At 56.6% G+C, this 121896-nt stretch overlaps 10 protein-coding genes across 16 annotated transcripts in view; 4 read left to right on the top strand and 6 right to left on the bottom strand.

The window, feature by feature from the left end:
* Positions 1 to 264: 264 nt before the first annotated feature.
* On the top strand, positions 265 to 15177 carry RAD21L1 (RAD21 cohesin complex component like 1). The gene is made up of 13 exons (XM_069872108.1): positions 265 to 554; positions 2402 to 2531; positions 3848 to 3947; positions 5736 to 5842; positions 6244 to 6429; positions 7282 to 7383; positions 8268 to 8378; positions 9441 to 9670; positions 10977 to 11079; positions 11845 to 11993; positions 12653 to 12742; positions 13452 to 13529; positions 14206 to 15177. Exons 1-13 carry the CDS (start codon positions 402 to 404, stop codon positions 14392 to 14394), a joined length of 1728 nt encoding a protein of 575 aa, XP_069728209.1. The 5' UTR covers positions 265 to 401; the 3' UTR covers positions 14395 to 15177.
* Positions 15178 to 25716: 10539 nt separating this feature from the next.
* On the top strand, positions 25717 to 30674 carry SNPH (syntaphilin). 3 transcript variants are annotated; one of them, XM_069871538.1, is made up of 5 exons: positions 25717 to 25794; positions 26246 to 26323; positions 27030 to 27230; positions 28655 to 28804; positions 29483 to 30674. In XM_069871538.1, the coding sequence occupies exons 1-5, from the start codon at positions 25751 to 25753 to the stop codon at positions 30606 to 30608; spliced, it is 1599 nt and encodes a 532-aa protein (XP_069727639.1). In that variant the 5' UTR covers positions 25717 to 25750; the 3' UTR covers positions 30609 to 30674. The 3 variants fall into 3 exon arrangements, with proteins under 3 accessions (XP_069727639.1, XP_069727640.1, XP_069727641.1); XM_069871539.1 differs by lacking the exon at positions 25717 to 25794 and having other exon boundaries at positions 26218 to 26323; positions 27129 to 27230; XM_069871540.1 differs by lacking the exons at positions 25717 to 25794; positions 27030 to 27230 and having other exon boundaries at positions 26218 to 26323.
* A 1182-nt stretch (positions 30675 to 31856) lies between these two features.
* Positions 31857 to 34899, bottom strand: SDCBP2 (syndecan binding protein 2). Its single transcript, XM_069871574.1, has 8 exons — positions 34715 to 34899; positions 34522 to 34606; positions 33821 to 33924; positions 33517 to 33678; positions 32767 to 32942; positions 32530 to 32701; positions 32331 to 32422; positions 31857 to 32225 (listed from the first exon to the last, which is right to left on the bottom strand). Exons 1-8 carry the CDS (start codon positions 34766 to 34768, stop codon positions 32171 to 32173), a joined length of 900 nt encoding a protein of 299 aa, XP_069727675.1. The 5' UTR covers positions 34769 to 34899; the 3' UTR covers positions 31857 to 32170.
* A 2539-nt stretch (positions 34900 to 37438) lies between these two features.
* Positions 37439 to 46341, bottom strand: FKBP1A (FKBP prolyl isomerase 1A). Its single transcript, XM_069871627.1, has 5 exons — positions 46193 to 46341; positions 46020 to 46067; positions 39577 to 39689; positions 38707 to 38858; positions 37439 to 38454 (listed from the first exon to the last, which is right to left on the bottom strand). Exons 1-4 carry the CDS (start codon positions 46227 to 46229, stop codon positions 38730 to 38732), a joined length of 327 nt encoding a protein of 108 aa, XP_069727728.1. The 5' UTR covers positions 46230 to 46341; the 3' UTR covers positions 37439 to 38454; positions 38707 to 38729.
* A 1421-nt stretch (positions 46342 to 47762) lies between these two features.
* LOC138728294 (sodium-dependent lysophosphatidylcholine symporter 1-like) lies at positions 47763 to 58537 on the bottom strand. 3 transcript variants are annotated; one of them, XM_069871541.1, is made up of 15 exons: positions 58263 to 58535; positions 55247 to 55366; positions 54800 to 54924; positions 54024 to 54156; positions 53533 to 53611; positions 52957 to 53114; positions 52753 to 52843; positions 52159 to 52280; positions 51965 to 52048; positions 51699 to 51782; positions 51181 to 51293; positions 50575 to 50718; positions 50133 to 50309; positions 49853 to 49899; positions 47763 to 48121 (listed from the first exon to the last, which is right to left on the bottom strand). In XM_069871541.1, exons 1-14 carry the CDS (start codon positions 58347 to 58349, stop codon positions 49857 to 49859), a joined length of 1560 nt encoding a protein of 519 aa, XP_069727642.1. In that variant the 5' UTR covers positions 58350 to 58535; the 3' UTR covers positions 47763 to 48121; positions 49853 to 49856. The 3 variants fall into 3 exon arrangements, with proteins under 3 accessions (XP_069727642.1, XP_069727645.1, XP_069727644.1); XM_069871543.1 differs by lacking the exon at positions 47763 to 48121 and adding an exon at positions 48136 to 48360; XM_069871544.1 differs by lacking the exon at positions 50575 to 50718 and having other exon boundaries at positions 58263 to 58537.
* Positions 58538 to 65818: 7281 nt separating this feature from the next.
* NSFL1C (NSFL1 cofactor) lies at positions 65819 to 72967 on the bottom strand. The gene is made up of 9 exons (XM_069871563.1): positions 72809 to 72967; positions 71735 to 71832; positions 70846 to 70920; positions 69551 to 69716; positions 69104 to 69196; positions 68414 to 68523; positions 67825 to 67962; positions 67177 to 67341; positions 65819 to 66190 (listed from the first exon to the last, which is right to left on the bottom strand). The coding sequence occupies exons 1-9, from the start codon at positions 72908 to 72910 to the stop codon at positions 66028 to 66030; spliced, it is 1110 nt and encodes a 369-aa protein (XP_069727664.1). The 5' UTR covers positions 72911 to 72967; the 3' UTR covers positions 65819 to 66027.
* Positions 72968 to 73487: 520 nt separating this feature from the next.
* On the bottom strand, positions 73488 to 75578 carry LOC138728301 (signal-regulatory protein beta-1-like). The gene is made up of 5 exons (XM_069871558.1): positions 75416 to 75578; positions 74749 to 75105; positions 74289 to 74603; positions 73853 to 74173; positions 73488 to 73782 (listed from the first exon to the last, which is right to left on the bottom strand). Exons 1-5 carry the CDS (start codon positions 75489 to 75491, stop codon positions 73658 to 73660), a joined length of 1194 nt encoding a protein of 397 aa, XP_069727659.1. The 5' UTR covers positions 75492 to 75578; the 3' UTR covers positions 73488 to 73657.
* Positions 75579 to 75761: 183 nt separating this feature from the next.
* LOC138728295 (tyrosine-protein phosphatase non-receptor type substrate 1-like) lies at positions 75762 to 107162 on the top strand. Of its 2 annotated transcripts, XM_069871545.1 has the most exons (9): positions 75762 to 75799; positions 76604 to 76693; positions 77548 to 77907; positions 101981 to 102295; positions 102411 to 102761; positions 103004 to 103105; positions 103797 to 103818; positions 104593 to 104632; positions 105679 to 107162. In XM_069871545.1, the coding sequence occupies exons 1-9, from the start codon at positions 75778 to 75780 to the stop codon at positions 105931 to 105933; spliced, it is 1557 nt and encodes a 518-aa protein (XP_069727646.1). In that variant the 5' UTR covers positions 75762 to 75777; the 3' UTR covers positions 105934 to 107162. The 2 variants fall into 2 exon arrangements, with proteins under 2 accessions (XP_069727646.1, XP_069727647.1); XM_069871546.1 differs by lacking the exons at positions 75762 to 75799; positions 76604 to 76693; positions 77548 to 77907 and adding exons at positions 94905 to 94971; positions 101479 to 101835.
* Positions 107163 to 108230: 1068 nt separating this feature from the next.
* PDYN (prodynorphin) lies at positions 108231 to 112694 on the bottom strand. Of its 2 annotated transcripts, none has more exons than XM_069871803.1 (3): positions 112589 to 112694; positions 109446 to 109593; positions 108231 to 109198 (listed from the first exon to the last, which is right to left on the bottom strand). In XM_069871803.1, exons 2-3 carry the CDS (start codon positions 109572 to 109574, stop codon positions 108629 to 108631), a joined length of 699 nt encoding a protein of 232 aa, XP_069727904.1. In that variant the 5' UTR covers positions 109575 to 109593; positions 112589 to 112694; the 3' UTR covers positions 108231 to 108628. The 2 variants fall into 2 exon arrangements, with proteins under 2 accessions (XP_069727904.1, XP_069727903.1); XM_069871802.1 differs by lacking the exon at positions 112589 to 112694 and adding an exon at positions 110254 to 110830.
* A 4542-nt stretch (positions 112695 to 117236) lies between these two features.
* Positions 117237 to 121896, top strand: part of STK35 (serine/threonine kinase 35) — an 11360-nt gene continuing 6700 nt past the window's right edge. The window contains exon 1 of the mRNA XM_069871894.1: positions 117237 to 117645. Within this exon, the coding sequence (XP_069727995.1) occupies positions 117252 to 117645 (394 nt within the window). The 5' untranslated portion in view covers positions 117237 to 117251. The remainder of the gene's footprint in view (positions 117646 to 121896) is intronic.

Here is a 121896-nt window from a genome sequence, read left to right as displayed (position 1 = left end):
ATCCCCTCAGATCCCGCTGAATCCCCTCATCCCCTGGCTACATCCCACCTACTCTCCCAGTGCTTGGCAGGAAACCCCCTGCCCCTCCATTCCCCACAGGTCCCACTAAATCCTCTCATTGCCTCAGTGCCCAGCAGGATTCCCTCATCCCCTTGAATCCTACTAGATCCCCTCGTCATCCCCTCCTTCCCCTCAGAGTCCAACTAAATCCATCCACTGAGATCACACGAAATCCCTCATCCCCTCAGTGCCTGGCTGTGGGTGCCCTCATCCTCTCAGATCCCACTAAATCCCCCTCTCCCCTCAGCGCCTGGCTGGGTCTCCCCCATCCCCTCAGGTCCCGCTGAAACCCTTTTCCCCCTTGGTGCACCAGGACCGCTCCCCTGGGAAGAGCCAGGGAGATGGGCACCATGTTCTACATGCATTTTCTTGTCAACAAGCGAGGGCCGTTGGCCAAGATATGGCTCGCTGCCCACTGGGAGAAGAAGCTCACCAAGGCTCACATATTTGAGTGCAATTTAGAGACTACAGTTGAGAAGATTATCTCTCCAAAGGTATGCTGTTAAATGGTGAGGTGTTCTCCGGCGAGCTCTGGGGAAGAGGTGGGTGTCTCCTGTAGGGAAGGGGACTCTTCTGTTGTGGAGACTGAATTTGCAGCTCTTTCAAAACCAATGTGAGGTAAACTCCTACTCTGACTCTATTCAGTTCTCACTCGGGTAAAATCTCCATCCCGTGAAATGACAGTTATATAAATATTTTACTTGCTGTTTTACTCCCAGAGGTCTGTGGCATACATTTATGTACAGTGTGAGAACATGTTACCACAACACAGTCAAATGTATTTTTCCACATGCTGATAGAGCTCCAGGGAGCACTCTGTGGGCACTGCTGGCAGAGGGATCATGATACGTAGGCCTGAGCTGTTCATCAGGCAACAGGAGCCCAGCAGTGCAGGGTGGTGACACTGGTCATTCTTCAGGGACTTTGAGTACCAGCTGCAGATATTATAATCATGGAATGCTTTGGGTTCAAAGGAACCTCAAAACCTATCCAGTTCCTGCAGGGCAGGGACACCTCTCACTGGGTCCGGTTGCTCAAAGCCTCATCCAGCCTAGCCTTGAACACTTCCAGGGATGGGGCAGGCATGAATTCTGTGGGCAGCCTGGGCCAGAGTCTCTCCATCCTCACAGGAAAATATTTCTTCCTAAGATCTCATCTAAATTTCCCCTCTTTCAGCTTAAAATTGTTCCCCCCTTGTCCCATCCTTGCCCTCACTGATAAAGAGCCTGTCCGCAAGCTTTCCTCTAGGTCCCCTTTAAGATATTGTTCAACAGGATTTAGAAAATGCTTTTATTTGAGGCAATTGTCTCAAAAAGATAGAAAACTCAGCTGTATAACCAAAGCCAAGGGAGTCAGAAACTGCCATGAAATTGTACACAGAGCGTTTGAGGAGAACACTTTCGCTGATCTTATAATAAATAACTTTTAACATATTGTAACCATCCTCCCACTTCCAGTGGAATTCTTCCAGGTCCCTCTTTATAACCAGCTTAAGATATAATTAAGCATATGTAGTGCTTGTGAGAGGCTCAGTGCGTGCAGTCCTAGAGGCTGCAGTCTTCCGTGTGTCACGGATAAGGTATGGCTCAAGCAAGCGCAGATGCAGGCAGTCGAGTACCCATGACTCAGTCCTTGGCCTCGCCATTGCGATTGCATCCAAGGGAACGGTGAGGAATGCTTTGCACTGTCAATAATTGATGGCTCAGGAGATCCAAGTCTTCCAGCTGGCACAAGCTGAGTTTTTTTTCCTCCATTGAAATACCTGCTTCATATCTACTAGCATGGATCTTGTTGTCTGTCTTGCATGGATTATGATTAATAATGTTTAAATGATTTTGATATTTTTTGGAAGTGTTTTCCCAGAGGTGGTAGTTAAGTACAATCTGCTTTCCTTTGCATGCTGTCCCATCTGACATCAGCACAACTGCTTTGAGTGTGCTTGGTGTGGGAAGACTTTCCATAAATCAGGACATAGTTACAGCCTTTAGTTGCATGAACAAGGAAATAACATGAACAATAAATAACCAGTGCATCGTACATGAGGACATGTGCAGTGGCTTTCTGAGTTACACTGTTGGAAGTCAGCTGAGGTGTTTTAGGTAAAGTAGTAAGAGGAGTTCAAGATTCATGCTTTGTCATGGCCATGTTTAGGAACAGAAGCAAATAGAAATCCCTGGCTCTGAAAATTCATTTCTACCATTATCAGTACAAAGCCCTCTCGATTTTGTAGAGCTCTTCACTCATGTGTGTTACTGGAACTCTGTTATTGCTGTGAAATATTCTCATTGTAGTGTTTTGCCAAAAATACTGACTCTCGAGCAACTGTTTTAAATCCTCAAAGTTTACGATAGCTCTGCGCACCTCTGGACATCTGCTCCTTGGAGTGGTGCGGATTTACCACAGGAAAGCAAAGTACCTCCTGGCAGATTGCAGTGAAGCTTTGGCAAAAATGAAGACAGCCTTTCGCCCAGGTATGTACAGAACACTGTGTTTTTCCCTCTGTGTCCTTTACAGCTCTCTTTTAAGAGTTAATTTGGGATATTTCTGTTAAATACATGTTATTGATCCCAAAGGAAATGGAACTTAGTGATGCCTGTCACTGCTGTGGCTTAATTTAATGCCATTTCAGGTCTTTAACTCCTTTAACTGAAACAGTATCTTGAGTGGCCTTATGACAAGAGGCTTGGATTCGGCCTCTGTTGTTAGATAATTAGCTTTAATTTCTGATGGCACCAACAACCTGTCTAACAGTGTGTTAGTGCCAGGTCTGACAGGGTGATTTGAGCTCCAGCCATGTAGCCAGCAAGAAGGGAGTGGAGATAGCTGGATCCTTTTCCAACTGGCTGAGCATTTGTACTTAGGCAACAAACAGGGAGGCACTGTTGTCTAAAAAAAAAGGCTAAGACCATGACAGCAGCTTCTATTGCCTGCTTTCCCGTCCTTTGTGACCCAGTCTGCTCACAGAAGAACGAATGCCAACTCTACGTTATTCTCAAGGATATGGTTGTGGTTAGTTAGTGAGTATTTGCAAACATTTGGCAATCACTAGAAGAAACCCTTAAGATAAGACACCGTGGTGTCTGTTTTAAGAGATACTGTAGTAGCTCATAGAGGACTGCACTGCACAACAATAATCACGACTGTAGTGAGGGAACTCCAGCTAGAGGTGAGGGAGTGGTGTGTGTGTAAATTTACAGTGGAAGTGATCAAGTGCTGAAACAGGCTATCCAGAGGGGCTGTGGCATCTCTGTCAGCGGAAACAGGTGAGAAGGATCTTAGGCATTAAACCTGTTGTGAGCAAAAGGTTGGATTAGATGACCTTCAGCAACCCCTTCTCACCTGAGTTGCTCCAGGATTCCGTGATTACCAAGTCTTTGCAGTCTCATTTCATAATTATTTGATGCTGGAGAATGGTCTTGTACAGGCACTGGAGAGAGTAAGAGAATGCAATAACTTATTTAAAGTGGTAGGAAAAACTCTAAATGTCAGCTGTGAGAATTCTTCAGGGACTGAAAGCAGATGCTTATAAACCCAGTGTATTTAGAGTATGTCAGGCCCTGTACAGTGCACTTCTCTCTGTCTTTAAACACATGGCTTCAAAAGCATCTGTAAATGAAGAATTTTAATTCCTCTTTGGAGTTCTGTTGACAAAATGCCTAAGTTTTCCCTTTCTGTTGTTTAGAATGGCAGCAGACCTCCCTGGCAGGTTTAGAGACCTATTCTGAGAACTTGGGAGGACATCACTTTATTGCACTGTTACTTAGCTTATGTGCTTTGTCTCTTTTAGGACTTGTTGACCTTCCAGCAGAGAACTTTGAGGCTGCTTACCAGACCATTACATTGCCTGAAGAATTTCATGACTTTGCAACACCACTACCTGAGTTAAAGTAAATGCTTCCCTGGTATTTATTCATTTTTCTTGGTATTTTCAGATATAACACTATGCTTGGTGTTATCTGTTTAAGATTCAGATGAAATTGTGTTGATGTGATAACTGAATTCTCCTAAATTCCAATTCAACTCTCCCAGGCTACAATCACAGGAACCGTGCTTTTGTAGGGCTCCTCAAAATCCATTTAACCAACAGAGCTTTACATTGAAATAATGTATTGAACGTAGGCTTCAGGATTATAAATTGTTAAGAGTGAAGCCTGCAAACAACTTACTGAGCACAAGAAGAGATGTAAAATTTGGTATCAATCTTACAAAGCTGAGGAAGCTCTGGCTGGTAACCTCACAGTGTTGCACTGTTGCATTGTGTAACTGTATCTCATTTGTGCTCCATTGCTCTCTGGGGTCATGGTGTTTTATCAGCAGGAGTCAGCTTGGCTCCTGATGAAAAGCCACCATATTTATTTGGCTTTTCTGACACAAATCAGCATTTATGTAGGAAAAAAACTGGTAAAAAGCAGGAGGCCAAGGCATGTTTCTGATGGCTCCAATGCCCCCAAAGATCCAGGATAAGAGATTTTCACAGAGGCTTTCTGGTTACCTCGTCATAAGTACAGTTGGATGGGATCTGTAAGTGCTTGGTGTTTATAAATACAGCAGCAACACAATGTTATTTATCCAAGTACTCTCCATGTTTTCTCTGTAAAATGTGTCTTCTGCCCATCCAGAGAGTCCACGTGGTTTGGTTTACACTAATGGTGTTACACTAATTAGATGCTTTCTGCGTGCCAAGTGCCTGTGAGACAGCTGGGCCTGAAGGTGAACAGGCTCAACTGATCCCAAATATGATGGCAGAAGAGAGTGGGGAACTATGAAATACAGAGAGGAGGATGGGCACTTCCCTCATCCTCGCAAATACACTTTCTGTTTCTTGAAGGGGTAGCTTGCTGGCTATATGTCTGCATCATTGTTCCTGGGTTTGGGGGAGTATTTCAAAGCTGAGTTAGCTAAACGCTTTCCCCTGGCCCTCTCCCCAGCTATTGGGCTGTTACAGAAGCTGCAGGTTCAGTCTTTCCTATACAATGTGCACTGGAAAATGTATAGACTCTGGCCAGCAAAGGAGGCAGATGCCTACTTGCTTATAGGTATCAGTTTTACTAAACTCATAGCACCTTTTTTCCATATGCTTATTTTTAGCTTTTAGAGGAAATCCAAAGCCATGAATTTTATCAATAAAACTTTAAATGGCTTGGATGTGAATAGCTTTGGGAAACAGTTATTCTCTCTCTGCAAAGGTGAGGCTCAGCTGGGGTGCTTTGAAAGCTGTAAAAACCAGAAGTTGTCTTTTGGGGTTTTATGATAACATAAATGGGCCCTAAAAGAAAGCTGGGGAGGGACTTTTTACAAGGGCATAGAGTGAAAGGATGAGGGGGGAATGGCTTTTAATTGGAAGGGGGAGGATTTAGATGAGGCATTAGGAAGAATTTCTTCACAATGTGGGTAGGGAGGCCTTGGTACAGGTTACCTAGAGCAGCCGTGGCTGCCCCATCCCTGAAGGTGTTCCAAGGCCAGCTTGGATGGGGCTTGGAGCACCCTGCTCCAGTGGGAGGTGTCCCTGCCCGTGGCGGGGGAATTGGAAATAGATGGTCTTTAAGGTCCCTTCCAACCCAATCCATTCCATGATTCTGTGTCAGAATTGAAGACTGCTTAGAAACAAGTTTTCCAGTGAAATTGTCAATGGGTATCAGTTCACCCTATATTTTGTATAATGTTTTTTTCATCAGTGCCATTGACGTTGCTGAACATTTTACCTTGAATCAGAGCAGAGCTGAAGACATCACACTTACAGAGGATTACGAAAGCAATATACTTCTCTGTGATAGAAACTTTGGTGAGAGAAGTTGAGAAATTAGAAATATTCCATATGGAAAAGTGTGGGTTTTGCAACACCGTGTACAGTCTGAGTCCTTTCCACATGTGAAAAAGCTGTTATTTAAGGTGATTCTGCTTCATGCTTGTGCTGATTGGCCTCTCGTACTGTCTCATGCTTTCATGCTTGTGTCAGTACTCTACCTAATTAGTATAAACAATATTGGAGGCTGGGAATTAAACCCAACATTTTCTGTTTTGTTTGTTTGTTTTTCCTGAATTAGCTAAAATCACTTATTGTTTATTCCATTTGAGGTACGAGATGTCTTACAATCTTAAAAACTATTTAAAACATTAGGAAATGGATACATATGTGTTTGAAATTCATGCAGATGAAGCATTGGGAATTCTGTATTTATTCAGCTGAAGAACCAGACACCCTAAGAAAAGAGAGCTTCTTTGACGGCAGCATCTTCACAAGCAGTAACAGCCTTGTGGCTGATCACAACTCCGCCAGCCTGAGTGGACACAAGGCTGCACCGCATGGCTATGCTTCCTGTCTGGAGTACGACTGCTTCGGGGATGAAGAGGATACTGCAGACATGATTGGTAGGGTTTGCCATAAATAAACAGAGCTGGTTTCTTTCCAAATATTTGTAGTCTTAGAGGAAAACAAGCAGAGTGGAAGTGATTGTTTTCAAACATAAAGGCTGTATTTTTTTGCTTGTTTTCATACTTCCTTTTTTTCCTACTTGGCACTAAATCTAATCTGATGGCCTTCTATGACAAGGTGACCTGCTTACTGGATGAGGAAAAGGCTGTCGATGTATCTTCTTGGACTTCAGTAAAGCCTTTGACACAGTTTCTTACAGCATTCTGCTTTGGAAACTGTCAGCCTCTGGCCTGGATGGGCAAATGCTCTCCGGGCAGGGAAACTGGTTGGCTGGAGGGCCCAGAGAGTGGTGGGAAATGGAGTTAATTCCAGCTGGAGGCCAGTTCCAAGTGGTGTCCCCAGGGCTCAGTACTGTGTCCAGCCCTGTTCAATGTCTTTATCAATGACCTGGATGAAGGCATCGAGTGCACCCTTACCCAGTTTGCAGATGACACTAAGCTGGGAAGTAGTGTCGATCTGCCAGAGGGTCGGGAGGCTCCAAAGGGGTCTGAACAGGCTGGACCTGCTGCGCTGAGACCAATGGCATGAGGTTTAACAAGGCCAAATGCCGGGTCCTGCACTTGGGGCACAGCAACCCTGTGCAGCTACAGACTAGGGGAAGAGTGGCTAGAAGGCTGCCTGGAGAAGAACCTGGGTGTGCTGATTGATAGCCAACTGAACATGAGCCAGCAGTGGCCCAGGTGGCCAAGAAGGGCAAATAGCATCTTGGCTTGGATCAGAAAAGGCGTGACCAGCTATTTCATTCCTACTAAAGCTTAGAATGATTCAAACTGCATTTTGTATTTAAGAAATGCTGTTGAGGGATGAGCAGAATGGCCTGGATAAAGACATTCTTGATATGGAGGAAGAACGTCCATTGTCACGAGATCTGCCAGAGAACAGCACAGCCAGTGAGTTTGCAGCATTTGCTCCATCTAACCCACTCAAACCATCTCTTCCTGTATTAATACCTGATGTTATGTTCAGATTTGTTAATTTGTTTTGCTTTTTTTTTATTCTTGTATGCTTCATCCACCATTTAGGTGTCATTTAATTTGACCTAGGAATTCCAGGTTTGTAACGTGATGTCACTTAGAAACACTCTTAGGTGGCCTCCTTTTGGAATCACTGTTGATCCATCCTGTGAATCATTCTGTAGAGAAGGGTAACTGAATAAGAGTGTATGGTAGCTTTGAATTGTACCTGCAGGTATTTCTGATCTCGTATGGCAGCAACAGATGACACCTCAGTAGTTCGTAAAGCTGTTGTTTGTCTTCTTTTGATTTGATATGGATGAAAGAAATTAATTTTGAAAAGTGATTGTGGAAATTTTTTTACATCTTTAGCCCTCATCCTGCTGTGACTTCAAACCGAGTAGTCTGAAACAGCTCTGAAGGGAAGCTTCATGAGTCCCAGAACTACCTGTTCCTTTCATGTTGACAGAAATGTCCATGCTGCCACACAGTTGCTTGAAACAGGAAAGAGATACGTACTGAAACAAAACACATCTCCCCCTGAACACTTCTCGTCAGACTGGTTTTCACCAGATCAGCTCCTGAGCCTGTTCCACCACCTGGCCAGACAGGGCCTGGGGTTGGCAAAGGGAAGCGAGCAGTGTGGAATGTGGGCAGCAGCAGTGCCAGTTATTATTACTATTTACAGGGACTGTGAGGTTACAGACAAAATCATAGCTTCTTGATTGTTTCTGTCTGGTACCATTCTCTGTTTGAGAGTTAGATGCTATTCCCTGCTGTAAGCTTTTTTCATTTGGGTTATTTGCTGGGTTTTCCTATAGTTGAGTCCAACAGTGCAGATGCCACCCTCGAAGTCAGTCACCTAACGAATGAAATGACCCTTCTCTTGAAAGAAGAAGAAGGGTTTGTGCTTGAGCCGGTGGATGATACAGGTCAGAACTTGGTCAGTTTCTTGTGGAATGTTTGCCTTACTGGATTTGTTTTAATCCTTGTTAGTGAAAATATTTGCAAAACAGATTATTCTCGCTTTAGATTTCATCTGCTCCTGCTGCTGGAGTCCTCTTTATGGTAGCTATTATACAAAATCAGTATCAGGTTATTCACCAGCTCTGTCCAACTCCCTGCTTATTGTTCCTTTCACACCAAACCAAGTCCTGCTGCTCTGCAGTTGTGCTGGCAGCGCAGGCCTGGCCTCTTCAGGCATGTTACTGATGTTTCAGCTGAAGAACTTTCATTGCTAGGGACACATCAGTCATTTTAATGTGTAAAACAACAAACTTAAAACTTTCAGGCCTTTGTAAAATTCTGTTTTGTGAACTCCTAATGAGATCCAAACCCAGAAATGTTTAATTTCTTCTATGGGTGAATACAAATGTCGACTGTCACACTGGTGGCTGTTAGCAATTAAACCAGTTCCTGTTCACAGTAATAGTCAGAATACTGGAGTTTTCCAGCCTGCCAAGATAATATTCGGGAAGTTAAGGCTATATAACAGGAAGTAGTGGCTATAGGACCAATCCATGCCATTTCTGCCTTTACTGTGTACATCTTAATTAACTTGCTAGAGGATTAAACTGCCAAATTACAGATATTAATTAATAAAATAACAAGGTAATAAAACCTGTTGAGTACCTCAGCAGTTCTTGGAACAATTAACTTCCTGATGGATTAAAGATAGCTTATTCAGTCTTGTTGGTATTTCATGAGCTCTCATTAAGTTCTGATGTTCCCAGTTCTTTAGTACAACACTCATATGTCTTCTGTAATTAAATATATGTGATTTTCCTGTACAGGAACACAGAGAGCAAACATTATGAAAACTTTTAGAGAAATGGCCCAAGAACTCGTACTTCAATTTTCAAGGCTGGGTGGTGTTTTGGGAAGGCAGCCCCCAGTCCATTTGATTTGCCAAGTGCTCTTTTGTGCTCAGGTGTTCTGGGAATAGATCTTACTGCACTTCTTTTTTTTTTTTTCCTAATACTTTCTCTATTTAGCTATCACCCAGAGGAAAAAGAATAAAAGAAAGAGGAAGCTGCTTGTGGATGTGCAGAAGGAGCTCAGCTGCAGCACTATATACAACCAGCTGAACAACTGCACAGACCTCCTTGACGTGTTAGACCTGGCACCCCCAACAAAAAAAACAATGATGTGGAAAAAATGGGGAGGTGTGGACAACCTCCTGTCCCATGCTGCCCAGCCGGTGGTCCACCCTGACCTGCAAAAGGTAAAGAACAGTTCCCTGTAGGTTATGCTGCTGTACAGCATGTGAGACCAGTGCACATCTAGGAGCTCATGGGGAGAGATTATGCAGGCTTGGTTTGATGTGAACTCCCAGCAAGCTGCAGGTGCGCCGCATCACAGAAGGTATTGTTCTGCAGGATGGTTCAGTTGGGTTTCTCATGATCATTTGCATATTCACCACTAACTGCTTCATCAGAAAGACCTTGTGTAGAGCTCATGGCTTTAATCTCCAGGACTCTAACAACAAGTGCCAAATGACAAAGAAATCTGAGAGCCAATGTCTTATTCCATGCACTGGCAACTGCCTGGTGGGATGCTAATACACAGCCTTTTAGATTTCTGTCCATTTTTCCTACTTTATTTTCTGTTTTGTTTCTGCTCTGTAATCAATACTAGACCATATAGTTCTTCTACATTTATTTCAAAGGTACATAAGGTTTGGAGGTCTGTATTATGTTTTCACCAGCTTTGGAAAGATAGTTTGCCGATTTACTTTGTACTTTCCCAATGGGAGATGAAGCTTCCCACTGTAAAGCAGTCAGGACTTGCCTTTCAGAGGACAGGGTGTTCGTGGTCATTCCATCACTTGAGCCAGGCCACGCTTTCCCGGGGCTGTGGACATTACTGCTGGTTTCGCCCAAGAAAGATGTACTTGTTTCATGGAAATAGGATTCCTGTGTCCTTGCATATTGTCTGGCAGAGCATTTAAGCAGCTGTGAGTTTGGAGCTGATGATAAGACAAATGAGAGATTAAACATGTATACGAGGTGATATGGAAAGATAGGGCACAAACTCTGTGAGGCAGCCTTATTTCATTGTGGTGCATTTCTTCTGCTGTGCAGCCTGGGGAGAGGCTGGGTCTCCAGGCAGACAGTTCCATAGGTTCACTGCAGCAGCACAGCTTCACCACTTAGAGTCCAAGTGCAGAATTACACCTTGCTCTTGATGAGGATGAAAAACACTCATGCATCAGTACATGGGGAGAGAAATCCACACTAATAACTGCAGATGGCTTCCTTCTTTCATCCCTCCTTACTGTCTGTCTTCAAGGGAAAATGATCCAAGCTGTTCCCAAGTCATTTCTTCATGCAGCTCGATGCCAAAGTTGAAGCTGCAGAAGGAAATGTATTTTTACAAAATTGCAGGTTTTCAGGTTGACCTAATTGAAATCTCTGGATTCTAGGTTGCAGTAATTAACATACAACTTGTGTTCATACATTTGCGTTGGTGCTTGCAAAGATTCTATCATTGTATTCTGAAAGAAAACAAACCAAAATAATGGTTTTCAGTTGTTTGAAAAATGCTTCAAGAGTCACAGATTCAAGATGAGAAGAGATGGAATTCAGAGAGAGTCTGAAATTGAGGAAACAAGGAAGGATCAGGAAACCACAGGTAATATTTTAATTCTATTGTTGCAGGATTAGCTGCTAGAAAATGCTTGCTGGTTTACATAATGTTTGAGAGAGACGTTCACAGTGTTTGTGTGCAGTACTCTACAAATGAAGGCCAAAGAATTTCAATGTGAAGGAAACTTGCGGTTAATAATTTAAAAAAAGAGGAAGTTTTATACTTTTTAGAAGTATTTTGCTGTTCTTTTGTTCCTTGGAACAGAAATGAGATGCAAGTTTTTCTTTTTTTGTGGCAGAAGGAGGTGGGTTTTGTTTCACGTTTGGTTTCTCTCATCTACCAAACCGCAGATTTGGTTGAGGTTCTTTTAAAAAGAAGTTTCCCATTTATTCTGAGTTTAATCAAACTGCTCTTCACATTTCCAAGTTCAGATAAATAACTTCTGTTTGTATCTTGATGACTCTGTTCTGGATAATATCAGGCAAGAAGAAACATTCCAATTTAGACCTCCTGTAGTGATGTGGCTGTTTCTCTATTAGAAATACAATCTGCATGGTTGCCTCAGGCATTAATCAACAAAACTACCTCCTACAAGCCCATAAAGGTCAACTTTTAGAAAAGGGAAAACTCTCTTGGAAGGTTCTCCTTCCTCCATGCTCTTGTAGGGAATGATGTTTATGCTGTTTTTACTCTGGCTCTTACTCTCAAAGATCACTACCTCAGGTGTGATTTTTGGTTTTCAATGTTTTTTTTTCAGGACAGAGATTCACAGTAATTTCCTCTTTAAACCTTATCTTTTCATTAATACAGAGATGCCAACAGTAGAAGAGCCAAGTTCAGTTCATTCGGAGACTGAGAGAAAAGCTGGAAATGATTCGTTTATGTTGACATCATGGGATAACAGAAACAGAACTGAGGATATCTGTGGTGAAACTGTAATGAGCAGCTTCCAAACATTTTAGAGACTTAAATTTATTTACTGGTTTCATTTTATGCTGAGATTCCGTTTAAAACACATTAAGAAATTCCTGATGTATGTTTGAAAAAGATTCTAGAGCCCTCTGATATGGTGTGAAGTGGCTTGTGGCACAAAAGCTTCTCACCATGAATTGAACTATTAATTAAAATGTCTGTTAATCAATATAGGTTACAGACTAATCACTAAGTATAAACAGAACTTTAATATGAAATGCAGCCTGTATACTGAAGAGATAATCAGTTTTTACCCTTCATAAAAAGGATTCTTTTGTATCTCAAACTGAGGAAATACTGAAGCAATATGAAATTCTGTTTCTGCTGTCTTTACTTCAGCTAATGTGAAAGGGCAACTGTTAGAGGATCTGAGGCTCACTGAAGTTGAAAAAGAATGACAAAATCAGACCTAATGGCAGCAGAAAATGTAGGCTGTGCCCAAACTGAGTCTGTCGTGGTAGACCCAACTGTAGGATAAAGCAAGATCCTTTCCTGTGTGAGAAAAGCCGTAGTAGAAACAGCAACTATGAAATCAGTTTTGGAAAACGTTTGTTATAATAAATTCCCCCCGCAGAATGAAGTATTTAACAATTATATTGTTTGCAGAAATTGTGATGTCTATTGATCATCCTTTCTGTTCTAACAGCAGAACGGAAGGGCATTCTCTGAGAGCTCATCACTGGTGAACAATTCCCTGGACCATGAAGCCAGAATGCAGCAAGCAGAGTTAACAAATGTACGTGTCCTTGGAACTGGCAGCTTGGGCTGGTTCCAGAGCTGTGCTCTTCTCTGAAATATTAAAAATGAGTGATGGCATCATGATCTTAAAGGGACTTTTGGTGTATGAACGTCATCTTTAGTACTTACTTGTCCAGTCAAAAACTCTAATAGCTCGATAATCAGGGGTAGGTGCATTCCAACATGCAAAGTTAGAGTCTGAGGGAAGCAGCTCCTTACTTAGAAGTTGTGCTTCCATCAAGAAGGAAACAGTTTATGACCTTAACAGCTGTGTGAATATTCTGAAACAAGGGCAATCCTCTGCTGTTGACTACAGAAGTTCAGCTCAAAACCTAAAGCTGAATTTCTGAGCAACCTTTCTGGCCCATGACCAGTACCCATGCTGCCAGAACCCCAGTCGCACAGAACAGTATCATGTGAGGCTGCCTCCCCAAGGCTCAATAGGACCATTCCATAGCGCTTAACATGTTGTTGTGCCCAATCTGCCTCTCTGAAGCAGAAAGAACATAGTTAACATTCTCTGCTCTGCTTCACAAAGCCTCACATGATCACAGAGATGCCAGAGGTCCCAGATTTCCCAAGTACAACCATCAAAATGCCCGGCTCCAGTTGGATTTTCAATTGCATGAGAGCTCTGGTCTCTTTCTCATCATGGTGTATGACTTTTTACGCATGCTGTCTAACCTTCTGCTCTATTTTCTCTCAAGGACCTAAGAAGGAATGGGAAAGATGGTGAAGAAATGAGGTGGAGCAAAAGAACTCTTCAGTTACTAAAAACTTTACAGGTACCAATGCTGGATTTTGGAGGAAGGCCATGGAGAAATGCAAATGTGGGCAAGAGGGCACAGGGCTCTTCCCTGGGGCTGGGGTTTGACTTTGGGGTCTTCTTGGTTTGTTTTGATTTTTTTTTTGTTTTGGGTTTTTTTTTGCTTAATGTGAATGCATTTCAAAGGTTCTGTGCAACACAGAGGGTTGACACTGGGTGGGCTTTATGGTCCCTTCCAGACCAAACCACTGCATGATTCTATGAATGCCCATAAATAAAAATTTACATGTATGTGTAGCCATTAAACAATGGCAATAATAACACTTAGCTGGCTGTGACTGAAATGTCTCTGGCATAGCTGTATCCAAAGAACAGGGTGCGCAATTGTTCTTATTGGTTTGAGTGATGGAAGCCACTCCAGCCACACCCCTATCATTGGCCTGACTTGAGTTGAATTCAGTGGAACTGTGGGCATAGTGAGATTTCAGTAATGTGTGCAGGGGCTACCAATGCTAAGGTGATAAAATGCTAGAAGCCACTAGCATAAATTCAGAGGCCACGATAGGGACTGACTCAAAGCATTCAAGCAGCAAAAACTCATGCCAAGCAGCACTCTATTTGGTTCAGACTTGGCAGGATGCAGTTTTAATGGCAGGCAAGCTGGCCTGACCCATTTCCTTTGTTCCTTTGCGCAGCACCTGAAGGAATCAGGGATGCGGTCTTTCAGTCTTCGGGAGCTCTGTCAGCAAAACAACCGGAAAGAAGCTGCAGCCAAGTTCTACATCTTCCTTGTTCTGAAGAAGCAGTTGGTTATCGAGCTTGCTCAGCGTGCTCCCTTTGCTGATATCACAGCCACCATCGGCCCCCGGTTCAACATTCCCTGAAATCGCATGTTGTTCGGATCAGCCACAGAACACTGATCTTATCCTACATTTTTCAGCCAGTGTTGTTCCTGGACTATGGCTGGAAATCCCATCAAGTCATGGTGATGGAGCAGAGCGTGCTTTTGTTTGGTTTTCTCAGAGCTGCTGACTCTTGCAGGTGAGCTGTATCCATGTTGGTTCCTGGGGCGCTCCCTGGCACGTTCCTTTCTGATGCTGATGTTTCTATAATGAATGATTACCAATTCTGTTACTAAAATACTGCTAAAATGCATATTCTACAGCAGGGATTATAGTGGGAGGGATTTTATGGAAGACCAGCTGCAGAGGTTGAATTGTTTTTAATGGGGCTTGTGTGTGTTAATTACCCAATGCCAGCAGCAAGAGAAGTCTGTTAAGCTCTCGCCATCACTTTAAAAAATCCATCTATTTGAAATTATTCCTTTCAGAGAATGGTCAGGTTTTGATATTTAAGGTCTGGAGAGCTCCTGGCTCCAGCGTTGGTTTTGTGTGTTCAGGCAGAGAGAAGTTACGCTGTTCCAGGAAAAGACGCATACAGTGCAGGAAGAAATCCCGTTCCTTAAAAATTCCGCAGTTTTAAGCCTTCTGGAGCATGTTTAAGTAAAGATTGATGCTAGTATTTGTGTGGGTCTATTTAAAACTGGGTGTTAAACCAAAACATTACTGGTTCTTTGCATTTTCATTTGGTTTAGGGTAAGTTTTTGTGTTCTTCCTTGTCATTTTGGGAGGGTGGTGGTTTTGGTTCTGTCAGCCCTGTGCCATGGGGAGTGGGTGCATGTGTTCCATGCTCCAGACTATGATAATAGTGGTGCAGGAATGTCTGCCTTTTAATACGAAAGCAATAAAAATCAAAAGACAGTGTTTCCTCTGTTCCTTAGCTCTGAAGGATCAAAACCAGCAGCCATCTCACCTTTGGGTTTCCCCCCTGAGCCAGGGCTGGCAGTGATTACCTTAAACTGGCAAGGGGTCTATGATGTTGTCATCCTGGCTTTCCAGGTGTTCACTCACCTGCGTCTGGCCCTGCCTGCACCTGCTCTTCCTTAGGTGTGGGCAGAGGTCAGGGAACGTGAGGAATCAGGTACTTGAGGGAGGCTCCTTCCTCTCTTCTCTTTGGGGCCAGGCTTGGCAGTTTCGTTCCAGAGCCTGGGGTGAGGAACAGGTTTGGTCTCGGCCTTGGGAGTGAGCCTGGGGCAGAAGGAGGAGCCGGAGGCCTCTCCCTCATTCCCTGCAGCAGTGTCCCGTCTGCTGGTGCCCTGCAGGGCACATCCCAGGAATCAGAGTGCTGCAGCCTGGGCAAGAAGCCGTTTTTCTCCCCAAGAAGCTCTCTGAAATGACTCTGCATCTCGCACTGGAGCTGCTGCCGTGCCACGGGATGAGAGCAGCTCGGTGGCAGCAGCTGCGATAACTCATTAGTTTTCCTTCTGAGGAGAGAGGCTGCGCCTTGGATTCACCAGGAAAGAGGGAAACAAAAGGAGGCTGGAGGCAGGCAGGAACAAATGAGGGGCAGAATATATAGACATCAAACCCAAGCTGTGTTTTGGAATAAACGAGGTACAAACCTGGCAGGAAATAGTCCTGGAAGGAAGGCTTGTGTGTATTTACCAAACAGGTTTGTCAGAACTGGGAGAGGAGCACAGGGGGAGTTCCAGGAGGAGCCTGTGAGGGCAGGAGAGGCACACCACCTCCCTGCACATGGGGTGAAGCGAGGCCTTGGGCTTTCACCCTCGCTGGCCAAGCTCATCTGCGAGACCCAGGTCTGGATCCGAGCTAGGAGTCAGTTCTGCTCCAGCGCTGCTGACTCTTGAGCACTTTCCCTCTGTAATTCCATGTATGGGCAGGCACGTCGGATGTTACGCGTGTACCTGTGACACAGGTACGTGTACAGCTCGCCTTTCTCCCTGTTGCTGGAAGGGAGCCTGCAGCCACCCTCAGCTGTGGGGCCAGCGCAGCACCAGAGCAGGAGCCCCGTGGGCCACGGTAACTCACTCGGTGGCTACCAAGCAGCCTCGCATTGGATATTTGCTTGTCAAATAATTGGAAAAGATTAGGCTCGACAGCTACAGGAGGATGTGTATGGAATACCATGAGGAACCAGCCTGCGCTTGAGCAATGACGGGTGCTATGCCACTGCTGGAGTGCATATGGAGGAGGGAACAGAGCTGGGGAAGCGTCTGGAGTCCAGGGGTTCTGGGAGCAGCTGAGGGACCTGGGGGTGTTTAGCCTGGAGAAGAGGAGGCTGAGGGGAGACCTCATTGCTCTCCGCAGCTCCTGGAAAGGAGGTTGTGGTGAGGTGGGTGCTGGGCTCTTCTCCCAAGAGACAAGTGATGGGATGAGAGGAAACGGCTTCAAGCTGCACCAGGGGAGGGTTAGATTGGATATCAGGAAATATTCCCTCACAGATTGGGTTCTTGGGCACTGGCAGATGCTGCCCAGTGCAGCAGTAGAGTCCCCACCCCTGGAGGGTTTAAAAGCTGTGTGGATGTGGTGCTTGCAAACAGGGCTTGGTGGTGGCATTGGCAGTGCTGGGTTTATGATTTGGCTTGATGACCTTAAAGCTCTTTTCCATCCTGGCACATCCTGGGATTCAGTGATTCCCCACAAAGTGTGCAGGAGGACACTGGGAGTCCCCACTCCAGGTGCCAGCCCTGAGCTCAGTGGTGCTGATGCTCCCAGCCCTTCGCTCCTGGCCCCTGCACTGGGTGTGCCGCTCCCACCTGACCAACCTGCAGGTGTGGACACGGGGGCAACCACCTTTATTTGCCTGTTTATTTTACCTTAGGGAAACACGTCATTAATGAAGCACACAGATGTCTCAGAATTAGACCAAGTGTGATGAGAATGACAAGAAGGGGGGCTCCAAAGGCTGAATGGCCCTTTCCTCCTCCTCCTTCTCCTACCAGGTTACAGGGGGAGAGGAGCTGGCGCCAAGCGCAGAGCAGGGGCCACACAAACCGGATTGACTCTGATGTGGAGCTGAGCCCCGCAAAGCTTGAATCCTGTGTTCAGTTCTGGGCCCCTCACCACAAGAAGGATGTTGAGGCTCTGGAGCGAGTCCAGAGAAGAGCAACAAAGCTGGTGAGGGGCTGGAGAACAGGCCTTATGAGGAACGGCTGAGAGAGCTGGGGGTGTTTAGCCTGGAGAAGAGGAGGCTGAGGGGAGACCTCATTGCTCTCTCCAACTACCTGAAAGGAGGTTGTGGAGAGGAGGGCTGGGCTCTTCTCCCAAGTGACAGGGGACAGGACGAGAGGGAATGGCCTCAAGCTCCGCCAGGGGAGGTTCAGGGTGGATGTTAGGGAAAAAATTTTCCCGGAAAGGGTCATTGGGCACTGGCAGAGGCTGCCCAGGGAGGGGGTTGAGTCACCTTCCCTGGAGGGGTTTAAGGCACGGGTGGACGAGGTGCTGAGGGACATGGTTTACTGTTTGATAGGAATGGTTGGACTCGATGATCCGGTGGGTCTTTTCCAACCTGGTGATTCTATGGTTCTATGAAAGCGGAGTTTCCATAGAAACGGGGGGAAAACCCGGCGGGGAGGGAGAGGGGAGAAGAAGGAGGAGGGGGGGCACCCGCGCCGCCGTCGCTTTAAGAGCGCAGAGGAGGGAGGCAAATCACGCAGCTGCGAGGCTCATCCCTCCCTCCCTCCCTCCCACCCTGCTCCATCCCCATCCCTGCATCCCTGCATCCCGCCCCGCCGCACCCATGGAGGCCGGCGCAGGTGATGGAGGCGAGGGGGGGCGCGGGGTTTGGGGGTCGGGAGGCTCCCGGGGGGGCGCAGCCGCCGCTCACCGCCCCCTCTCTGCCTTCCCCGCAGGTCGCTGAGCCCCCAGCCCGGAGCCGGGCACCGCGCAGGTAAGAGGGGCTGGGGGGGCAGGGGATGCTCGGGGAGGGTCCCCCGCACAGCACGCGCAGCGGCTCCACATCTCACGCCCCACATCACGGGCACCAGCCCCACATCACACGCGTGGGTCCCTCGCAGCCGTGTCACGCTCCCCAGCCCCACACTGGAGGTACCCAAACCCACACTGCGTGCGCCGGGGCTCGAAGGACATGCGTGAGACCTGCATCACATGCACCAGAGTCGTATTCCATGTGCTGGATCAACGCAGCCTGCATTTCAGGCTGGACTTTAGGGAAAAATTTTTCATGGAAAGGGTTATTGGGTACTGGCAGAGGCTGCCCAGGGAGGAGGTTGAGTCACCTTCCCTGGAGGTGTTTAAGGGATGGGTGGACCAGGTGCTGAGGGACATGGTGTTTGATAGGAATGGTTGGACTCAATGATCTGATGGGTCTTTTCCAACCTGGTGATTCTGTGATCAGACACACATTGCGCTCACCAGACCTGCAATGCACTTGCCAGACCCTCCCTGCATGCACCAGAGCCACAACACATGCACCAGAACCACATCACGTGCACCAGACCCACATCTGCCTGTACAGCATCCCCACGTGTCTCCCGGTGCCGTGGGGCATTGCAGGAGCCGGAGCTGCTCTGCAATTGAGGTTTTATTATTTAATGCTCCCTCTTGGAAGGGACACAGGATGCCTACGAGCTGATTGATGAGCTGGGTGCTCCCTTTTTTCTCCTCTCCGCAAGGTCAGTGCTGCCCGGTTGTCGCACAGAAATTGCTGCTGTGCATTTGTCGTGTTATAAAACATCAGTGTCCCCCCTGCTTCCCTGGCATGGGGTGTGTTTGGCCGTGACCTTGGGCAAGAATTTGATAGGAATGGTTGGACTCGATGGTCCGGTGGGTCTTTTCCATCCTGGTGATTCTATGATTCTAAGAAGGTGCAAATCCTGATTTCCAGGCTGCAGAGGGCCCTGGCGAGGGGTCGGGAGGCGACAGTGCCTGCGCTGGCCGTGTTGCAGCAGGCTGGGGTGAATGCGCTTTCAAAGCAGGCCATCCCAGCGGTGTGGAGACCCAGGGATAATTGGCTGTGACCACCGTCTTTCCCAGCCCGGGTTCAAGGTGGATGATGGTTACGGGAGCCCTGCTTCCGCTGCGCCGTGACCGCGCGGGCGTGTGGAGGGGAGGAGCAGCTGTTGCACTGAAAGCTGGATTTCCCTTCCATGTTTTTGCCTCTGTATGCTGAAGGAGGAGGCTCTTCCTCCTGCGTTCGGCTCAGCTCCCAGCAGAGCACACGTGCAGGATTGGACGCATCCTCACACGCATCCCCAGCCCCGGGTGAGACCGCAGGGTCTGTGTCCCAGCTATCCTGCTCTTACTCCCCTTGCTGCTGCTACAGCATTCGTCACGGAGCTCTTCTCCTTTTTCCTTTGCTCCAGAGGCCGCAGCAAGAGACCAGCCTGTTCCCTCTGGTCTGCCACCTTATTTTTAGCTACCGAGGGTCAGGAATTGCTGCCTCCCTGCTTGGCACCGCAGCCAGGTCAGCTGGAAAAGCGATGAGCTGCATAACCCGAGCTTTTCGAATGGGCTCTGTTTTCCTGTAATCTCTGGGTGTCAGCTCAGCGGTTTTGAACAAACAAGAGAATAAAAGGAGATGCTCTGGTGTTTCATTACAGGATCCAGCCCCTCTGAGCAGAATTGATTTTGCTGGTGGTGTTGCATAAGCACCCTGTGCGTTTTGTCCCTGCTCTTGCCCAGGGTTCTGTGCTCTGATGTGAGCTGGAGCAGCGCTGGTGAGGCTGAAGCTTGAATCCTGGGTTTGGTTTCGGGCTCCTCACTCCAGGAGGATGTGGAGGGGCTGGAGCGTGTCCGGAGAATGAAACGGAGCTGGGGAAGAGTCTGGAGAACAAGGGTTATGAGAGGTGGCTGATGGATCTCAGGCTGCTTAGTCTGGAGGAGGCTGAGGGGAGACCTCATCACTCTCTGCAGCTCCTGGAAAAAAGGTTGTGCTGAGGGGCCTGTTAGTTTCTTCTCCCAAGTGGACGAGAGGAAATGGCCTCAAGTTGTGCCAGGGCAGGTTCAGACTGGACCTGAGGAAAAATTCTTCACCACAATGGTTCTCAGAGGCTGCCCAGGGAGGTGGTGGAGCCCCCATCCCTGGAGGAGTTTAAAACCCAGGCAGATAAGATGCTCGGGAATGGTTTTAGTAGTGGACAGGGATGGTTGGACTTGACTATCTCAAAAGTGATTCTGATGAAAAAGCGTTCCGGCTCCTGGAGTTATCTCTGCTCCTTTGGAAACTCCTGAGCAGGAGCAAAGCAGCCCCTGGGCCTGAGAGGCTGACCTTAGTTCTTACCAGTTACTCTGCAAATTTCCTCGGGAGCCAGGCCCCCAAAAGATCCCCCGTGGCAGCAGTCGGAGTACAGGCACGGCCACCGCTGTGTGCCAGGCAGCCGGTGTTTGCCCTGTGGTGTTGAGCCAACGCTTCTACCAGCCTCGGCAGCAGCCCTGGCTACCAAATCCTGCCTCTTCCCACCACCACCCAACTGCACCGCAGTCCTTTTCCAACACAAAGCTCTCCTGGTTACAGGCACGCAGCGCTCTGTCCCACATCGGGCTCCGGTTGATTGCCGTGCTCAGCACTTTGCTTATTTTTAGCGTGAAGGAAAAGCAGAGCCACACCGCAAAAGCAGGGAACTCTCCCTCAGAGCTCTTTTTATTCCCTGGAAAAGCAAAGCTGTGATCTCCCTCCCCTTGTTGCTGCCTGCTTTTAACCTCGTTAGCGCTGGAAGTATGGAGAAGGGCCAGCAGAGAAGGCGCCCACCAGCGTGTACTGGGCATAGTTCTTCTCCCGAGGTTTCTCAGCAGCAGGAAAGCTGCTCTTAGACGCTTGGGCTTGCTGCCACCATCACAAAACTCTCCTAACGCAGGATGCGTCAGGGAAAACAGGGGAATCTGGCAGCAGGCAGGGTGCTGGGAACCCTGATGAAGGAAGCAGCGAGCGAGAAATGTGGGGAAATGCAGCAGCGGCTTCGTGCCGAGGGCAGAGCTGGGGCTGCCGAACGGGCCCGCCTGCTCTGGCACCATCTCTGCGTGTTCCCCGCCGGGACGGGACGAGCTGGTGGGGCTGCTCGGGCCAGCACGGCAGCCGGCGCCTCCTGAACCCTGCAGAAGTCAAGCACAGGGAGACACCTCAGAGATTGCAAAACCCCTGGGCTGGGGAGTCTGAGTTCACCAGGCCGATGGCCAGGGTCTCTCCAGGGGTCCCATGGCTCCACTTCCCATGCAGGAAGCTTCTAGGAGGAGCAAGACTTGCTGTCCATCCATTGCTGGTGTGATGGGGGATGCAGTGTGGAGCGGGGAAGCAATCCCAGAACTATGGGTGAGCCTCAGTTCTTGGGGTGATCCTCCCTGGGGTGCCGGGCTGAGCCTCGGGGTGCTCTGCTGGTGCTGTCCCTGCTCTGCCACCCATCAGGGGAGGTTCAGGCTGAACATTAGGAAAAAAATTTTCACAGAAAAGGTCATTGGGCACTGGAACAGGCTGCCCAGGGAGGGGATTGAGTCACCTTCCCTGGAGGTGTTTAAGGGATGGGTGGACGAGGTGCTGAGGGGCATGGTTTAGTGATTGATAGGAATGGTTGGACTCGATGATCCAATGGGTCTTTTCCAACCTGGTGATTCTGTGATTCTGTGATCTCGCTTTGCATCACCATCCTGGTGAGATCTGTGGGTCAGCGGTGCCCCAGATCCCTTCTGTGCCGCCAGGAGATGGGGACCCGCTGGGGGTGCGTGCAGCTCAGGAGCAGCCAGAGCCTGGTGGTGTCACCCACCCCTGGGCAGCATGGAGGTCTCTTGGCCCTGGGAACTTGCTGAGGGGATCACAGGGAGTGGCTGCTGGAGGGGATGTGGCGCGTGCCGTGTCTGGTTGTGCTGGTGCTGGACGTGGGGAGCAGCAGCTGCCTGAGCCCTGGCTGGAGCTGAGCCCTGCTGACCACAGCAGCACAGAAAGTGCTCAGAGCAGTCACAGCGCAGCATGCTGTGAGGTGGGCTCCAATTCCAGGGCCCAGAGGCCCCTGTGCCTTGTTGTGCTCCATTCCACCCCCTGTGGGGTACCAGCCTTTCGTGCTTTAACGTGGCTGTTTCCTTATCGAGGACCATTGCTTTTATTCAGTGTGAATTCCCCAGGTCTGTTCTGTTGCACAGAATAAGTACTATTGTGCTGCTATTCCTAAAAGAGCTGCCTTTCTGTTCCGTTTTGGGCTGGGGGATCTGCAGGGAGCTTGGCTGTCACTGGCTCCAGGTGAGGGTGTTGTACCTTGCAATGGGCACTGTTCATCCTGCTGCTCCCCTGAGCTGCATTTTGGGGTGGTTGGCAAGATGTTTAGCCTAGAGAAGAGAAGGCTGAGGGGCAACTGTATTGCTCTCTATAACTGCCTAAAAGCTCTCTTCTCCCAAGTGACAGGCTGTAGGGTGAGAGGAAATGGCCTCAATTTGTACCAGGGGAGGATTAAATTGGATATTTGGAAAAATTTCTTCACTGAAGGGTGGTGAAGCACTGGCAGAGGCTGCCCAGGGCAGTGGTGGAGTCCCCGTCCCTGGAGGGGTTCAAAAAACGTGTGGTTGTCGCACTTTGGGACATGGTTTATTAGGTTGGCAGTATCGTTGGAACTGATGATCTTACAGATCTTTTCCAACCGTAACAGTTCTATGATTTGATGCTGAAGCAAATGTAGGTGTTTTGCAGCGTGATGTCTGGCTGCGGGTAAGTTGGACCATCAGACCCTGGCCCTACCTGCGTTCCTGAGGAGCAGGAGTGGCCGCAGAGGTGCTGGGCTGAGCAGGGTTCCGCTGGGGGATCCAGACGTGGGGACAAGCCAGCACTTCTCAAATCGTCCTACCATCACTCCCGGTGTCTATGTACTCACCTGGGTTGTGCTACAGAGCCAGGACTGTGCATCCTGGTGGGTTAATGGGCGGGAATGAACGTTTTGGCTGCCGGCTGGGCTTGGCACCTGTTTCTGATGCCAGGTTCGGGCTGCTCAGGGTCTCTACGAAGCCTGTGTAGCTGACACATCTCTCCTGGGGCACAAGCTGGTTTCGTCAGCTCCATGAGGATCAACTCCCAAGCAAGGGATTCTCCCACATTCTTTCTCTGTCCTGCAAGACGTTCCCCATGTTCCTCATTCTGAAAATAAGGTGGAGGGAATCCCTTCCCCACAGCGGCTCCCAGCTTGCATGTGTTACCTGGCTTCATCTCATCCCCTCTTTGCATGGCTTGGGGTTTGCAGACCAGAGGTCTCTTGGGGAGACTGAAATGGCCCGTTTTGGGAAGAAAGACAGTGATGATTTATTACCAGTGATGGAATTCAAGCCTTCCCTGGGAAGCCCAGCGAGGCAGAGCTGGTACCTGCATGGGAAGGGATGCACAGCCCGGTATGTTTGTGAGACAGGGAGATGATGCTCCTCTGCCACGGATTTTCGGTGCCCGCTGTCAGACCTCGGCCGGGCTTCCTGTGCCGGCAGCACGGGGCTGCTCGCGGTTTCTCACCCTCTAAACCTGCTGGCACCGCACTGAGCCTCAGCGTGGGCGCCAGGCGAGTCTGCAGCAGTGGGAGGAGGAGGAACTGAGCTTGTGAGGCCAAAGCCAGGCTTCCCCGCCGAGTTGTTCCCGACTGTGGGTGCTGGGCTGCAGCGAGGGGTGCTGGCAGGAGCCCCTGGAGCAGCAACTGCCCATGTGCCAGGCTGGTGCTGCATTAAACCCTCAGCAAGGGGCTGCGAGAGAGCCAGGAGTTAATCCCTGTGCCCACAATTCTGCCTAAAGCCCTGCTTGAGAGCTGCTCCAGGAGCACCCTGCGGCATGAAAAGCGAGCGATGGGCTGTCCTCGCATCCCAGCTCTGCGGGTCCCATTTCTGGAGCCCAGGCTGTGCCGCAGCCCCGCATGGCACTGCCGGAGGATGCTCGTGCTGGGGCTGGGGCTGCGCTCTGCTCTCGCACTGGATGCTGATTCACGCTGCTGCATTAGCAAAGCCTGCAGCCTGGCCGTGCGCGCTGTTCATCCGGAAGCAGTTATCCGCAGGGCAGAGCGCTGCTTCCCCCTGCCCTGGTCCTCTCCCTGTGAGTAGCAGGACCCCCCACATCCTAGTTTTGGTGTCCTGGGGTACTGGCACCCCCCAGTTACGGGACACCGTGCCCACTGGGGCACAGTGACTGCACATTGCCAGCTCCTCTGCCCTGGCTCACTAGGTTCTTTGGTGCCCTGTTTTGGGAATCAGAGTGGTAAATCCTAGGGAGAGGAGAGGCCTGGGCTGGATGTGCTGGGCTTTGAGCACTGGGCAGGAGGTAACCTGGAAAAAAACAACCCAGGAGTAGTAAATGTGAAAGGCTGCGCTGAGGGGAGCTGGCTGTGCTCCCCTACGCTGCCCCTGCCGCCCATCCCGTCCCGCTCCTCGCACTCCCCTGGACCGTGGCTGAGCAGTGCTTAGCGTTTCCGATCGCCCGTTGATTTTGAGCTGGCTGCTCCCATTGCTTGCGCTGCCCTGGGCTGGAGCTGCCAAAATCTGGGACAAAAAGGGCATGGTGAGGAGTCTCAGGGATGGGGGGTCCCATGCAGAGCCCCCACCTGGCCCCCTCAGCAGCCTGTGAGTGTGGTGGGTTTCACAGGGGCACCAGGGGATGATGCTCAGGGGGTGGAGGTGCAGAACGGATGCTTTCCTTCGCTGCAGCACCTCGCATCCCTGCGTGTGCCCGAGCTGGTGCCTTCTCGAGCAGCTCCTGCTGGTTGCTACAAGCCTCTGGAGCTGGCCTATTTATTGACAGGAAAACGGGCTTTGTGTTTCCTGAGGGATTAGCTACTGCCGCATCAGTCAGGGATCTGTGCCTCCTCACCTGATTTCACTGGTGAATGGGTGATCCCGGCTTAATTAAGGAAAAGCAGGCACCGAGCCTGCCCCGGCAGAAACCCTGCGAGGTGCAGGGCTGGGTGTCAGAGCCCTGGGTCCATTTGTGTCCCAGGTGATGCCATCCCTGCAGGTCCCTGTGTCAAACCTCCCTTCCAACGGGGACCTGGGGGAAGCAGAAAGCTTGTCATGCACCTGGGGACTGGTGGGAAAGGGCCTTTAGACCAAGGGGATGGAGGAAAAGCCTTGTAGGAAACTGCCTCCTGGGAGGGAAGATGAGCAGCCCAATTATGGCAGGTGGCTTTGCCTTATAAACAGAGAAGCCTCCCTCTTCCTGCGCCTGCAGCATGCCCTGCTGGGACAGAATCCAGCATCCCGGCATTCCAGGACTACTGGCAGGGAGCAGAGCCCAGGTGTGTGGGGATTGCAGTCTGAATCTGTCCCTGGACAGGTGGCCTCAGGGTCTAAACTGATGCCCTGGTGCTTTGCACGGCTTTCCCTGCCTTCACCAGGGAAGATCTTCTCCCTCTGGACTCGGCACTGGTGAGACCACTCCTCGAATCCTGTGTTCACTTCTGGGCCCCTCACCACAAGAAGGATGTTGAGGCTCTGGAGCGAGTCCAGAGAAGAGCAACAAAGCTGGTGAGGGGGCTGGAGAACAGGCCTTATGAGGAACGGCTGAGAGAGCTGGGGGTGTTTAGCCTGGAGAAGAGGAGGCTGAGGGGAGACCTCATTGCTCTCTCCAACTACCTGAAAGGAGGTTGTGGAGAGGAGGGAGCTGGGCTCTTCTCCCAAGTGACAGGGGACAGGATGAGAGGGAATGGCCTCAAGCTCCGCCAGGGGAGGTTTAGACTGAACATTAGGGAAAAAATTTTCCCGGAAAGGGTGATTGGGCAGTGGCAGAGGCTGCCCAGGGAGGGGGTTGAGTCACATTCCCTGGAGGGGTTTAAGGCACGGGTGGATGAGGCTCTGAGGGACATGGTTTAGTGTTTGTTAGGAATAGTTGAACTCGATGATCCGGTGGGTCTTTTCCAACCTGGAGATTCTATGATTCTATGATTCATCTCCTCTCTCTGTTGCATCTTACCTGCAGTTCCCCCACACCCAGGACCTGTGGCACCACAGCAATGTCTCTGCCGGGGAGCAGACGCTCGTCCACCGGATCACGAAGGTGAATATGCCTCAGCCTCTCACGACCGGGACTGGGCACCAGTGCTCGCTCGACACCTCTCCCGGCTGGCAGCAGGGAGGGAACAATCCCCACCGACACCACGAGCTGCCACTTTGCAGCACCGACACCCCCAGCCTGGCTTTCGGGGGGTTGCATGTCGCTGCCTCCTGCACAGCACTTCCCCGTCCATGCACGCAGCCCCCCGAGTGCTGCACCCCTGTCCCTCTCTGTCCGTCTCTGCCACAGCCAGGACCGACCCAACCCCTCTGTCTGGGCAAAGGCAGGCGGTGGCAGAGGGTCCTGGCAGCGGTGCCGGGGCACTGGGGTGGTGAAGCTCACAGGTGTGTTAGCCCTTGGAAAGCTGCAGAGGTAAAGAGCAGGAGGGAAAAGAGATAAAAAAGCATTTCTTCCCCTCCAAATACCTCCATGGCCTGGGCTACCGTTGCCCATGGCAGGGCGAGGGGACGCATCTGGCCACGTGCAGGAGCTGAGGTGGCTCGAGCTTCGCCACGGCCACGCTCCCAGGGGCTCCCCAGGGGCTCCTGGTCTTCAGGGTGCAGGGATGCGGTGCCTACCCGCTGGGGGTGAGCGGCTGGGCAGCCCCCCCAGCCCTGCCTTTGTGCCTGTCACCATGTCCGTGCCATTTTGATCCCTGCTGTTTGTTTTGTCCTTTTGTCTTGTGTGTTCTCGGTGTGGTGGTTGGCAGTCGCGGGGTTTATGGACGGAGTGGCTTTGCCTCCTTCTTTAAGTCTTCACCGCCCTCAGCCACTCGGCCTGAGACACAGCCTCTTCTCCCTGCCTCCAGGCGCCCCTCGCCCCCCGGGAGGGACACCTACGGCACCTCCTCGCTGAGCAGCAGCAGCAATTCTGGCTCCTGCAAGGGCAGCGACAGCAGCCCCACCCCAAGGTAACCATCACCCGTGGCCCCAGGGCGGCTGCCGGGTGCCCCCAGGCAGGGGGAGCAGCACCCGTGCTGCCGGTGCCGATGCCCGGTGGGAACAAGAGCAGAGGGGCCGATGGAGCGAGGCTGTGGCCTTGGCTACTGGGGGAGCTGGAGCCAGCAGAGCCGCTGGTGTGTCTCTCGAGGATCCCCACCATCCTCCTCCAAACCTCTCTGCCATTGTTGTCCTGTCTTCTCCCTCCCCATCCTGCCACTTGCCAGCCTGGCACCCCGACTGCTTCCCTCCCGTCCTGCCCTGGCTGTGGTTTGCACGCTGCACGCATCCCTCCCTCCGCTTCTGCACCCTGAGGAGTGCCCGGAGGCCTTTGGGACCAAAGGTGTGGTGGACAAGAGCTTCATTTCCATCTCCTCATGCCGCCTGGTGGAGGGCTAGCAAGGGGGCAGCTTGGCTACTCAGCATCCTGGTGCGCTTGGGGCATAAACGGCTGGGACTGAGCTGCGGGACGGGCACCAGCCCCAGCCCTGTGGGCATCAGCATTTCAGGCCACCAGGCTGAGCTCCTCCTGCCACCTGCCAGCTCCCAGGGGTGGCATCAGATCTGGGAGATACGATGGGCCAAGGGTAACCTGGTGATCAGAGCCCCCGCACGCCGCAGCAGGGAGCGGGTGGCCGTGTTGCTGCCACTGGGCACTGCAAGGGCACCGTCCTGCTTGGCTGCTTCTCACGCAATGGTTATGCAATGGCCAGAAGGCGCTGGTGCTGCTGGGCTGCTGCCACCATGCATGAAGGTTTTGGGCTGCCCTGCTGCGTGCTCGAGGGTTTTAGTCCACCCTGCTGCAACGCAGGAGTGTCTCGTGCTGTACACAGCTCTCTGCGTGACTCCCAGCCCTGACATGCAGCCCTGGCCCTGGCCAGCCCCTGCTCTCCGTGCTGTCCTGGGCTTTGGGCTGAGGGCATCACCTCATCCACCCCAATGGAGGGACGAGGAAAGTCTGGATGTGCCACTGTCCCCATCCGGAGCAGATGTCAGATGCCCAAGCTTGCTGTCCGTGGGCAGGACAGCTGCCAGCTTCGGACCTGCTCCATCCAGACCTCTCCCATTACCCATCCTCTGCCTCCATCCCTATCAGCGCTGCTCCCACACCAGGGTCTCCATATCTGCCATTCCCTGAAAACCTCACTCAGGGCACACGGAGCCCTCGGTGCCTGCCTGCTCCTGGCTCTGCTCATGCACCCACTGCCCGGGTGCTGTGCCGGGGGGGTCGGGACCTGCACCCACCCTCCCACTGCCAGCACAGCACCCCGAGATACCCACCCTGCCCACAAGGCTCCTTTGGGGTGCATGAACGGGCTGCACCCCAAGAGGGGCTCCTCTGCCGAGCCCCTGCGGGTGCCAGCAGGGCAGGTGGGTGACGGCTGTGTCCCTGCAGACGCGCATCCAAGTACAACCTCTGCAGTGACAACCATGGGATAAAGCCACCGACGCCGGAGCAGTACCTGACGCCCCTGCAGCAGAAGGAGGTCTGCATCAGGCACCTGAAAGCCCGCCTGAAGGACACGCAGGAGCGGCTGCAGGACAGGTGAGCGTGGGGGCAGCAGGCACAGAGCACTCTGGCACGGGAGCCGCCAGGAAGAGTCCCAGCCACCGCTGCTGGTGGTGCCAGCTCCCATCTGGGACTGGTCCTTATGGGGTTTCCCAGTTCCCAGCACCACATATCATTCTTGGGCTCATGCCCAGGCAATGGGTTCATGGCTTTGCAGGTACACGGCCATCTGGCATTGCTGCCCGTCCCACCAGAGCTGCGGATCCACGGAGCCCGTAGGTCCCACCTGCACTGGCTGTGCCCTCCCCTGCACCCCTGGTTGTCTCTGCCACGCTTTTTCTGAATTTCAGCGTCAGAGAGTGGCTAATCCCCATCTGCTCCTCTCAGGCTTAGGCACATCCTCACCGCCGTGCCAGCTCCCACGTGCCCACTCGGAGCAACCGCCCAGCCCCATGCAGCCCTCAGGAGCCCTGGGCTCGGCATCCCCTCCAGGAAGGGGCTGAGCATCCCTCCCAAGGGTCCCCGAGCATCCCTCCTCGGAGTCTCCAAGCAGCCCTCCCGAGGGTCTCTGAGCACCCCTCTTCGGGGCTCCTGAGCCCCTGGATCCATCCCTGGGTCCCAGCTGTGGGTGTTACTGGGTGATCTGGCACACAAGGACAGGGCTGGCCCCGCAGCCCCTCAGCGCCGCGGTGGTGCCCTCCCTGTCTCTGGCAGGGATGCTGAGATCGAGGACCTGAAGACGCAGCTGTCGCGGATGCAGGAGGACTGGATCGAGGAGGAGTGCCACCGCGTGGAAGCCCAGCTGGCGCTGAAGGAGGCCCGCAAGGAGATCAAGCAGCTGAAGCAAGTCATCGACACGGTGAAGAACAACCTGCTGGAGAAGGACAAGGGACTCCAGAAGTATTTTGTGGACATCAACATCCAGAACAAGAAGCTGGAGACGCTGCTGCACAGCATGGAGGTGGCACAGAACGGGGCGCTGAAGGAGGAGGGGGCCGGCGAGTCGGCAGGGGGGTCCCCAGCCCGATCCCTCACCCGCAGCTCCACCTACACCAAGCTGAGCGACCAGGGCGCCGGCGACCGCAACGTGGGGGGCTCGCAAACCATCTCGCTGGACGAGGGGGCCGACAGCGGCTTCGTTGGGGCGGAGGAGGCTCCCGGCCACACGGACCCACTGGACGGGGAGGGCGAGCCCGGTGCCCGCTTGCCTCCCAGCTCGACCTACGAGAAGCTGCTGGGGCTGCGGGGCGGCGTGGAGGCTGGGGTGCAGGCCAGCTGCATGCAGGAGCGAGCCATCCAGACGGACTTTGTGCCCTGCCAGCCCGACCTGGACACCATCCTGGAGAAGGTGATGAAGTCCCAGGCTTGCAGCTTAGGCAGCCCCACCTCAGCCTGGGTCTCCGAAATGGAAGACGTGATGCCCGGCCCCGAGCTCTCCAACCCCACCGGGACCACGGACCTGCTGGCGGCCGAGCCCGATGCCGCGACGGCAGGTGCCGAGGCGGGTGCCTCTTGCAACCCAGCGGTGCGGCAGCCGCCCAGCGCCAGCCCCTCGGTGGCCATCGCCTGTGCGGCGGAGGAGGAGGCGACGGAGAATCCGGGCTGCGAGGCCGCCACGTCCAAGAGCTACTGGAGCCGCCACTTCATCGTGGATCTGCTGGCGGTGGTGGTGCCAGCCGTGCCCACGGTGGCCTGGCTGTGCCGCTCGCAGCGCCGCCAGGGCCAGCCCATCTACAACATCAGCTCGCTGCTGCGCGGCTGCTGCACCGTCGCCCTCCACTCCATCCGCAGGATGGGCTGTCGCCCCGTCGCCAACCCCGGTGGCAGCGCCCAGCCCTGACCCCGCCGTATTTGCCCCCCCTGCCCGCCCCACGGACCCGACCGCTGATTGTAAAGCCCCGGTGCGTCCCTGCTCTGCCAGGATCCTTTGTTTTCTGGATCCTTACGCAGCCCCAGCGGGGTGGGAATGGGTCGGGGGGGTGCTGGGGGTGCATGGGACATGCTGTCCCCCCAGCTCCGCCACGCTGGAGCAGGGGCAGGGTGGGTTCTGGAGGAGAGGTGCCAAGCGGTGATGAGGGATGCGGCACCAGGCATCGCGCTGTGACCCCTCTGCCTGATGGATGCTGCTTCCCCGCTGCTGCACGGTGTCCCAGCTGCAAGGGGGCTGGGGGGGCTGCAGACCCCCAGCCCCCTTGCAGCTGGGACACCGGGCAGCAGCATCCAGCTTTGTCACTAGTGGGTGACAGCGAGGAGCCACCTAGTAGTGGGGAGAGCTGGGGGGCTGCAGCGGGCTCTACCCATCACCGAGCGATGCCTCCTGGCACCAGGATGGGACCAGGCTGCGTCTCCTGTGTCCCCCAGGTGAGGCCGAGCAGCCCCAGGGCAGCCTCAGTCGCTCCCTCCCTTTGCTTTGCACTATGTTCACTTTTTTTTTTGGGGTTCAGACTGAAGCCCTGTTGTTATTGGGGGGCTGAGTTGGTGGCTGCTGGCACCGGGGGCTGCTGCGGTTTCGGAGATGCCGCTGATCCCATCCTGTGCTGGAGCTTGGGGGTGCCTTTGCCTGCCCCGCTTTGCTGGTGGCCTCCAGCTAAAAAAAATGCCTTTTTTTCATTTTTCGAAAAGCAAAGACAGCAAGGATTGCTCGGTCGGGGCTGGGGAGATGCGAGACTGGGGGTTCCCCCGGGTGCTCCCACCCCGTGAATGTCCGTGGCTTCTTCATGACTTGAACTGACCGTGTCCCCCCACCCTGCCAGCTGGGCACTGTGGCCACCGGCGATGTCTGTGGGCTGGTGGTACCCGCAGGGGCACCGCATCCCGTGTTCCCTGTGCTCCCCGCATCCCTCAGCCCCTGGGACGCGGGGCCCAGCGCGGGGCGAGGGCTGGGGGGCACGGCGCGGGGTCGATGTGAGCGGAGCTAGGATATGCGCCTCTTGTGCAATGTGTTTGTGGATCTGTGTACGCGTCTGTTAGACCATCCAGAGCTTCGCCAAGAAATAAATGTAACGTATATATTTGAAAGACAAAAAAAAAATAATCTATATTATATATTTTTTAAATACAGAACTGAAAAAAAAAGCTGTAACACCCCCCACCCCCTTCTCTTGTGTGCCCTGTCCTGTACTCCCTGTCTGTGGTGAATGTAATAAACGTCGCTGGGTCTGGGTCTGCTTTGGCGTCTGCCCCGAGGGGCGCTGGCCCGAGCAGGGACACAGGGGGACACGGGAGCCCCGGAACAGGGGGAGAAACGTGCCTTGTCCCTGTTGATGAGAGGGAGGAGAGGACATCGGGGGTCTCCTGCAATCCCCAGCAGCCACCAGTGCACGGAGAGGTGAGGGGGTTTGTGCTAAAGCGGCTTCGCTGGGGGCACTGGGGGGATGCAGCCCCTCTGAGCGTCCAGCGGTGTCACAGGTCGGGGATGGAGTGGTCCATGGCCGACTTCACCTGTCCTGCCGAGAGCCTGGGCACAGGGACCAGCGCTCAGTGCCGGGAGCCCAAGGGCCCCTTGCGAGGCCCCAGGGGTCCCAACAGGGGTGGGGAGGGCACGGTGGCCGCAGGGTCTCACCGTTTGACCATGTGCTCGTAGATGACAGTGGGGATGATGGTCAGCGTGACCACGTTCCCAGCTCCTGCCAGCACCTCCGTGAGCTTCTTATCCTAGGAGAGAGGAGGGGTGGGTCCCGTGGGTGCCCGGCTCTGCCCGCTGCCCGGCTCCCTGAGCTCCCTGGATGTGTCCAGCACGGCCCGTTGTGCGCAGCCCCTACCTTCATGCCGATGACGTTCTGGCCGTTCACCTCGCAGATGCAGTGGTGGGTGAGGAGGCCGTTGCGGGCGGCAGAGCTGTCCTTAGCCAGCGATACGATTTTCCCCTTCTTGACCACGATGCCGATGTTGCCGTTGCTGTCCTTGTGCACGGTGACGGTTCGCTGGAAAGGCCTAGGGGGGAGAGTAGGGTCAGCGCCGGCACCGCCATCAGCATCACCCTCCCGCTCGATGCTCACCTGTCCCTCACCACCATGACAATCTTCTCCGGGTTCGCCTTCTTCAGCGCCCGCTGTGCCTTGTCGCTGCTCCAGCCCGCGCAGTTCTTGCCGTCGATCTGTAGGACCTGGTCCCCGAAGCGGAGCCCCACGAGCGCCGCCGGCGAGTTGGCCTTCACCAGCTGCACGAAGATGCCCTGGGAACACGGGAGGAGTGATGGCACGGGGATGGCACGTGATGCACCGTGCCATGAGGACAGCCGGGGGGATCTGGGGATGCCCAGCCTGGAGAAGAGAAGGCTGCACGGAGACCTTAGAGCAGCTTCTGGTGCTGAAAGAGGCTCCAGGAAAATTGGGGAGGGATTTTGATCAGGGAGCGCAAGGAAAGGATGAGAGATGAACATTTTTCAGCTGAAAGAGGGGAAATTGAGATGGGATCTTGGGGAGGAATGTTCTCCTTTGAGGGTGGGGAAGCCCTGGCCCAGGTTGCCCAGAGCAGTGGTGGCTGCCCCATCCCTGGAGGGGTTCCAGGCCCGGTTGGATGGGGCTTGGAGCCCCTGATCCAGTGGGAGGTGTCCCTGCCCGTGGCAGTGGTGGGACTGGATGGGCTTTGAGGTCCCTTCCAACCCAAACCATTCCACGAGTCTGTGATTCCATGGCTCTATGTCACCCTGTGCTGTCCCATCACTGCTTGCACCATGCCACGGTTCACCACGTCACGCCACACCGTGTGATGCCACACACAGCCCTGTGCCAACCCAGCCCCCTCACCTGGTCGACGTTTTTCAGCTGCAGCCCCGTCTTGCCCCGCTCGTCCTTGCAGAGGTGGATCTCCCGCACCCCAGGTTTGATCTCTGCCCGACGCATCCCCGCATTGTTCCCACTCAGGGGGGCAACCAGCTGGCCCGGGGCAGCCCCGACGGGGGTCAGTGCCTGCAACGGAGCTGAGGGTGAGTGGGGCTGGTGGAGAACAAAGCCCTGCACCCATCAGCCCTTGGGGGATGTCGTGCCCCTCTGTGGCATGGGGAGGGAGCCCTTCACAGGGTGGGTGAGAGCTGCCAGCCTGGACACCTACGGTGCTGCCTTCTGGGAACAGGTTCTTCTGGATCTCCTCGCCGGAGAGCGCGAGCCCCATGTAGGTCCCCAGCTCGGCCAGGTTGGGGTACAGCATAGGCGGCTCTGTGGGACACAACCTCAGCTCACGGCATCCCAACCCACAGCCACCACCTCGCCCCCCAGGAGCCCCCCTAGACCGTGAGCCAACAACCAGCACAAGGGATGTGGCAGGGGATGGGCCAAGGGAAGGAGCCCCCCAAACTCCCAATGAGGGGAGACCTCATTGCTCTCTCCAACTACCTGAAAGGAGGTTGTGGAGAGGAGGGAGCTGGGCTCTTCTCCCAAGTGACAGGGGACAGGATGAGAGGGAATGGCCTCAAGCTCCGCCAGGGGAGGTTTAGGCTGGACATTAGGAAAAAAATTCTCATGGAAAGGGTCATTGGGCACTGGCAGAGGCTGCCCAGGGAGGGGGTTGAGTCACCTTCCCTGGAGGGGTTTAAGGGACAGATGGACAAGGTGCTGAGGGACATAGTTTAGCGTTTGATAGGAATGGTTGGACTCGATGATCCGGTGGGTCTTTTCCAACCTGGTGATTCTATGATTCTATGAAACCCCATCCCATCCCCACGCACTGAGTTGGGGGGGGGGTCTCAGCTGAGCTGCCCCCGCACAGCGAGCATCACTGCCCCCCATGTCCCCACAGAGACTGCTGATCACAACCTGCGTTACTGGCGCCCGAGACGAGCTTTGGCTTCTCCGTGACCACGGTCGTGGGGGGGGTCTTCGCTCCAGCTGCCGCCTGCGCCTGCCAAGAGACAGGGATGGCTCGAGGCTGCTCCCCATGCCATGGGGACCCTCCAAGGGCAGGACCCTGCCTCGGGGTCTGTTCAGCCCCCCTAATGCTGCCACTGACCTGCAAGATCTGGTGACCCTTCATGTCCTCCAGGGAAGGGTAAAGCGTTGCCATCACTGCTGCCACAGCTGTGCCTGGGGACAGGGTGGTTCAGGGATGGGGCGCCTCTCCCCGAGGATTCCTCCTGGCCCGCGTGCCTGGCTCCGTGTGCCGGAGATGGGCTGTCACCCCAGGGCTGCCAGCGTGACTCAGTGTCACCAGTGCCACCGCCTCTGCTGCTTCCCAGGACGCAGGTGGCTGGGTGCCGGGCACCCTGGGCATCGCCCGGCTGGCGGTGGGTCCTGCTACCCACATCCACCTGCCTAGCGGAGCTGTTCCCGCATTGCCGGGACGCGCCGTGGGATCAGCCCCTCCAACTGCTCCTCATCGCCTTTGAGCCACCACCAGCTCCGTGTGGCTCCCAGCGCACCCTACGTTGTGCCTGTGGCGAAGCCGTGTCCCCAACCCTGCCCTGTGCCCCAAAAGCATCGCCCAAGCACTGGAGTGTAGGGGCCAAATCCAGACCCAGCTCCGAGTCCAGTGGGAACTGGGCAAGAGCCCAGCACTCACAGCATCCCCTGCCCAGCACCAACATCCCCGGTGTGGGAGACCCCCCCAAGAAGCCCCGTCCCCCTAGACTCACCCGCCAACAGCTCCGGGCTCTCCGTCTCTCTGTACCACCCTCTGCCTGGCCTCAGGCATTTATAGACGTGCCCAGCCCGGGGAGGGGCCAGGCAGCCTCAGCTGACCGCCCAGGTAGGGCACAGGTGAGGAAGAGGATGATGAAGAGGAAGGAGAAGCCAAAGCTGCACATGGCCCTGGCGCTCAGGGATGGGGACAGAGACGGCTTTCTGTGGGTTTGGGCATCCTGGGGGAGCAGGGATGGGGCTGTGCCCCCCGCCAGCCATCGTGGTGACCCCCCCCCAACTCCATCACTCTTTCTGCTGGTCCCAGCACAAGATTTGGCCCCAGCACAGCTCGGAGGGTGATGTGGGGCGCCCCATGGCGAGCAGCCCTGCGTGGGCGGCTGCCTCCCGCTGACACCTCGCGGCCCGGGCGCGTGGGGCTGACGTGGCTGGGACCGGGATGCCGCGTCCCGCGCCCTGCCAGCTGTCACCTGCTAGGCGTGACGGCCCCGTGGGAATCCTGTGCTATGGGGCAACAACCGAGAGCGCGGCGCTCACCTCAGTCAGGGCACAGGGTGGGCACACACATCCCGCTGCCCTGGGACATCCCGGGACACCCAGGGTCCCAGCCTTCCAGCACCGGGGATGCAACGGGCCACCACGTCCCCACAAGCCCGGTCTTGTGGGCACCGGTGGCACCAGCCCAGGCCCTCGGCGGCACGGTGCCAGCCCCGCCGTGGAGCCGCAACTGGGCACGTCCCAGCCCCTGGCGCCTCCGCTCCTGTGTGCCAGGCCAGAAGGAAGCATTTTATTTACTGGGGTTATTTTTAGCCTGACGGTGCCCATCTGCCTCATCCAGCCCGGGACAAGAGCGATCCGAGCACAGACAAACACGGCCAGGAGCTGCAGCAGGGAGATGCCGCACAACATCCAGAGAAGGACTTTTCCCAGGGAGCCTGTGCCTGCCCCAAATCCCTCATCACCCCCAAAGTGGAGCTGGAAGGACCCATCTGCGCTTGGCCTGTGGCTGCTGCGAGCAGGGGAAAAGAGGTGGCAGCCGCCAGCCCCGAGGGCACCTCGCTCACCCCAGCGCTGCCTTATCTCTGCTAGGAGCCCCGGCACTGCCTGGCACCGGTTAATAATTAAAGCAAAAAGCTTCGCAGGAAGAGAAACCAAGCTCGCCTCGAGTTTCCGCATGGGAGTAATTGCAGCCGAGGGCAGAATATGATGCTGGTGCCCAGCAGCTCGCTGTTCTGCTTAGCCAAGTAGCAATTAGTGGTAGCGCTCATAACCCTGAGCCCACGCACCCCTGTGCTCCCGAATGCAGCCCAGGCGGCAGAGCTGCTCCTGCCCCGTGGCCGATGCTCCCGCCACACGCTCCCCGGGCTCCCTGTAAACACAAACTTTGCTCCCACCAAGCCTGCTCGGGCACTGGGACACGTCGTGTCATTGATCGTGGTTGTTATCGACGGTGACCGCGTTATCAATCGTGGCTGATGGGGCAAGGGCTGCTCGCAGAGGAGCTGGGCGCTGGCACGCAGCGGTGCCCAAGCAGCCGTGACCCCGCGAGGGTCACCCCAAGAGGCTTTTCAGGCCCCTGGGGATGCGGTCAGCAAATACGCAGCCTGGCTGTGCCGTCACCCGCTGCAGCCCAGCCCCTCAGGAGACCCAGGTACACAGAGAGCCCAAGGTGCTTCTCCAGAGCTGGAGGGACCCCAGGAGCAGAGCCCGACTGTCCTTTGTGCTCCCAGTCCAGGCTGAGTCACAGCCGCAACGGTGAGAGGCTGCGAGGGCAACGCTTCATAGGTTATGGTAAAGTAATTAATTATGTGAATTCCATCAGGCTCCAGTGCCTTCCCACAGCACCCAGTGGGCCCCCGGCATCTCCCTGTGCTGCAGGACCCCAACAAGCCCAGTACAGCACCCTGCGAGCCCAGCACAGCACCCACAGCACCCCGCAAGCCTGGTGTGGCACCTGGCAAGGTACACACAGCACCCTTTGAGCCCACACAGCACCCCACGAGCCCAGCACGGCACCCAGAGCACCCAGTGAGCCCAGCACGGCACCCCCTGTGCTGAGCGACAGACAGGTGAGGGAAAAACCTCTGAGACACAGGGCTGAGAAAAGCCAGCATAAAGCGTTTTTATTGCAGTAATAAAACCGGATACCTTTATGCGGTGGAGCAGGAAGTGAAGGCGGCGATGGCTGTTACCGAATCGCTAGGCAGGGCGGAGGGGGCAGAGGACAGCAGCAGCGGGGAAGCTACGCGCCGTAGACCAGGCAAGCGGCGATGACCAGCATCAGGTGTCGGGAGAGAACGGTCAGTTGTGCTCAGCCCGGGGACAGCAGGGTCAATGTGTCCTTCCCAGGGGAAAGAGGGACAGGGGTGTTTCCTTGCCCCCACCCCCCCAGCCCCACCACCTCCCCTGCAGGCAGCACTCTGTCTGCCGTTTTCCTTTCAAGCGAGCTCAACGCAAGACACTGAATTTTCAGGGTGAGGTGGAGCTCTGATGGAAACCCAAATCCAAAAGCAGGGAAGGAAAGAAGGCTCGTTGTGATGTGGCAGAGGGAAGCAAGGGCAGAGCAGCCCCTTTTCCCAGGAGCGAAGCCACAGTGCCCACAGCGATGCTGCACCCACCCCGGGGAGCAGGGAAAGGACACACGGCTCCCCCAGTTCCAGGCAGGGAACCCCCTCGTAATCCTAGCGCTACTTTGCTTTCCGCGTCCATTCGGCCTCGGCAGCCTCGCTCTGCTATGGCTTTTGCAGCAGCAGCAGCAAATTCTGGTTTGAAAAGACCAAAACAAATAACTAACGGGATTCCTTTTGTTCAAACGACTCCTATCTAAGGGTCAGCCCATCTGCGTGCTATTGGTAAAACAGAGTCTACACCTGGAACAGAAATAAGATTAAGAACTTGACCCAAAAAAGAGTTGAGGTTTGCGGCGTAGAGTTTAAAAAGACATAAAAACACAATATGAGGAGGAAGAGTCAGAGGCAAAGCTTAGTGACCAAAGGCATTCAATCAAGGTGGAAGGTTATACAATGAGTGTGGTGGGCGATCAGGAAAAGCTCCGTACAAAGTCGTGTGCACTCTTGTTGAAGCTGAGATTCTGGATTCCTCCATGTGCCAAACCTGTGGGGAGAGAGGAGAGGCAGCATGACAACACCGCCCGCCCGGGCACCCAGCAGAGCAGGGAGCGCCCACGGAATGGGCACCGCATCCCAAGCCCCACCGGTTGCTCAGAGCAGAATCCAAGCCCTGATTACAGAGGGGCAGCACAGACCCATCCTGCCCACAGATCCTGGAGCACAGCCCCAACCTACCCGCACTCCGGGACCCCAAGCCCTAACACCCCCCACCACGGCAGCAGCTGTCCCCCCTTACCCGAGGAGAGGGGCTGGGGCAGGTCATTCCAATTTCATGAGCTCCACATCAAAAATTAGAGTGGCGTTTGGTGGGATGATCCCTGGGTGACCAGTCGAGCCGTAGGCGTAATCTGGGGAGATGGTCATCTTTGCCCGCTGACCAACGCTCATCTGAGGGCAGGGAAAGGAACACAAGGACGTCAGGAGATGTTCACAAACATCACATGAGTGACAGCAGGACACATAAACCTGCTCCAGAGAAGGACACAGCCCTGTCCCCACTCCTCTCCCTACAGGAAAGGACTCAGGCTGGGCAACCAGAGGGGATGGAAGAGAAACAGGAAGAAAAACAGAAGGGAAATGCAGGCACTAGAAGGGAAAAGGACCAGAACAAGATTTCCTTCACACACAAGTGTTTTCTAGGAGAGGCAGGCAGCGCCTCCAGCCACTGGCTAAATCCTCGCTGCGTCGCCAGCGGCACACGGAGCCGCCGCCACCACACTGTGCCCACCAACCCTCCCTGTGCGTGGGCTCCGCAGCCCCAGAGCCGTCTCTGCTCGGAGCAGGAGGCTCAAGCGCTCCTCGCCGCGTTCATCGAGAGCTGACTCAGTAGAGAAATGTCACCGCTGAGTCACCGACGTGCCGTAGGTGTTGCTGGGACCCGGCCCTGCTCCATTCCTGCCATCTGGCAGGTGGCAATGCAGAAGGTGATATTCACACCCACATCTCCCAGCGCTGAGGGGGCGGAGGGGCGGAAAACACAGGGGAATAAAATAAAGAAAATAAAAGGGAGAACAAGCTGCACACAGAGATTTCTGCCCACGCCACAGCTCGCCAGGCTCTGCACAGCCCTGCGAGGGAGACCACGAGGCACAGAAGCACCAGGCACCTGAGCGACTCCTTCCTCCCAGCCGCGGATCACCTCCTGCTTGCCCATCACGAACTTGAAAGGCTTGTTCCTGTCGCGGGAGGAATCAAACTTCTTCCCATCCTCCAGCATACCTGGGGAGAGAGGGATGGAGACACAGTGACACAGGGACAGAGCTACGCACACTCACGCCTGCATGAAACAGGCTGTGACCTGGCAGACTGATGGGGTGACAGTCACCCCTGGGAGAGCTCACGTGGCCTTGAGTCAAAGCTGTTTCTCAGCTCAGCCTCCTTTCCCCTGGTGAAACACCTGCACTGGGCAGCCTGAAGCGAAAACCCCACAAGTACCACCCAGGACAGCATCCCTCCTGGCTGCTTTGACCCAGAGAGAAGTGCTCCTCTGGGCTGGGACTAAGGACATACAAGGGGGAGCAGATGGAGAGGGGTAGAAACACCCTTCCCCACCTCACAGAACCACTGTCAGCTGTCTGCAGGCAGCAGGATCAGTCACGGTGCTTCCATCCTCCCAGCAAACACGCCTCGTGCTCCTGAAGGTGTTCAAGGCCAGGCTGGATGGGGCTCTGAGGCCCCTGATCCAGTGGGAAGTGTCCCTGCCCATGGCAGGGGGTGGAATTGGATGGGCTTTGAGGTCCCTTCCAATCCAAACCATTCCACGACTCCTTGTCATAATCAAAACAGCCAGGGCTCTAGTGCCCTATCTCAGCTGCTGCTGGCCTCCAGCCCTCCCCATGCCCAGCTGCATCCCACTGGTCTTCAGCCAAACCACCCTCGTACCTAGGAACGACGATGGGAGAGCACCAAGCACTGGGCACACGTGCCCAGGGCAGCCCTCATTCCCCCAGCACAGGCTGCATGATGAGAGCTGAGCGAAGCCGACATCCCCAGGGCTAAATATAACTCCCCAACATGAGCAAAGGAAGAATTTCCTCCCCTCCCTTGCTCCCTGCCTGACCTTCTTGGGGAATCTCGGAGCTGGAGCTGCCTTATAGGAGAAGCAACTCACTGCTCCTATAAGGCAGCTCCAGCTCCACGTTCACAGAGCCGGCACCCCATCCAATAACGGTAATAATAAACCCTCCTGCAAATGCTCCTCGCTTCCTCACTGCCCAAAAACCTGTTTTCTTGGCTGGAAACAGCTCTATAGTCTTGGAAAAACCAAACTCATGTGGCAACGCACAGGGCAGAGCGATTTCATTTCATTGGGGCACTGCCCACGGGCAAGAAAAAAAATGCATCTGTGCAAAAGATGAGTCAGGGCACCTCAGCCCCGGCTCACACCATGACAGCAGCCAGAGCGAACAGCACGCAGACACGGGAAATCGTGGGGATGGGGGGCACTGGAGAGAAAGAAGGGAATGGGAAAGAATACATCACCTTTGTGGGAGCAACAAGCAGTGAAATCTGTGGGCTGCAGGAAAATGCAGGGGTGAGGTCCAAGGTTCCATCAGGGAGTGGAATTAAGCTTTTAATTTTGTGGAATGGAAAAATCCCCCCTCCAGGGCTCTGAGCATCAGCACCAGCTCAGCCAGTCAGGCCACAGCTCTGGACTTTGGAATAGTAAATCTGGAGCTTTCTCGTTTCCTCCTTCTAGGATAAATCTCTTGTCGCTGAACCTGTTTCCAGCCCCTGGCACCGCTCCCTGCTCCGGTCTGCTGGCTGCATGCCAGGGACGCTGGCAGCGGGGACAGGGACACGGGGCAGGCCATGCCGGCTGGCACGGGCAGCGCTGCTCGGCCACACCATGAGCTGACCCTGAGCTCAGCTCCGAGCCCTCGGGCATCACAGCGAGCCGGGGTGGCTCCAGAAGGACAGAAGGGACATTTTGTGCCTTCTGTCCTTCTCCTGGGTCACTTGCAGAGGGAAAAAGCCGGCAGCCAGGCGGCACAACCCCAGCTTGTCACGGTAAATTGCGACCTGTGCAGCACCCGCTGCCTGCAGAACCACATCCTGTTTAATGTCCTGGCCAGGGGAATAAAAAGGCAGAGTCAGTGGCACAGGAGATACTGCAAACCTCGAGCAGGAGCAGACGGCACTGTCCCAATCCAGGCCTGGGAAGCTTTTTGGAGCTGGCAGCACCCTGGCCAAAGGCAAGAGGGATTAATAAGATGAGCTGCTTGCAGCAGCACAGCAGAATCCATCACCTGGGCTTCTCTCAGCCCAGGATGGTGCAGGTCACACACCAGAGCTCATCCTTGCTCCTCAGCGTGGGCTGCCACGCTGCCCCCATCATGCCAGAGGCAAAACAGAGGCTCCAATGCTTCGGAGGCTGCGTCCGCATCTCAGGCACTTCTTCCTCTGCCCGCAAGCCTCCCAGGAGATTTCTCCAGCCCTGGACAAGTATGAGCAACCATTTCCCGATACCTGCCATCCCTGAGCAAGGAGATAATGAGATCTAAAAGCTATTATGGAGGCAAAGCATCCTCTGGCAAAAGCAGTTGCCCCACCAGAGCCCCAGGAGCAGCAGCCAGCGCCTGGCACATCCCGGCTCTCTGCCAACAGCAGCCCTAGAGGAGGGCAGCGCCCACGGAGGTGGGTACAGAGACCATAGGGAAAGACTCGACCTCCCCAGGGGTCTTCGGCTGGGAAGAGCACAGAGCTCTGCAGCCAGGGCCCTGTCAGACACGGAGCGGAGGCTCTGGAGAGCAGCTCCAGCTCCGGCCGGGCAGGCAGTGCGGTGCTGCCAGGTCTCTGCCACACTTGGCAAGCAGCAGCCGAGAGACGCCGGCAGCAACGTGTGCCTTGGCTCTGGGCCCCCCTGGGCGGGCAGAGGTGGTGGAGCGATGCCGGAGCAGGCAGGGGCAGCCCCGCAGATAAACCTGCCGCTTCGGGTTTTGCCGGTGGGGCACGGAGCCCCAGATGCCCCCTCTCTATCCTAGGGTGCCCACCCTCTGTGGAGCCGCCTTCCCCAGGAGAGGCAGGGAGAGAGCGCAACAGAGGGGCAGGTACCTCTGCTCCAGCTGGAGGAAGGGACAGGACGAGAAAAACCTTCTCAAAGGCCCTGGGATATCCAGACAGCGATCAGGGCATGCTCCAACACCTTGTGTTAGGAGAGGGATGCCTAGCTGGGGCTAAATCCTGCCTCCACCAGCAACATCTGCCAGATGCTTTATATCCCAGCTGCCCGCACCAGCGCTTCCCATCACCACGGATGCGGGAGGGGGCTCTGCCTACCATTTGCCATCGCCTGGCAGGAGAGAGGATCCCAGCGAGGCGAGAAAGGGTTGCTTCTGGGAGAAGACCCTCAGCTCCCACAAGCCAGCAACCCGCAGTCCGTGCCTCGGTAGGAAAACATCTCACTGCTGCAGAGAGATTGCTGCTGCTGGGGAGCAGAGCAGCACCCAGATGCAGCGGGGAGAGCTCCACCGCATAAGGTGCCAGGCAGAGAAGAAGGAGGGCTGACAGCCGAGGTCGTGTCCCACCTGCAAGTGATGCACGAGTGCAGGGAAGGATGATGGTCCCCTCTGTATCATCCTGCTGGAGAAAGACTGTTTTCTCAAGCATCGCTCCCACCATTTCCACTGCCCTCTGAGGTACAAGCCAGGGGCGCTTTGCTGCTCTTCAGACAAGCCAAGTCAGACCCGCTCTCATCCCAGCAGGACCACAGGCCCCCATTTCCCCTCCAGAAGCACAGACGGGTGGCTGCGTTCTCCCCACGCACTCAGACAGCGGCTCCCCTTTGCACCAGCCACCCTCACCCCCCGTCACTGCCAGGGAGCGGGATCCCCAGCTGCACCAGCACCTGCCCCACAGCCTTGTCCCCATGGCGTTAGCCCTCCTGCCCCACACACCGTGGTTCTGAACACATCAGGGAACTTTATCCTTGATTTAGTTTCTTTAACAGCCCTTTGTAGCAGATTTCACATCAAAGGCTGCTTCGGACGCCCCACCGTGCGCTCCTGCTGCTCCCTGCGGCCACGACATCCCACACAGAGTGAGGACCTGGGACTAAAGGATGAGGAACGCGTCTCCACCTCTGCAGACCCCAGCGTGAGCTCCCTAGCAGGGGCCTGGAGGATGCTTCACTCTCCTCCACCCTCACCAGCATGCTCCGTCCTCCCATCTGTCCCTCACCCCTAGGATGAAATGGCTGCTCTCAGCAGGACCAGGCCCCATGGAGCCAGAGCTTGGGCCCAGGAAAAGCAGCCGCTGGCTGACCGAGCCTGCTCCCCATACTCCCTTCACCAGGTTTTCCTTCCAAACCATTTCTCACCCAAGCTGCTGCAGGTCTGTAACCCAGCAGTGAAGGAGCTGAATCTCCACATGCCCATTGGGTGCACTGGCAGGATTCCACGCCGGAGCCAGGGGCAGCCGTGGGGCTCTGGATGGAGTCTCAGAGCTCTGCCACCATCCCAGATGCTGCTCCGGGAGCACCGCGACAGGCCTGGGGAATTAAAGGCTCCTAACGTTTCCCTGAGAAGCCAAGCCCCGCTCCGGCCTCTCGCAGGCTGCCAACCAAACCAGCATCAGGGCCTGGAGGGCTGCGATCGCTGCCGAGCTGCGGGGTGAGGAGCCGCCTGGGGAGGGAACAGGAGGGATAAAGGCCAAATGGAGACAATAATAACACCGAAAAAAACCCCAACAACAAAAAAGGAAATTGGAGAATCGCTGCTGCTCGGGAGGGTCCGTCAGGAGGAAGCCAGAGCTTTGTCCGAAGCGCTGGGCCGTGAGGCTGGTGAGCCCCGAGCGGCTCTGCCGGAGCTGGGAAGAGCGGGAGCGCCGGGAGGGCTGGCAGGCGGCAGAGCTGGCCCACCGGGAGCCACTTGACTGCCTGCCAGCCTCCCTTTGTTCTTCCACAGCGGAGGAAACCGGGCGGCCGGGGAGACCGAGCTGCTTCCTCTCCCTCCTGACGGCCATGGGGGAGACGGAGGAGACCCAGGCGATGCCCGCGCCCCGCAGCGAGGGGCACCCTCAGCCCCCACCGTGGGCGAGGGGAGGGCGGAAAGCGCCGAAGCGCCAAGGGGGAATCGGATATTACCAGGAATCGCCTGGAATGGGGTGATTCGGTTTTCCTCCGGAGCATGGTGGCCGCCCCGCCGAGCCAGAGCTGTTTAGAGGGGCAGAGAAGAACCCTGGGGTACCCCCAAAGCAATTTTGGGGGTGCCAAGGTCGGATTCTTCACCCTCGAGCTTGGGGGAGGCTGCTGGAGGGCCTGGAGCTGAGCACGGCCGCCTGCTGGGTGTCAGGGCAGCCCCTCGCGGAACACTGCGCCCCGCAGCTCGACCCGGGTGGGCTGCAGCCCGGGGACCCCCGAGGGCTCGGGGAGAGTTGCCTTTCCCTGCAACGGGGGATCCCAGTTCGGTTGTTCTGCTGCTCACAGACTTCTGCTGCGTAGGATCCCCCGCAATGGAGAAGGGGCTGGAGCAGAGGGGGTGCAGGAGCTGTGATTCCAGGGGGGAATGACTTGGGGAGCCCCTGGAGTCCAGCAGGTCCTGGTTTGGCCAGCAGGTCTCTCCTGCCCAGGACATCCCCCTGGAGTTGGGGATCCCTGGTTCGGCTGCTCCACAACCTACAGGCATCGGGAGCTCCGGGACGCTCTCTGGGGACCCCCAAGGGAGAGCAGCTGGGGCAGCAGGGGGGTGCAGTGACCCTGGGGCTTGGGGAGCACCCGGAGTGGGGGATCCTGGTTTGGCCCTTGGAGCTCTGAGACCCCCTTGGGGTCCCCCAGGAGAGAAGAGGCTGGAGCAGCAGGGGTGCAGGGACCCCAGGGAGGGGGGGACTCGGGGAGCCCCCAGAGTGGGGGTCTGGGACTCCCACCGGGGTCCCCCTCGAGCATCCCTCAGACTCTTTCGCTGTGCACCCCCAAAAGGAAGGCTGGGTCCCCTAAAGATGGGGGGTGGTTCCCAGGACCCCCTTCCCCACCCTGGGAACCCCCTCCCGCCCCCCAGCTCCCCCGTTCTCAGCCGTTCCCGGGGTCCCCGCAGGCTGGGGTCGGGGTGGGACGGGACGGACGGAGAGGGGGATGCTCAGACCCTGCCCCTGCCCCGGTGCTGCTCGGTTCCCCACCTCCCGGTTCCCGGTAACGGCGAGGCTGGGGGGAGGGATGCACAGACCCTTCTCTCCCCATGGTGCTGCACCATCCCCTCCGACCCCCATTCCCGGTAACGACGAGGCTGAGGATGCACAGACACCCCCATCCCAGGTCCCTCCCCCACTCCGGTTCCCGGTAACGGCGAGGCTGGGGATGCACAGACCCTGCTCCCCGGTTCCCCCCCCCATTCCCGGTAACGACGAGGCTAAGGATGCACAGACCCCCCCCCCCCAATTCCCAGTAACGGCGAAGCTGGGGATGCACAGATCCCCCACCCCCTTGTCTCCCCCCCTCCCGTTCCCGGTAACGGCGAGGCTGGAGATGCACAGACCTCCCCCCCTCCGGTACTCCCCCCTCCCCGCCCCCCCGGTTCCCGGTAGCGCCGAGGCTGCCCCGCCCTGCAGGGCACTCACCCGTGTAGTGCACCACGCAGGTCTGGCCGCGTTTGGGGAACGTTCGCCCTGCGGGGAGACACGCACCGTCAGCGCACCGGCACCGGCACCGGGAGCCGCACCGGGAGCCGCGCCGCGGAGGGAGCGGCGTGTCTGGGAGGGGAGAGGAGGGCAGGGGAAGGGGTCGGGCTCACCGTCGCCGGGAGCGATGGTCTCCACGTGCACGCCCATGCCGGAGCCGCTCCCGGTGCCGCCCGCGCTCCCGCAGCCCCGCAGCCCGACGGAGGAGGAGCCACGTGTGCGCAGCCTCCCGCGCCATCGAGCGCGCCCGCCCCGCCGCCCAGAGCGGCCCCGCCCCCGCCGCCATCTTGGCGCCGCGCTGCAACCCCCCTCTTCCTGCCCGGCCCCGCCGCCATCTTGGCACGGCGCGGTTGCCCGGGGAACGCGGGGAAGGGGTGGGGGGGAGCGATCAGCGGCCCTGCGGCCCCTCCTGTCCCACAGGGATGGGGGCTCCATCGCTTCGTCACTCATCGGTGAAGAAATTGTCCCTCGTGTCCAGCCTAACGCCGCCCTGGCGCAACTCCAGGCCGTTTCCTCTCATCCCATCACTTTGTCCCTTGGGAGCAGAGCCCAGCACCCACCTCACCGCAACCTCCTTTCCAGGAGCTGCAGAGAGCGATGAGATCTCCCCTCAGCCTCCTCCAGGCTAAACAGCCCCAGATCCCTCAGCCGCTCCCAGAACCCCTGGGCTCCAGACCCTTCCCCAGCTCCGTTCCCTTCTCCAGACACGCTTCAGCCCCTTGAGGTCCTTCTTGCACCAAGGGGTCCAAAACTGAACCCAGGATTTGGGGTGCGGCCTCCCCAGCACCGAGTGCAGGGGACAATCTCTTCCTGGCTCCTGCTGGCCACCCCACGGCTGATCCAAGCCAGAATGCTTGTGGCCTTCTTGCCCACCTGGGCCGCTGCTGGCTCACGTTCAGCCGCTGTCAACCAGCACCCCAGGTCCTTTTCTGCCAGTTTGCCTCAGGAGAATGCTGTGGGAGATGGTGTTAAAGGCTTTACTACAGTCTACTAGATTCAGAGAAGGTGCTGGTTTCTAGGTGGATCTAAATTGAGCCGGGTGTGCTGCTCCTCAGGGCGCTGGCAGAGGTCAGAGCCATCGCTTCTGTCCTGTAGCAGGCTCGGCAGGAGACACGCAGGTCAGAACAATCCCGCATTCAAAACCACTTTCTTCTGGGAACAGCAGCAACTACATTTTTTTTCTTCTTTTTTTTTTCTGGTCACAGGGTTTTTGCCTCAAAGCGACCTATTTCCATACTTCAAGGAGATGAACTTGAGCATGCACAAGGGAACAGAGAAGTTCCAAGGACAGCCAGCAGACTAATAAAAACCCATATTCTTTGCAAGTGCCTTAAAATGGGACACAAGAGGATGAGAATCTTAAAATAACAGATAATGGGATGAAACAAGTTTTAATTGCTTCTATTCCTCGCTTGAATTTTTTACATAGGGTGATACCAAGGGGGTTTTCTCTTGCCTGATGCCACAGCATTATTTTTTATGTTAAAGCTGCAACACAGAGGCGGTGCCTGTGGTCCCTGACTTGCCACGAACAGACCCATCAGCAAGGTGGATGTGCAAGACCCGGAGTCAAGAAAACACAAAGGCTTGAAAACAAATGAGTTCTGCCCAAAGTGCTCCCTGTCTTTTGGATCATCTGCTGGCAGAACTCACAAAATAAGAAATACCAAGAGGGAAAACCAAGACCATTCAGATTTAATAGTGTAAAAGCTCCGTGGGACATTATTTGATAGCGAGAAGTGCCAGCCGGGTGGCAGCAGGGCTACCGGGCAGCATGCATGCCACCAGCTCCCTGATGGCTCAGGTCCCATGGCCCCTCCACAGCCCGTGCTGCAGGTTGGGAGCTCCCAATCAAGCTTGCTCCTCTGTCCCTGGAGCCACTGAAGATAATTCATGCCTTTTGCAGGACAGTAATCTCTCAATGAACGGAGCGTTTCCTCCAAGGCACTTGCTTGTTCAAAATCCGCAGGCAGGGCAGTGGCAGAGGACAGTGCATCCCAACACCTAACCACAGGCTCAGTCAGGTAATGCCAAGGAACATTCTTCAAAGTCCAGAAAACAGAAAAAGAAGGGAAGAAAAGGAGGTCCTGTGTGCTTCCAAGAACTTGTTCTGCCTCTAGGCTGCTGTGAGGACCCTGCAGGTACCCTGACACAGCTCTCGAATACCGTCTCCCCCGCTGATGGCAAAGTTGTGCCACAAGAGTTAAGGCTTCAAATTAATTCAGCTCACAACTGGGGAGTAATTTGCTCAGGTCCTGCCAGTGTGCACCAGACCAGAGAGCTGCAAGGTCAACCAACGGTCAGATACCACTCTCGCCCTAAAAATAACCAGCCTCGCTCCCTGCCTCTGCACAAGGCTGAACGCAGCTCTGATGAGCCTGATACCTCCTCTCTTCCCCCCGCTACCTCCTCACTGTTGCCAGGAGAGACATGGGGCTACTGAGCAGCTCCTACAAGATGCTGCTGTCGGAGATCCAGCAACAGGCTCTGATGTAAAAGCAACTCAGCTCTTCTCGATGTTCATTTGACAAATCTGCAATAACCTCCCAACCTGTTAAAACCACGAGGCCTCCCAGGCTTCCTGACCAGAGGCAGCACAGCCCACTCCTGCAACCTCTTGCACCAAGAAGTTCCTGGTTTCCCAGCAGTGACTGCACATGGACAGAGGACAGAGCATACCCATGGAATGGACACCTCGTCCCAAACCCCACTGGTGGCTCAAAGTAGGAGCCAAGCCCTGATTACAGAGGGGCAGCACAGAAGTGACATCAGACAGACAGAGCTGGCTTCCACCACCCTGCTGCCAGGTATCAGAACAGGCCTTATGAGGAATGGCTGAGAGAGCTGGGAGTGTTTAGCCTGGAGAAGAGGAGGCTGAGGGGAGACTTCATTGATCTCTCCAACTACCTGAAAAGAGGTTGTGGAGAGGAGGGATCTGGACTCTTCTCCCAAGTAACGGGACAGGACAAGAGGGAATGGCCTCAAGCTCCACCAGGGGAGGTTCAGGCTGAACATTAGGAAAAAAAATTTCACAGAAGGGGTCATTGGGCACTGGCAGAGGCTGCCCAGGGAGGGGGTTGATTCACCTTCCCTGGAGGTGTTTAAGGGACGGGTGGACGAGGTGCTGAGGGACATGGTTTAGTGTTTGATGGGAATGGTTGGACTCGATGATCTGGTGGGTCTCTTCCAACCTGGTGATTCTATGATTCTATGATGATTGTTTCTGTACATGCTTTAAAAGCTGGCTTGAACTTCACCCTTGTTCAAAGAAATTCTAGACCTTTCCCTGTGAAAGGGCAGTCTGAGCACAGAGACACACACCACCCGAGCAGTATTTTCCCTGTGAAATGGTCAAAACAGTTTTCCTCTCAAAAACAACCCGTGTGTTCTTTGTGCACGCTTTCCCACAAGGTTAGGTGACAGCTGTGTGCCCCAGCGCCTGTGAGCACCTCTCCGGGGCTGGCGGGGGCCCTTCCTCCCCAGCACTGCAGTCTCTCCAAGAAGGAGAGCATGGATCTGCCTTGCCTGGATCTGTCAGGACCTGCCAAAAGATCAGCAAGGCCAAGCCCATGCAGCTCTGGTGAGGTAGCAGGGCTGGGGCTGCAGCAGGACCCCATCCCCATCCTGCGCCTGCCAGCCGGGAGAGGGAGGGGGTCAGGATGCAAAACAGGCCTTTGGGACAGGGAACAGGAAACAACAGGAAGCGATGACTTTCCCTGACAGCAGCACATCCTGACAGCGCAGCAAATCCCCGTCCTTCCCGATGAACTCACCCCTTCAGCCCTGGGTTAGCTCCCGGCTGCTCTGCTGTACCTGGTGCCTGTTAAAAGGAACGCAGGCGCTCGTGAAATCCGGTGTGAAGTCAGCAGCCTCCAAAATACCCCCAAAGCTCTTTAGGAAATGCATCTCAGGAGGCGATCGTAGCCCGAGCATGGAGAGCTGGACTGGACACACTCAGTCCTTCCTCCACACATTTCTGTGTCGGGCTAAGACCAATGCAGACACCCAGACTAATGCCAGGTGACCCAGCTCCTTCAGGGAGCTCAACTTTACCCCATTGCCTCCATCTCCATTCTCATCTGCTTCCTCCTCTCCTCATCAATAGGATGGAGGCAAAAGATGACTATGGCAACAAGCAGCAGGCTTATTGGGACTGGGGCCATGAGGAGCTGCAGGGCGAGGATGACGGAGGGGTTGTACGTGCACTTTCCAGCTTGGTAACCTGCAAAACTAAAGAGGAGAACAGTTTTTCTTCTCTTAGCCCCACTGGGCCACTACAGAAAGGCAAGCAGGTGCCTCCAGTGCTCTCCTCTGGACTCTGGTATTGGAGAACTCCCACTCCTTTCTGCCCCTCTTGCACCCAGGAGGTGTTGGAAAGACAAATTTGGAAGCCCCTGTGACTTATTCCAGAATCTCCTATCAACACTCTAGAGAACAGCAGTGGAAAGGGCTTGTGCTGGGCTGACAAAACAAGGAAGGCAGCGTTGGAGCTTACTGTAAACCAAGTGTCGATATCCCCACGGCAAGGCCACCTGCAAACTTGTTGAAGAAGACATAAAATGAGTAGAAGAGAGCCTCCAGGTTGAGGCAGCTGGGGTTCCTCAGCATGAAGTTGTCCACCACGTCTGGCAGCATGGACCTGGGGACAGAAAGCCCCATAGACACATCGGCGACATCCACACCGGCACCAGCTGAACTCAGCTGCAGGCGCTCGCAGGCCTCCCCAGGCAGGAGAGAGAGACAGAAACCCCTTGCAAAACCCCACTCTGGAGACCGTTTTTGCCTGTCCTCTGCCTGAGGCAGGTAGGGCAGAGCGCACCTTGCAGAGAGGGTGCGGCAGCCGCTTCAGAGAGATGAAACACGGCGCCTTGTGCAATGACTGGCATCCTGCTGCTGAATCCAAACGCACACTGAATGATGCCACTGGGGGACTGAGTATCGCATCCACACCCCTTCCCAGTCCCACCTCCTCATGTCCCTCTGCAGCCTCAAAGCTGCTGTGCTGAGCAAACAGGCAGCCTTGGAGTGTCATGGGTGGTATTTTCCCCCAAAGGTCCCCACCTCTGCACGTGACAAGCAGCTCAGCAGTGCCTGTGCTCACCATGGTAAAAGGTAGAGCACAGCCATGCTGCAGCCTGCCACGATCACCAGGAAGACGAAGGCTGGGAAGTTGTGCATCACCTGGGTGATGGCTACCAGGGCTGGGATGATCAACTGTGAGAAAAAGAGAAATAAAAGCACAATGGGCCCTTTCTGCTGCTCACAGGCAGCTTGCACCCTTCTGCCCAAGTGAAGGCCACGCTCCCTCCTTCCCTGCACATTCCATGAACAGAACTGCTCCCATCCCCTGTGCAGCCCTGGACAGGCTGACACCCGCAGCAAAACCTTCCTCATGGGTAAAGGAGGGATGGTTATGGATAGCAGTAGAGCTGAGTGATTAAAGTGCACTCCCTGATCAAGAGCCTCTCCCCAGCTTTCCTGTAGCCCCTTTCAGAGCTGGAAGGCTGCCACCCTGAGCTGACAGGCAGTTCTTCTCCCCAGGCACCATAAGCAGTGTGCGGCAAGGCTGTCTCCTTGCAGGGCTCCTCAGTCCACAGCCACAACCGCAAGCAAACTCACTGCCAGGCCCAGTGACGCTGCTGTTTTCTTTCCAAATCTCCCCAAAAACCACTGCCAAAAGGGAATAGAGAAGGAAGCAGTGACCTGAGGAGAGAACCAGAGGAGAATCTTATCAGTGCCTCCCAGTCTCTGCCTGGGTGACGTCCTTGCTGATGGGCAGAAGCAGCAGCACATGACTCCACGAGGCTGCTGCTGCCTGTGCTCAAGGGCTGGGGTGGTCCAGAGATCAAGTTCTCCACCAGCAGGTCTCTCTGGGGCTCACTTACCAACATGATAAGCACCAAATGCTGGAATTTCCCAGCCAGCCCTGCGGCATGAGTGCAGAAGAAAGCAAAGATCCCCTGCATGATCTGGAAAAGCAACACGGAGAAACTCATGGCCAGGGGTCCTAGGTTCACTGGATAACTTGCCCAGACATCTCATCCCCCGAGTTCTCCTCCTGCCACGGCACGCCTCGCACCTGAAAGGCCAGGGATGCAAAGAGGAAGCCACACAGCAGTTGGGTGTAGGGCTGGTGGCCCATGATCATCCTCAGGCAGCTGGCGAAGGGCAGCTTGACCTTCCCCAGGGGATTGAGAGGCCCTGGGAGGAGAGAGAGCAGGGCTGGTACCAAGGCTGCTGGAGCAAATGCGACAGGGTAGGAGACAGAGGGATATTGCACCCCTGTGCCTGGGCTCCTCAGTTGGGTGAGGAGCAATTGGAGTCCGACGTCTGGTTGCGGAGGCAGCAGCTCAGCTGTCAGCTACAGGCAGATTTTGCCTCTTTGCACCACTCAGGCTGGCTGCACAGCTCTGCAGGCTGCGTGCTGGTGATACTTGCTCAGTGTGAAGCAGTGAGCTGCAGAGCCTGTCCCAGGCCTGTGGCTCCTGCAGGAGCTCCTGGGCAGCCTGAGCCTTCTTTCTTCTGGACCATCTCCCCTCTCCTCTGTGGGAGCAAGATGCTGCCAGCTCAAACCAAGGAGGGTCTCAGTATCTGAGTATCTGTTGTCTTTCTGAGCCTCACACCCAGAGAGCCATTCCCCACACCATCCAAACTGCATCAAAGTGGACCTTACCAGGCTGTTCCCTGACTCCAAAGATGAGAACCAGACAAGACAGGCAATAGATTGAGCCCAGGACCAGGGATGCAAATACATAAGCCCTGCGCTGGAAGACGAGAGGCAGTGGCAATGTGGGGACCATGCAGAGAGCCGGTGGCATGGCAGCAGCGCCTGCCCTAGAGCTCACAGGAGCAGGGGGACAGACAGGCCAGCCCTTACCGTGTTCTCCAGAGAGTCCGTGAGGCTGTAGGTGCTGGTGTTGGGCAGGGTCTCGTTTGACACGTAACAGCCGTTCATAATGCGGGCATGGTAACTGCCCACGAGCTGTCCCTGAATTCCTGACCCAATGACTGTGCTGAACACTTCCATCCCCATTCCTGCGAGGACAGCCATGAGAGACGCCTCAGTCCCACTCCCTGGCTCATAGGACACATCCCTCAAGGTAAAAAATCAGCTTTGGGAATGGAATTGGAGGCACCAACTTCCAGAGCTGCCCCAGCAGAAGAGACCTGCTATTTCTACTTGCTCTGATTTTTTCCCTTGGCTCCAGCAGTCAATGCTCCTACGCCTGGAGCCAATAAATCTGGGTCCTGAGTCTCCTGGGGATGATACAGATCTAAGAAATGTTTCTGCAGGCAAATTCTTTGCAGAAGATGACTGGTTTCATCCCTGTTTTCATATCCCTGGTTTACCCCATCCACTCTGCAGCGTGATTAAAGGCAGAGGAACTCTCTCCTGTAAGGAGGGTCTCTGAGAACTCAGGCAGATGGGGGCTGTAGGGGCACAGACACTTACTGTAGGCAGTGGCTGAGTCACGGTCTCTCTGGGTTCCTCCCAGGAACATTGTCAGGGATGAGTATGGAACATGGTAGCACTGGGGAGAGAAGAGTTCAAACACAACTCGGGCTGCTGCTTCCCTGCTTTGTTGGTCACGACCCTCTTGTCCCTATGCACAGCAGATAATGCTGCCTTCTGTCCCACCCCTGCACACAGGTGGCTTTTCTTCCCTTTTCTTCGGTGGTTTGCTCTGTTCCCATACAGCCAGCAATGTTCTCATCACCACGTACAGGCAGCTCAGCCAAGTCCACAGCATTAAAAAGCACCACTCCATCTCACCATCCCTACAGGCATGGTCTGCGCCATCCTGCATCCCTTGCTGCTCCCCAGCAGCAAGAGCCTTCCCAGACTCTGCTCCAGATCCCATCCTGGAGAGGCTGGGACTGCCCCATCCCTTGCAGCACAGGATGGTGCGTACGATAGTCGGGCTCAGGAACCACGTTCCTTACGGTCATGCAAGTCTGGAAGAAGCTGTACATGGACAGGTACCACAGGAATTTCAGGGAGGAGGGGATGGCATCTGAGAGGGTGGACCACATCATGCAGTAGCAGAGCACCCCGAACGGCATGGAGCAGGCGATCCTGGGGAAGGAAGCAGAGATGATCAGATATGACCTTCAGATTATCTACATTGCACAGCTTCTTCCCCAGCTTCCAAACCACAGCCTAGCTACTGCAAGACCAAGATCTGACAGAGGAAGCAGTTTTGCTCAAGCGAGTGTCCTTCAATCAGGCTAGGGATCTAAACTCAAACATTGAGAAAAAATAATGTCCAAGTTGTCCAACGTTTCTTATTCTCTTGCTTAACTACTTCAAGTCCTTGTCCCGCTGCAGAATCCTGGAGGCAGTGGTGAGGTGATCCTTTACATGCAAGCTCTGCCCATGGTTCAAGCCTGGTGGAGAGCTGCTGGCACAGCTGACCACCAAACCCTGCACGTGCCACCACACAGAACTCTCAGAGCACAGAAGTCATGGCCTCAAAAATGTGAGGCCCCAGGGAAAGAGCAAGCATAGACGTTTGCAGTACACCCGTCCTCTTCCACCACAATGAGATACAGACCCCACTGCAAGTTATGTCCCCTTGAGTTTCCTTGGGGTCTTACAGCTTTGTAATTCTCCATAAGCCACCATCACATTAACCCCGCTTTGAGGCATCCTGGCAACCTTCTTGTGCTAGCACTGAAGGAATTTGAGCCCCTTGTGTGGCTCCAGCCCAGACACTCACCATGGAACCAGCTTGCCGTATTTGGTCCTCGGGCTCTTGCTGACCAGGAAGCCAATAGCAGGGTCAGTAACCGCATCCCAGGCTCTTCCAAGGAAAATGATCAAAGAGGCATGGAATGGCTCCAGCTGGGGGGGAAATGGGAACCACAGCTCGAATGGGAAAGATCCTGGTTAAAAGCTACAAGCAGTCAGCGTGGTGCAGCTTGCTCTAGCCAGCATTTCATCTGCATTCCCTGGAGACCACTCCAAGCATTGAAATGGCTCAGAAACATCTCCTGAATATCCACCAACAGTATTTAATTCCTACAATTTTGATCCAGTTTGAATGCCTAATTCTGATGAGCATCTCCAAGACCTTTGGCCACCCACCAAGCTCTACTCTTGCCCCAGTCTGCTGAGATTATGCCAAGCCCTGTTGCAGAGAACCCCATCTCACATGGCCACTTACCTGTACAACATCCAGCAGGAAGATTTGGAGGAAAAACCCAAGGGCATTGCCGGTCATCTGGTAAGGAATGCCCCCAATGGCATAGCAAACCTTCCTGCAGAGCGTCAGTCCTGGCTTCTCCTGCAGCCAAGACACCAGGGAACAAATCCACCTGAGAAATAATACGGACCTCTGGCTGACAGCTAACCTCCAGCTGCTGCTCATCCCGTCCCCTGGGCTCTCCAAGGGCCATTTAAACTCCGAGTCACATCATAACCCCACTCAAGACACACGTACCTGTCCTTTGGCTGGACATCTCTCCCCTTGATGCCCACAAGCAAGGTGGACGTGGCAGTTGGGGTGCTGCAGGGTGCTCCCCATCCGCTGGTGATCTCAGAGAGTCAGGGCACAGAGATTCCCACATGCGACCTGTCCTTTGGCAGTGCCTGGCTCCTGAGGTCCTGCTCAGCAGTGTTTTGTGTTCTTTGTGAGCCATCAGGGTCTCTTGCACGGCTGTTCCGAGGGGCTGGGCACACTGACAACCTCTCTCCTTGCTCCAGCCCACCAGCCAAAGCCCCAAGGCAAGAGCTGATCAGCGAGCATCTGCCTCATTTGCTTTTCTTGGGCTTGTCTTGTCACCGGGGCCACATCCCTGGTGTTTCACCTCGTTTCTCCTCGGAGGTGTGTTTGCGTGGGATCGCAGGCTGCTAATGTGAATGAAATCAATCTCTAAACCCGGGCACTGAGCTGTCTGCTGAGCTGGTCTAACGTCCTTTCCTGTTCGACTGAGCCACAATCCAGTGGTTCAAGTTCTTTAATATTCAAAAGTACAAACTGCATCAGGCTTAAAGCGACTCTAACGGAGTCCAAGGAGAGAGACTGCAAGGGCCTGAGCCCAAGGGATTGCTATGGATCAACAAGGGCAGCACAAGGAACGTTTCAGTGCACAGGAAAAGGGCTGGTGGCAAAGCCTCTGTATTTGGATGTGGTTACCTTCAGTAAATACCGTACCAAGCCTCAAGTATCTGGCAGGTTCCCAGAGGCAAACCTGCAGCACTGACTGCCTCCCAGCCCCAAAATGAGCTTGCTGTCTAGCGTGGTATCACACAAGAGCGGGAGGATATGCAGAACGCTGGGAGAGACCACATAGAAAGCAGACAGCCCGCCTGGCTTGGCTTCCCACTTGGCCGAAGCAGCGCATGGCCCTGGCCGCAGCTTGGCTCCTACGAGACCACTCATATAATCATAGAGTGGTTTAAGTTGGAAGAGACCTTAAAGATCACCTGATTCCAATCCCTCTGCAATGGGGAGGGACACCTCCCATCAAATTCAGTTGCTCCAAGCCCCATCCAGCCTGGCCTTGAACACCTCCAGGGATGGGGCAGCCACAACTTCCCTGGGCAACCTGGGCCAGGGCCTCCCCACCCTCATCGTGAAGAATTGCCTCTTAATGTCTAGTCTACATCTGCCCCTCTCCAATTTAAAGCCATTCACCCTCATCCTGTCACTACACGCCTTTGTAAAAAGCCCCTCCCCAGCTTTCTTGTACATACTCTTCAGGTACTGGAAGGTTACTATAAGGTCTCCTTGGAGCTTTCTCTCCTCCAGGCTGAACAACTCCAACTCTCTCAGTCTGTCCTCGTACGGGAGGTGCTCCAGCCCTCAAATCATCTTTGTAGCCCTCCTCAAAGAACATTGCTAGAGGCCATTCTTTTGGGACAGGGCGAGCAGCGGTGGGGCTGCAGTGCAGACACCTGGAGACTGGGGCTCAGCTCTCATCTCAGCCCAGGCTGCCTCGGATGATGCTTTGGGCTAATGCGCTTCACAACATCTCAAGTTCCTGGTCTGCTCCATGTTTCAGCTCTCCCAATCACTGAGCAGCTCCAGCACAGCTGAGAGTGCACCCCAGAAATGCACAACCCTTTCTGGAAGGATGCAGAAGGCTCCCGTGACCATCCCCCATGACCCAACCTGTCAAAGCACGGCTATAAAGGGCTGTGAGCTCCTCCAGCAAGAGCTTTGCAGAAGATCAGGGAGTGAGGAGGGGTGGACGCTTGTCACGGAGGCAGCTGTGCAAGAAGCCAGGCTGAGAGACAGGCTGCAGGGTCACAGCAACAGCTGAGTAACAGGGAAATCAAGTCAGGGATCGCTTCAGATTCCCACTCGCCCTCACCTCTTGTGGAATAAGAGGACAGGCTGCCGGTTCCCCTGCCGGTTCGGGCTGGAGGTGGCTTGCTGTGCCACTAACATCTGTCGAGCTGACGCCCACCCGAGGGACAATAGACCTGCATTGTAGCCGTGCTGGGGAGCAGCTTCCAAAAACACAGGCACAGCCCCAAAAAGCAGCATTCCAGAAGGCACCAAGCATGGTTCCCTCACACAGTGATTAGCAATGACTCCTCCACAGCCCATGCTGCAGAAAAAGCCCTGGCGCTGCTGTGCCCACCAGGCTAGGGGTCCCAGCCTCTTCCTGCACACCCAGGCAAGCAGAGCGCCTGCTTTCCCCATGCCAGGAAGCCTCCGCAGCCTGCTTATACCTCTCAGCTTCTCATCCGAATTTACTTTCTGCCTTTTAGAGCACACAGCCAGAGTCAGCTCCCTTCTATTTCAAATCACAGACCAACCTTGTCCCACGGGGCTGGCTGGCTGAAGCATTAGGCTTGCACTGCTGCAGAGGAGCACTTATTCATACAACATCTTATTTCCGCAGCAGTTCCCTTTCTAAAATTACAAAGGCATTTCTCTCAGCTCTAAGGTTTTGTGGCAGCCTTTGTTCCCCTCGTGCTCTCAGCAGGTAGGACAGCGCTCTGCACGTCTCTGCCCGTTTCTCTTGAAAGTCAGCAACAACAACAAGATGCAGAGCTTTGCTTTAACAATGTGTTGTCGAGCTTGAGTCAGAAACCCTTGAAAACACCCCCACAGCCTGCGGCTTCTCGAGCTGGGGAGGCTCCGCGTGGGTGCGTGCACTCGCGTAGCGTGCACATGGGAAATGCATTTCTGCGTGTGTGAAAGCAGCACCCTGGGACACTGCTCTTACCTTTCTGCAAATCATTGTCCTTTGTGGGAGAACTCCATCTTGGGTCAACCTGTTCAGCTCAGCAGCTTCATGCCCACCTGGAAGCATGGCTGCAGCGCGTGTCCCTCAGCCGCGCCTGGCGGGGAAGTGGAGGCCTCTTCACCCAGGGTGAGGAAGAAGTGGTCTCATACGTCACAGCGCACTGCAGGCACAAATCAGAGCTAGATGGAGAATTGACAAGAAAGATGTGGCAACTTTAGGGCCCCAGGGCAGCCAATGGTGGGGAAGTGGAAAGCCCAGAGGGGTGACCAGACCCTGCCCATGGAGGCAGAGAAGCCGGCAGGGCCACAGTGCAATGTGTACTCAGGGCAGTGGCTCCCAAGCTCTCTGCAGTCAAGTGGAGAAATCTGGCACCCTTCAAAGGTCAAGCTGCATGCAGCACTTCTTCCGCACTCCCCTGAGGTCTAGGGGTGCAGAGAAGTCCTTTGCTGGAGCTCCAGACCACTGCGGGAATGTGTTCAAGCTCCCCCAGGACTCCTGCCTCAGCACCAGCAACCACTAATTGTGAAGAACCAGCTGCAAAGAACCAGAGTGGACAACCAAAGTGGCTGGAGTGGCCAGCAGAAACAGGCAGGCGCTTAGCCCGGGTCACTCCGCAACTGAGCCGCTCTCTCTCAGGGCAGCCCGAGAGGCCATAAGTCCTTCTCTGGCTCCTTATTTGGGTCTGCGGAAAACCTTTGTCCCTTTGCTTTGGCCTCTCCTTGAATAGTGTGGGATGCTGGCACTGCCCAGGACAGCATCACATTGGGTAGGAGACGTGGGATACCTTTTCCTTTCTCTAGGAAGTGAGATCAATAATTATGAGCCTCTTTCATCCTGTGAACTCCTGAGGGATCTCCTGTGGTGATGCAGACCCCAGAAATGTGCTTTTCTTAGTCCCCTTTCATAGACCTTTCAGCCTCTAGCCCAGCAGTCTTGGCATCACAACCCCCAAATTACTCCTACAATAAGAGCGACAGGAGCACGGTTACTCAGCGCTGGCTGTGTGGGAGCAGCCGAGTTCCCAAGGCAGCGGTGCTCACAGCACCAGGCAGGCACTGCTACGAGCACTTGGCAAAGCAAACGCAGAGGGAGAAATCAGCTCCAGAGGACAGAAGGCACACAGCAAAAGGCTGGCAGGAAAGGGATCGTACCACCGCTCTGCCCGCTAATCATCTGTTTGGCACCTCCAGTCTCATCAGACAGCTCTTTAAAAACAGGCTGCTCTATCTCCATCAAGCTCAGTCTCCAAGACAAAACTCAGATGCAGGAGCTGGGGCAGAAGAATGCAGGCTAACCCCTCTCTCTGCTCTCTTCCCAGGTTACCATGAGCCACGGGGAGCATTAAATCCGTGTTAGCATCCCTGCACCACCACCACCATTCCAGGGCTCATCACAAAGCTGTTAGAAGAATGCGTCATCTTCAGCTCAGCCTCACCTCGTCCGGTGGGGGTTAATCTAAAACCCCTGAATTTTGCAGGCTGAGTCAGAACTCAGTTAAGAAGCCCCAGTACAATTGAGTCAGTGGCGTCTCTCTTCACTGCTGTCTTACTGACATCCCCGATAACAAATATCACTGACGCTGGCCCACAGCCAGCGCAGTGGGCGCCAAATCCCTATCTCCCACCAGCGTATCAAAGCGTACATCTCTAAGAAAGCAGAACAGATCTCTCCCCACCAGAGAGGAAAGGGCAGACTCAAAAGGAAATATAAAGATCTGATTGGTATTTCTTCCCCTGGGCCGTTTGTACCCACTCACCACCCACAATTGCACTTGGACAGACCCGAGGCACCTTTGAAAATTGCACTCAGCACTTAGTCCTCTGGGCCTTGGCACTCATTTACTCTCCAGGTGTAAATAGCTGCATTTTCTGCCCGCAGACCAGAAAGCCAGCAGATGACCAACAGTTACCCTCCCGTGGGAGCTGTGCAGCACTCGCTCCCTGGCTACTTCAATGCACAATTATCTCTGGCACAGGAAAGCTTGTTTTCTGCTCTGCTCACATCCTCCCAAAGCCTTTTGTCACGTTGCTCCGTGCCTTACAGGACTGGTGCCTTACAGCATCGCTCACGGGGTCGAGACAGGCTGTGGCGGTGGCCAGCGTGGCACAGCGAGCGCTCGGCCCACCTCTGCGTGAGAGCAGGGACTCGGCTTTGTGCTAGAGGCAGATTTCAGCGACAAGCACGGGTCTTGCTGTTGATCACTGCACATGCTGGGCCACTGGCTACAAGCAACGAGCTGTCGAATAACGTTGTGTGCCAAGGCTTGCGGTCTAAGCGAACCAGCGCACACTGCGCACGCCAAAGGTCTGGAGCAAAAGGACGGTGCTACACTCATATTTTGCTCTTATCTGCTTAGAAATCAGGCTTGAAAAGAATAGGTAAAGCACTCAGCAACACTGCAGCTGCGCCCATGTTTCTGTTGCACAAACACTCAGGAAAGGGCTCCAAGAAGCCAAAGCATTGTGGTTTATGAAGTGAGGCCATGTCAGAGCTCACTGCCTGCAAAGGAAAGGTCCCTTCCCCAGAACCCCACTGCAAAAGCTCGAGGTGTTATCTCTCAAGGCAGCCCAATACCAGGTCCAAACAGCTCCAATCCAGGCCATGCCAGCTTTTCTTGGGGTGCTACAAGCTACAGATGGGCTGCTCGGGCAAGGGAGCCCCACTGGAAAACTGACCCAAAGCCTAAAGCCAGCAAACAGGAATTTGTTGGCACAGAAGCAAGTTTGATACGTTCCACTAGCAAGTCCTCTTGAAGGCTTACCCCTCCCCGACTGCTCCGAGCACAGCCAGTGGCTCCCGTGGTTCCCCTCAGCACAGCTGCCTTCCCTTGGTAGAACAGGAGTTGGAACTTCAACAGCCACCGAGGTGGATGAGAAGGGAGAGGAAGGGCTGGTGCTCCTGTAGGCTCCATAAGCCAATAAAGAGTTAATTTAATGAAGAGTCATGAAACGTACCTGAGTAAATACGAACATCTGGAATCTATTCAGGAACTCCCAGTGCTGGGACAGACAGGCTCAGCGCAGACAAGACACAACAGCAAATAAGATAAGCATTTAGGAATGTAACAAATAAGTCAGAAAGGGATAAATTTGTAAATCGAGAGGTGCTTGACGCGAGAGCTGCTGCGCTGCCAGAGTTGGGGGCTGTTCCATAATTCGATTACACTAATCTCTGTAGAAGTGTCTAACCGGGAAACGTGGGACTCATTTGGGGAAGCTTCTGCTGACAGGTAGTGAGAAAGGGGGATGATAAGTTAGATGGGGGAAAGCTTTTTAGTAGGGCCTGTAGCAATAGGACAAGGAGTGATGGTTTTAAACTGAAAGAGGAGGAGGCTAGACTGGATATTGGGAAGAAATTCTTCACAATGAGGGTGGGGAGGCCCTGGCCCAGGTTGCCCTGGTCTTTGCCATACAGGCACCACTGGAAACCCACAACCTGGTAAAACAACTTTGTTGCTTAAATAAATCTGTCCTTTAACAGCACTGGTCTCCATCTATAAGCATTCTGGTCCACCAAGAGAAGAGGGTAGCACTGTCTGGCTTTCACAATCCAGCAATTCTCCATGCAGGCTTACCTGGAACAGCAAACTCTGCCCAGACACCAGCTCCTGCATGAGGATCAACACAGACATCGCAGGTCCTTCTCCCATGAGGTGGGCTTTGAAGAAAGCCATAAGCATCTTGGTTTACGTGACTGCAGTACCAATCCCCCCAGCCAGTTTTATGCTGTAAATACAGAGTCATAAGAAACATCATCACAAGGTCATTTTTCTTGCTAACAAAGGATCTATAAAGCAGTGCTGCTTTCAAAAGAAACCCCTCCAGACTGGACTTCTGAGGAGCATCCCAGGAGCAGACTGGTGTCCTTTCAGTCACTCCCGTAAATAAAGACACGAGGGAGCTGAAGACTCATGCAAGAAGCAGCCGTGGCGTGAAGGTCACTCTCTCCTTCTGGAAAGATTTGGTGTTGTCCAGCAATGAGGAGCGAAGACTAAATTAAATATCATAACTGATTAGAACCAAAGGCAACAAGAAAGGGGGAAAAAAAGCAGTCCACAATTTACAGTTATTGTCTTGTAGCTGCAGGTGTGCCCACAGAGGGTCCTCACTCCTTCCCTCTTGTTGCTGAGCTGCCTGAGTTTTGTGCCAAGCAACTGCCTCGTGCTTCTAACGTTCCACCCAAAGCAACAGCTGAGGTCACTACAAATGGATGTTCCTACACCAGGATCACTGAAAAACTACTTGACCAAAGGCACCAGGCTGGCAGAACCTCCTGAGGCGAGCAGACCACTGACCATGCAAGAAACAGGGACTAAGAACCACCCCCTGGCAAAAGCGGTGATCCAGAGGGGAGGCGAAGTTCCCAGGAGATGGTGCAAACCAGCCTTTTGTGGGGAAATGCTATCAGGAAGCACAGGAACCAAATCTTAGTGATGAGGATGTGTGAAAAGGAAGAGGAGGAAACAATGATCTGTGTATGAGGGAGAAAAATCCAAGGAAGTCCTACAATAACCAGTCTGAGGAAGGGGGAAGCACTAACACACATACGAATATGATATGGTGAAGACGTCGGCCCCAGACAGGACAGCAGTGTTGTAAAGCAGGGCTGGGTTTTATCACACAGGAACTGAAAAGCAGTGGGTTTCCACATGCGATGTGGAGCGCAGGAAGAGAGGCAAGGCTTCCCCAAGGGGGGAATAATCAGAGGACATTTTCAAAGAGAAACACTCCTCCAGGCAAAGCAGAAATAGGCACTTTTTTCTAAACATGAACATCACTTTCAGAAAAGCCCAGTCTCAGCCTATGGCTCTGTTGGAACAAAGAAAGGGAATGAGAAAGGAAGGCGATTTTACTAGAGAGGCAAATGAACTCGCTCACAACCACTGCAGACTACAGGAGGGTGAGAAACAAGCATTTACCTCCCTGCAGGGGCTCAGCAAACGCTGAAGAGCTGCACGAGTGACCAGAAAGGTTATTTTCTTTGCAAAATCAAGGTGTGCCTTCCCCATTGTGGTGTGTTATCCCTTCTCTGTTAATTACCCTGATGCCATCTTTACTTTATAGCTTATTCTATAGCAAAATGTTCTACCAGGAACGGTTTAAGACAGGACATTGTGTGCTTCCAGTTGGTTCCACAGGCTCTTCTGCCAGCTGTGAAGAAGATGCACCTGCCTTGGTTCCTGACCTCGCTGCCCTGCTCTGGGGACTCTAGAGAGCCTGGCAGCAGGGCTGAGCTGATCCTGCTCGCCAGGAGACGAGAACTGCTCATTGCTGACAAAAGAAACAGGGAGAGAATCAGAGGAAGGGGGAGTCGCCGCCCAGAGGGGCTCACAGACCCCACAGATAGCCAGGAGCTGGCAGAGCTCCTCAGCAGGAGCCTTGGAGGTGCAGAGCGGCTTCTCTGCAGCACTGCCACCCTCTGGCTCCGAGGAAAAGTCCCTTTTCGTGGCAGAGAAGCCTTTCCCAGCTCAGAGCTGCCCGGGTTGCCCAGAAGAGTGGTGGCTGCCCCATCCCTGGAGGGGTTCCAGGCCAGGTTGGATGGGGCTTGGAGCAACTGGATCCAGTGGGAGGTGTCCCTGCCCTTGGAACTGGATGGGCTTTGAGGTCCCTTCCAACCCAAACCATTCCATGACTCTATGATTTTATGAATTTATCACCTTTCCAGCCCCTGCCAAGGAGAGAACTGGGAGAAAATCTGGATGTGAAACTTCTTATCCACTCATCCAACCCAAGAACGTGGGCACCAGCCAGTCACCCGCCTCAGCCCTCCGATGCCACGGCTAACCCAGGCAGAAGCAGACAAGTGATTCATACTCCTTCCTTTCAAGAAACGTCCCTTCTGGCTCCTGGGGCACATCCTGTCCAGCACTCTGGAAGATGTCCCAAAATGTGAAGAAGATGAGCATACAAGAACTCCTCTAAAGAACAATTAAAAATGAGTGACTTCCCACAAGTTAGCTGTGTCTATATTTAGCTCCGAGGGAAATTCCCTGTCTGAATTGCCTCTGCGCTGGCTCACCCAGGTGACTAAGTGGAGACAACACACAACATCGAGAGGCGCAGGCAGGCAAACCCCGAGGTCACCCCTCAGAAAACCCCTTTAACAATGCTGCTGAGATTGTTTAATCGCGTTTAGCGAAGACAGCTCAACACCAGAGCACAACTCGAAGCAGCAAGAGTGGGCACCTGCGTGCACATCACCCCAAACTCAGGAACAGATGGCAGCCAGTATTAGAAAGGGTCAAACGCCGTTTTCCTATTTTGCGGGCTTTTAATGGCAATTTTCACAATAATTTACAGATTTGCTGTTACGCACATGATGTATCTGTTCAGTAATGAAAAACGTGAGCTAATTCAGCTCTTGGTTGAGAAAATCCTGTAAAGATGCCCTTGCTGAGGCCTGGTATCTACTCCCACGGGTCTGTGTTAGCGCAGGCAGTCAAGCGAGTTTCTCGAGACAAACCTGTCCAACCTGCCAGCCCTCCCGGGCCTGCGCGTCCCTGCAGCTCCTTCTCTGCTCCCATGGTGAGAGCCTGAGAGCTTCGGAGCTGACTTACAGGACAGGAGCCAGAGCGTAAGGCAGGAAGCGGCTGGGATGCTCCAGCCCCACGCAGGGCAGTGATCCGGCCTCTCTCGAAAGGACAGTGCTGGCTGCAGCCCATGTCTGGAGGAACCACAGTCCCACACAGCTCCCTAGTTCTGCTCCGAGGCCAGGGCTAGGGTAGCAAGACAACGCTAGATGGCAACTCGCACGCGTGACACTACACCAGCACTACCAGTCCTGCGTCTTTAGGCACAAAGAATTCCCTCACAGGATTCTGCTCAAACAGAAGAAAGATATGAAGACCTGAGCCCAAACCACAAACAGTGGAACAGGGCAAAGCTGGAGAACTCCAGTGCTCAGCTATGCTAGCCCTCAGCAGAGGAGAGGAAACAAATCAAAGGGTACTCATCACCTCTTAAAATCAAACTCACTTTCCAGTAAGATCAACTCTGTTTGCCTTTTACTTACAGTCACTTTGAGCTTATTCAGCTTTTTGCCTTCTTGTAAAGAGAAACTCAGCAGCAAGGTTTGTCAGAGAAATGCAAAAGTGCGAATAAATTAAACTTGCAGTCAGCCTGGCCTGCTAAGAAAGTGCCAGCAGAGCAGGAGGGAACTGCCACGAACGCCCCAAAGAGTCCTGCTGGGGAAGGAAAGCTAAGAGTTCCTGTCCAGAGAAGCCCAGGAAGCGTTAAGCCTCACGCCTGCACCCACTTCAGTCTTCCCCACACAGAGCAACAGCAGTTTCACACAGACTTCCTGACAATCAGATCATCTATTCCCTTAATGTGCGCAAATAGAGTGCTTTGCAGCAGTCCCTGGAGGAGAGGTAAGAGGAACGACATTGTGACTGAGCAGTCAACTGGCAGGGGCAGAAACTGCTGCCTGGGAGCTCCCTTCCCCTCTAAAGAGAGCAGTAACACAATCCACAAAGGTAACTCAACTCCTGTGGGAGAATTTGCGGCACAATAGGCTGCAGCTCCTTTCCAAACGGATTCGTTTCGTTTATTTATTTTAAAGTCCACTGATCATCACAAAAAAAAACCCCATGGGAAACGCAACTAAAGAGAAAAAAAGTCCAACCAAGACCTAAGAACCCAGAGCTACGAGTAGATGTGAGCCTGTGTTGCACGGCGCAGGTGCTCGAACAGGAGGAGACAACACATGCGCGCTGCAGGCAGGCGTGTGGCCGAGGCGGGTTCCTTTATGTCAACCGCTGCACGATGACGGCATTGAGCAGGTTGGCTTCCTTCAGGGTCTGGTTCTCATCCGTCAGCTCTTTATTGGGGAAGGTGGTCATGAGGACAAAACTAGTGGCAGCCATCGCGGGCCGGGCGTCTACGATGAAGAGCCGGATGTCACGGATCCTGCCCAAAGGGATCAAAGACACAAGGGTGATCCTGTTAACAAACATCCTGTAAAAGTACGTGGCAACAGCCTCAATTCACCCTTTCCAGGGCGTGCAGGCCCGCAGTCACTGCACTTGCTTTTCTGGGAATGGCAAAGGCCACAGCCAGAAAATTCTGATTAACCTGCTCCTCCGTAGGCTCCCATGTAGGGAAATACCACAGGCTGCTTTATAGGCTGAAGACCTACAGCTAAATGTGCTTTTACACTACCCAACAGAAATAATGTAAAGCTTTCAAACTCTTCATGATGAACAAATCGCTTGAACCTGGCTGCTGTGAATGACTGAGCTCACCACGGACAGCAGAATCCAGCTGACCTCAACTCCCAAGCGCAGCCACAACAGCGACACCAGGTCTATTTACTGCACTCGGTCATAGAAGGAGGTTTTTGTAACTTTTTGCATCATGCTCAGTTCTCTTACAGAAACTGGAGGAACGAGCACAAGCAAACAGCCACGCACTCCAAGATCAGGTAGGTGAGGATTTCAGCCTAACGAAGCAGTAGGGTATGTAAGCTGGCTCTGCTCGTCCAGTGGAGCTGAGCTGCCCAAAGAGCCCCCTTGGAGCTCCATTCCACCCAAGAAACAGCCCTGTAGAAAAGTCTGAACTGAGTCACAATAACTAAACCAAGTTCCTAATCATCTGGCAGTTCCCAAAACCCTTGAAGAGATTCAGTTGTTGACAGCAAGGGAAACTCTGCTGATAACACAGACGCTCACACGTGTGGCAGCATTGATGATAACCCGTCATGCCTTGGAAATCAAATCCTACTCTTCCAACAGTCAACAACTGCCTTAAAACCCAGTAATTTGTTCTTCTTCACTTATACAGTGGGGTCCCCAGAGCAGGCTAGCCAGGACTTTAACATCTGCTCCATCTGTGCAGTCTGCAGTATCGCTCCAGCCTTCCCAGGCACTACCCCCTGTTTCCTCCTCCCTTTGTACCTGTGATTGTGGTTAAACTTCTGGACCAGCCGCCCACCATCGGCGAGCCGGATCTGGATGTTGGTGACAGGCTCCGACTCATCGATAGCGATGGCAGAACTGGCTTTGGCTTCATTCTCTGCCTGCTGGGCTGGCGAGCTGGTGCCCATCAGCTGGGGCACGGTGCTGCGAAGAGGGAGACACGAGGAGGGCTGTTAAACACCAAACAGCTCGCCTGGGGCCAGGTAGGGAGCTTAGCACCTGCTGGGCCAAGCTACCAGCATTCCTGGTCAAGAGACGCCGATGCAAGCTGGAGGTGAGGGTTTAGGAGTCATCTAGACAGCAGGACTAGAACTTCACCCCCACCACGTCCCTTTGGAGCCCCACACCACAGGTCTCCACATGCCCACAGGAACAGGGGCAGCGTAACCGGGAAGTGCTGCATCTACATGACAGATCATGGCAGTTCCAAACAAGGGATCTGCCGTGGGCAACAGAAAGGCTGAGCCACCTCACCATACAAACCAGTAAACCTCATTTCCTAGCTGTGAGGAACATCTTGCATACTGCAGACAACAAGAGCCTTCTCTTCAGCGAGATCAATCAAAGGGCTCAGCCTAGCAACACTCTCGAGCAGCTGCCTCACACCACACACTGCTTGCTTCTCACCTGCCCAGCTTCTGTCCTTCTCCAGTAAAAGCTTTGAAGACACTTTTAGGCTTCACGTACTCCTCATCACGGTGATCCTCCATGTCCAGGTTCACTTGTCCGCCCCGTGCTAACCGGCGCAGCTCTGCTGGGACCTCCCTGCAAAGAGAGCGTCCTAAGGCACCTGCCTGAAGAAGCAAGTCAGAAAAGCACAGAGAAAAAAGTGCCAGCCACAGACCTCTGGAATTTCAGGAATCACAGTGAGCTTTTGTTTAATAAATGCAGACGCACACCTCCCCACTAACCGACACAAATCAAGGTCTCTTTTCCCCGGTCCTCACCTGGACTGAGGTGATGCCTCAGAAATTCTCAGCCCAAATACGAAAGCCTTTGTGTTCACTTCAACCTCTCAAGGTCCCACACAAACCCAGGCCACTTCCCATTTATCTGAAGTAAATGTTCAAGTCTGCTCTCCCATGGTTTCCATGTGAAGATTCTGGAGCTCGTAAGAAAGCTCAGGTGAAAAGCACTAGGAATTCAGCAACCTGGATCGCACAAAGGCTTGTGTTTCAGAAAACAGCTATTCCTTCTCTCCCCGCTCACTACATACCCTCTGCGGATGTCATCGAGGAACTGGGCATTGGACGGATCCTGGTAGCTCCTAAGTTCTCCGCTGTCCAGACTGAATCCACTCTTCCAGAGCTTGAGTACAACGTGCACCTGCAGGAGCCCCCAAACAGCCATCAGCCTCATTGAAACATCTTAGTAACAATAACTGGACGCAAAGGGTAAAGTTCCTGACTGGCAGAGGAGTTTCAAGGTGCAGAAAAAATTCCAGTCAGGTTCTTCTGGGCTCAGGGAAAAACCCAAAGTGCTGGCTATGTCACAGTCATGCAGCAGTTCCTACAAGGTGGCACCACAGACTCTTTTTTGGTAGCTGAAAAGCCAAGGGCTTCCTAGGTCACAAACCAAACACGGGAGAATCTCGCATTGGTGCTGTTACCTCCACATGTCTTCAATGGATAACAAAGAGTTAACTGCCCAGTGCTCTTTACACACTGTTTTTCACAATCCACATTTCTAGGGAACACTCAGATTCCTAATTAGAAGCTCAACAGAAAACTGCTCACCCAAGCATCTACTGATCTCTGGTCAGAAACCCCACGAGAAGCAGGATTTGCCACACTGCCGCCCTCCTGGACGTCTATCATGCTTTGGAACTCTCAGGGCTCACAAGCTGTGTAGCTATAGCAGAGAAATCCCTCGGGTGACAGCGACAAAACAGAATAGAGATACTCACATCCTGGGCAGAGCTCTGTCTCCTTTCTCCGGCCACGTAAGCAGACTCCTCCTCTGGAGTGGCCCCAAGGCGATACCCTCCCCCTGCGAAGGGCTGCAAGACAGAGCGGCAGGCAAAGAGATTAGGGAATGACACGGAGCCAGGGCAGTTTGCTTCCCTTTCCCCAGCACAGTTCCAAATGAACGGGGACTTCGTGGCATCAGCAACATCAACCACCCCACAGGCATCGCCACCAGCTCTAAGATAACAAATACAGCACAAGGAAGTGGCTTTTCTTGCCAACATGACACACAAACTGGAGCTGCACTAGAAGAGGAGTCCAGACTGAGCTGTCCTTTAAAGGTAATTCCAGGACTCGGCATTACCAAACAGCTGTCAGGATGGAAACCATGCACAAACAACAACTGAAACAGGGAAGAGAAGGACAAACAACTCATCACTCCTCACTTTCGGCTTGCTCGTCTCGCCACCGCTCTTGGCCGTCCGATCAACCGCCACCGCTCCGTGCTCCTTTGCTCCTTTGAACAGATCCTCCACCAGCTCGTTGGGACTCTTCTTCCTCGGAGGACCAACGATCTGCTGTCCGCTTCTCTCTGAGCCCCCAGCATAAAACCTAACAGAAAGCACAGTGCTGCTGGGTAAGACTGCTGATTCGCTGGGAGACACACATGACAGGATCCAGCAGTTTTACACCAGGATTCAGCTCATTTTTGTACAGCTCATATCTACAAGTATCAGCTGCTACCAGTAGGTCTCCTGCAGTAGTCTCTGATGTGTTCCTGCACTGTAGACTGCATTTTTTGTGTTGGTTACTGTAAAATTATCCACTGATCGATAGCAGTAAAGTGATAACAACTCCCCCAGAGCTGGGAAAAGAAACCACTCAGCTCAGATTCAAATGCTCACACCAGCTGTGTCACCAAGCTGAACAGACTCCAGTGTGTCTCCAGCCTGTCAGATGGAAGGAGATGGCCAACACCTAACCTAACTGGTGTTTGGAGGGGAAGCACAGGTTTGTGCCACACTGGAAGACTGCCACACACAGAACAGACCTGAACTGGAAGCAATGAATGCACAGTGATGTGCGATTAAGGGCATCTGGACGACTGCGTTTATCAGCTCCCAGCTGGCTCGCAGCACACGCAGCGCAAGCTCGCGTCTGTTTGCAGCAGACCACGCAGCCTGCTGAGACCAAACCACCCCGAGGCACATCAGTTCCATTCCATTTACCTCGCCTGGGAACCCACAGGACATTTAACTCCTTACAGCTCACATAGTAGACGACTTTCCCACTAGTGTACCATGTTCTTATTAGAAAGGCGGACGTTTTTCTCTCCACCTCTACATTTCATTACATTATCCTTAAGGAGCACTTAAAAACCCCGAAATCCTGAGTAGAAAGAAAAACAGTCCCTGTGTAATTTCCACATTTCCATTCTCTACGAACAGAAATGATGATCCGGGCTTTTCTGTTCTTCCTCTAGGGCTTCTTCATCCTGCCTTAGGCCTCCCCTCACAGCACAATTCAGTGGTGAAAGCAAGTGCCTCTACAGCCCTGCTGAGAGCCTGCTGCACACAAACCGTGCTGACTGGCCTTCCTGTGCCAAACGTGAGATGCTTCACTACAGGAATTTCATATCAACTTAAATCCACTCTGCAAAAATCCCCGCACGCGAGCAGGAAGTCAACACAAAAGGGCAGGGACAAACACACAGGTTTGAAGCCTTTAACTGAAAACTCACCGCTGCCCTTCCTCCTCTTCGTCATCATCCTCCTGAGCGTGAACGAGGTCTCTAAACGACGTTACTCTGTGGTCACTGGGAAAGTCACGGAGAGAAGCACATCAGCCTCACAATGTGATTTAACCACATTGGCAGAAGCTCCTGAACCCCAAGGGGAGGCTGACGTCCTGCTTTAAGGGTCTGACTCATGACTCCATGAAGCAACAGAGCAGCACAGGGGTGACTTGTGCAACACCACCTGCACCCATGATGTACAGATCACAGAACCCTGGAATGGCTTGGAAGGGACCTCAGAGCCCACCCAGTCCCACCCCCTGCCACGGGCAGGGACACCTCCCACTGGATCAGGGGCTCCAAGCCCCATCCAACCTGGCCTGGAACCCCTCCAGGGATGGGGCAGCCACCACTGCTCTGCGCAACCTGGGCCAGGGCCTCCCCACCCTCACAGCAAAACATTTCTTCCCCAGATCTCATCTCAAACTTCCCCTCTTTCAGCTCAAAACTACTCCCCTTGTCCTGTCCCTGCCCTCCCTGATCCAGAGCTCCTCCCCAGCTTTGGTGGAGCCCCTTTCTGTACTGGAAGCTGCTCTAAGGTCTCCCCTGAGCCTTCTCCAGGCTGAAGAACTCCAACTCTCTCAGCCTGGCCTCATATGGGAGGTGCTCCAGCCCTCAGATCATCTTTGTGGCCCTGAAGTTTTCACGGTGCTGAGGTTTTCAGTTTCTAGAGCACCATATGCAGTGACACAGATTTAAAGGCAAAGCTATTTCTCCTGGAAATTAACACACACCAGTTCTTTACCTGGACCCTGTGCTTTTACATCCCTGGTTTGCACTGCCAGGTTTCCGAGCTGCTGAAACAAACAGGTCTGAGGTGAAGCTGCCCCCTCACCTGGCTGCAGTGCCTCTGGATATGGAGCTGGGAGTCGGCTGGGGAAGAGTCAGGATGTCCTCATCACCCCCGTCCTCATAGAAGCTGGCAAGCGCAATCTGCAAAGGAACACCGTGCATTTCAGGATGAGAGCAAACACCCCAGAACATTGGTGAAACCATGAAGAAATAACACAGCTGAAGCTCCTGTTACGCCAGGCCTCTTAAGGGACATCAAGGCTGAAGATATTTCACTTAACCTCCCCCTCTGGAGATCTCGGCAAAGAGGAGGCTTTGCCAGCTTCTAATGTTTGACTCTGTTACGGCAGGACGCTCACCATGCAGGCGTGCCAGAACTTCGCAACAGGAGGCCCTTAATCTGCAGCATTTCTATAGGGATAATGCTAAAATTATTGCCCTGCAACAGCCACTTTGGGCCATCCCTAAACAGACGTGGAGAGATTTACCAGAGCCAGACTACCTGAGAGGGAGGAGGCAGTGGCTGATCACCCCCTAATCCAGGGGCAGCAGGGACCACAGAGCGCTAGAAACCTTACCACCATGCAAGGAAAATCAGGCAAACCCAGCAAAATCCGGACCTGCTGGATCGGCACGAGCAATTCAGATTAACGAGGGAGCCAGGATGGGCGCTGGTGGCGACCGGACCAGGCTGGGCCTGGTCCTCACAGCCTGGCGAGAGCCGGGAACGGGGGAGCAGCTGCCGGACGAGCTCTGAGACCGCAGAGACTGAGCGCCCGACCAGACACCCTTAACCTCCAACTGCTCGGAAACGGTTTAGTGTTTGATAGGAACGGTTGGACTCGATGATCCAGTGGGTCTTTTCCAACCTGGTGATTCTATGAAACAGCCGCTTTGGGCCGCCCCTGAGCGGACTCAGAGAGACCGAACACAGCCGGATAGTCTGCCGGGACAAGCAGGGAGGAGACGGCGGCTGATCAGCCCCGAACCCAGAGGGCCGGGCCCGCAGGACACCCGGGGGGCCGCGCGGACGCGGGGCCCCGCAGAGGCCGAGCCCGCACGGCCCCGGGCCCGCACGGAGCTTGGGCCCCCCGCGACGCGGGGAGGGCGGCGGTACCTGGAGGTCCCAGCCGGAGGACTCGAGGAAGAAGCGCGCCCGCTCCTCCTCGACGCCGGTGACGGCCACAAACTCCCGCAGCGCCTCCTCCCTGTCCGCCATCTCGCCGCGTGCAGCGCCTAAACCCCGCCGGGCGCGCGAGGCTACCGCCCCGGAACGGCCGCGCCGGTGCGCCGCGAAAGCGGCCCGGTCGGAAACACAGCAGAGCGGCGCCGCCCCCCCCACCCCGGCGTCCCGAACAGCGCCCCGAACAGCGCCCCCAGGCGGAGAGGAGGAGTGACGGGCGGCACCGGGGAGGGGGGAGAAAAGGGATGGAGAGAAAAGGGATGGAGAGAAAAGGGATGGAGAGAGAAAAGGGATGGAGAGAAAAGGGATGGAGAGAGAAAAGGGATGGAGAGAGAAAAGGCATGGGGGGAGAACAAGGATGAGGGAGAACTGGGATTGGCACAGACAGAGTGGGCAGAACCATGATTGGGAAGAGAACTGGGATGGGAAGAGCTGGGACAGGGAGAGAACCAGGAACTGGGACAGGCAGTACTGGGATGGCCAGAGTCGGGATTAGCAGAGCTGGGAACCAGGATGGGCAGAGCAAGAACTGGGATGAGCAGAGCCGGGGTCCACACTCCAGGTGTGGGTGGGTGTGCAGGCAGGGCCAGGTGTCCAGGACCAGTGGCATGGAGCAGCTCAATCCATTTATTATCCACTCATGCATCCCATTCATTTTATTTCCAGTTACATTTGATGAAGTTGGTGGCGGCCGAGCCCTGGAACCTGCTTCCAGCACAGCTGCCCAAGGCACTGGGGGCCATCAGGGAGTAGGATGGGGCAGTGGTCCCTGCATTTCCCTCCTCACGCCCTCCTAAACTTGAAGAGGAAGATGAGGAGGCCGCCGAGGAGCACCTTCTCCAGCAGGATGCCAAGCCACAAGCCGGGGCTGGACAGGAAGCAGAAACCTGCGCTGGGGACAAGAGGATCTGAACAGCCAGGGCTTGAGGACAGCATCCAGCAGCCCCCGCCACCACGGGGACCCAGGCCCGGTGTTACCTGGCAGGGGCGGGCTGGTGATCCACAGCAGAGCCGTCTCGCTGACGGGGGCCTGGCCATCGTGCACCACCTGGCAGGTGAACGCAGAGCCGTTCTTCTTCTCCGTCGCTTGGACCTCCAAAAGGCTCCTCAGCTTGAACAAACCCTGCGGCGTCTCCACTGGCTTGGAGAGTTTCTCCACCTTCACCTCCGTCCTGTTCTCCAGCCAGGTGACATCCACATCTCCCGGGTAAAACCCCTCCACGTCGCAGGTGAAGATGACGGTCTTGTTCACCTCAACAGGGCTCCGTGAGTCAGTGGCCACACGGACACTGGGGGAAACTGGGAAGAGAAGCAGGTCCTGGTGCCGGGCCTCCCCCGGCTCCGCTGCCCACAGGGTGCCTTGTCCCCACCCCGGCACCTGGACACCCCGAGCACCGTTTCCCCCCAGCCTCACCTCGCAGGACATCACGGAGCTGGAACATCCCCGTCAGTGGGTCCGTCAGCGTGGGGTGCTGCACCTTGCAGGTGAGGTTGGAGCGCATATCGTCGCGCTGCAGGATCAGCATCACCGTGCTGGACATGTTGTAGGAGGATTTTGTCTGTGCTGGGGTGATCTGGGGCTGCTGAGCCGAGATGGAGACCTTGTCCTTGAACCATTTCACCGTGATTTCTTCGGGAAAGAACCCTCCGGACACACAGGTGAAAGGCACCGATTCCCCCGGCGCCGCTCTGCGCCCGGGTCCAGACACGACTGGGCGTGTGGGTTTGGCTGCGGGGAGAAGCGCAGGGTCAGCCCCGGCTCTGCCGCCCCCGCGGAACCCTCTCCTGGCACCTGAGCCCCGAGCAGAGCCCACCAGGTGGGGTGGGATGGGGTCACTGGTTCCCCCGGGAGCTGCTCTGGGAGCCCCACTCACCACGCACAGACACCTCCGTGCCCTTTCCACGCTGAAACTCCTCTTCACCTTGCAGCCTATTACGGAACTTCACACAGTAATAGGTGCCGGCATCCTCGGGCTGCACATCCCTGATGTGGATGCTGAAGTCCGTGTCGGACCCATTCTTTGCCCTTGTCACACGGGGGGAGGAGCCCGTCTGATCATAAACAGTGACCCCACTGTCCTTGCCCTTCAGCCACCTCATGGGGCCAGCAGGACCATCTCCTGATATGGTGCAGGTCAGGGTGATCGTCTGCCCCGCTGCCACTGTCACCAGGTCCTGGGGCTGCTGCACCTTGAAGTCCTTGAAATCCTGACCCGCCTGGGCATCCGCACCTGGACACAGCGAGAGGAGGGTTTGGGGCTGGCAAGGGGCACTGCACGGGGGCATCACCAGACCCTCAGCCCCTTGCCCAGAGCAGGAGACAGAGAGATGTCCCGGTCCCTCACCGCCCGGGGCATCAGCACAAATGGGAACTGCAGGACGGGAGGGCCAGGGGCTGGAGCAGAAGAAGCTCTTTGGCTGAGGGTGAAAGCAAGCTGGAAGGGAGGCAGTGGAGAAGAGCCCCAGCTCCTCATGGGAGGATCGCCCTGCCAGCGGCACAGGGCAGCACAGAGCAGAAAGGCTTGTCGGGGCCCCACTCACCCGGGGCTCTGCCGAGCAGCAGCAGCAGGCAGGCAAGAGGCAGCACCTGCGTCACCAGAGCCCTGGTGGTTCCCATGTCCTGCTCCCCGACACCTTGGCTCGGCTCGGCTCGGCTCAGCTCAGCTTGGCTCAGCTCAGCTCAGCTTGGCTCAGCTTGGCTTTCTTCTGGGAAAGCAGAAGGAAGGGACTTGCCACCAGCCAAGTTCCTCCTCCCATCCTTCGCAAAAGCCCAGTGGGTTCCCACAGCGTTCATGCCGTCTCGTGTCATGAGTTTGGTCCTCGCCAGTGATGTTGGCCACACTCTCCCCAGAGCCACCGGCACCGGCAGCCAGAGAGCGGGGTGCCCCGATCCGACGTGATCCATGACGTGTGGCCAGCCCACAGGTTGGCATCCCAGCGGGATCATGGAAGGGGCTGGCGTCTCCAATGGACCCAGGGGGGCTGAACCGGGGCGGCAGAGCCGCTCTCCTGCCTGGGCCGAGCACAGCCTCATGGGGCTGGGGCACACCTGGAGGGGCTTGGGGGTGGGATGAGATGGTGTGATAAGATGGGATGGGATGATGGGGTGGGATGAAGGAATGATGACATGGGATGGTGGGATAGGATGATGGGGTGGGATGAAGGAATGATGACATGGGGTGGTGGGATGGGATGGGATGGGATGATGGATGATGAGTTTCGATGATAAGGTGGGATGGGATGACAGGATGATGGGATGGGATGGGATGGGATGGGATGGGATGGGATGGGATGGGATGGGATGGGATGGGATGGGATGGGGTGGGATGGGATGGGATGGGGTGGGATGATGGGGTGGGATAATGGAACGATGACATAGAATCATAGAATCATAGAATAACCAGGTTGGAAGAGACCCACCGGATCATGGGGTCCAACCGTTAACCGACATCCCAACCAACATGGGATGGGATGATGAGATGGGATGAGATGGGATGGTATGACAGATGATGGGATGGGATGGGATGGGATGGGATGGGATGGGATGGGATGGGATGGGATGGGATGGGATGGGGTGGGATGATGGGGTGGGATAATGGAACGATGACATGGGATGGTGGGATGGGACGATGGGATGATGAGCTCGGGCGGGGTAAGCCCGGCTGCCCGCCGGCCCCGGGCAGGCACCAAGAGGTTAAGGGGCCGCTCTCGGTTCCATTTCCTGCGCAGCTTCTCCTCCCCGTCCCGGCGGGGCAGAGCCCATGGCGTGGCGGGCGGCTCCGCTCCTGCTGGCGCAGCTCAGCCTGCTCCCGGCACCGGGTGAGTGCGGGGGGCGGCACCGGGACCGCACCGGGATTCCTCCTCCCGGAGCGCCCAGCCGGGATGGGCGGGGAACCGGGAACCGGGATGGGGAGGGAACCGGGAACCGGGATGGGGAGAGAACTGGGAACCGGGATGGGGAGAGAACTGGTGATGGGCAGGGAACCGGGAACCGGGAACCGGGATGAGCACAGAATACGGATGAGCAGGGAGCCGAGGTGGGGAGAGAACCGGGGTGGGGAGAGAACTAGGAACCGGGATAGGCAGGGAACCGGGAACCGGGATGGGGAGAGAACCGGGAAGCGGGATGGGCAGAGAACAGGGATGAGCAGGGAACCAGGAAGGGGAGAGAACCGGGAACAGGGATGGACAGAGCCGGAATGAGCAGAGAATAGGGATGGGCAGGGAACTGGGATGGGCAGTGCCGGTGCCCGGCTAGGGGCTTTGGGCTTTGGGTCCCTGCCCCGAGCTGCGCACCCCGGGCTCCAAACCCCGCTTCCCGCAGAGCCCCGGTGCCCCTGGCTCCTGGTGTGCAGAGCTGGGGCATTAATTAACCAGCACTCGGGAGTTTTTCCTGCCAGGAATTCCCCTTGGCTCCCTCTGTCCCTTTCCAAACTCCAAGGACTCGCATCGCCTTCTCTTAACAACACAACAGTGGGGGCATATTTGCCCCTTTATTAATCTTTAACCTGGCTCCCGCTGCTCTCTGTGCCTGCACTTTGGCTCTGCCGTATCCAGGGGTATTTCTCAGTTGAGCTGCTGCAAACTTGGCACAAGCTGGGGCCGCTCTGCCTGTTCCGAGCCCTCGCCTCGCTCCATTGCTCAGCCCCAAACCCTCCTCTCACCGTGCCCAGGTGCGGATGCCCAGGTGGGTCAGGATTTCAAGGACTTCAAGGTGCAGCAGCCCCAGGACCTGGTGACGGTAGCAGCGGGGCAGACGCTCACCCTGACCTGCACCATATCAGGAGATGGTCCTGCTGGCCCCGTGAGGTGGCTGAAGGGCAAGGACAGTGGGAATGAGACTGTGTATGATCAGACGGGCTCTTTCCCTCGCGTGACGAGGGCAGAGGATGGGTCCGACACGGACTTCACCATCCGCATCACGGATGTGCAGCCCGAGGATGCCGGCACCTATTACTGCGTGAAGTTCCGTAATAGGCTGCAAGGTGAAGAGGAGTTTCAGCGTGGAAAGGGCACGGAGGTGTCCGTGCGTGGTGAGTGCAGCCCAGTGAGATGCTGCTCTCTGTGACCCTGTCCCACACACCCCCTGCTCACAGCAGGGTCCTGCACTGCCTCGCACTCACCACCCTCTCCCTGCTCTGCCTTGTGTCTCCGCAGAGACAGCCCCCATTCCTGGCATGGTGGCTGCAGCCGTTGTGCTCTGCTTCCTCCTCCTCCTCGGCCTCCTCGTCGCCCTTTTCTTGCACAGGAGGAAGCGCAGGGGCAGGGCAGAGAGCCAGCGCCTGACCAGGCTGGCAGCCACGAGTGGCTTCTCACCTATCCCTCCATGCTGCTGTGCAGGGTCCCCCAGCACCTCCAGGTTCGTACCCACCACCTCTTCCTTCTGCACCCCAACGTGAGCAAACCGCCTCATCCACCTGCCTTACCCTGGTTTCCTCTCCCTCTGGAGCAACGATTTTCCCCAGAAAGGGTCCTTTGCTCATCACTGCCCCATGTTGGTTTTCTCTGCATTTCGTGAGGGGGTGTGTTGGGGAGCACCCAGCACCGGGGAGCACCCAGCACCAGGGAGCTCCCTGCAGCCCCTCGCCATGGTGTCTGAGCCCGGCCCAGGTGCACAGACCGTGTGTGGTCCCTCTCTGCCTTCAACGTGTGCATCGCGTGACCACGTGCTGCAGATTCTGGCTAACGCTCGGGAGGGGATTTGAGGAGCGCTGTGCTGAGCGGGGTGGGGAGGAGACCTGCCATCCTTTAGCTCTAATGACCATCCTTCTCCCCCAGCAGCAAAGCCCTGGATGCAGAGACCTCCCACCTGCCCAGCCAGGTAAGAGTGAGTTGTGAATATGGGGAAGAGCATCTGATGTCCTGGCTTGCAGGACTTCTGCGAGGCTCTGAGGCCACGGTGGGCGCTGGGTGAGCTGCAGCCGCCTGCAGAGGGTCGTGGCACGCTCCACATCGCAGCGCGGGGCCACCCGTGCAGCCACGGCACCGCTGTCCTGGCTTGAATTTGCCACAGGGGTTACTTTTGCAAGAATTTTCTAGTCCTAGTGTTTTTGTGTGCGCTTTGCAGCAAAGCCGCAAGGAGGACAGTGAAATCCACTACGCTGATCTGCAGCCCCTACCCACGGCCCCGCGGCGTGGCAGGAACCCCGACGCAGCCACCTCCGAGTACGCCAGCATCAAGGTAGCTGCTCAGTGACGTGCAGCACCGCAGCCTGTGCAGCCGAGGAGCCCGTTTCAGCTGAGGAAGCAGGGACGTTTCTGCGGGGCGCAATAAAGAAGAAGTGTCTGTTTGCATGGCACAGCCTGGTCTCAGCTCAGCACGCCATGCTCGGAGCTGGCAAAGCTGCCCTAATTTGTTCCCGTCTCCGTGGCTGCACCGGGCAGGGTGAGGCTCAGGGTTGAACCCACCATGCCAGAGCTCAGCAGCAGCTCAGCCAGGACCCTCTGACTGTCTTGAACACAGGATTAGGCCCCAGAGCTGAGCACCTCTGCCTCGTGTAAGACATAGAGTGCCGATTACACCCGGAGGACTTCACACATGCCTGTCTCTGCCAGCTTGGGCCACGTTCCTGGCTCAGCAGGTCCATAATTTGTGTTACCTTGTCGCACCAAGCCCATCCTCTTTAAAGCCAACAGCAGCACCACCCAGTCCTGCTCTGTTCAGAGCCGCAGCGCCGGTCCCACAGGGTCCTGGGTGGCGTGTGCCCTCCCCAGCCCAGTGCCAGAGCCCCCGGGGTGGCTTCTCCAGGCAGGGTGTCTGCCTGGCTCCCACCTCCGTCTTCCAACCACGCACGGGGCAGCTCTCAGGAACAGTCCTCGGTGCCACTTGCTGCAGCTCACGTTGAAGTTGAGCCCTTTCCCACCTTTCCCTGCCCCACCTAAGGGGCACACGCCGTGTGTCACCGCAGCCGAGCACCCGCCTCCGCGGGCACGAGGTTGAGGGCGGAACATGCTTTTCAGGCAGAGGAACCCGCTGTTTCTGCCGCTACGGCTGCCTCTAACCTTGAAAGCTGCTGCAGTTGCCCTTTTCCAATTTAGATCTACTTTTTACTGTGAAATCAAAAAAAGAGAAGTGAAAGAAGACAGCGTGAAGCATCAGCGTGTACGCACCCCGGGGAGCCGTGTCTGCCAGCAGAGAGCCTCTCGGGGAGAGAATTATGAGGGGAGAGAGAGAAGCCACTCCTGACATCCAGCTGCGTGGCTGAAGAAGCATCCCCTGCTCTGGGAATGTGCACTGGGTGCAGCTTGGGGTCACTTTGTTCTCAGGGACACCTTGAGGGCTCTCAGCGCCCTGTGGGTGCACTGGAGGTGTTCCCAGGGCAGGGGTCCATCACCCCCAGCCTTGTTCCCTCTTCTCCCACGGCAGCGCGGGGCTGGGGGTTGGGGACGCTGGCGTGAAGCCTCTGGCAGTGCCAGGTCCCGAGCGGAACCGCGGTCACACTGGGCAGCGGCTCATGCCCCAGCGGAGGTGGTGGCTGCTCTCAGCAGGACACGGGTTGTCCGGCTCTCTGAGCACGGAGAACACAGAAAGCTCATAGCATGATTACGAGCACAAGTATGTAAAATATGTGGGTGAGACCGAAACCGGGGATAGACCTCGCAAACAGGGGGGAAATGAAATTCGAGGGGATTTACAGGTTTTTAAGCATCGGGCTGGGTGAGGAAGAGGGAAATGCAGTTCGATACAAGCATATGCAAAGCAGCGAGCACCATGGAGCACCTAGGAAAGGGCCCAAGCCTGCGGCTTTACTGCCCAGGGGAGGGATTTGGTGGTTATTAAAGGAAAATCCTTTAAGCCACCAGCCCGGGGTGTGCCGGCAGTGAAAGCACAAACAGGCGACCGAGCGTGGACACAAGGTAGGAGCGCGCCGGGCAGCAGCTCGCTTGGGGAGCACCAGCTCGCCTGGGGGGCAGTGCTGGGAGATGCAGTGGTCAGGGATTTACTGCTCATTTGGGGTGGTTTCCTGGTGTCGCTGGGTGCCACATTCTGCTGGGTGCTCGAGCAAGAAATGCAGGAGCGTGTGCCAAATTGAGAGATGCTGTGCCCGCTGTGGGTTCCGCAGCCGGGGCTGAGCGGCGGCGGCTTCGTTGCTGAGCGGAGCAGAGCTGGTGGCTGGGTGGATGGTGGGGAGAGACTCAGGGTCCCAGCAGGGAGGGGACACTCCGGCTGAGATTTGTGCCGTGTCCCCACACCCAGGATGTCGCAGTGCCAGGGCGAGGGGGCAATCAGGTGGATGAGACCGTGGCACCGTGTCTGAGCAAAGGGGCCCGGAGCAGTCCCCGCCACAGCGAGAAGCTCCTGGCACATGGGTGGTGGTGGTGGAGGTTTAACCGGGGTTTTTTGGTGTGTGAGCCTGGTGCTGGAGTCTCACGGGATGGCAAAGCCAAGCAACAGGGTTGAGGGGCTGTGCCAGGGGGGAGGCTCTGCAGACCCCTGCCCTGCGGAGAGGTGGAAAGCAGGAGGCAGGGAAGGACCAGGGATGCTCCAGGGCTCTTCCAGCATCTGCCCAGGACCTGGGAGGTGGGAAAAGGCTCCTGGAGGTGCTGAGGTGAGAGGGCTGGCAGGGGCTGGTGGTGTGCGCCATGCAGGGAAGCCAGAGTGGGAGGCACGGGCTGTGCCGAGAGCCGGCAGGGAGCACAAGCTTCCAAAGGAAAACATGGAACAACAGAGCACAATTAGTCCAGAAAGCGTGACTGACAGACAAGGCTGGCCGGGCAGCGAGGGGAAGGCAGCAATGGTTTAATTAACGCTGAGGAAGAGCATGGTCTCAGCTAGCGCATGGGGCTGTGTGAAGCTGGGGGGATGCGGGCGTCTCCTGGTGTCCCGGGGGACAGGAGAGGGCTGGCAGCGCTCGAGAGGGAGAGGACAAAGCTGAGTTTGTGCTGGAGCCTGGGGTGAGCAAGGAAAAAAGAGGAGAGACAGGGATAAACACCTCGTGCCGTGCCCTGGGATGCTTCAGCTCCATGGTGAGAAGCAGAGAACTCCCCAAGCTGGCAGTGCCCCTCGCAGGGATGGGAGCCCAGGGGCCGTCGTGTCTCCTGGCAGCCGGCATCGCTCCAGCACGTCCCCTCCAGCGGCTGATGGGAAAGCAGCTCCAGCCAAGGCTGCTTTGTGGATGTCTCAATCCAAGATGCCCTTGTGCTTAGATACCTCCCGGGCTGCTCCTGCTCTGTCCCCGTCCTTGTCCCGTGGTGGCCACAAGCCTGTTCCTGAGGAGACACAGGCACGTTAGCACTAGCCAAACAGCTGTGTCCATGAGCATCCAAAACCACAGAGACATCACCAGGTCCCCCACAGGGACCCCACGATGCCATGGGGACCCGGTGATACCATGGGGACCAGGCAATGCCACAGATACCTCGTGATGCCATGGGGACCAGGTGATGCCATGAGGATGCCGTGCCAGAACACGGTTGGGGAGCAGCGTGAGGAGCTGGAGGAACATCTGGGGTGCTCTGAGGCGACTGGAAAAGGCATGAGGGTCTCAGAGACAATTTGAATGTCTGCAAGAAATGTGACCTGAGTCTCTCCTGTGGCCACTCCCTGCCCCAGGCTGTGCTTCTGCCAGGAGAGGGAACGGGAGGGAGAAGCTTGGATGCTCCATGGTCGAACAAGCTCACATCAGTTCCAAACCCGCCAGCTCACTCTTCACAGGTCCCTGTTTCTCAGGCTTTCCCTTGGAAGGCAAGGAGCAAGGCCAAAGTAAAAGGGTGACGTCTTTATACTGTTCCTGATTTATTTCACATCATCCTCACCGACTCTCCGTCCCCGGGGTTCAGAGTTGTTGTGGATTTCTGTGGAAGAGGACAAACAGGTCTGGGATTTGGGGTTGTCATAGGAACTGTTTTGGTGCTGCAGCCTCACTGCCAACATCATCCTCCCCCCGGCTCCCGAGGCAGCGAGGGCTCTCGCCAGCACAGCAGAGATTCTCCAGACCCCAAGCCCAGCGTCAGTGAGCCCCGCAGTACAGGATCCCCGCCATGGCATCGGGACCCCCGCGGGGTTCAGGGAGGAGGTGACTCCCGGGCACTGCCTGGCCGTGCCCGTACCACAGCCCAGCCCTGTGGCCCTAGGGAAGTGAACTGAAGGGCTTTGAGCTGAGGTGGAGGTGGTTGGAGGATGCTGCATGTCTCTGCTGTCTAATAGGAGGTTGTGCTCTTGCAGCTGTTGTTACTGGGAGCCTCTCTGCCTGACCTGGAATCATTTTCTTTAAATCCCTGGAGCTGAGGGGATATGGGGCAGTTGGGGGCTGCCCTCTGGCCATTCCCCAACTCTTCTGTCACAGGAAGAGAAAATGAAAGTGTCAAACAGGTTTCAAAGGAAATCCTTTGCACTCAACACTCCTTTGGCCCGTGTGGTCCTTCTCTGCAGGGTGTCGTGGAGGCAAAGGCTCTGGCAATGATTAAAGAAGGTTTTCAAGGACCGTGGGACCAACAGGAACACACAGTGCTTAAGAAAGGGTCACTTTGTGCTTTCAGGGTTTGATGGGACATTGGTCGGTGACAGCGGCGCTCCAGAGCTGGCACAGGGAGGGCGGATCGCGCTGCGGTGCTCGCCAGCACCTGAGAGAGGGTCCCAGGGGGACAGGAGGGGTGTCCTGCCTGCACTGGGGATGCTCAGGACTCTTCACATCAGATCAGCTGGTGGTGGCACATCAGAGCAGTCCTGGTCCCCTCAATTCCATGCATGCTTTGTGCCCAGTGCTCCTGGCAATGCTCCAGCGGGCTTTGCCCAGGGAAAAGAGCTGGGGGCTGCCGGTTGGAACGGGGAAACCCTTTGGGGAGCCTCCCCTTCCCAAAGATAGCGCGGGGTGTCCCCAGCCAGCGAGGACAGGACACTGCGGGGGGTCCCCAGGGCTCCCCGCTCCTCCCGGCACGGAGCAACCTTAATGCTCGGCTGCACTTGGCAGCAGCCCCGGCGCTGGCAGCGCCCCGAGCGCAGCACAAGTGTCCCTGTGAGGACAAGTGCAGGGAAGGGAAAAAATATTTAGAGAGGCAGGAGGAGGGAGAAAGCAGGCGCTGTGGAACGAGCCGTGGAGTGGGATGAAAGCGCACTCTCAGCGGGCTTTTTGTTCACCCCAGACGTGCCCAGCGGTGCTGCCAGCTCGGAGAGGCTGTGCCAGCGGCTCCCAGTGTGGTGTGGCCGGCTCAGCCTGGTGTTCCTGCAGCCTGCCCGGCGCCTTGGCCCAGCCATGTGCCCGTGAGCAGGATATGGCCCCGGCAGAACCTTCTGCAGCGAGTTCCTCAGCACCAGTTGGGCTCCATCACTCCAGCCAGGACCCATCGCCCCAGCCGGGCTGAGCCCCTCGCTGCCGGCCGCGGAGCGGACAGCATGGCAGGATCAACAATGCACTCGCTATAATAATTGCTTCCGACAGATCCATTTCTCCTGTGAGGTTCAAGCTTAATTTTATAATGGTATCGGTAACCATGGCAACGTGTGAAAATAACGCATCCCTGAGCCTGGCAAATTCTCTGTAAACAGCTCCGGTCCGAGAAGCCGAGGGAGGCCCCGGCCACGTGGGAAGCAGCCCCTGCCCGCGGTGCCGCCGTGCGCCCGGGTTGGTGTTAGGGTGAGGATTCACGCGATGACTAATTAGCGGCGTTAACTGCTTACGCCTTGGGATGATGATTTCGTTTGCTAATCCTTCGGGCTAGGCAGAGCTCGCAGCCGCTAATTGGGTGGATGTCATTAACGCCGGCGGTCAGGAGCTGCTGCTGAAGGGCTGCACTGAAGGCTCGAGCATCCTTCCCGCGTGTAGTGGGAAAGACGCTTTGCCGCTGGCACTCGGGGTCCCCTCCTGGCACCCAAGAGCGAGGTTTCCACACCCAGGACCCCCTCTCTCAGCAGACACCAGCCAGTGCCGACGTGTGTCTCCGCTCAGACATCTCTGGTCACCGCTGCTGGCAGATAATCCCAAGCGATGGTTTCTAAACCTGTTAGACCCTCCCCAGCCCCTTCAGGTCCCGGATCCCCCTCTGTGGCTCTGGTGTCTCCTGGCCACGCTGTGCCACCCCACTGGCCACCCTCTGGGGTAGGCAAAGTGATTCGCAGCTCTGATTTGCAGCTCTGTATCAGGGCCAGGACAGACCCTTGGGACCGACACAGTCACCGGGAGCATGATGGATGTTGCAGAGCCAGAATTAATCCTCGTGCTTTTTGTTGCCCTTCAGCTTTGAAAAAAAAAAAAAAAAGACAAAACAACACAAAGGCCTCGCAGAAGCATTTTTCCTTGTGCTCCCAGCAGTAGGACCAGCTTGGCCACAGCCCCACGGAGCTGGGAGTGCCGGGTCCCACTGGGGCCAAAGCAAAGAGCTCCACGCTCCAGCACGCGGTCTCTGCCCTGTGAAGCTGCTGTGGGGACAACGCAGGGACGGCCACCAAAAGGACATCCCGGTGTCAGAGCTGGGGATGGCACTGGTGGTGCTGGGGGCTGGTTGGGGCAGCAGAATCCCCCCACCTAGGGCTGGGTCTGGCCCTGTCTGGGGCTGCATCCCAGCTGCCGTGCAATTGCCATGTCCGCTGCGATGTGTTAGATACGGCACTGCTATAAATAACCTCGGCCTCATCGTTATCACTCGACACCCTCATTAATAATGCACAGTAATGAGTGCTGTGGATTTACACCGGGTCTCCCACACCCCATCATCCCACTCAGCCCTGCACTGGGGCATCTCCCCAGGTCTGGATGCACAAACTCCTGGCCGGCTAAGGTCCGACATCCCCAATCCCCGCAATGAGCCTGGACTTGAGAGCCCCACAGCCGTCCCAGGGCCTCCAGCAAGAGCTCTGACGAGCAGGAAACGATGGGCTGAGATAGCTTAACATGATAAATCCCCCCACGTTAGCATTTTTATTTTGATCTGCAGCTGCCGCAGGTCTTTATCAGGCAGGCCAGCCAGCAATGAGTTACAGCAGCCATGCCTGGGAGCGCGGGGAGCATTATCTGCTCTTGCAGCATTGGATGCGCTTTCATGATAACAATTTGCAATCAACAAAGAACTTTGAGAGGATACAGGAAAAAAAAGGCAGAATAGAACTGAGATATCGCTCCTCCCTCGGCCAGGCTCCTCACCCCTAGCAGTACCGCCAAGGGGAGACCAAGGTCTTCTGTAGCATCACTCCGTGCGGCTGTAGGCTCAAAGGCACTCGCTGTTCCCACCTGCATCCCCACAGCCTGCACCCATCCACCTGCCTGCTGTTTCCCTGCAGTTTTTGGTCTCCAGGCTGTCCCAAACAGCTCCCGGGCAGCTCTGGGCATGGGCACGGCACTGTCAGCCCTCGAGTTCGGAGCAGGGCGCAGCTGGAGGAGGATGCGCTGTGGTCCAATGCAGGGACCACCGGCAGCTCTGGCAGGGAGCTGGCCTGTCTGGGAGAGCCACAGCTGCAGGGGCTTGAGAAGGCAAAGGAAATCTGGCTGTGGTCAGCGTGACAAGGCCTCCCATCAGTTCCCGGTACTCAGATTTGGCAGAGGGGCTGTCTGGGCACGGCGAGGATCTGGGCACCAGCACCGCGCCACGTCCCTGTGGGCCAGGGCAGTGCGGAGCATCCCCCTGCAGAGCGGGGATGAAGGCTTCGCCTCAGACAGCTCCCGGGAGTCATCACCAATTAACAGCCAGCTCTGAAATGTCCCCTTCACGCCTGGGGCTCCTGGGCTGCCCCTGCCTGCCCTTCCCTCCCCAGCACATCCCTCCCAGGACTGAGCATCTCTGGATGCAAACAACCCCCTACTGTGTTTCCATGCCCAGCCCAAGCAGGGAAGGGTCCTGGGAGGGCACCGCTCAGCTGCTGCAGCGGTACCAGCTCTCCCTGAGGCTCCAGAGCCCACAAGAGCCCTGGCCGTGCCCTGCAGCCAGCGAGGACATCTCCCAGAGCCCCAGGCTTTGCAGCTGGCATGAGGGGTGCAGGACGGAGGCCACCCTGTGCCCCACAGCGAGTGTCCTGCATGGGAGCTGCCTCATGCCCCGCTCCCTGGACCCAGGAGGCTGCAGCACGGCACTGCCCGGGCTTTGCTCAGCTGCTGCACCCACAGCCAGCTGGCAAATCCTCCTCCAGAGCAAGGGGCACGATCCTGCCTGTGAACAAAGGTCATCGCAGCCCTCTGAGTGCTTACAGCAGCCAAGCAGGCAGCAAGCACTGGCCTCGCCGCGTCCATCCTTCCGAGTTGCTTCTGCAGCTGGGTTGTCGCAACCTGTCAGCAGTTTCACCCGAAATCCATCCCCACTCCTCTACCCGCAGCCTCCAGGTCAGCCGGGGCCGCTTCCAGGCCAGGCACAGGATATAAACCACCTTTCCTGCTCTGACACAGCCAGGAGGAATTCCCTCATTCGGAAGCGGGTTGCATTAAGGAAGCCTGGTGGAGTTACCCGGCGTGCGGCACCCACAGGGCAGGCACAGCCTGGGAGGGTTGGCTGGCCCTTGGATAGGTGAGACGTGGCAAGGATACGGCCCCCGCTGCTGCCCACACACTTCTTGTTTTGCTCAGTGGATGGTGGCGCTTGGTCTGATGCCATCCGGGCTCTGCTGATGCCGCCGAAGCCCAGGGAGATGGGGTGGGGTGAGCCGTGCGGAGGATACGGCCCTCGCTGCAGCTCGGTGCTGGATCCAGCCCTGATCAGTGTCTTTATCAATGACCTGGATGAAGGCATCGAGTGCACCCTTAGCAAGTTTGTGATGACACTAAGCTGGGTGGCAGCGTGGATCTGCTGGAGGGCAGGGAGGCTCCAAAGGGATCTGAACAGGCTGGACCGCTGGGCTGAGACCAATGGCAGGAGGTTTAACAAGGCCAAATGCCGGGTCCTGCACTTGGGGCACAACAACTCTGAGCAGCTACAGACTAGGAGAAGTCTGTCTTAGAAAGCTGCCTGGAGGAGAGGGACCTGGGGGTGTTGGTTGACAACCGACTGAATATGAGCCAGCAGGGGCCCAGGTGGCCGAGAAGGCCAATGGCATCTTGGCTTGGATCAGAAACGGCGTGACCAGCAGGGCCAGGGAGGTTATTCTCCCTCTGGACTCGGCACTGGGGAGACCGCTCCTCGAATCCTGTGTTCAGCTCTGGGCCCCTCACCACAAGAAGGATGTTGAGGCTCTGGAGCGAGTCCAGAGAAGAGCAACAAAGCTGGTGAGGGGCTGGAGAACAGGCCTTATGAGGAACGGCTGAGAGAGCTGGGGGTGTTTAGCCTGGAGAAGAGGAGGCTGAGGGGAGACCTCATTGCTCTCTACAACTACCTGAAAGGAGGTTGTGGAGAGGAGGGAGCTGGGCTCTTCTCCCCAGTGACAGGGGACAGGACGAGAGGGAATGGCCCCAAGCTCCACCAGGGGAGGTTCGGGCTGGACATTAGGAATAAAGTTTTCCACAGAAAGGGTCATCGGGCACTGGCAGAGGCTGCCCAGGGAGGTGGTTGAGTCCCCTTCCCTGGAGGGGTTTAAGGCACGGGTGGACGAGGTGCTGAGGGACATGGTTTAATGTTTGATAGGAATGGTTGGACTCGATCATCCGGTGGGTCTTTTCCAACCTGGTGATTCTATGATTCACACACTTCTCTTTTTGCTCGGTGGATGTTGGTGCTTTATCTGATGCTGGCCAGGCTCTGCTGCCACTGCTAAAACCCAGGGTGATGGTGCCCTGTGACGGGTGAGCCGTGGTGCGGATACAGCCGTCGCTGCAGCTCACACGCTTCTCTCTGCTCGGTGGTTGCTGGTGGTCAGCGTGGTGCTGTCTGGGCTCTGCCGCCACTGCCGAAGCCCAAGGTGATGGTGCGAGAAGCTGTGAGGGCACTCGGAGCATCGCTCCACCCTGCAGACCAGTGCTGCCATCCCTCCCTCATCCTCCCTGGAAGTGATTTTCTGGATTTAGAGTGACCCAGCTGATCCCAGCAAATCGCTCAGGTGCGCAACCCTAAACCACATGGAAAAAGCTCAATGGGAGCAACTACAGACAGGTCCCCTGAGCCCCCCAGGAGGGCAGAGGCAAAGCCCACGCACGGGCTGCTCGCACAGCAGCCTTCACAGCCCACCCCTGCCTTTCTTCTGGCACCCAATGCCTTGAAGAAGCACCTGCAGCTCATTACCCCCCTCAGGGCTTCTCCCACATAAAGGGGGTGGCCGAGGGTTCCTCTTCCCAGCTGCGAAGTGTTTGTGGTGGGAGCTGCAGAAGGACTGTGTGGTGAGCAGGCAGGTATACGTGCCTCTGCTTCTTAAGTGGGTGTTTGCAGGGCTTGGGTGCTCCTGCCATGAGTGTCTCCTCCCTTTGCCCCTTCCTCATGTCCTGGTTTGGCTTGGTCGTTGCCGTGCGCTACCCCTCACAAACAGGCTGCGGGTCACTCCTTTCCATCCTCCTGTTAACATATTGCTTGTTAGAAGTTAACATCAGGTAAACTAATTTAAGCTCCTTCTGTACTGGATGTCTTGGATTAAATTGGCATGGTACCTAATGAAGCTGAAGCTCCATTTGTTGTGCTGGAAGCCCTAAATATCAGCAGTGTAATTGGTGCTACCAACTTTAGAAGGCATTTTTGTGGTTTTTCTCCCAGCTAGAAGCCCTGCAAGGGTGCAGACCCCAAAGCCTGAGGAGTAGTGGGAGGGCTCTAGGCTTGCAGGCTTGGAGGGTCTTGAAATTTGGCTTTGGAGCTGCAGAACAGATGGGGTGAGCACACGAAGACCTGTGCGTGTTCTGCTCTCTGGCTGCAGGGAGGCTGTGCTGGCTTGTGCGCACCAGAGCAGACCTTGTGTGGGCGCTGGGGCTGGGTTTGGCTCTCTGATGTGGTCTCACACCTTGTCTTGTTGTGGTGAGCTATGAAAGCAGCATCTTTTGAGGGTGCTGGGACTGGGCTGGGTTGTGTTTTGGGGCTGAGTCTGGGCCAGAGTATGATTGGGTGGCTCTCCCCTTCCCTGGGGCGGCGAGTCCCTGCACCATTAAGTGCCTTGGCGTGGATGTGTGATGCGTTATTTGGGTTTATTGTGGAGGGTTCCCATGGGTGCTGACTACTCACTGGTGCTCAGGCATGGTTCTGCACCCACGGACCCAAAGCAGCACTGCTGGATGCTGGTTTTTAGGGTGTTTTCTAGGCTGATATCCAAAGTATTGGTGTTTTCTCTGTACTTAGAGATAAGCTTCCCATGCTGGTTTGGGTTTGAGGCTGTGCCGAGTCCACAAGCCCTCTGGGACAGCTGCTGTGTCCTGGTGCAACGTGGCCAGTGGGTCAAGCTGTAGGTAACCTTCCCACTGTGCCGTACCACACTGGTCTGGGAAGCAGGGATCCTGAGGAGAAAAATCCTAGGTAGGGGAAGAACCGTCGTCACCTTCATCGTAAGTGAAATGAGACTCATTAACAGGCCCAGGTTTAGCACCATGGGGCAGGAACTGGAGCTTCTTCCCATCTTCATCAGCTCTGAATCCCTTCCAGCAGAGCGAGGCACCGCTGTCCCCGTGGGCCCTCGCTGCTGGGAGGGGATCAGACAGGCTGCTAATTAGGGGATGAAAGAGCAGTCTGTGCAAAACCAGTGCTGCAAGACTTGCAGCTGGGATCACCCTGGCGAGACTGTAATTGGCCCTCTTGGATGCTCCTGGACTCAGCCAGAAGGGTCTTTTTGGGGGCTTTTCTGGACTTGGACCTCTTTCTGGCTGTGAAGGATCCTTTCTTCCTCCTTCTGAGGAAGGAGGCACTTGCTCAGCCAGTCCTGCTGCCCACACAGAGCTGCCCAGCCGAAAAGGGGAAATGCAAAGGCACCCTGGGCCCCGCTGGGAGCAGCGGCAGCTCTGGCCGGAGCCTTTGCCCTGCTTTGCCCAGCTTCCCCTCCAGCACCCAGACCTGCAGGGCTGGGTGAGCCTGGCCCAGACCGGCTGGGGCACATGCCTTCCCCAAACGGGCGCTGGCAGCATGATGCAAGTTCCTCCCTGTGCCTCAAAGCTGTGAAAATCAACCCATTCTTGAAAAACTCTCTTGAAATGCTGTCCTGGTCCCCCCACGCCAGCTGCTATGCAGCTCCCAGGCCTCCAAACTCATCCCTGCAGGAGCAGTGGTTTTGAGCTGAAGGATGAAGATGCTGCAAGAGCGATCGCTGCCCGCTGGCAGCATGGGGAGTCTGGCAGCGCTGCCCGCCCTGCCAAGCAGCGCAGCAGCCTCCTGCTCGCCGTGGGTGTTTGGTGCAGAAGGAAGCTCCTGTTGATGCTGCTGTGCCTCCTGAAACACCGCATCCCTACGCACCTCGGGCGTCTGCAGGAGACTCCTCTCCCCCAGGTTCATTGCTTGTCTGCAGGGCAGGGGCTCCTGTCCCAGGGTGGCTCCCCCAAACCCCACTGCGTTCGATGCCGAGTGGAAGGGCCGTGGGCAGGAGGGGAGGCAGCTGAGCCTGCCCATATGCTTCCTAATGGGGAGCAATAGCAGCTCTTCCCGGGAAGCTCACGCTGCACCATCTGCTCTGCCGTGGTACCTTCTCTTGCAGAGCTTTTTTAAGCTCTAACTTTCATTCCCAAGCGCTCTGCGGCGGCTGCTTGCGTACGGGCTGTCTCCGCTTTGTAATCGCCTCAAAACAGGTTGTCTGAACCTTCAACGCCGAGCGGGAGAACAGCCCAGACAGGCTGCAGCCAGCCAGGGCTCCAGGAACTGTGTTTCCATTTAAAAATAACCAGGAAAGTGCCTGTGAATGGATACAGCATGTGATAGAATCACAGAATGGTTTGAGTTGCAAGGGACCTCAAAGCCCATCCAGTCTCACCCCCTGCCATGGGCAGGGACACCTCCTGCTAGATCAGGTTGCTCTAAGCTCCATCCAGCCTGGCCTTGAGCACCTCCAGGGATGGGGCAGCCACCACTGTTCTTCATGCGTTGTTCCTCTTCTCCCTGGTGTCCTCAGCACCTTCCTTCTTGCTTGGCACCCACTCACCCTACCGATGCTGCTCCCAGACTCTGGGTGGGATACACAGCTTGTGGCAGAATGGCTGCAAGGTTCCCACACTCTCTGCTAATCCCCTTGTCCCATCCCCGTGCAAAGAAATTCTTTATTTCTGTACTATGCTGCGTGTGCTAAAGGCCAAACTCAATGGCTCCCCTGGGTCCCTGCTGCTTCCTCGCGCCCTGGTCAGCACTGCGAAGGGAAAATAAAAGCAGTGGCTGTGCTGGGCTCCCCGGGAGCAGCACTCGCCACCAAGTCCTCAATATAGGAAAGACCCAGATCTGTTAGAATCAATCCAGGAGAGGCCATGGAGATGATCTGAGAGCTGGAGCAGCTCTGCTGTGAGGTCAGGCTGGGGAAGTTGAGGTTGTTCAGCCTGGAGAAGAGAAGGCTCTGAGGAGACCTTAGAGCAGCTTCCAGCACTGAAAGGGGCTCCAGAAAAGCTGGGGAGGGGCTCTGAATCAGGGAGGGCAGGGATAGGATGGGGTGAATGGTTTTCAGCTGAAATGGGGGAGATTTGGATGAGATCTTTGGAAGAAATGTTTTGCTGTGAGGGTGAAGAGGTCCTGGAGCAGGTTGCCCAGAGCAGTGGTGGCTGCCCCATCCCTGGAGGGGTTCAAGGCCAGGTTGGATGGGGCTTGGAGCCCCTGATCCAGTGGGAGGTGTCCCTGCCCATGGCGGGGTGTGGTATGGATGGGCTTTGAATTTGCTTCCATCACAAACCATTTTGTGATTATTTTGCAGCAGGAGCAGCACTGGCTGAGGTGCCCAAGTGCAGCTCCAGCTGCCCTGGGGGGGTCCCAGAGGGAGAGGCAGCGCAGGTGCCTGGGGAGCCTGGTCCCAGCTCCCAACAGTAAAGTGAGCTCCATAAAGCCTGGATGCAGCACACGGGTGTAGCTGGGGCCGAGGGGGAGGCTGGCGGGGACGGGAACACGCGCAGGCTGGCGCCGTGTGCAGATTGATGGTGCCAAGTCACTTCAGATAGCTTCGCTGTTTGTTTGTGCGAAGCTCTAAATAAAGCCGACAGCCCCAGCGGCTGCCAGGGAGGGAGGAGGGAGCTGAGAGCTGGACCCCTGGCACATCACAGCCCTGCACCCACCGCTGCCCTTGGGACCCTGAGGTGTGGGAGAGTAGTTGGGTACGATCCGTGCTGCTGGGGATGCTGTGGGGGATGCTGGGTGCTGCCTGGGGGTGCTGGGTGCTTGGCTCCTGTCTGCAGCGGGTTGTATCCTGACCTGGGCAGGCAGAGGGGAAAGCCGGGGGGGCTCAGGACCTGACAGCATCGCGTCTGGCTGCAGGTGACTGTGCCCAGGCAGCTCACAGGGGAGCAAGCTGGTCCCTGTCCTGGTCCTACCCAAGAGCCTGTGGGTGGTGGGTGAACTCGCAGCAGGATTCAGACAGCGGAGGACGTGTCCTTGTGCCTCCCCTGGGAGGGACTTCGTGTCAGGGAGAAGCTAGACAGTGCAGGGACACATGTCCCATGGATATTCACATCCAGACGCTACTTCCTCTCTTCTCCCACTGCAGCTGCCTTGTCCTTGAGCTGCTGCCTCTCCCTGTGCAGGCTCCTGTCCTTTCCCCTAGGACAGGCTCCCACTACGCCTGTTCCCCTGGATCTCAGGAGATGCCCTCAGGGTGTAGCTCAAGGAGTCCCAGCGGGGTGCAGGTATCTCCTCTCCCTCTGCATCCCCCGCTCCAGCAGCTGCCTGGGCTGCACCAGAGCCCTCTCCTTGCTCATTCTGACCCCCATGAGCTCAGCCGGCCTGTGAGCACCTCCAAAATGCCCCTTGCACCCTGCCACGGGCTCTCCTGGCTCGGACGCTGGCCTTGAGCGGCACAAAACATCCCATGTGCTCAGGAGCATCCTTGTGCTCTGCCCCCACCTCCAGCACAGGGGCGCGGGGCTGTGGCACAGGAAGCCTGCGGCAGGCGAGGGGACCCTCGTGCAGCGCTGGGGCCACTCAACCATCCTTCCTCTGCCCCAGCTGCATCCTGCATTCTGCCTGCTGGAGGGATACTGGGCCTCGGGGGGAGGAATCATAGAATCACCAGGTTGGAAAAGACCCATCGGATCATCGAGTCCAACCATTCCCAACAAACACTAAACCATGTCCCTCAGCGCCTCATCCACCTGTCCCTTAAACCCCTCCAGGGAAGGTGACTCAACCCCCTCCCTGGGCAGCCTGGGCACTGCTCTTTTGGGGGGGCAAAAGCAGCACTGGTCCTGGGGTGGGGATGATGCTGACCCCCTGGTCCCAGGGTGGCATTGCCAGCATCCTTGAGGGTGGATGCTGGCTCCCAGGGCAGGGAGAGGGGATGTGGATGCTGGGCACTGGTCCTGGACCAGGTGAAGGGGATGATGGCACCGGAGCTGGCCGGGGAGGGAATGCTGGGCCCCAGATCCTGGTGGAAAGGGAAGGGGGGGCTGCAGAGGGGGGGTGTTGGTGGGATTTGCGGTCCCAATCCTTGTGTGAGGAGGTGGGGGTGCTGGTCCCAGGGGAACGGATGCCAGGCGGGGAGTGGGGATGGATGCTGATCCCGGGAGTTGGGATGCTGCGTCCTGGAGGTTCTAGGGTGGGATGCCAGGTCCTTGCGGGAGGATGGATTCGAGTCTCAGGGGGGTGCGATGCCGGGTCCGGGGTGGGGAGGGGGAAGGGATGCGGGTCCTGGGGGAGGAGGGATGCCGCTGCCCGTCTCCTCCAGCCCACCTTAAGTCTCGGAGCGCGCCGGGGTGACCTTCCAGCCCCGAGCTCGCTCCGGGCCGGCCGCCGCAGCCCCCAGCGCCGGGAAAGCGGCTGCTCGGGGCCGAGGGGAGGGGAAGGGGGGGGGTGTCGGTGCTCGGGGGCCGGCCCCATCCCGCCCCGGTACCACGGCAACGGCGGGAGGCGGCGCGGCGGGGGCGGCTCCGGGGCTGCGGACCCGCGGGTCCGTGTGCCGGGCTCGCTCCTTCCTCATTTTGGGGCTGAGAAGGGCGATTTCCTCCTTCTCCAGCTGCAATTCTGCAATTCTGGTTTGGTTTTATTTGTTTTTGGTTTTTTTTTCCCCTGCTTTTGGGGTTTTTTGCTTTATTTTTTTTTTTTTGCGTATTTAAAAAAAAATAAAGCGCCGAACCCCGCTCTAATCTCTGCTCCCCAGAGCCACCCGAGGATGGAGCCACTTCCCCCGTGGCCACTGACCTGCCTGCTGCTGCTCGCCCTGCCAGGTAAGCCAAGGGTGCGACCTGCACCCCTCCTGCTGCTCCTTTGGGTTATTGGGGGGGGTGGGAGTTGCTTTCCCCATGGATCCTATAGGATGTTTTGGCATTTTTTCCCTCTCCATTTCCCTCCATCCTCCGCCACACACCTCCGGTACGCGACATGATGCCGTCTCGCCGCGCACGGTTGGTGTTTGACCTTTCTCCGCGATGACCTAGAGCGCGGCAGTTCCACAGGGCCCTCCTGGCTCGGCGGCTCCTCCAGGAGCAAACTTGAAGGCAGGCAGACATTCCCCTTCCCAGCCAGACAAGGGAACTGAGCAGGGACGTGAAGAGGCATGTTGTTTCCACCCATTTGCTGGCACCCCCCGCCAGCGACGGGAGAGGCAAATCTCTGCAAGCAGCCAAAATTCCCACTCAGAGGCTGCCCGGATGGCAGAGCGGGTAAGGGGAGGCTCCAGCCTGCCTAAAACTTCTTTTTCTGGCTACCCCTCTGCTTTACCCCTGGCAGTGCGCTGGTTTTGCGGCTCTACCCAACTGTTGAGCACCCGAGCAGTGGGGTTGCACCATCCTCCCATGTGCCTTGCACCACCCAGCCCTCCTGCGAGCACCGGCCACAAGAGCCCTGGGCTCCTTTTTCCAGCTCCCCGGGTGCCCCAGCCCTCCTTGGGGCTCACGGCTCCACCAGTCCCCTCTAAAAGCTTGGGGAACGCAGCGTGAGAGGGGTCGATAAAAGCGTGCGCCGCTCCCTGGCTGTTTCCCTTCCCTCGCTCGTAGGGAGAAGTTTCTCACCCCACCAGGAACGAAGCCCTGTGGTGGCTGCTGCTTTCAAGGAGGTTTCCTTTCTAGGAGGTTTTCTTTCGGTGCTGTTTGTCTGGGGTCATCCAGCTAAGGAATCGCTCTCCTCCTTGCCCAGCGCTCAGTGTCCCTGGGGAGGGATGGGGCTTGGGGCAATGCTCAGGAGCACCTTGCTGCCTGTCCCAATTCCACCTTTTCCAGTCAGATCCCATTACAAATAGGCTCCTCCATGGGTAAAACGCCATCCCATGTTGAGGAAAACCATGCCTTTCCAGGCCTGTTGGAAGTATTTACTGTGGAAGCTTTACTTGGGCAGAGAGTTAAGCACAAACTTGAGCAGAAAGCAAATGCTTTCAGCACAAAACTCCTTGCTTTGAGTTGCCTGATCACAACTGAGAAGTGTTGGCCCCAAGCTGAAAACTCCCGGTTGCTGGAAGCCAAGAAGGCTTTGGCAGCGAGTGCAGCTTCTCAGTGAACCGCTGCAATTCCCTGCCACAAAAGAACAGCTCAAACAAAGCTCCTGAGCTTAATTAAACGTGGCCTTGGAGTAGGAACCCCATTTTCCCAAGCTAGCCATCAAGAGAGAACCATCCTGGGACAGAACGCCCTGGGTTGCAGAGTGCTTTACATCTCTAATTTCAGGCGCACGCACACAGATCTCCCAACTAAGAAGTGATGGGATGAGAGGAAACGGCCTCAAGTTCTGCTGGAGCGGGTTTAGACTGGATATTAGGAAATATTCCTTCATGGAAAGGGTTCTTGGGCACAGACCACGGCTGCCCAGGGCGGTGGTGGAGTCCCTGTCCCTGAAGAGGTTTAAAAGATGGGCAGGTGATTTGGTTCAGTGGTGGGCAGGTAAGGCTGGTGTTGATCTCAAAGCTCTTTTCCAACCAAATGATTCTGTGATCTTTACCATTTGGTGAACCGCTCCTGGGTCATGGCTCAGACTAAGCCTGAACTCCAGAAGAGCTGGCCCTGGCTTCTGCACGAGCGAAAGAGAAGGTCCTCCAGAAGATCTTCCTGGAGGGCAAAGAGATGCTGGGAAGCCAAACAGCAAAATCTGTGCCATGCAGAACCCTTCCTCCACCGCTTCTCAGTGGAGGTTTTCGGCTGCGCATCCTGGTACCTCCGCTAAAGAGGAAATCTGTTTGGTTGGGGGGCCTTGGCTTTCAAATTGGCTTTCAAGCTGGAGTTCTCCTAATGCTGTAGGAGGGAAGCTCACAAATGGTGTCTGCATGTGATCTGAGGCGTCTTCTGATGTCACGTATGTCCAGTGTGGCCTTTAATGTCCCTGAGCCCCTCTGGGATCTTCATAGCACTCCTGGGTCTCTCTTCTTGCCTTGCCCTGAACTGCAGATTCCAGGCCCTTTTTATAGGCAGCACCTGTTATTTTCCCCTGTGGGCGGTTTTGCTGCAGGTGAAATTCCAGGAGGATTATTCTGGGGCTTCTTTTGCTCATGGGTCCATTCCTTCAGCGAGTGACCGTGGGGCTGCGGATGCCGAGGACCAGCTGCACGTCGAATTCTGGAGCGCACCGCCCTCTCCTCACCATCCTGGAGCTCCTTACCCGGCTCCTTCAGAAGGAAACCGAGCTATTTTTACCAGCAAGCATCCAAGCAGCCTCTCCTGAATGAAACCCCGGCCCCTTGCAATCTGTTCGGTATCAAACGCTTCAAAAGGTGGAATACGGAAAGCAATGTGTCACCGAGATGGGAAACTTGCACCGCAGCAGGAGAGCCAGGGATTGTTTTGCTCTCAAATTAAACTGAAGAAGAGGAGGGAGGCTCTGCTAGACCAGGCACAGCACGGCTGCTGTGCTTGTGCCTCCTCTCCAGGCTGGGAGCGCTCTGGGGCTCCTACCTACGTGGGGACTGTCAGGTGATGAGTTTTAGGGCTCTAAAAGCCTTTGCTAATTCCGGAGTGTAGGATAGAGCAGATTAGAGGGTCAGAGCACCTAAACTCCCCTTGGTCTCGGTGGCGAAGGGATTCTGCTCTCTCTCTAGCTGGTTTGAAATTGGAGGCTGAGCAAATCGTGTTGTCGGCTGGTTCTGTGAATGTGCAGGTGGGAAGCAAGTTTGCATTGAACTGGTGCTTGTAGAGAGAAGTTCGGTGTCTCCCATGTGTTTGTAGCACAAAGAACCCTGATGTGTGCCAGTCCTGGTGCTCCAGCACATCATGAGCATACGGGGCTCGCAAATCCCTGCTGGGAGGGGGCTTGGCCGGGCTCCCAGCCCTGCTGCTTCTTGACACAAGCACCCAGAAAGGGGAAGGAGGAGAGACATCATCTGCTGGGTGTGAGGAGAAGCTGTGTTCAGGGGGAAGGGAGGAAAGGAGCTTCAGTGGAAACTTTACTTTTTTTTTCATATTGTGGGGTTTTCTGTCAACTTCCCCTTTGTGTTTCCCATCGCCGGGGGTGGGGGCATCGCTCTGCCTGCTGCTGTGGGACTTTGTCGGTGTTTCTGAGAACACGGTGGGTTGGTGCTGGTGAAGGGTTGCGTGCAGGCAGAGGAGCTGGGTGGTCTGTCTGGGACTCCTGCTCCTGGGCTGGGAGGTGCGAGCGGGTCTCGCTAAGGCAGCGTGGTGCTAACGTGGCACAATCGTGGCTGGAGCTCAGGTATAAATAGATCTGCAAGCCCTGCGTGCAGGGATCTGAAGAGCACTGGCCAAACAGAGCTGTGTGTGAAAGCCTCTAAAGCAGTGTGGTGGCTCACAACGGGACACGTGGAAAAATAAGCTAAAAGCTACATTTTAGCCCGATTTGAGAGACCACGCAGTGGTTTCTGCAATGATGGAGAGGCCGAGAGCTGCAGCGAAGCCTCCTGGCAGGCAGCATGGAGCCCTTTGTTCCCTGGCTGCTCTGGGAGCAAAGTCCCGTGCGACAGGGGCCTCGCTGCGGCGGCTCAGGCTGGACAAGAGCAAACACCCCTTGTCTGCACATCCCTCGGCACGGGGAGCGGGCAGGCTGCTCGCACGCCGCTGCCTGGCGAGGCGGTGACGTGGGCTTGGCGATGCGAGAGATGCACACGGATCATCTGCAGCCCGGCTGCAAACAGGGGCTCTTGGAGGGGCAGCCCTGCTGCCTGCAAAAGCAAATCCCCACGAACCTGGGAAGGCAGGAGCCTTCTGCTGAGGTAGTGGTGAGCTACAGCTCCCACTGAGCATCAGGTCCGGCTGCATCCAGGTTAACTGCCCGCTGCTTTTGTGGATGCTGCTCTGACATCCCAGGGCTGCGATGGAGCTGAACGTGCCTTGGAGCTGAACGATGCTTGTGCTGCTCCCGCTGACCACGCTGCAGCGCTGGGGTCAGCTCCAGGACCCCAAAGCAGATGCTTTCCCCATCTCTCTCCTCTCCGGTACAGCGCGTGCTTTGCGGAGAGACGGACAGATGGAGAGAGGGAGGATGAAGAGGAAGTGCTTGGCTGGTGCAGGCTGGGCGGTGCGGGGCAGCGCTGGCCCCTCTGAGCAGGGCAGCTCTTCCTGGCAAAGGGACCCTTGAGGGGATACAGGATGGCAGAGGGGAGCAGCAAGTGATGCTTCATCACTGGGCACAGAGCTCCTGTGGTGGGAAGGGGCCCTGGCTCCTGGCCCCCGACTTCCCACAGCCCTTGCTGTGTTGTGAGGCCACCCGCTAATGAGCAATGAGGCGTCTTGGGCTTTGTTTGCTGATGGGGTGGGGTGAGCAATGAGCATCACAGTCACGCTGGGTGCTCGAAGGGGCTGAGGAGTCCGTGCTGGGGGTGCCAGACCCCTTGGCTGGGTCACATCCCCACGCAGGGGCTTGGCAAGAGGCGGATGATGCTTCCGTGCTTTTAAACTTCCTCTGTGCGTTTCTCAACCACTTCTTGCAAAAGGTCTGAGGGCAGCAGATGATGGGGAAGCTCAGGAGATGCCACAGCAGCAGCACAGGCTCTGCGCTCTGTGTCACCGCTGTGCATCTGCACATGGGGTGCACAAGCCCTCACCGAGGGCAGAAGTTCTGCTCCAGGGCTGTTCCCACATTTGAGTGTTGCCCCAGCACCACCGGCTCACTGTGCAGAAGCCCAGGCTGCTGCTGCTCATGCAGAAAAATGAGGCTCAGCCTGGATGATGCCCTAGGATGTGGCACAAACTAGGTTTCTGTCCTTCCGTGCTTGTTGTCTGGGACAAACTCATGTGTTACGAGTGCTGCTGCCACGGATTTGAAGGGAAACACCCAAGCCTGAAGATTTTGGCTGTGAGCGTTGGCCTGTGCTGGGGATGAAGCACACTAGCGTCCTGGGCAAAACATCTTTAACTTGAGGCATCTGGAGAATCTCCACTCCTGGGAACTCTGGCTATGGAGATAAAGTAATTGTGCAGGCAGTGAGAACATCTGTGGGTGCATCAAATACTGCTGGAAGTCAGAAGGGATTAACAGCTGCCAAAAATCCTCTCCAGGTTCTGTGGGAGCCAATCGGGACTTGGAGGGGTCAGAGCAGCTCGTGCTACAGTAGAGCCTCCCAGGAGCATCCAGCCAAGGGGTCCTGTCCCATCCTGGGCATGGTGGGGGCTGCGTGGGTGCCAGGTCTTGTTGCTGCCCTGGGTTTTTCTGGTGTGAAAGGTGCGGGGTGCAGCTGCCACCCGCAAGGCTGGTCCATGCGCTCCCAGCGCTGCTGCAGCAGGAGTTACCAGCTCAAACACGATGGGCTCCGTGCGGTTGTGACACCGATCCTCTGTGCATCCTCTGTGCCACTTGCCAGCTCTGGGTCCGCAGCAGGTGGATTTAAGCAGTTCTCTTGGTTATTTAAGAATGTTCCTTTAAGCAACGGCCTGTACTGAAATCTCATTCAATTCAGTCACAAGAACTGTTTGGCTTGGCAAGCGTTCCCAGAATTAACCCCTCGAGGAGCTGCATGAATAGGAGGTGGCCGTCTCTCCTCTCCAGCTGCATTGAGGGAGCAGCAGCACTGCAGTTCCCGTGGGGCTCCTGCTGCCTCTCCCCTGCACGACAGCGAGCTTGGACCCCCGGTCCCTGCCAGCTCTGGCTGCAGGACCCTCCGAAGTGGATTTTATTGCTGGCAGGGCGAGCAGAGCCCTGGAGACCTCAGGAATTGCCCCCTGCCTGACCACACATGCGAGAAGGAACATTGGCAGCTGGGGGTGCCCTGGCAGGGGTCGCTGGGCACCAGAGCTTGCAGTGTGGAGAGGTGACACCCCGGAGCAAGGAGCTCTTTGCCGAGATGCTTCGAAAGGGACTGCTCTCCTCTGTCGGTGACAAGCAGGAGTGACGTCTGTCTGCTTTGGCCAAGGTCTGTGCTCCATCGGGGCTTGGATTCAAGGCGAGAAATGGGACAGATTCGGTGCGGAAAATGTGATCTCAGATCTGCAAAGGCAGCTCGTTTTTGGAGCACCTTCTATTCTGTGCCCTCGTTTCCTCCTGACTGACAAAGGCGAGCGGCTGTGGGAGGCGGCACAGCATGCCGGCAGGGATCTGCTCCGTGTTTTAGCTGTACAGTGTGACATGTGTCTGTCCAGCACAGCTCTAGCTGGCTCTGCTGCTGCGACCCGCGGGCTGAGGGCTGTGCCCGCTGCCGTGACTGCAGCTCTTCTCCCAGGCTCCTCAGTGCTGGCACAGCCCTATCGTCCCTAGTCCCCGCTACCCAAAGTGGGGTGCTCAGCCCATCCAGCAGCCAGAGAGGGCACCGAGAGCCAGGCTAGGTGTGCTGTGCAAGGTGAGATTGGGTCTGTGTTTTTCCCCAGGTGCGGATGCCCAGGTGGGTCAGGATTTCAAGGACTTCAAGGTGCAGCAGCTCCAGGATCCGGTGACGGTGGCAGCGGGGCAGACGATCACCCTGACCTGCACCATATCAGGAGACGGTCCTGCTGGCCCCGTGAGGTGGCTGAAGGGCAAGGACAGTGGGGTCACTGTTTATGATCAGACGGGCTCCTCCCCCCGTGTGACAAGGGCAGAGAATGGGTCCGACACGGACTTCAGCATCCACATCACGGATGTGCAGCCCGAGGATGCCGGCACCTATTACTGTGTGAAGTTCCGTAATAGGCTGAAGGGTGAAGAGGAGTTTCAGCGTGGAAAGGGCACGGAGGTGTCTGTGCGTGGTGAGTGGGGCTCCCAGAGCAGCTCCCGGGGGAACCAGTGACCCCATCCCACCCCACCCGGTGGGCTCTGCTCGGGGCTCAGGTGCCAGGAGAGGGTCCCGCGGGGGCGGCAGAGCCGGGGCTGACCCTGCGCTTCTCCCCGCAGCCAAACCCACACGCCCAGTCGTGTCTGGACCCGGGCGCAGAGTGGCGCCGGGGGAATCGGTGCCTTTCACCTGTGTGTCTGGAGGGTTCTTTCCCGAAGAAATCACGGTGAAATGGTTCAAGGACAAGGCCTCCATCTCGGCTCAGCAGCCCCAGATCACCCCAGCACAGACAAAATCCTCCTACAACATGTCCAGCACGGTGATGCTGACGCTGCAGCGCGACGACTTGCGCTCCAACCTCTCCTGCAAGGTGCAGCACCCCACGCTGACGGACCCACTGACGGGGATGTTCCAGCTCCGCGATGCCCTGCGAGGTGAGGCTGGGGGGAAACGGTGCTCGGGGTGTCCAGGTGCCGGGGTGGGGACAGGGCACCCTGTGGGCAGCGGAGCCGGGGGAGGCCCGGCACCAGGAGCTGCTTCTCTTCCCAGTTCCCCCCAGTGTCCGTGTGGCCACTGACTCACGGAGCCCTGTTGAGGTGAACGAGACCGTCATCTTCACCTGCGACGTGGAGGGGTTTTACCCGGGAGATGTGGATGTCACCTGGCTGGAGAACAGGACGGAGGTGAAGGTGGAGAAACTCTCCAAGCCAGTGGAGACGCCGCAGGGTTTGTTCAAGCTGAGGAGCCTTTTGGAGGTCCAAGCAACGGAGGAGAAGAACGGCTCTGCGTTCACCTGCCAGGTGGTGCACGATGGCCAGGCCCCCGTCAGCGAGACGGCTCTGCTGTGGATCAGCGCCCTGGCCAAGGGGGGACAGAGCGACCTGTTCCAGACACCTTACGGTGAGAGCTGCTGGGATGCAGTCCCTGCTGGGGAGACTTTAGGATGCATCCCCTGGGAAAGCTCAAAGTCTCACAGAGGACACAAAATCCCCATATTGCAGGCTGAGCGATGCTGGCAGGTCCTGAGCTGTGGTTCTTGGTGCTTCAGGCATCACCACGCCAACCCCAGCTGGAAGGCGGCAGGGACTTGGTCAGCACCAGCGTTTTCAGGCTTGTGGTGACCTTTTTCATTCATATTTCAGACAATTTGCTCCCCATCTATATCGTGGTGGGAGTGGTCTGCACTGTGCTGGCGCTGCTGGTGGCTGCAATTCTTTACCTCATCCGGGCAAAGCAGAGCAAGGGTAAGGAAACCCAAGTGCGCGGCAGGGAATAACCTGCTCCTGACTCCCTTCTCTCTCTTTCTCGCATCACTGCTTGGCTATGTGGCTCCAGGCCAAAGGGGAGGATGGAGTAGAGCTGACCGGGTTGTTCGCAGGCTGCAGGGAAAGCTCTGCCTGGTTGCCGCTGTGTGCCAACGCCTGCCAGGAGCAGAGTCAAACGTGCTTGTTGTTCCTTGTGCCTCAAGTGTTTGACCCCCCCACCTCCTCCTCTCTGCCAGGAACAGTTCTGCGGGAAACACCTTGAGGGAATGGCAGGAAGAGGCACCAGGGGAGGGTTAAGTTGGGCGTTAGGAGAAGGTTCTTTCCCCAGAGGGTGGTGGAGCCCTGAACAGCTCCCAGGGAAGCACTCATGGCACCAAGCCTGACGATAGTCCAGAAGCGTTTGGCCAACGCCCTCAGACCCACAGCATGAATGTTGGGGTTGTCCTGTGCAGGGACAGGAGCTGGACTTGATGAGCCTTGTGGCTCTCTTCCAGCTTGGGATGCTCTTTGAAACAGAGCGAACCTCCAGAACACGGCAGGCGCTTGCCTCGGGGAAGCTGTGTGTGGGCTCTTGCAGCAGGCTCTGCGTGCGGGCTCGCGTGCCTGGGATGCAGGGGTTTTATGTTGTTTCCTGAACTGTTTCATTCCTAAACTATTTCTCTTCTGGCAGGTAAAAGCTCGCCATCTGCTAGGTAAGTGTTGATCTCATCTGGTCAGAGTAACCCATGCACCCTCCAGCCTGCAAACAGGGTCCCTTGGAATTGGGGTGGAGCTGGATTCTCAAAAGCTTGTTGTGAAAGGGAAGACATGAGCCCAGGCTCTACTGATCCCCCAGTTGTGATTCTGCCCCTGTAGTGGTCTTGTACCAAACAAGTGGGTGGGAACCAGCTCTCCAGCCTGCAGAGGGGTAGCTGGACCAGCATGTGAGCAAATGTCTTTAAAGAAAGACATTGAGGTGCTGGAGGGTGTCCAGGGGAAGGCAACAGAGCTGGGGGGGGGGTTGTGGTGAGGTGGTTGCTGGTCTCATCTCCCAAGTGACAAGTGATGGGACGAGGGCAAATGGCCTCAAGTTGTACCAGGGAAGGATTAGGCTGGATATTAGGAAATATTCCTTCATGGGAAGGGTTCTCGGGCCCTGACAGAGGCTTCCCCAGGTAGCGGTGGAGCCCCCATCCCTGGAGGGGTTTAAAAGCTGTGTGGATGTGGTGCTTGGGGGCGCAGTTGGGTGATGGAGTGGGCAGTTGAGTTAACGGTTGAACTCACTGAGCTTAAAGGTCTTTTCCAGCCCAAACAATTCTACACATTTCTATACAAAGGCTCGCTTGGTGAGGACTTATCCTGCTTGAGGCTGCTGCAAGGACCTTGTTTTGTCTCTGAACACACATATCCCCCCGCCCCCGGCTTCTCCTTCACTGGGGAAGAGGCAATGGGACACTCGATCTGATTGGGTTTGTTCCCCCTTTCAGGTTACACGAACCGGAGAAGAGCAGCGAGGCCACTACTCAGGTGTGTTGCTCAGCCCCGGGACCTAAGGAGGGAGAGAAGTCGGGAGGCACCAGAGGTGGTGGTGGCTCCTGCATGAAACACCTCGATGTCTCCAGTGGAGGGTGGTGGTGGCTTCTGCATGAAACACCTCTGTGTCTCCAGTGGAGGGTGGTGGTGGCTCCTGCATGAAACACCTCGATGTCTCCAGTGGAGGGTGGTGGTGGCTTCTGCATGAAACACCTCTGTGTCTCCAGTGGAGGGTGGTGGTGGCTTCTGCATGAAACACCTCGATGTCTCCAGTGGAGGGTGGTGGTGGCTTCTGCATGAAACACCTCTGTGTCTCCAGTGGAGGGTGGTGGTGGCTTCTGCATGAAACACCTCGATGTCTCCAGTGGAGGGTGGTGGTGGCTTCTGCATGAAACACCTCTGTGTCTCCAGTGGAGGGTGGTGGTGGCTTCTGCATGAAACACCTCTGTGTCTCCAGTGGAGGGTGGTGGTTCCCCTGTGAAACGCCTCAGTGTCTCCACACTGTGGCTGGAGAGGGAGGAGAAGCTGTCCCAAGGATGGGGTAGCTGCTTCCCAGCATCTTTTCTGCCTTCGTCCTCTGTCTTCCTCCTCCTCCTCCCCCTAGGGAAGCCTGGGGTTGTGCTGCCTGGAGAACCAGCTGTGCCATAGCCATCCCTGGCTATTTGTGGAGTTATTTTTGCATTTCGTGACACAGTTACGAGCAAAGTCGTGATCAGCAGCAATCTGTCTGTCCCACCCAGCCTCTGCCAGCTCCTGCGTGGGCATCGCTGGGCAGCCTGGCCCCTGCCCAGTCCTACTGGGGTGGGGTGGCTGCTGTGGTGGCTCTGAAGCCTGTCGCTGGTGTGGTGGCTGGTGATTTGGAGGCAGAGCATGGGGTAAAGTATCGCTGTGGGCTTGTCCCAGCTGGCTGCTGGCATCGTTCCCTCTGTACAAGCAGCGACCAAGCTGTCCCAGGTCGAGCTGCAGCAGGATTGGCTTTGGGGTGGGCACTGGGGGCTCCCCGTTTGTCCTCCCAGAGGAATTCTTGATGTCTCCTGCAGGAGTCTGACCCAAACAACCTGACCTACGCGGACCTGAACTTCGAGAAAGAGAGGAAGACCATCCGACGGATGGTGGAGATGAGCCAGCAGTCGGAGTACGCCTGCATCCAGGCCAGCCGCCCGCCCGCCAGCGACGACAACCTCACCTACGCCGACCTGGACATGGTGCACCTCAGCAAGGCACCCAAGCGGCCAGCCCCGTGCCCTGAGGAGGCCACCTCCGAGTACGCCAGCGTCCAGATCCCGAGGAAATGAGCAGGACCACGGCGGCTGCTGGGACCCTATGGGGAGCCACCCTGCTCCTGCCTGGGAGGATTTTCTTGGAAGCTCTGAGTGCAAGGGGCTCCGCTACCCACGATTCAGGGTGGAAATGGAGCCCGCAATATTGTTGGGGTTGGCTCCCGTCTGCGAAGACTTGATATATGGAGGTGGCTTGGTCTTGGGGCTGCCGGCTCCATCCCTTCAGGGTCCCCCACAGCCCCGGGGGCTGCTCTGGCTCGGTGCATGGGGTTTGCCCACAGCAGGCTCAGCCAGTGGAGCAGCAGCTCCTCGGGAAGCTCCAGCCAGGCTGAGGAGATGGAGACAGTGCCTCCACACCAGCTCCCACGGGGATGCCACTGCCTGGCCAGGCTTGCACAGCGTCTGCAGCTGCCCCAACCCCGCAGGGACCCGTGGGTGCCCCCGCGCTGCCTTCTGGGGCTCCCCTGCTGCCGGCGCCTGGAAACCAAACTGGCTTTAAAGGAAGGACTGAAGTGTCTGCCTCTCTCTTCCCAAGTGTCCCTTCGGTGGGACCTCGGTCTCGCACCAAGGCCAATGAGGCTGGGAAGGCTGGTGACCCCAGCTGTGGGCTTTCCCCTGTCCTTGCCGCCCAGGGAGGCTCCAGGTATGGCTCCCTGGCACCGAGCATCCTCCTCCTCATCTTCCTCCACACAGCCTTGCCCCGGGCCGGGACCCACAAGCGCTGCCCCAGGCTTGTACAAAGCGTGCAGCTCCGTGCCGGCCGGGCTGGGGGTGCCCCGGGAGCTCCCCGCAGGTACCCTGCAACACACTGACTGTTTGACATCTAACTGTTAATTTTTAGAGCTGAAACCCCAATGTTTTGTGTTGTACGTGGGTGTGCTGCTGTGTACTTAACAGTAGAATAAGATGTGCACAATTAAGACCGAGGCCTCAGTAAAGACCCTGAACCCCAAAAAGACTTACGTGACCCCCCCAGCTCTGCCAGGGGGGTACGGGGGGGGACCAGGCAGGTTCCCTGCAAGCCCACCCATGGGGAACAAGTGTCTTCTATGGCTCCTCTGGCTGCTGGAAGGGGGCCAGGGGCTGCTGATGCTTTGAGAGCGCTGTGACTGCTTGTACAGCCTATTTTTTGTTGTTGTTGTTTTTTGTTTGTTTGGGGTTTTGTTTTGGGTTGGGTTTGTTTGGTTTTTTTTTGCTTGCAAGGTATTTTTATAATAAAAGTGAAAAGTCCTGTGCTGCTCCCACCCCTCAGCGTGGCCCTGTGCTCAGGGGTGGGGGGGTCACCTGGGCATCAGCACTGGGGGTGCCTGGTGGGGTGAGGTAGGACTGTGTCCTGCAGTGATGGGGAGGGAGCCTCATCCTGCACAACCCCTTCACGGTGCTAGAGAGAAAAGCGGGGGAGGAGGAGGATGGCAGGGGAAGCAGGAGGTTGAGGCTGGAGTAGGGGCTGTGGTGCCCACCCTGAGGGTCGGAGGGGCTCTCCTTCTCTTTGGGTGCTCGTACCAGGGTGCGGGCAGGCTGGGTCCTGGCTGCAGCTTGGGTGGCTATGGGTGAGCTTGAGCGTGTGCCAGTGCTCTGCAGCCACCTCCTCTCCTTTCCCACCCCGCAGCAGGCAGCTTGGCTCTGCCTCATCACCAGGAGCTGCAGCGTGAGGCTTCCCGGAGGAGGAGGCAGCAACGAAGAAGTTCAAAAGAGAATTTGCTGCCCAGGCTGGGTTTTCTCGTCTCAGAGCTGCTGCCAGCGAGGTCACGCTGTCCTGAAAGTGGGAGCAGGAAGGGGAGAGCTTGGCCACTGCCCTTGGCAGGGCAGCTGCTGGGATTCCCTGGGGCAAGCGGGGGGGCCCTGTTGCACTGAGCATCCCTGCCCTGCCATTGCTTGGCTGGGGGGACCCCGCCTCTCTGGGGGGGCAGCAGCAGTGGGGGTCGTGGGGTCCCTCGTTCCCTTGGCCCCCATGGTGTGGGGACGGTTCCACTGTGTGCTGCCCACAGGCCTCGGGTGCCCCTGGCCCCCAGCCCCCACTCCAGGCCCTGGGCGCGTGGTCCCCTCACGCCAAGGGCTTGATCTGCCCCGTGGAGCCCTGGACCATCGACAAAGCCACCGCTCAGCACCCAGCACGGCTTCGGCTTTGTTGGCATCTGCCTTTTATTGGCTGCGGGGGAGCGGGGGTGCGGGTCCAACCCTGCCTCTGGGGGTTCTTCGTGGAGGGGGGAACCAGGAGGGTGCTGGGATTGGGGGGACACAAGTCGCTTGGGGAGGGGAGTTGGGGTGGTGCTCAGCCAGCTGCCTCTCCCACGGCCGTGCCGGCTGCTCCGGCCACCTTCCAGCCTGGAGGGCCTCATCCTGCCCTGGCTCATCCTTGCCAGTGCTCAGAGGCCACTGTCCCCCCTACATCAGCTGTGATGGTTTCCAGACCCTGCTGCCCTTCTGCAGCCGTGGGAGGGTGGAGGATGCGTGTTCCCCTCCTCGCTTTGCCTGGGGGAGCCCAGAGGTTGGACCCACAGCCAGAGAGGTGGCACTGTCCCCTTGGCACGGGGTCCCTAAGGGATGGGCAGGTGAACCAGAGAGGGATGACTCGGGACAGGGACCCGTCATCCATGGAGGGGATGAGGTAGGGGTGACGCCGGCCACACCAGGGGGTGGGGATGATGGTGGTGGCACAGTCTGGGCTGGCAGCATGGGGACCGCGGTGCTGCCCATCCCATGCCCAGCTCTATAGGTCCGAGACCTCCCCTGAGTAGGCACTGGGGTCCTCGTCTGACCGCGTGATCACCTTGAACTGCCGCCGCAGGAAGCCCCCGTAGCGCTTCTGGTTGTCCCACTTGAGCTTGGGTCGGATCCGGCGCATGAAGCCACCGTAACGCTTGTGCAGCTCTGCCAGCTCCTGCCCCTCGGCCCCAGCGCCCGTGGGCTCCTCGCTCCCGTCGCCCGCTGGCCACAGCCCCAGGTAGTCCTCGGGGGCTGCCCGCTCCCCCGGCTTGCGGCCGAAGCCCCCAGACTTCTTGCTGAGGCCGCCCTTGCTGTGGGCGTTCTCGCGCAGCAGGGCGAGCAGCTTCCCCTTGGCCACCTTCTTCATGAAGCCCCCGTAGCGCTTGGCCAGTGCCGGCAGCTCACCGGGACCCCGCTCCTGCTCCAGCTCAGCCTCGTCCTCCTCTGCCTCCTGAGGTGATGGGTCTGTCCCTTCGGCCACGGCCACCAGCGGGGCCAGGAGCGCCAGCGCCTTCCTGCATGTGTCCCACTCGGGGCCAGGTGGTGAGGAGCCCTGGCATTCCCGCAGGCACATCTGCAAGACAGTGGCCACAGTGGGATGCCCGCTGATATCACCCTGCCTCTCGAGGTGATGCCCCCTGCCTTCTTCCCACCCCAAACCTGGAGATCTGCACCCGCCGTGCTGCAAAGCTCAGCGAGGAGTTGATGGTTGCACGTTCCAAGCACCCTGGGGTGCCTGTACCTGTGCCCAACACCCCGTCAGCTCCCAGCCCTGCCGACCATGCACGAGCACGCCCATTGCGCCCGCTGCTGGGACTTACCAGGGGCTGGATGCTGCTCTCGCTGTTGCGGGTCCGGGCTGTGCAGAGGGAGCACTGGGCTGCGCAGTCGGCAGATGCCGTAGCAGCCAGGGAGAGGCAGAGCGCCAACGCCAGCGCCCGTCGTGCCATCTCACCCCGCAGCCGCTGCCTGGGGAGGGCGAGAGAGCACAGAGCCGTCACCCTCCCTGCACCGGCCCCGGGGAGCCCATCGTCGCCCCACAGGCACCCTTGGCATGGGGCACCTACCACCTGTGCGGCTTCTCCTGGGGACGTGCACCAGGACCAGTGCCTGCAACTCACCTCTGGGTGCTGCCCCCGGGTGCCAGGCAGGGAGGAGACAGGAGTGACCCGCGGGGATGCTGCTGGATGTGATCCCTTACCCTGCGGTCTGGTCCTTGGAACAAGCTCTGAGCTACAGCCAGGACCCCGCGGCCACTGAGGTTCCTGGAACTGGTACCACCATCCCAACCCACCCCATCTCCTCCATTGCTCCTTCCACACTTCTGGAAAGAGAAGTCCCTTTTTGTCTTTAGCGCTGTGTTTCTCTGCAATATTCTGATTGCCGTGTTGCACGGCGTGGAGGGGATGAATCACAGGTTCTCCCTCTTGGTCTTGGGGAAGAAAAGCACCACGACTGGAGCTGCCAGCAGAAGGGAGGTGGTGGATGCTGTCACCCCATGCAGCCTCACCCCAGGTGCTGCACCCCAGGCTGGAGCAGCCCTGGCTCCCCTCCCTCCCACCACCACTTTTGCTGGGCTGGAGCAGCACGAGGAAGAAGGGAAAAGCTAGATTGGTGGTTCAAGCCTACCTGCAAGCCTTGATCACCATCCTTGAGCCCACCAGGAGCCATGCCAGAGCCTCTCACCTCCGCAGACAAGGCCAGGGAGGGCTGAACACATTGTGCAGTTGCTGGGAGAGGGGCAGAACCTCCCAGATGAGGCTGGAGGGGCCAGTGCTGGCCCTGGCTGTGATGCCGCAGGACTGCAGTGCCACCAGGACCATGATGGCCCTGGGAGTGAGAGCCAACCCTAACGGGGAGCACTGGCAGCAAGCACCTGCCTGCTTCTTGGCTGTTTTTATCTGGGGTGGAAAGGCATGACCCGGAGGGATCTGTTACACATTAATGACGCATATTAGAGACTATTGTATTCTTCAGCAGTATCTGCTAATGTACCGTAATTGGTGCTGATGAAGAAATGTTAATGCCACGGTATTAATTCATGCTAGATTAAAATTTAATTTGAATTATCTGCACCATCGTCTGCAGAACTGTCTGCATTCCTCAGCTGCACCGCACACTGGCTCCGTGCAGCACTGAGTGCATCGCCCTGCCTTGTTCCAGCAGAGCAACAGGCACCTCTGGCTCCATCCAGCACTAAGTGCATCACCCTGCCTTGTTCCAGTGGAGCAACAGGCACCTCTGGCTCCATCCAGCACTAAGTGCATCGCCCTGCCTTGTTCCAGTGGAGCAACAGGCACCTCTGGCTCCGTGCAGCGCTAAGTGCATCACCCTGCCTTGTTCCAGCGGAGCAACAGGCACCTCTGGCTCCATCCAGCACTAAGTGCATCACCCTGCCTTGTTCCAGCGGAGCAACAGGCACCTCTGGCTCCGTCCAGCGCTAAGTGCATCACCTTGCCTCTCTCCAGCAGAGCAACGGGCACCAGGGCAGGTGGATGCCCAGGATGGGCACGGAGATGGCAGAACCCCAGCCAGCCCTCGCCACCGAGACACAGTGCCTGTCCCTTATTGCCACCACCGAGACTGCGCTGCTACGCGAGGACTCTCCAGCCACACAGGTAGGTGCCAGCTGCAGCACCGAGGGGGATGAAGCTCCCAAGCTGCTTCTTAGCAGCCCCACCAGAAAACCTTTTTCCCCTCCTTTTTCCACCTGCTTCCCCTCCCTTGGCCGTGCCACGCTCCTCTGCTGTCGGCAGCCTCGTGCCCTGCTGCGGTCGAAGGATCGGGAACTTTATGGCACTCAGGGGCTCTCCGAGGCGGTCGAAGGATCGGGAACTTTATGGCACTCAGGGGCTCTCCGAGGCACAGCGGGGCCAGGGGTGCTCCGTGCCTGGGCACCCGGGACACCCCGCTGCACGCGTGCCCCATCCAGACAGAGCCACAAATGGCCCCCCTGCTCCTCCAGAGAGGTGGGGACTAGAAAAACTGGGGCAGGAAAAGGGGGAAGAAAACAAACGGGTTTGGAGAAAAGTGAAAAGAAGCAGCAGAGAAAGGGAGGAAGAAGAAAAGCAGCGTCAGAGCTCAATCCTGTGTTACCTGGAGGAGCCCCGAGGCTCCGGAGTTGTCTCTCCTTCGGGATCGTGGCAGGATTGTGGCAGCATCTGGCAACGATGGGTCCAGCCACCGAGGTCAACCTCCTACCTGTGTCAGGTATCTGCTGGGGTCCCCCTCTCCCATTTCCACTCGTGTTTTTTGTGCCCCGGCTTTGCTCATGCATGGAAAAGCTCCCGATTGCGTCCTTGCATTACATGAGCTGGTTCCAGATTTGGTGGCCCAAGGAAGGATGGGGAATCAGGACAGAGACCAACTCTCGTGTCCTGATTAACCTGTGATTATTGCCAGGGCGCGATGCAAACCGCTCTCCCAGGCTGAGCCGGTCTCTCCTTCCACTCAGGTCTAACTCAGGCAGGTTAGGACCTTGCAGAGCTTTGTGGTAGTGAAGCAGCATCACCTTCCAGCCGTCCCCTTCCTCACCTTTAAAAATGACCTGGAAACACCTTCAGGACAACGCTTCTTAAAAATCCCAATGACTTTTTGGAACAGAATCAGAGCAAACCCAGTACTGTGGCCACTGCTGCCGCTAGATCCAAGTGGGGGAGACAGAAACTTCTCCCCGTGCTCTCTCCCTGCTTCCTTTGCCCCTTTGAGCCCTGGTTTGTCCCCACCACAGTGGTGGCAGATGTGGCATCAGCATCAAAACAAACTCCAGCAAAGCTCTGGACTACAAAATCGCTTGAGGGATGAGAGGAGCACCTGTGGCCAGGCGGGAGCCCATCCTTAAATAACACAAGCCCCACCATGAGCTGCTTTCGGGGGGTTTGAACAGTCACTCTTTGGTGAGCAGGAGCGATACCCCAGCTGCGCCCAGGCGATGTCAGTGGGACGGTGACCCCAACAGTCCTACCTGCTCCCCGTCCTGATGAGCACCCGCTTTGCCGGGTCGTGGATGGTGGGTGTCCGTCCACGGGTGTCAGGCTGAGCCGATCATCGGCGTCGGTGGCGAGGCCACGCAGGCTGGTGGCCCTGCGGCGATGCCCGGGGTGCCCACCGGACTCACCGCCCACCGGCTCCCACCCTGCTTTTATGGCCACGGAGTCTCCTCCTGCAGCGGGGCCCGGCTGCGTTCGGTGCCGTGGAGCCAATCGGGGCGAGGGAAGCTGTGAATAATCAGCCCCGCTGTATCCTCACCACCTCCTGAGCAGGCTCTGCTGCTGCTCGGTGGGGTCCCTGCAGCCCCCCAGACGTCCCAGACACTGCGGTGCTTGTCCCACCACCGGCCGCATCCCTTGGGGACCCCCGTTGGAGCATCCTCAGGGCCGAAAAGCGTACCCCAAATGCAGGACATGCCCCAAATATGGTCCGTCTCACCCCAAGCTGCGTGTTGGAGGATGTGAATCCCCCTCCCCAGGCACCAAATTCAAATCCTGCCCTAGAAGGAGCAGGGGGTGAAGCCCTGACTCCCCACTCCACCCTCCAGGCTGGGAGAGGCACTGTTGTGGCGATTCTGGGGAGAGGAGCAAGCTGGACTGAAGCCATTGGGAAGGGAAGGTGGTCTTCTTACCCTGCAAAAGGCTGCTCCCCCCCAATCCATGCAGCAAAGCCCACGCAGGGAACCCCCCACACCATCAAGGCTCAGACCCTCCAGGTTTTGCCCCGTTGCCCTCTCCCTGTGCCCCCTCCTCCTGGGGCAAAGCCAAAGAGATGAGGCAAAGGGAAAAGGGGCCCAGGGGAGGGGGGACAGAGAACCCCCTCACCTTCCTTGCTCAGCCCTGATTCCTGTTTAAGCCTTTCCAAGTCCAGTTTGGGAGTGAAGGTGGGCAGCGGTGGGGCACCCCCAGAGCCCACCCACCACCACATCCCAACAGAGGAGCGGGACCGGGGGCTCCGGAGCACAGACCCCACAGGGCCAGGCCAGCCTGTCCCATCCTCTGCAGGTCCCAGCACACCCCACATGCTGCTGGCAGTGCAGCCCATCCTCTCGCCTTGAAAATGAAGCTATTTTTATCGGAGCTCAAGAGGGACGTTTCCCAGCAACCTGCCTTTCTCCCCAGCTTGAACATCGGCTGCTGGACCCCTGCTGAGCCCTCCCGGTGCTGGTGAGATGCACCGGGGTCACCAGCACGGCCAGGACCCCTCACCGGGCACCCAGCAGCCATGGCTGGGAGAGCAGGGCAACCTGCACCAGCTGCTTGTGGTCCCCTGTCCCCAAGGCTGGTGGCCACCTCGATAAGCACCTGTTTGGGGTGTCAGGCTCTGCTCCCCAGAAAGCACATGAGACCCCATGGCCTTTGCTTGGAGGTGGATTTTAGCTCACTTGGGATGGGGCTGTGCCAGCACTGAGTGACCGAGGGAACAGAGCCACGGGCTGAGGGCAAGGCAAGGGCAGAGCATCATGCATATCCCTAAGGCCAACAGAGATGTCCCCTGTGGGACCCATCCTGGGAGGTGGCAGCGCTGTGGGAAGGGGGGATGGAGGCTCAGGCACCGTGGGGGCAGCCACAGCCCCTCGCTGCTGTGGGCTCAGCTGCATAAGCACTGAACAAAGCCAAGAAGAACACTAAGCAGCTGCAAGCCCCCAGAGACCCTCATGTGAGGAGCTCAGCCAGGAGCTGAAAGCATCCCCCAGCAGGTTTAACCCTTACTAATGGGACCACTGGACCTGCTGGCACCACAGAAATGGTGAGGAGGAGCATTCCTTACACCAAACCCATCATTTCTATCATCTCGCCCTCCCAAACCCATAAAGCCCATCCCTAAAGCCCAGCCTCCCCAGTTTGAGCTGCTGTTAACAAGGCAAATGGCTCCATCTGGACGCTGCATCTCCAGCTGAGAGCAACAGCATCACCTCAAAAGGCCGTTTGCTGCCCCAGGACATGGAAAGCAGAGGGGCCTCCTCCCTGCCCACGTTAATTGTACGGGAGGGAGATGCGCTTCTAGAGACAGAGCAAACCCCATGGGCAGAGAGAAAAGTCCTTTGTTTAATAAGGCTCCTTCTTCAAAGCCAATTCCCTTTGCTCCATGAGGGAGGTCAAGTTTCCCCTGTCCCTGGAGCAGCATCATCTTCTTGTTTTCTACGTGTGAACCAGGCATGAGGGTCCCTCCTGGAGCAGCTGGGGTCTCGGTAGGCGTAGGGGTGACAGGGTTCCCCTGGGAAAGGAGCTGGGAGCGAGCTCACCCACCAGCATGTTTGATTAATATTCATCTGTCTCTTCCTAATGGGAAACTTGTCTCTGAGTCAGCCTGACATTTCCCTGGGACAATGGTAATTAAGCACCTGGGGAAGAGAAATGTGCACTAATAGAAAAGTTTAGTTTTCTTAACTCCGTGAGCGAAGAGCGGGTTTGGGGAGGAGGAGGCTGAGCGAGTGTGCCAGGCTCCCGCGAAAGCGAGTGGGAGTTAATGGCAGCCAATAGCACCTCCGGCTCTGCAGCCGCGAGGGAGCCCAGCTCCCCATCCTGGGATGGGAGAATCATCCCTAAGTGTGGGACGGGTTGCCCCTGAGCCATGGGACCATGACCCAGTGGGAGCATCTGGTCCTCCAGCACTGTCAGATTTGTCCTATTCAGGGGTCAGGGCTTTTCCTGATGCTCCTAAACTGTTCCCTTGCTTTTCTGGCCCCAAAGTGACACCAGGCTGTTGCAGGCATGGGGCGGGATAGGCTGCCTGGGCTGTGGGATGAGGGATGCGCTGGATGGTGCTAGATGCATTTTGTGGGCCGTCAGAGCTCCTAACAGCTCTGTGGGGAGCCTGGGGCTCTCCTCCAAACCACCCGTAGAAGCCGTGCAGCTTCTGGTTGACCACGACAGCACCAGAGCGAACCTCTGGGACTGTGCCAATGCGAACCGGAGCGGGTGCCAGGCGGGCAGCGCGGAGCAGGGTGGGAGGTCGCGGCTGCAGGCAGAACAGTGGTGTGGGACCAGGAGCAGCTTCAGCTCCTGCCTGCGTCACACCATGGTGGCTCGAGGTCACCACACAGCCCAGGCTGGCACACACTGACCTCCCTGCGTGGGCAGGAGGGACAAGTGGCCACTCGATGCCAGCAGAAAGAGCGGAGCCCATGGAAACAGAGATGCGCCGCTGCCATCACCCCCACTGCCAGCACGAGCGGCACCAGGAACCCGTCGGCTGCCGCACAGTCCCCTCGCCCCGGATCAGGAGGTAAAGTGGCTCCATTCAAAAGGGAATTGGGTTCAAATCACTTGCAGGAGATGCAGCCTGTGGCTGCACCACCCAGGGCCTCGACAGCCGTCACCTCCACACAGCTGTGTCCTGGGCTACATCCAGAGCAGGGGACCAGCAAGGATGGAGGGGATTCTGCCCCCCTGCTCCGCTCCGAGACCCCACCTGGAGCCCTGAGTCCAGTTCTGGAGCCCTTGGCACAGGGAGCACACGGATCTGCTGGAGCGAGAGGAGAGGAAGCCACGGAGATGATCTGAAGGCTGAAGCACCTCCCGTACGAGGCCGGGCTGAGAGAGTTGAGGTTGTTCAGCCTGGAGAAGAGAGTTTAGAGCAGCTTCAGTACCGAAAGGGGCTCCAGGAAAGCTCGGGGGGGGTGCTCTTGAGCAGGGAGGGCAGGGAGAGGATGAGGGGGAAGGGTTTCCAGCTGACAGAGGGGAGGCTGCGATGACATCTTGGGGAGAAATATTCTCCTGGGAGGGTGGGGAGGCCCCCTCGGGGCACCGACCCCTCTCCCCGTTACGCCAAGCTCCGTCCCCCCCCCCAACTCAGTGCACCGAGGTCCCTCTTCCTCTGGTGCAATCCCCACCCCGGTGCCCCCCCCCTCCGGTGCAGGCCCCCGGGCGGCGGGCAGGGCTGGGGGCGTGTCCCCCGCCGTTACATAAGGGGTTACATCAGGGCCCGCTCTCCCCCGCTGACGCCGCCCGGCGGGGACAGGCGGAGGCAACGTAGGACCCAGCGCAGCCCCTGCCCGGTTGTTTACACTAGGGCGGCGCGTACCACCACCGCGGGGCGGGGGGTGGTGGTGGGGCCGTTCCACGCCCCACTCCGCGCGCAGCCGCGGTTACCGGACACGGGGTTTAAGCGGGGGAGCCCCGTGCCGCCGGCGCTCCCCGATCCCGCCCGGAGCGGGGAGGTGCGGTTCCCTGCGCCCGCCTTCTCCCCCCTCGTCGCCGCAATTGGTTCGCCCCGCGCCGCCGCTATTGGCCGAGTGCTTAAAGGGGCCGGCAGCGCGCGCTTTTCCGCAGCGCGTGCCCCCTGGCCCGGCAGAGGGTGGGGGGGGAGTTGATGGTGGTACGCGCCGCCGCTTCGCTCCCCCTCCGCGCCGAGCCGCCGCGCTCCGTTACCGGATACGGGGTAAAGGGCATCCTAACCGCTGGCGCTACCGAACCCCGCGCCGTTACTGGGGGCGTATGGCGTGAGCCCCGTTCGCTGCGCGCCGTCTCCCCCCCTCCCCCGCCGCCGCAGTTGGTTCGCCCCGCGCCGCCGCGATTGGCCGAGCGCTTCCAGGGGGCGGCAGCGCGCGCTTTTCCGCGGCGCGTGCCCCCTCACCCGGCGCCGGGTGAGGGGGGGGCGCGCGCGAGGGCCCCCCCCCGCCGCCGCCCCTCGCGATGGACGGCGGCCGCGAGGGGACGCAAAGGGCGGCGAAGCGGAGGCGGCGGGGCCCCATGGCGGTGGCGGGGCCGGGGCCCAGCGCCGGGGGCTCGGCCCCGCGGTACCGCCTGCTGGCCGAGATCGGTCGCGGGGCGTACGGCGTGGTGTACGAGGCCGTGTCCGGGCGCAGCGGGGCCCGGCTGGCGGTGAAACGGATCCGCTGCGACGCCCCCGAGAACGTGGAGCTGGCGCTGGCCGAGTTCTGGGCCCTGACGAGCCTGCGGCGGCAGCACCCGAACGTGGTGCGCTTCGAGGAGTGCGTGCTGCAGCGGCACGGGCTGGGGCAGCGCATGAGCCACGGCAACAAGCGCAGCCAGCTCTACCTGCGCCTCGTCGAGACCTCCCTCAAAGGTACCTCCCCCCCCTTGCACCCACCTTCCCCTGCACTCCCCTCCCCTCCCCCCCCAAGCCTGGGCACCCCCCTGCACCACCACACATCCTCCGGGGTGCCCCCCTGCTGCACCCCCACAGCCCCCCGGGTGCCCCCCTGCTGCACCCCCACAGCCCCCCGGGTGCCCCCCTGCTGCACCCCCCTGCTGTACCCCCCCTGCTGTACCCCCCCACACCCCCCGGATGCCCCCCTGCTGCACCCCCACACCCGCCGGGTGCCCCCTGCTGCACCCCCCTGCTGCACCCCCACAGCCCCCGGGTGCCCCCCTGCACCCCTCCCCACCACCTGTGTGCCCCTCTGGGTGCCACTTTGCACCCCACTCCTGCATCCCCCTCCCCGCTGCCTGGACCCCCCTCTGCACCCTTCCCAGCATCTGGGCACCCCCCCCCATCCCCACACCACCAGCCACCTTGATCCCTGCCCTGCACTCCCCTGCAGCCCTGTCTAACTCCCATCACCTGGGTGCCCCCTGCACCCCCACCCTGGGTCCCCCAGTGCCTGGGCAACCCCCTGCAGCCCCTCCAGTATCTGGGCACACCCCTGCTGCACCCTCTCGGGCTTCTCGCTGTCCGGGCACTCCCCTGGGCTGACCCTTCGTCTTCCTCTGGGGTCCCTCAACAGCATCACGGGGCTTTCGGGGATCACCTTCTCATGTCACAGCCAATGATTGTGGTGACATCTTCAAAACGCTCCCTTCCTCTGCTGTTTGTCAGCCCCTGGTCTGCCAGTGGGCAACAAAAACGTGGGAAAAATCATAGAATCATATAATAGTTTGGGTTGGAAGAGACTCTAAAGCCCATCCAGTCCCACCGGCTGCCATGGGCAGGGACACCTCTCACTGGATCAGGGGCTCGCAGCCCCATCCAGCCTGGCCTGGAACCCCTCCGGGGATGGGGCAGCCACCACTGCTCTGGGCAACCTGGGGCAGGGTCTCCCCACCCTCCCAGAAAAACGTTTCTCCCCAAGATCTTCTCTCAATTTCCCCCCTTTCAGCTGAAAACCATTCCCCTTGTCCTCTCCCTGCACTCCCTGATCCAGAGCTGTCTGAGGAGCTCCATCTCCCCAGCTGAACTCCCCAGGGTAGGCAGCTTCCAACCCCTGTGCAAAGCTGCTGGGAGCCATCCTCTGCACAAACCTCCAGCTCTGACTGCCTATGCCCCGCTTGGCCCCTCTGAGCTCCTGCAGGGATATGTCTGGACCTGTCTGCCTCTTCCCCTTGCACCCCTGATCCTGCTCTCCCTTCCCACTCCACACGCGACCACCCAGGGGAGCCCCTGCCAGAGGGGCTGTGTCCTGTTTTCTATGTAGCCTGGATGCTTCCCTTATGTGCCCTCGCTGGCACCGCTCCCTGGGAAAGGAGCCAGCTCTTTCTTCCAAGTGCATGTCCAGCTGTATCAATCAAGCTCTTCCTGCAGGTGCAGGGGTTTCCTGCCCCTGCTTTGCCAGATTCTGTGCCCTGAGAGAGGTGGCGTGGCCTGAGGAGACCTCTCGGGGAGCTCTAAGTGTTCCCCATCTCCAGGCAGAGAAAGAACCTCCTCAATTTCCTGCCCCTCTGAGGGGAGCTGAGCTGGGCTGCCCATCCCAAAGCTGAAGAGCAGCAGTTTTGCTCTCCAAACCAAAGCATGTTTGTTTTCCCTTCCAACTGCTTTCCTCCTGGCTACCTTCTGAGCTGTTATCTGCTGACCACGGGCTCGGGCAGAAGCTGTACTTGCTGCCTTCCCAAGCTTTTGGTCTAACTCAGCACTGATAAATGTTTTCAGACCAGAAAGCTGAGCCAGGTGAGCCTCCCGGGTCTGCTCTCCTTCCCTGCCTATTCCCTGCGCGGAGCTGCTGGGCTGTCGCTCCAGCCGAGGTAGCCGGCACGTAGCCGTGCTGCCGTGCCATTCTGCACGACCGCAGCCGGGCTATTTACGGGCCAGCGCAGATGCTGTGCCAACGCGCTGGGGCTCAGGACGCAGGGAGGGGATTAATGCAAGACTTTCTGAATCGGGAGCACAACTGTCAAGATACCAGGTGATATTGGGTCTCGGCTGCAGTGCAGGGCCCAAACTTTTGTAATTTTAAAGAGATGTGGAATAATTTAAGGGCAGAATGCAAAAAAGAAGCTGAAAGCCCAGTGTTGAGCCTGGAGAAGAGGCGCATGAGCGATGTGCTTGATGCTCTGATACACGCAGACCTTGAGGGCTCGTGTACAGGCATGTGCCCCTAATGTTGTTCGTGACCCACAGCAGGACTGGGGCTGCTGTAGGGGTGCAGGAATAGGGTGTTTCTTCCTAGCAGGTCACTCGTGGGGCCACCAGCTTGCACCAGTGCTCACGGGCAGCCCTGGCATCACCCACGTTTGTTACTAGCACTCTGAGCACCCCTTTGTACTCCTGGCTCTTGTCTCCAGTGCAGCCTCTTTGCACACAGGTCACAGGTGGCAATGGGATGTGGGTTCTGCTGTCATTAGTTTTTTTTCCCTGTGCTGCCAAGCAAATTAGTAAGCTGTTAATGAGCTCCCATGGTAGGTATTGGAATCACAGAATGGTTTGGGTTAGAAGGGCCCTCAAAGTCCATCCAGTTCCAAACACCTCCCACTGGATCAGGGGGCTCAAAGCTCCATCCAACCTGGCCATGAACACTCCAGGGATGGGGCAGCCACCGCTGCTCTGGGCAACTTGGGCCAGGGTCTCCCCACCCTCAAAGGAAAGACATTTCTTCCTGAGATCTCTCCTCTTTCAGCTGAAAACCATTCCCCCTCATCCTGTCCCTGCCCTCCCTGGTCAAGAGCCCCTCCCAAGCTTTTGTGGAGCCTCTTTCTGTACAGAAGGCTGCTCTAAGGTCTCCCCAGAGCCTTCTCATCTCCAGGTTGAACAACCCCAGCTCTCTCAGCCTGGCCTTGTACAGGAGGTGTTCCAGCCCTCAGATCATCTCTGTGGCCTCCTCTGGACTCTCCTCTTGTAGCCCCTTTTGGTGTTAGAAGGAGGTTGTAGCAGGGCTGCTGTGGAGATGGTCATATTGGTGGGTGCTGCCCTGTGTTTGGGCAGGGAGCCTGCGGGGATGCTCGCTCTGGGAAGGAGAACAGGCCTGGCTTGTCATCCACATCTCTCCAGCTCTTGGCTGCTCCGCTGCTGTTTGCTAACATCTCATCTTTAGGAAGGAGCTTGCCAGCTCTTTATGTTTAAAGCTGTTTTGAAGGCAGGAAGGTGATTTAACAACTAAAACACTTTTAGGTTATAGAAAGAAAATGAAGAAATATTGCTCTTGGCTTAAGTCTCTCCTTGCAGCTCCCCACCCAAAGTGAAGTGCATGGTGCTTGCAGCCACTGCAGGGTCAGTGGTGCTCCCTGTGCTTCCTGAGGTCCAAGGGCCAAGTTTTAAATCGGAGCATCTGTTATGGTAGAAACAAACCTCAGCTTACCAGAGCCAGCAGCTGGCAAGCCAGTGTCTGAGCTGATTCCCTGCGGGAAGAGGCTGTCGGCAGTGCTGCTGTGTGAACGCTGTCACCTCCCTCTTGGCCTGATGCTCCTGGCTGTGTGACACATGTGGGGCTCTGCCATGTTCCCCATCATGATGTGGTTCGTGGCAGACAAGAGCCAAACCCTCCTGCTCCCCATGTTGGAGCTACACGGATGCCAAGGGGAGCGAGAAAGCAAAGCACTGTGTCCCACAGTGATGTTGATGGGGTTTAGCAAAGCTGAGACACCAGTGTGAGCTGGGGCTGTCCAGGCTGCGCAGAGGTCTCTTCTCTGATTTCTCTGCTGTCATGCTCCTCTCACCAAAGGGTGGCTTGCACTGGAGAAGCTGCTTTTCCTGGTCAGTTTTTTAGTCTCCAAAGCCAAGCTGCCCTGTGCTGCTCCCAGCTGGTCTTTGGGCTTCAAGTGCTGAGCTCCCCTCTGGCGTGTTAGCAGGAGTCTCATTTGGCCCCTCAAAGTGCACCCATGTCTCCAGCCTGTTCGTGGTCCCTCCCATCCCTCAGACCTAATCTTCATCTTCTGCTGAGAGCAGGGAGGTGCAGCCAAATCCTTCTGTTGTGCAGAAGGACACATTTCCATAGCAGTAGCCATGGATACAGACTGTTTGTGCAAATAACCAATATTCCCTCCCACACCGATTGCTGACCATGGGCGCCAGGCAGCCCCAGGCTTGGTGTCCCTGCTAGTCCTTGGCTTTACCTGCTGCTGGAAGTTTGCTTTCCCAGATGCTCTCTAGGGCTTTGCTAAAACAAAC

This window comes from Phaenicophaeus curvirostris, chromosome 18 (genome assembly GCF_032191515.1).
Source record: "Phaenicophaeus curvirostris isolate KB17595 chromosome 18, BPBGC_Pcur_1.0, whole genome shotgun sequence".
Lineage (NCBI taxonomy): Eukaryota > Metazoa > Chordata > Aves > Cuculiformes > Cuculidae > Phaenicophaeus > Phaenicophaeus curvirostris.
The sequence above is the reverse complement of the archived record's forward strand: the minus strand, read 5'-3'. Positions and strand labels throughout refer to the sequence as shown.

Bases quoted from the DNA above. Each gene is read 5' to 3' on its own strand.
- RAD21L1 (XM_069872108.1), top strand. From the start codon at position 402: ATGGGCACCATGTTCTACATGCATTTTCTTGTCAACAAGCGAGGGCCG. The intron at 2,532-3,847 runs GTATGTACAGAA...TGTCTCTTTTAG, and splicing joins GAAGACAGCCTTTCGCCCAG to GACTTGTTGACCTTCCAGCA. The intron at 3,948-5,735 runs GTAAATGCTTCC...TTTTTTCATCAG, and splicing joins ACACCACTACCTGAGTTAAA to TGCCATTGACGTTGCTGAAC.
- SNPH (XM_069871538.1), top strand. From the start codon at position 25,751: ATGTTGAGGCTCTGGAGCGAGTCCAGAGAAGAGCAACAAAGCTG. The intron at 26,324-27,029 runs GTGAATATGCCT...GGTGGTTGGCAG, and splicing joins TCGTCCACCGGATCACGAAG to TCGCGGGGTTTATGGACGGA. The intron at 27,231-28,654 runs GTAACCATCACC...GTGTCCCTGCAG, and splicing joins GACAGCAGCCCCACCCCAAG to ACGCGCATCCAAGTACAACC.
- SDCBP2 (XM_069871574.1), bottom strand. From the start codon at position 34,768: ATGGCAACGCTTTACCCTTCCCTGGAGGACATGAAGGGTCACCAGATC. The intron at 34,607-34,714 runs GTCAGTGGCAGC...GTCTCTTGGCAG, and splicing joins AGGGTCACCAGATCTTGCAG to GCGCAGGCGGCAGCTGGAGC. The intron at 32,702-32,766 runs GTGAGCATCGAG...TCTCCCCCCTAG, and splicing joins GTCATGGTGGTGAGGGACAG to GCCTTTCCAGCGAACCGTCA.
- FKBP1A (XM_069871627.1), bottom strand. From the start codon at position 46,229: ATGGGCGTGCACGTGGAGACCATCGCTCCCGGCGACG. The intron at 46,068-46,192 runs GTGAGCCCGACC...GTCTCCCCGCAG, and splicing joins GACCATCGCTCCCGGCGACG to GGCGAACGTTCCCCAAACGC. The intron at 38,859-39,576 runs GTGCCTGGTGCT...CCCTGCCCTCAG, and splicing joins GGGAGGAAGGAGTCGCTCAG to ATGAGCGTTGGTCAGCGGGC.
- LOC138728294 (XM_069871541.1), bottom strand. From the start codon at position 58,349: ATGCTTCCAGGTGGGCATGAAGCTGCTGAGCTGAACAGGTTGACCCAA. The intron at 50,719-51,180 runs GTGAGCACAGGC...TTCTGTCCCCAG, and splicing joins GTGCTCTACCTTTTACCATG to GTCCATGCTGCCAGACGTGG. The intron at 50,310-50,574 runs GTAAGCTCCAAC...TCTCCTCTTTAG, and splicing joins ATATCGACACTTGGTTTACA to TTTTGCAGGTTACCAAGCTG.
- NSFL1C (XM_069871563.1), bottom strand. From the start codon at position 72,910: ATGGCGGACAGGGAGGAGGCGCTGCGGGAGTTTGTGGCCGTCACCGGC. The intron at 69,197-69,550 runs GTGAGGAGTGAT...TCTGTCTTGCAG, and splicing joins GCGAGACGAGCAAGCCGAAA to CCCTTCGCAGGGGGAGGGTA. The intron at 67,963-68,413 runs GTATGTAGTGAG...CTCTCTTTGCAG, and splicing joins CTCGATGACATCCGCAGAGG to GGAGGTCCCAGCAGAGCTGC.
- LOC138728301 (XM_069871558.1), bottom strand. From the start codon at position 75,491: ATGGGAACCACCAGGGCTCTGGTGACGCAGGTGCTGCCTCTTGCCTGC. The intron at 74,174-74,288 runs GTGAGGCTGGGG...TTCTCTTCCCAG, and splicing joins GCTCCGTGATGTCCTGCGAG to TTTCCCCCAGTGTCCGTGTG. The intron at 73,783-73,852 runs GTAACACCGGGC...CTGGCTGTTCAG, and splicing joins CACCAGCCCGCCCCTGCCAG to ATCCTCTTGTCCCCAGCGCA.
- LOC138728295 (XM_069871545.1), top strand. From the start codon at position 75,778: ATGACGTGTGGCCAGCCCACAG. The intron at 102,762-103,003 runs GTGAGAGCTGCT...TTCATATTTCAG, and splicing joins CCTGTTCCAGACACCTTACG to ACAATTTGCTCCCCATCTAT. The intron at 103,819-104,592 runs GTAAGTGTTGAT...TCCCCCTTTCAG, and splicing joins AAAAGCTCGCCATCTGCTAG to GTTACACGAACCGGAGAAGA.
- PDYN (XM_069871802.1), bottom strand. From the start codon at position 110,273: ATGGTGATCAAGGCTTGCAG. The intron at 109,594-110,253 runs GTAGGCTTGAAC...CGCCCTCCCCAG, and splicing joins ATGGTGATCAAGGCTTGCAG to GCAGCGGCTGCGGGGTGAGA. The intron at 109,199-109,445 runs GTAAGTCCCAGC...ACTGTCTTGCAG, and splicing joins AGAGCAGCATCCAGCCCCTG to ATGTGCCTGCGGGAATGCCA.